The 144,179-nt window shown below is 38.4% G+C and overlaps 2 protein-coding genes across 5 annotated transcripts in view; one reads left to right on the top strand and one right to left on the bottom strand.

Annotated features, from left to right (window-relative positions):
* Positions 1–25,662: 25,662 nt before the first annotated feature.
* Tab2 (TGF-beta activated kinase 1 (MAP3K7) binding protein 2) lies at positions 25,663–101,577 on the top strand. 4 transcript variants are annotated; one of them, XM_076858154.2, is made up of 7 exons: positions 25,663–26,034; positions 65,382–65,572; positions 72,277–73,774; positions 93,104–93,264; positions 93,479–93,572; positions 94,676–94,756; positions 99,610–101,577. In XM_076858154.2, exons 2-7 carry the CDS (start codon positions 65,471–65,473, stop codon positions 99,750–99,752), a joined length of 2,079 nt encoding a protein of 692 aa, XP_076714269.1. In that variant the 5' UTR covers positions 25,663–26,034; positions 65,382–65,470; the 3' UTR covers positions 99,753–101,577. The 4 variants fall into 4 exon arrangements, with proteins under 4 accessions (XP_076714269.1, XP_076714271.1, XP_076714268.1 ...); XM_076858153.1 differs by lacking the exon at positions 25,663–26,034 and adding an exon at positions 50,440–50,583; XM_076858156.2 differs by lacking the exon at positions 65,382–65,572.
* A 32,116-nt stretch (positions 101,578–133,693) lies between these two features.
* The window catches only part of Zc3h12d (zinc finger CCCH-type containing 12D), a 17,457-nt gene continuing 6,971 nt past the window's right edge, over positions 133,694–144,179 (bottom strand). Inside the window, exons 3-6 of the mRNA XM_076859655.2 lie at positions 142,541–142,680; positions 138,480–138,714; positions 135,639–135,745; positions 133,694–134,579 (exon numbers count right to left, since the gene is read on the bottom strand). Coding sequence (XP_076715770.2) covers positions 133,768–134,579; positions 135,639–135,745; positions 138,480–138,714; positions 142,541–142,680 — 1,294 coding nt within the window. The 3' untranslated portion in view covers positions 133,694–133,767. The remainder of the gene's footprint in view (positions 134,580–135,638; positions 135,746–138,479; positions 138,715–142,540; positions 142,681–144,179) is intronic.

The raw sequence follows: 144,179 nt of genomic DNA, 5'->3' as shown, positions 1-144,179 counted from the left end.
CATGATTTATCATTGTATGAAAAGACTATACACGAGTTCTCTTTTTATGTTTTTCTACATATAGTATGAGTATATACGGTAGAAAAGCAAAAGGCACTGTTTTAGAAACAAATAAATAAAACCAAAAAGATCTTAAAATGCATAAATTTATGCCCAAATTAGAAATGCTTGCAGAAATATTAAATGGGTAGAAATAATAAGCTTCCCTTACACAGCAAGGCACAAAGGGAATATAACAAGCAAACTTTGTTTTCTTTCTTTCTTTCTTTCTTTTTTTTTTTTTTTTTTGTCTTTTAAGGGCACAATAGAAAATTGTGAGTTGTTCTTTTTAAAAGTTGTTGTAAAGGCATTTCTTTCAATGCCAACTGCTGATGTATATTTTAACTTCTTCGCCAGCAGACAAAACACAGGGCCACTTGCAATGAGCCTGTTATTAAGCTCGTTTTCAATGCAGCTCTGTGCCTGGTTTTATTTTTATATGTGTTAAAAATAAAGACATTGTGCATACTTAAACTGGCAGGTAATTCTATTCCCTGTAGAAAGAAATTCAGGAAAAGCAGGCTATAGTGAACATTTTCTAAAGTGCATTTGTAAATAAAAGCCCTGAGCACCTATGTATTGGTAGTATTATTCATAAGGAGATCTTAAACACAAATCTCAATATAACAAAGCTCCTCTAAATAGTTTTTCACTATATAGTGTTTGCAGGAGAGCTTTGATACTCTCTTTAAAACATGTAACATGGTTTAAATTCAATCATGAAGTTATTGTTAAGCACAAAATAAAATTATGGTTATTATAAACTAGTTAGATTTTTAAACATATAAGCAATAATGAAATAGTGTAACAGTAAACACTTTTATTTCCATATTATATGCCTAGTATTGTGCACGCTACCTAATCTAACATGTATTATTTCATTAACCCCCCAATCACTTTATAAGGTGGTACTATTACCCCCGATGAGAAGCCTGAGGGGCAAATATCCCAACAAAGTGGTCCTTGGGTCATTCTACTCTCACACTACTTAGTAGAGCTGAAGTTCTCATGGTTCACTCTTCCTTTCCATTCACCTCAGTGTCAAATAGTGGAAAGCAGAGTCACAAACACATAGAGACTTCTGCAGGCTTCTCTGCCCAACTCAAGCTCTGCACACCTCAAGGTGAGACCCCAAGCAAACACTGGTCTCCTGCTTGTTCCTGTTCCTGTTATCACTCCTATTCTTCTGGTCCTGCTCATAACCCAGGCCCCAGAGACATGAATGACAGGGAGGGATGTGGCACTCCTTGCAGGGAAGGAAAAGGGCCTTCTCTTCTTCATCCTTACAACCTCTCCAACAAAATGCAGAGAAAGAGAATCAAATTATGGGAAAGCTTGGTTTCCAGAATACCTTTTCAACAATGCAATTGTATTGTGCATGAAAGAACTTGAACTGTTTTTTTTTTTTATTAGTGTGAAGCAATAGTTGACTTACAGAATGTCTTATAATAATGTTCTGATAAAAGTAACTTGAGCCAGGCATGGTGATGCACATCTGTAATCCCAGCAGCTCAGGAGGCTGAGACAGGAGGATCAAGAGTTCAAAGCCAGCCTCAGCAACAGTGAGGCACAAAGCAACTCAGTGAGAGCCTGTCTCTAAATAAAATACAAAATAGGGCTGGGGATATGACTCAGTGGTCAAGTACCTCTGAATTCTATCACTGGTACCAAAAAAAATTTTTAAAAAAAAGTAACTAGAACTAATATAAGCTCATTGTAGGACTGCACACAAATAGCTTTTCTTTTTTAAATTTTATTTTATGTTAATTCTCAGATAACAATTATACATATTTCTGGATACAATGTGATGTTTTGATATGTGTAATGATCAAATAAGGATGATTACTCATAACCTGAAACATTGATAAGTTCTCTGTATTAAGGACATCCAAAATCCTCTCTTCTAGTTATTTTGAAATATGCAGTTCATTATTGTTATCTATAGCTGCCCTGCTGTGTAATACAACATGAGAATTTATTCCTCATATCTAACTATGAAAGTATATTCATTGACGAACTTCTTCCAATTTCCCTCTTCACGCCCCCCCCGCGCTTCCCCAGCCTCCAGTAAACTCTACTCTTCTCTCAACTTTCTGAAATACACTTTTCTAGATTCTACATTTGAGTGAGATCATATCCAGCAGTCCTACTACTGGGTATATATCCCAAGGAAAGGAAATCAGTATGTTGATGGGACATCCGCATCCCTGTGTTTACTACAGCATCATTCATGGTAGCCAAAATGTAGAATCAATGTTTATCCACTAATGAAAGGACAAAGAAAATGTGTTATGCAATGTATACGTACGTCACGTGGCACCCCATAAATGTGAACGATTTCTCTGTGTCAATTAAAAATTTCAAATTTAAATTTCTTTCCAAATATTTAAAAAAGAAATGTGATAAACTTCTATAATAATTCTGTGATCTGAAACAAATAATATACACTTGCAATAGACTACTATTTGGTCATTAAAAAATATGAAATTGTATCTTTCTGTCACAGCATGGATGAATTTGAAGGACATTATGTTGATTTAAATAAGCCCAGCATAGAACAACAAACACGAATGTCTTTTCTTAAGGCAGTGCTTTCCCTGCCTCTGCCCTCATCCAAAGTGATTTTAAGCTACTCACATAATTTCTCTGCTTGAGAAAACATGATGTCCTTCATCTCACTCAAAATAAAAGCCAAAGCTTTAACATGGCCTCAAGGCCTTCTGTGGATCACTTAGGGAGAGTTTAAAAGCCAGAGTCCTTAGGCAGGCCCTGGGCTTGAGTCCCTTCAAAGTTCCATGGTGATGTGGATGAGGAGAACACACAAAGTCCTGCATGATCTGACCTCATCCTCCCCTGCTCCACTCACCCAGCGCACTCCAGCCACCAGAGCCCTTGCCAAGGCACGTAAACACTTTAGCACTTGCAAGACCCCTTTGGCACAGACTGGTGGTTCTGCCCTCATTTCTGCAGATCTTTGCTCTAAAGTTGCCTTTTCAGAGCACACTTGTCTAACAGCATCTCTGCATCCTTCATCCTTCCTATTCTCTATCTTCCCTCCATGTTTTATTTTTCTCTATAACAATTATTACCCCTGGTTTTACTTTATTTGGTGCTGCTACACCAAAATACCCAAGAGAGGGTAATGTATAAAGAACAGTAATTTATCTCCCTCACAACTGGAGGCTGGGAGGTTCAAGATCATGGGGCCAGCATCTGATGAGGACTGCTCTGTGCTTTCAAGATGGCACCCAGAACGCTGAGTCCTCAAGAAGGAAGAAAAACTATGTCTTCTCAAGGAGAAAGTGAAAGGGCAAAAAGAGCTGCCTTCATCACACCTGTTAAGAGACCTCAGGGTCTAATCACCAACTAATTCTGTCATATTGGCAACACATTCAAATCATAGTATCAGCCACGTATTTCTTAATTTTTAATGTTTTTCAAGTCATACCCCACTCTATTAGAATATAAACTCTACAAGGGCAGGTAGAGTTTTGTATATATCCCAAGAGGCTAGAAAAGTGTGTATGTGTGTGTGTGTGTGGAGAGAGAGAGAGAGAGAGAGAGAGAGAGAGAGAGAGAGAATAGATGCTAAACAACTAGATGTTCCATAAATTATTTAAAATTTTCTCATCTTCGTTACAGTAATAATTTATTGAATAAACCCATTTTATAGCTAAAACAAATGTAGAGTTCAGCATAAGCCTTGCATGTCAATTTATCACAAAGTCTAATATAATGAGATCTAAATTGCAAAGCTTGTCTTCTATTTTGAGTTTTTTTCATTGATTTTGTTAAAAACAAATGCATTCCCTGAGCTTCTGTAGATGCAGAACCTACTTAGTAAACTCTTGTCTATTCAGAATGAATATTTGGAAATACTATTCTCCAGTATCTAAAAGTGATGATGTATGTTTACCATTTAAAGATTGCCAAAATTTCAAAAGAGAGAGAGAGAGAGAGAGAGTATTCCACCTGACAATAGTCATGTCAATAGTCTTGGACTATTCAGAAAACACTTCGGAATTGTACTGTGGCTGAACATCATTGTTAGGAATGTTAATTTATCTTTTTAGGTGAATGAGTGCTAATCTTTATGATGAGGCTGTTCCAAAGAACAATAGAAAACATGATGCCTACCCTTGAGAGTTTATGATCTAACTAGCAAGATAGATCTTAAGAACTAAATAATCGGAAAACAAGTTACAAATATGCCATTGAAGATTCATTGAAGTTACACAAATTAAGACACAAATGAGAAACATAAGCCTTCTGGGAGGAAGTGATTAAGGCTGGTGTAGGAATGTTAAGCAGATTAATTCACGGGATAGACCATAGATTTTGGTTAGTTCAATGCTCTATAAGAGTGAATGTTCTAGTACATGTTTTACAACAAAGACAGATTAACCTCATTTTCCAGTATGTTGGCTGCCATAGATTGAACTCTTATCTGTATTGGCAACAAAAAACTGTTTCTTGAGCAGGAGTCCCTGTGAACTAATAAGTCAAGATAAAAAGAATAATTTCAGAATGAGAGATTGATGCAATTAAAGTTATTAGCAAGTAAGGGATTGACTCTAAAGTAGCAAGTTTAAATAATGCCAGGAAGCATTTCTAGAATTTTTGATTACTTTGAAAGAGAGGATAAACTAAACTACTTAATAAAAAAATTAAAGTTGTAGATGGTCATAATACCTTTATTTTATTTTTATTTATTTTACTGTGGTGCTGAGGATTGAACCCAGTGTCTCACACATGCTAGGCAAGCGCTGTACCACTGAGCCTCAGTCCCAGCCCCCAAAATAAAATATCTAATAGAGGAAGAATCAGTCATTAAACATTTTTTTTTGAAAATTCCCTAAACAATGTTACTGACAATGTTCTAGTAGATAACTCAAGTAACATAAAAGCTACATATTAAGAAATCTAACATATTTTCTATTTGGATCAAAAGCACCCCTGAAGTTTCTATAGTCCAACAATGAGCCTATTCAAAAATCAGAATTTTTCTAGCTAACCCTATGACCTATTTTAATATTCAGAATCTTAATTAAATACCTTTGTTTTTCTAAAGTAGAAATATCATACAACCTGAGCTAATTATAAAAGATTACATTGTTATTCAATAGATGAGTATTGAATTCACATTTCTGACAAGATGAATGTTAGTTTTTCCAAGTACACATCTTTACTATTTTTCCTGAATGATGTGTTGTCAAGTTGTGAGTTTCCAACTGACCTGTGTTCCCCCTGAAAATAAATGTAAACTACAGAAATCTCCTTTTCAGGCTGGGCCTCATGATGGCAAGCCTTTGGTAGGGGAGATCAACAATGATAATACATTAGAAAACATTGATTTCTTCTTCATGGTTTAGAATTAAAGAGAGAGACACACAGAGATTAGAGGTGAAGTAGAAATGGAATTGCTTGATTTAGAAAAATCATTGAATATAAAATGTCCTAATTTTTTTTCTCATGTGCAATATAGCATAAATTTGCATATTTACCTACCATCTCTTTGGGGATGATGAGTAATCCACCTGTTTTGATTCTAGATAGAAGGCTGGAAACAACAATTGAAATGTTTTTCTTTTTTAATCATTTCCAGGACTCTGTCATTAATTTGCTTCATACTACATTAGTTGTTGTTGTTTATTTGCATGGATTTTCTGGTTTCAAAATAAAACTTGTCTCAGATGCAGCTGTCCTGGCTGCTTGTTTGGATCTTTGCACATTCCAATAGCATTTTCCACTGGAATGTTGAATATAATGAATGAAAGGCCAGATGTTTCAGGTACGTTCAGTCTGGGTAGACAAGATCACATCCAGGGCTCCCACACAATTTCAAGTAGCTATTAAATTAGTGTTCATGTCAACTCTTCAAAATTATCACTGCTTGAATATAAGCTTAACACATTCTGGAAAAGAAAAATGTATGATATCTTTCAAGAGTTTGCCAGATCGTTTCACAGACAATATGGCTTCATTTATATTATCTGATATAAGAAGAGTCACGATAAAGTGGTTATCCTGCCATAACAATTTGATTTCTAAAATACTTCAATTAATCCAATACAGTGTTATAGAAAAATCATTTCAATGGTTAAAAAAAGAAATCCATACAAAAGCTAGCATGTCAAATATTCAAAAACAAAGTTATTGTCCATTAAAAAAAATAACTACCAGAAGAACATTAGTTATAAGTGTAGACTATGAAACTAAGCATTGCTATACACATCCAGCATCTGATTATATGCCTGTTTGCCCAAGGATAATGACATTTATTTTATTTTAGCCACTAGGCACATTAGTTTTCTGAGGCTACCAAACACTGTAGTGCAGATTGGAGGACTTAAACAAGAGAAATTTATTCTCTAATAGTTGTGGAGACCAGAAGTCCAAGATCAAGATGTGAGTACAGTGGTGTTCTGCTGAGGGCTGTGAGGGGAGGATCTGTTCCAGACCTCTCTCATGGACTTGTAGACGGCTGTCTTCTGCCTGTGTTTGAGTGATCTTCCTTCTTACCTGTCCATATCCACATTTCCACTTAGAGGACAGCAGTCACATTGGATCAGGGCTCATCCTAAATACCTCATTTAAATTTTACCTGTCTAACGACCCTTTCTCCAAATGCAGTCACATTCTGAAGTCCTAGAGATTATGACATCAACAGATGAATTTAGGAGGACGTGATTCAACCTATAACTCAGCACTATCAATGGCTTCTGACATACTTTGCACTCCTGCTCTTTTGACAAGCAAAATAAAACAGCTGCATTGGTTAAGAGTTAGTCTCGGATTCCATCTAATTCCAAGGTCAAGTAGAGTTTGATGTCACCCAATAGCCAAGAACATATCATATGCAAATTATGTTTCTAAATGAATGGATTACTTTATGGACAATTGTCATTTCTATGGATGCTAAAAATAAATAAATAAATAACCTGGGAACTGGAAAGGCACTTGAACGGTCAGCAGACCTGAGTCCTGGTGCAAGTTCTTTCATTCCCCAGCTTTGCAACTCAACTTCTCTGTGCCTTACTTCCTCATAAAAAAAAAAATAAGATCATTAAGAGTGCAGTGAATCAGGAGGCTGAGGCAGAGGGATCAGGAGTCCAAAGCCAACCTCCGCAAAAGCGAGGCGCTTAGCAACTCAGGGAGACCCTGTCTCTAAATAAAATACAAAATAGGGCTGGGGATGTGGCTCAGTGGTTGAGTGCTCCTGAGTTCAACCCCCAGTATATCTCCACAAAGAAAGAGTGCATTGAAAACCATACCCAAATGTAAGGTCCTTCTCACCTTTTTACTGTGAAATTTAGATGTGGAATTTTAAATAAAGTACGTAATTGTATCATCTAAGTTGTAGTTTTGTTTCTCCTTGCCAGTCCTTACCCTTTTACCTTTCCTTCTCATCTCACTGTAGGGCCACAACCTCCAGTACAAACTGGAATAGCGTTTTCATCTTGAGTGGATCTTATAAAGACTCTTGAAATAGACTCATGATCTTCTGGAGTGATTTGTAAAAGATCTCGTTTATTTTTTAGTAGAGCCACCAGTGAAGCCTTCTAGGTCTTTACTTAGTCCAATTCTCCCTCTCCCCGACCTCCCCTCTTTTCAGATGATTTTTTTTCTTTTCCTGCACTTGCTTTTAAGATTTTTTTTTCTTTTTATTTTTTGCCATTGCTTTTCTGCTACTTCACTACGACTCAGAAAACAATGACAAAATCAAGTGAAGGGATTTTTGTTTTGTTTCAATTTTTAAATTTATCTAGTTTGAGATTTGCTAGAGATCTATAATCTGTGGATTGATAGCTTTCGTCCATTCTGGAAAATTCTCAGCCGTGGTGTCTTCAAATATTACCTTTTCCCATTGTCTGTTTCCTCTCCATCTACAACTACAACTAAACGTACATTAGAGCTCCTTACAGTTTCCTGTCTTTCTAATCCTCCATCTTGTTTCTCTATGTTGTTCTTGGAATAAATTCTTCAGATCTACTTTTTTTTAAAACACTTAAAATTGGGACATTTTATTTTGTGTAACTGATACCTCAACTTACAAAAACAGTTCAGAAAAGGCAAATTAGGGTGACGGGACTAGAGAGGATGAGAGAGGAGAACTGGGGTGTCCTTGTGTGAGGTCCTATGACATAACTGCCTCTTCTGATCTACCATATAGTTCACCAATTCCACCTTCAGTTCCCTCAAAGCTAGTACAGACAATTGCTAACCTGTGGAAGCCTAGAGGAATGACTAAAAAAAAAAAAAAAAAACTGTGGTACATATACACAGCAGAATATTACCCAGCACTAAAAGAGAATAAAATTATGGTATTTGCAGGTAAATGGATGGAGTTGGAAAATACCATACTAAGCGAAATAAGCCAATCTCAAAAACCAGGGACTAAATGTTTTCTCTGACAAGTGAATGCTAATCCATATGGTGGTGTGGGGGGATATGAGATAAGTGGAGGACATTTGGATGGGGAAAAGAGAAGGGAGGGAGGGGGCCAAAGGGTAGGAAAGCCAATGAAAAGAGATGGACATCATTACCCTAGATACATGTATGACTGCACGAACGGTGTGACTCTACTTCATGCACAATCAGAGGAGTGAGAAATTCTGCTCCATTTGTGTACAATGAATCGAAGAGCTTTCTATTATCATGTATAACTAATTAGAACTAATAAATAATTTTTTTAAAAAAGCTAGTGTTAAAACTACTCACCAAGTTCAAAAATTTCACTTCTATATTTATTTACTTTTGGTATTTACATTTGATTATTCCAAATATTCTCATTTTCTGCCTGTTTGTCCTGAAAATGTCTTACTGCCTCACCATCTCTTTAATGTCTCAAGAGATTTTTTAAATATCCAAACTTTTAGTCACTTTCAGCTGCAGAGGGGGGTATGATTTGAATAATTTAGCTCCACATTACTCTAAACAAGAAGTTCTTTCATAGGTCATTTTTTTATTTTAAATATTTATTTTTTAGTTGTAGTTGAACACAATACCTTTATTTCACTTATTTATTTTTATGTGGTGCTGAGGATCGAACCCAGGGTCTCGCACGTGCGAGGCAAGTGCTCTACCGCTGAGCCACAACCCCAGCCCTCATAGGTTATTATTAAAGAAAGTGTGTTTTAGTTTAGATGGAGTGAGAACCAGTAATATTGCACAGGTCAGGACTTCTTTCACCTAATTATTACAAGAATGCTTCAAGGTGGACAGTGTCTTCGCTTTAGCGGGGCACAAGTGAATCCCCAAAAGGGTAACTCACCAGGCCAAGGTCACATGAGTATTAAATAATAGGTAAAGTCTGGAGCTGAGAACAAATATTTCTGGTACCAGATGACTATTTTCATGACAGTATGCTGTTATGATTCCTTTGATTTCCCCTTATTCTTTTATTCTTTTTATTTTGTCAGAGAAGTTGCAAGTCTCTTTCCCTATGCTACTTCTCTTTCTCCTCTTTCCTCTTCTTCCCCTACATTTTTCCTTTATTTCCTCTACTATTTGATGGTTAGATTTGACCCAAAACACTTCATCACATATCTCTTAAAAACAAGGACATTCTCTACCTTCATAATATAATTACCTCCCTAAAGAAAGTATGATATACTATTATCAGATCTAAATTTTAAATTCAAATTGTTTCCATAAAATCCTTTATAATTGTGTTTTGTCTTAACCAGGATCCAGTCAGAGATCTCTTATTTCATTTAGTTGTTATGTCCATGATTTCTAATTCCTAAAATTATAAAGGGATTTTATAAGGCATATACACATAAATAATGATCTGAGAAGAGGAATTTATATTTTTGGTTTATATCCTGCTGTATTATTTTAAAATGTTTTTCAATGATCAATTGAAAAATAGTACAATATATGCAGTTTTTAAGTGAATATATTTTTGAGTGAAAGGACCAAATTTTAAATAATTTATGATTTTCATGAAATATTGGTATTTCTGGTTAGTATCTTTTTTCTTACTACAATGCAGGTTCCCTATTTATTAAAAAAATATTTGGTTTTATGTAACAATACATTGGATTATGAAATGCTGAAAACAGTTACTTATATTTCACAATGTAATTGTCAATTTACTCTATTTTGCCTAAAAAGTATGCCCTCCAACTTAAAATGCCTAAAGAAGTCATTAGTACTAAATCACAATTTGATTGAAGGAAAAGAAATTAAGCATTTTTAAGGGATTTTAGAGGAGTTAGTCCATTTTCCATTGCTATAATGAAATATCTGAAGCTGGGCACTTATAAAGAAAAGAGATTTATTAGCTCACAGTTTTGGAGGCTGGAAGGCCAAGGTTGAATGGCTTCATTTATTGAGCTTCTGGTAAGGGCCTCATGGCAGATGGCATCATGGCAGGAGCCATTTACTCTTTATAACAACTTGCTCTTTCAGGAACTGGGGTTGCATGAGAACTACATTAACCCCATCTGAGGTCAGCACCCTCGATGACGATCTAAGCACTTCCTACTAGACCCTTCCCCTTGAAGTTACCCTTCCTCAACACTGCCACACTGAGAACCAAAATTCCAAACAAGAGAACGCTTGGAGGACAAACCACATCCAAACCTTAGCAAGGGTTACTATACATTGTTACTGTAAAATTTTGTAAAAAAAAAAAACAAAAAAAAAGATGTCTCTGAAAATATGTGTGCTATTCCTTGGAAATATATTTTCTTTGGGGTAAGATGTACAGTTTTAAAATCAGAAGACATCATTTCAAACCAAGAATCAACTACTCGCTACATTTGTAACTGAGCCAGTCATTTTACCCCTTTGAACCTCATTTTTCTCACTCTTAAGTGGGGGGTTATAGTATTTACTCTTTCAAGGTATTCTAAAGAAGATTTAAAACATGGGAGACATTTTACAAAGTCTAGGACACACACAAACACATACATAAATGTTGATTTTTCATATGCAAATGCTATAAAATAATATCATATTCTCCCACTTGACAGAACCTGTTTAAGAATTTTTAAGATAATCTCAGCTAGAGAGATTAATTCCATAACTGGCTAAGTACATTCCGCCTGTGTTATTTTTTAATTTAAAAAAACTATCACTATTTTTACTATTAATCACATCTCTTCACTAGGGATTTGATTAAAAAATCATTTCATATTAAATGAATATGGGATTTATTTTTCTTCCTTAGGTATACAACTATTAACATTTTTATGTTTCATATATAACAGAAAATGAAAAGCATTACAGTGGAAGAGAAAACTATGTTAAGAATCTCTCTGATTTGAGTGGAAAGTTTTCATCTGTGAGTACAATATTGGTTTGAAATATTTGTTTTTGGTCAAGAGACTCTAATAATGCTAGTGCCAATTAGCCAGTTGATCTTATTAGCTGCTGTAATTCATGTTAGAAAGTTTAAAAGCCTGATAGTAAGGTAAAAATTAAGGCAAACCTATTCTATCCTATATCCATGTAAAAATGAAATTAAATAAAGCTAGATAATTAGATAAGATGAGGTTTCTGGATGAAGACAGAAGGATATTTTTCTTCTTATTTTTGAAGAATTTTTGTCTCTAAATATTAATACATAAAAACAGTATCCCTTTTTTTTTTTTTTTTTTTTTTTTGGTGGTGGTGCTGGGGATCAAACCGATAGCCTTGTACATGCAAGGCAAACACTCTACCAACTGAGCTAAATCCCCAACCTAAAGATATAAACTGAGGATAGACCTTATAATTCTGGCAAATCCAACTTAAAAATGTTTGTGTATTGTTACTAGTTTCTCTTGTTAAAATTTTTTTTAAAGTTCTTAATTTTCACATTTGATTCTAGAGGCCTAAAAAGTCCTGTTTCCCTCACAGAAAAGAAAGAATCCAGCAAAATGGTGTGATCAATAAAATATGTTTGATGGGGTAGAGAGAGAAGATGGGAGGGGAGGGGAGGGGAGGGAGGATAGTAGAGGATAGGAAAGGTAGCAGAATACAACAGTTACTAATAGGGCATTATGTAAAAATGTGGATGTGTAACCGATGTGATTCTGCAATCTGTATTTGGGGTAAAAATGGGAGTTCATAATCCACTTGAATCTAATATATGTAATATGAGATGTCAAGAGCTTTGTAATATTTTGAACAACCAATTAAATAAATAAATAAATAAATAAATAAATAAAATAAAATATGTTTGCTAAATCATGAGTGCAAGGTTGACCAGAGCCAGATCTTCTCGATGGTAAACTCTAATCTTGAGTGAATCACTTCAGTTCCTACACAGATAAAATAAGATGCCTTGAGTTCTCATAGTGATCACATCTCCATTTACTGGTGTCCACCACAGTGAGTTTTTCCAAACAGTCCAATTTCTTGTGGGCTCTTCCTCTTCTTTTGGTAACAGAACTCTGTGAATTCAATCTGGAAGAATTTGTTTTAGTTGGATTGACTCTCTTTTTGGAACTTCAAAAGTGGGACGTGTCCAGGCCCAACAGAGGAAGACGTTTTATGGAACAGGTTACCTTCTGGTAGGTAAAAATAGAAGAAATGGCAGGCATGGCAGCATGGGCCAGGTCTCCATCTTGTACCTTCGGTTCACAAAACAGTTGACCTTACAAGTGTGTGACACATACCTGATGAATCTGTGCAAAACAGCACAGGTGTGCACCACGATCAGGATCCCATGGCATCTCCCTTCATTTACCTAAAGGAGTAGACTCATTTGTTTTAAAGTGACTTAGTACTGCAGTCTTTCCAAGTTTGGAAACATCACTAGGAAAATGTTGAGAACAATTTTGTCAAAAATAGAATGTGTTCCTATTCAAATATATTTCTGAAATGTTGATTATTAGCATAAGTAGGGGTAGAATTGGGGTAGAAGTGTGTGCAATTAACATAATCTAGTGTCAGATTCTGCTACATGAGCCCGCAACGTTACTTGACTCACCACAAGCTTAAAATCCAAACACTGCCATAGCTTGTCAGTTGGAATTTATTTCCCCTTTTTAAGGGCTCCATCCAGTCCCTCAAGGCTGTTCAGTTTCAAGTAATATTAAACATATAAAACTACCTCTTAATCATTTGCTTATCTCAAACCTCCTATCAGTTCTTTGCTGTTACTAGATGAGTTGCTAGCAACTAAAAACTCTGATATTATCATGTGGAAAGAAAAGTAGTTTGAAAAAAAAGAAACACAATAGAACACAAAGTTCCTCCATGAAATGCTGACTTTGAGTGTAACATAGACAAAGCGGTTATTCATAAATCTGAGGTAACATTCTTTTAAATTTTATTTAAAGAAATGTTATAGTAGCTGAAACTGGAGTATACAAGTATTTCCATAACATGTCATTTTTTCCTCCAATTCAGATACATAGACTTATTATTATAAAGTTCTTCCTAAGGTTTTCCATTTTACAATAGCAAGCATTTCAACATTTATTTTTGGGGAAAAAAAAGATGCTTAGAAAATTTTGTGAATTTTTCTAGTAAGTAAACCAATAATTAGGCCTAGAAACATGAAAATTGTCCAGTGCTTCTCCTTACCCTTATGTCAAGGTGCCATGACAGTCAATTTTTTTCCATTTTTAAAAAATTTTACATGGGAATTTTGTTCTAATAAGAGGAAGGGAAAGAAATATATGGGGAACAGAGGGCTATTCTACAAGTTTGTAAAACTTGGACTGAACCATCTTATTAAAAACGCATGGTGTTCAGGACAACTTGCTTCTACTGGGTTTGCCAGAACTAGAAAGTGGGGCTGAGGATGGGAAGGGGAAATTGGAGACACAGAGGGAAGTAGACATGAAAGACCATACAAAGTTGATTATTTTAGTTGGGGAGTTTATAAATGTCTTAAGAATGAGAAATCCTTTTTCATCTAAGTGTTTTAAAATGTGGGTCCCTATACAACAGTAATTTTATTTTGGTCTATTTCATTTTCAGACCATGCTCAGGACCTCTATGAAATCATAGACCCTTTACAATAACCCTTAATCCCTGGAGCCTGCCTCCTCCTCCTGCCCCAAGATCTGAGGCTGGGACGGAGCTGTTTTCTGTTTGTGGATGGGTAGCATTGTGAGTCACAGAACAATTCTGTCTAAATAGAATAAACTTTAGATCCCAACTTCTACAAGAGACTGAATTGAATGGCAGGGGGTGTTTTCTGCTCTCTTGAGTTGCAGAATCAAGAGGACTTATTATGCTGGTAATGGGACAAATCGATTTAATAAGGATGAAAGGAGAGTGACAGAGACAAGGGGAATCATTCTCCCTCACCCTAAAACCTAGTGCATATGGAAATTTATGAAGATTTGGGAACAGTTAGGCCAATGACAATCCAAGGAAGAGGCAGACTGTTCCCTTCCGTTCTGGCCTGCCCAACACATAGGAACCTAATTCATAAAGACCAGGGCTGCTCAGATTTGTCTGCTTTCCCGTCAGGGTTTCTTTTCCTTCAGTTCTTTTAACCATCGTGGAAATGAGGTCAGTACTCTGTGATTGTCATTTTGTTCCAAATTCTTGAAATATTTTATTATTTACAAAGGTTTCCCTACTGACTTAGGACAGGAAAAAAATATAAATGTGCAAAACCTGAGAGACTTAATAGTAAAAACTTGGGTTATCATGGCTTTGATTAGACAAAGGTCATTCCCAAAGTATTTTTTAAAAATTAAGAAACAACTTTAGAATAGTTTTATTTCATTTACTGACATATAAATAATGTATTTATTGCTAAAGATTTAGAAAATGACACACACACACACACAAAAAAAAAAAAATACCCAAAAAGTAAAAAGAATAAAACAAAGACCATCCCACATGTCATCACCCAGAGACAATCTCTGTTGAGTTTTGAAATCTATCTTTCCAGATTTTTTTGATACATCCTCCCATTCAGACATATACCCACATCTTTTAAGGGGATCAAAATTTTTTTTAACAATCTGTCATGAGATCTAATATTGTGACATCTTTTCACTTTCATGTACTTAAAACCACATTATTCTCTTAAATACTGCATCATATAAAATTGTATCATAATTTAACCCATCACCTGAATGATGTATTAGCATGCTTTTCTATTTTTTCACTATTATAAGGAAGGCTAGGGGTACACATCTTTGAACATACATCTTCAAATTCACATCCCATTATTTCTACTTAGGAGTGAATTGCTAAGTCAACCAGTTGGCATAATTAAAATTCCAATACATGTTGTTAAACTGCCTTGCAGGAAGCTTATACCAATTATACTCCCACTCTCAGGATGTCTCCACCATGCCAACACTGAAATCTGCCTGGTTTATTTTTTTTTTATGGTTACCAGTAATAAACAAATAAACATGTCTTGTGGGTTTTGTTTGAACAAAATTGACTATTGAGACGGGATTTACTTTCAGGTGCCATTAGCAATTCTTTTTTTTTTTTTCTCTTCTCTTTTGCCATTTCCTGTTGACCTGTGAAATTTTTTTTCCTTATGGATTAACCTTTTGTATATATGGGCATAAGTCTAAGTCTCTGTCAACTATAAATTCCATAAGGGCCAAAATCATCTTCTTCATCACAATATAATTAACCTCTAGTGTAATGCTTGTCCCAGGGTGGACCCTCAGAAATATCTGTCAAATAACTGATCTTGCCCATCATATATATTATATTTTCCTTCTTTGTTATGGGTCTCTTTTAAAAAAAATTAATTATTTGTATTTATAAATGACAACAGAATGCATTATAATTCTTATTACACATATAGAGCACAATTTTTCATATTTCTGGTTATATACAAAGTATATTTGTTATGGGTCTTTTCATCTTATTTTTTATTTTTCCCCATCCAAAACTTTTTAAATTTCTATAACAAAAATCTATTAATATACTCCTCTATGAAAATTAAGTCATACCATTTTCATGTCAAGATTATAAAAATAACAACAAATATTTATGTGACACTTCTTGTGCCAAGAACTATTGCAAACATCATGAGGTTTATTCTTTTAATCCTTCTAATAAGATTTTTGTCTAGTAGACCATGTATACCAATTCTACCCCACTCCCAACTCCCAATTATTCTTCCTTTAAAAATTTGATCTAGCTATTGCTCTCAATTGATTTCATTATTTTTAAGACATAATATACTCACATTTTCAAAATCGGAAGGAGGAAAATGGATAAACTGAGATTTTCTCTCTCCCTGTTATGGTTTGTATCTATAATGACCTCCAAAAGGCTAATGTGCTTGGTCCTCAATGCAGCAGTGTCCAGAGGTGCAGTTTTTAGGAAGCAATTGTATTCTGAGGGCTCTGTTCTCATCAATGCATTAATCCATTAGTGGGCTCATGGCTGATGACAGTTTGGGGAGGTGGTGGAAACCTTAGGAAGTAGGACCTAGTTGGAAGAAGTTAAGTTACTAGGGGCAAGCCCTGGTAGGGCTTTTCTTGTCCCTGGTATGTCTGTCTGTCTCTCTCCCACTTTCTCTCTCTCTATTTCCCAGTTACCATGAGGTGAGCAGCTTTGATCAAACATGACCTCCCACCATATGTACTGCCTCAACCACAGACCCAGAAACAATGGATACTACTGACCATTGGCTTAAACGTCTGAAACTGTGAGCCAAATAAATATTTCCTCCTTTAAGCTGTTTTTCTCAGGCATTTTATCACAGTGACAAAAAGCTGACTAACAGTCCCCTTTATTTCAGTAGTCCTTGTTTTCCTCCTCTGTGAATATATGTGTAATTTCTGTTTTTTTTTTTTTTTTTTCAAATCATGGCCTGCTCTACACACTGTTCTTCAGTCTGCTTATTTCATTTCACTTAAAATGTCCATATGTGTTTTAAAACCATTTCATCAACTTTTTATTATGATTGAGTTAAATATACAAACTTGGGGAGTGATTTTCATTAAAAAAATTTTTTTTTGTAGTTGTAGATGGACAGCATGCCTTAATTTTATTTCTTTCATTTTTTTTTTTTTTTTTTTTTTTTTGTGGTTCAAAGGCTGGAACCCAGTGCTTCACACGTTAGGCAAGTGCTCTGCCACTGAGCTACAAACCCAGCCCATGATTTTCATTTTTAAAATATTAAATCTTCTTATTTGAGTATATTATTTCCATTTTTTTCCAGATTTCTTTGTGTCCTTCATCAAGGTTTTTAGTTTTATTCTTTTAAATTTCTTTAAATTTTCTTATAAATAACTAAGTTTGTTTTTGAATAGTTTGTCTTTTAAATCTTTCTCCATGTGATAGGCTAGAAATTTTTATTTTTTAAATTGTATTTACATACTTACCAATGAGATTGAGTTCTTTTCATATGTTTATTGATCATTTGTACTCTCTATGACTTCAGCCCCTCACCCTTGTACATCCAAATGACAGAGAAGGCTCCAGAAGATCCCAAGGACAACTAAAATCATTGTTCAATATATGAAAATGCTCATTCATTATTCCCATTAAAAGCAATTTCTTTACCTTACTTTAACAATAAGATTAAAGGATGTTAATAAGTATAATTTTCCATATTCAAGATCAAAATTACATAGTCTTGGACTAGGGGTGTAGATTGGTGGTAGAGTGCTTGTCTCGAATGTGCAAGGCCCTGAGTTCAATACCAGCACAGCAAGCAAATAAGCAAACAAATACATAACCAAACAAATGTTTTTAAAAATCATAGTCTTCTGTGATACTTTTTTCCCATTATTTCTACTTTCTTTCATTTGCCTAAAGTGTTATAAAAGAAAAATCTACCATGAATATTTCCCTTGTTTCTTCTAACTCTTCCTTATTTTTTTGGAAGTGGGAGTACCGAGGATTGAATTCAGGGACACTCAACCAGTGAGCCACATCCACAGCCCTATTTTTAATTTTATTTAGAAACAGGGCCTCACTCAGTTGCTTAGCACCTCACTAAATTGCTAAGGCTGGCTTTGAACTTTCGATCCTCCTGCCTCAGCCTCCCAAACTGCTGGGGATTACAGGCATATGCCACTGTGCCCAGCTTAACTCTTTCTTTTTATTGCTTAAAGTTTTTTCAGGTTCTCCAAACCTTTGCCTAGAAATAATTGACACCATGGTCTCCCCACCTCCTCTTGCTTTCTTCTCTGCCTGAAGAAGGGATAGATTAATGTTTTGGTTGGCTTATCATTTTGATTATGACCAAAAAACCTGACAAGAACAATTTAAAGGAAGAATGGTATATTTTGCCTCCTGGTTTCAGAGGCCATAGCCCAGAGATGACTGACTCCATAACTCTGAGCCCAAGATAAATCAGAACATCAAGGCAGAATGGTGTGGTGGAAGAAAGCAGCTCAGGACATGGTAACAAGGAAGCAGAGAGCACTCTGCTTACCAGGGACAATATATAAATCCCAAAGGCACAACCCCAGGGACCTCTCTCCTCCAATTACACTCTATCTGCCTTCAGTTACCACCCAGTTAATCTATATCATTGGATTAATCCTCAAATTAGGTTACAACTCTCATGATCTAATTATTTCACCTATAAAATTCTTGCATTGTCTCACACATGAGCTTTCGGGGGACACATCATATCCAAACTATAACAACGAAGTATAAATCCATTTATGACCCATTGTACACACTGCTACCGTTTTTACTCATCTCCCACCATTATTCTACATTTTTCCTACAGTTCAGCAAAATTAAACTACTTAATGTTCCCAAGATTTGATCTGTGCTTTTATGACTCTGGGCCTTTGCTCCTGCTATCACGTGTATCTGGAATGCTCTCCCATTATTTTTTTTCAGTCTTTTGAAATTCCATCCTTTCTTCCAAGCTCACCTGAAATATCATCTCCAAGGTGATATTTCAATATCATCTCCTTTACTGAACTCCCAGAAGAACTTAGTTGCTCTTAAACTGTCCATTTTATTATCACCACTACTAGTAGTTCATAAGTTGATTAAGCACAAAGAACATGTCTTACATTATGGTTTGGTGGAAAGGACAACATATGAGGTCAGAAGATCTGTTCAAAGCATCGTTTTTTATTGGATAAGGTACTTAACTTACTGAATTCTCAGAATCTTTTAATGTTGGTAATGGTACCAAAATTTATGTTAATGGTACTAATTGGCTTATACATAGTAAATTTTGTACATGCTGAGTTCTTATCACATTTGTGCATTATGACAATGTATCAATTCAGATGGTAGCATTATTTTCTAAGATATTTCATTGCAATCTAGTCTCTAAAGTTGAAATCATTGTTGGTCTATAGGGAAGATAAAAGAATTCTTAAACAATACATTTACAATTATCTAAAAGTGAAAAAGAACCTTAAACATATTGAGCTCCAAAGTCCAGCTTATAGATGTTTTTTGTAGTTTGTAAATAATAATTATGCTGAGAGAAACCAATGCAAATGAAACTTACTTTTATGAAAGATCCTAAGGTATAGGGAGAGAACCCTAAGTTCCTTCTGTCTTCAAGGCAAAGGGCAACGTAATAGGTGCTGAGGACTATAGATTTCTCATGCACCTCACTTTTATTACTCTCTAAAATAAGTTCTTCAATGATTCATAACAATTTCCAAGTTTCTCCCACAGTGGCACTCCAGAACATAGATGTACCATACTTTGTACATGTGAGCACATGCATGTAAGCCACCTTATCCATCCCAGAGAGAAATAAAACAAGAATGAAAGAGTGATTCTGCTTTCACATCACTATCTCCTTTCCATACACTTCTAATTAATCCCCTTCCTGAGACTCAGCGCAAAGGGCCCTGCTTTCACATATCTGAAGGATGGTGTCCCCTCAATCTCTCTACTGTCCCTCTTTTCCTAAGTTTAAATTTCTTTACATTGTCATCCATCCCTTCTACTTTTTTTTGCAGTTTTATTGAAACACAAAATAAATTCATTAAAAGGCCTAAATTACACTTGTCTTTAAGTGTGGAGCTCAATAAATTTTTCTCACGTACCTACCCTAGTTGGCCCCTTCTTGACCCCTCCTAACCAATACTCCTCATCCTGTTCCCCACAGAGGCTCTGACTTGGATTACCATCAGTTTTATATATTCTTGGCCATTTAAAAATCATATTTGTAGAGCACTTGTTCAAGACTTTCCCATTTTAAAAATCGAGTTGTATAGTTTTTCTTCTTGTTTTGTAGCATTTTTTACATATTCTTATATGAGACCATTTTCAGATAAATGTCTTAGAATAATTCTCTCTTCCCTACCCACTCTCCTATGGTGTCATTTGATAATAGAAGCTTACTCCTCCCCCACCCATTTAGGTCTATAAGGCATCTTGAATTAATTATTATATATGGAGTGAGGTAGGAGTCAAATATCCTTTTTTTCCAGATGAGTAGCCAATTGCTCCAGCACCATTTGTTCAAAATATTATCCTTTCCTCACTGAACTGCAGCAGTGACTTTGTCGTAAATCAAGTTCTCAAGTTCTATTTCTGGATTCTCTATTATGTTCTCTTGGTGTATTCATTTATCTTTCTGCCAATACCACACTGTGTTAATTACTGAGCCTTATAATAAGTTTTGAAATTTGGTAAGATAAATCTTTAAGCTCTTTTTTTGAACATTGTCTTGGTTATTCCAGGCCTTTACATTTCCATATAAAACTTAGAACCAGCTTTCAATTTGCATCATGCACACATTTTGCAATTTTCTTCCTTTCTTATATACTTTGCTTCAGAAAATGACCCTTCTCCTAAAATGTTACTCTCCTTTTGTGCCTTCAATGTTGTTCTCAGATGCTTCTCTTGGATGATCAGGAATCATTATCTCATCCTGCATCCCCACCCCTCATCTGCAGCCGAAAATCTCTTTAGCATCACAAACTCGTATGTACTGTTATGAAAATCATCATCTTTCCTCTCATAACTTTTCTTTCTATATTCCCGGATCATCTGACTCCAACATTTCGAGTCATCTTTGCCTCTACCTTTTTTGTCTTTGATTCCTCAACATTTGTTCCACCATGGACTGGGGACTGGTTCAGGAATGGGCATGTGGCTCAACTATAACCTTGGAGATGGGCAGGGAGTCAGCTGGGGAAAGTGAGGGGAAAAGTCCTGGGAAATATTTTCCCTCTCTTAAGACAATCTTCTTCCTGTGGACATTGTAGTTCAGATGCCTGGAACTACCTCTACCATCTTGCTATTAGGTAAAGAATGATGCAAGCATCTGAGATAGCAGGGCAGAAATGGGAAGAACCTGATTCTATATGAATTCTTGAAGTCTTTTCTACTTCAGAATTTCCAAATTGTTGAGAAATAAAATTCCTTATTATTGCCAAGTGCAGTGATGCACATGTGTAATCCCAGCAGCTCAGGAGGCTGAGGATAGGGAGTTCAAGGCCAGCCTCAGCAACTTAGTGAGGCTTTAAGCAACTTAACAGACCCCGTCGCTACATAAAATATAAAAAAAGAGCTGAGGGTCCCTGATTCTAAATAAAGTATAAAAAGGAGTGGAGACGTGGTGGCTAAGTGGTTAAGCACCCCCTGGGTTCAATCCCAAGCACCAAAAAAAAAAAAAAAAAAAATCCTTATTGAAGACATGTTAAATTAGGATTTGTTACATGCATTGACACATCCTTACTGGCAGAATACTGGTAGAACACACTATCTCAACTCCTCACTATATCTCATTTGGGCTGCTGACATTTTATCTGGTCTTTAAGGTTTCAAAGCTAATCCATTTTATATACCTGCTTGCTAAAGATTCCTTTTTTTAATTCTTCTTTCCACCACCCCACCCCCCTACTAGGGATTGACTCCATGACCTTGATCATGCTGGGTAGGTGCTTTGCCCCCAGCCCCTTTTAATTTTAGAGAGGGTTTCACTAAATTGCCTAGGCTGGCCTCAAACTTGCGATACTCTTGCTTCAGTCTCCCACATAGCTGGGTTTGCAGTCAAGCACCACTGTGCCTCCTGTAAACATTCCTTCTTAAGGAACTATTTAATCACGTCCCTTGTCTTGTCCAAAGACTTCCAGTAACTTTCCATTGCCTAGAGAACAGTCTAGGCTCAGCATTTGTGGTTTCATGTAGCCCTATCCTTCTTTATAGAATCTGTATTACAAAGAATTAAGTGCCATCTCTCACATATGACTTTCTCTTTCCCGCTTTGTTCATGTTACCTTTGCCTAGAATGCTCTATCTTCACCACTGCCTATCTGTATGCAATCTTCTTGAAACTTGCCTTATGTCTCCCATTCTACCCTTGCAAGGTACTCTCTCCTCTCCAAGCATCTATGGTATTTATTGTCATCTACCTTGCACCAATGTTACTTGTGTAATCACTTCTGCTAGTGCCTTTGAATCGAATTTTCTGCAAAGATAACACATAATTTATTGCACACTTGAAATGTGGCTAGTACAACTAAGGGCCTGAATTTTAATTTTGTTTGAATTTAAATACACAAGTAGCTAATGGCTACTGTATCAGATAGTACAGTACCAGACTAATAGGCTCTGGAATGCAATATACACATTTTTTCCCCTATAGCCACTGCAGAGAGCCCCTAGAAGCTACAATCTGTTCTGTTCTCCTTATTTTTTCCAGTTTTGTGGGTGATAAGGCATTGAATATTCACTTAAATCAATAAATAATCACATTTCCCAAATACTGTGTAAGTATTACAAGTACTTATAACAATTCCTAGCTATTTTTGTTCCAAACTCAAGTAAATTCAAGAAGAAATATCTGGATGACCCAAATTCCAGTCTATTACTGAGGAACAGATAATTAGTCCAATCAGAGGATCTACCATCTATGTATATCTAACTTACACCATTCCTTCTCTTAGTGATATAAAGGAACTCCTTACAGTTTAAAAGTCTTAATTTTTAAAATTATTTTATTTTCCAGAGTTGAGGCTCTAACCCAGGGCCTTGTACAGCCTAGGCAAGCACTCTACCATGAGCTACAACCAGCCTAAGGTGTTTTTAAAAACTATTTATTTTGCAGTAATTTCAAACTTACCATAACATTGCAAGATAGTGTAGAAATATCCAGCTTCACCAAATTTAATTGTTTTAATTTAAAAATAACCCAGATTCTCCAAGCTTCAAATTTTATCAATCTCTTTTTGTACATGTGTACAGCAGATGTGAGCATGTATATATATGGTACATACATTATTTTTTCTGAACCATTTGGGAGAAAATTCCACAGTTGTGTCCTTTTACCCTTTAATATTTCAGTGTATCTTCTTCTGAACAAGGATATTTTGTATAGAACGTATTCAAAAAATTAAACATTGACACAATATTTATGTCAAACTACAGTCCATATCTAATTTCAGCAATTATCTCAATATTCTTTATGACATTTTCCTCCTCTCATAAAGGACCCATTTCAGGGTCACATATTGCCTTTAGATGTCACGGTCTTTTAATTTCTTTTAATCTGCAGTCTTTTTCTTTTATGACATTGACAGTGTTTTCAAAATATAAGTCTAGTTATTCTACAAAATTTTTCTCTGCTTGCATTGACTGACCCTTCCTCGTGGTGAGATCTTGGTTAAAGCTCTTCAAAGGTGGTGAAGGAAGTATTGTTATACAGATCTTTTTGTCTTCCATCCGATCTTAGACTAGACCCAACCACACCTATTACTAAATTCTTAAAACATTACATTTTTATTAAAATATTTACCTGCAAATTTTGTGCAACAAATTTCTAGGGGAGCCCTTTACCACTGAGCCACAACCCCAGCCCCTGTACAAGTTTCTAGAAGAAAACGTTCTTGTTTAAAATACATAATTCAGCTGGTGCACACCTGTAATCCCAGTGGCTGGGGAGGCTGAGGTAGGAGGATTTCAAGTTCAAAGTCAGCCTCAGCAAAAGTGAGGTACTAAGCAACTCGGTGACACCCTGTCTTCAAATAAAATACAAAATAGGGCTAAGGATGTGGCTTAGTGGTTGAGTGCCCCTGAGTTCCATCCCAGTACCCTAAATAAATAAATAAATAAGGTGATTCTACAATTCTCAAAAGCACTTGTCAGCTTTGTGTGTGAAATTTACTTAATGGATTTAATTTACCTGAAATCATTTCAATTATTTCATATTGAGCATGGAAATAATTCCTCAAGGAGAATTACTATGAAGTATTAAGTATTCTTATATAATTAATTAAAACTATAGAATCTGTCCATTTTGTAACCGGTTTTACTTTTATTTTTTTAAATAGTATATCCACTGGAGAGAAATTTCTTAAATTCTGGTATTGTATATCAAAAGCACTTTTGGCCTTTTGAAGTTTGGTTTTTGAAGTATTACTTTTTTGTTCTTGTTTGTTTCCTTGGCAGAGCTAGAGATGGAACCCAGGGTCTTGCATAGGTTAGGCAACTATGAAGGGTTTCAAATCAGCGTCATACCTCAATATTTCAGGTAATTTTAAGGACGAGTAAGGGATAAGGAAGTGGGGGAAGTACCTAACTGTAGGGAAGGCTATACTTCTTAAAAGATGCTTTGAAAAACAAAAATACCAAAACACCACCTCTCATTGTAGCTATAGAGCTATCCTTGAGATAGATAGCATGGTCCTTCAGAATTCTTCTCGGGAATAAGAATTGTTTCAAGGAAGAAACTGGCAACGATATGGACATTTTGGACAGAGACACAAAAATGCTGGAGTGTTTTGGACACCATGAAAACGCTAGAATTATTACATAAATATTTTATAGTGTGAGACACGTATGTTGGTTTTTTTTTTTTCCGTAGGGGGAAATTAAACAAATATTTCTTTAAGAAGATAGAAACTTGAAGTCTTCCCCTCTCCCCTGAAAGCTAAAGTGTCGTTGGCTCTGCTTCTAGGACTTCTAGGAACGTGCAATTAAAATAAAATCGAAACAACAAATCCCTTGCAGCACTTCCCCCACCCCCACCGCTCCAGAAGTCCGAGCCCGACACGCCGCTGATCTGAGTCTCCCAGCCCGGAGTCCCGAGGCTTCCAGGACGTCTCCGCACACTCTGGGGACGCCTCGGTCCCCCGCACGGGTCACTCCGGCGAGCCGGCGGCCTCCGCGCGGCCGGGCTCCGAGGGGGTGTGTCCGCGCCCGCCCGGCGCCCGCCTCTGCGGGCCCACCTGCTCCCCGCGCCCGCCCCCGGGACCCTCAAGCGGCGCCGCAGGTCGCCCCGCGGGTCCCGCCGCCCGCTTCCGGACCCGGCGAGACCCCAGCGACGCGCAACCGACCCCGGAGCTCGAGCTCCCTTCTCCCTTCCACCCAAAGGGCGATCAGCTCGCATGTGCGCGGGGAACCTGTGCCCCCGCCCCGGCCGGCGGCCCCAGCGTCCCCCTCGCACGGCCCCGCGGCGGCCCACGCCAGTCCGCGCCGCAGAGCAGCATTCGCCCTGTGCGCTCCCAAGACGGGTGTGGGGATGGTGAGTGTCGGGGGCGGGGTGCGGGGCGGGGAAAGAGCATCCCCGCGCCGCTGCCGCCGCTGCCGCCGCTCCCCCGCCGCCCGGCTGGGGGAGGCCTCGTCACAGCCGCCGCCTCAGCAGCGCCCGCAGATCTCGCGGTGTTTGCCGGCCTCCACGCCGCCATATTGTGTGACAGTATTTTGATTTGGACTGGGCTGGCGGAGCCGCGGCGAGAGCTGGGGGGGTGGGGGGAGGGCAGGCGAGCGCGAGGGGGGTGGGGGCAGAGGGAGGTAGGGAGGGCGAGCGACCGGAGCCGAGCAGCGGGCCGCGGCGACGCCGCCCAGCCATCGCTTTTGATCTGCAGCAGCCGCCGGCGAGGCGACCCAGCCCGACCCCCTCCCCTCCCCCTCAGCCACGAGCGGCGGCGGCGGCGGCGGCGGCGGCGGCCGGAGGGAGTTGGCGGCGGCGGCCGATCGGAGGGGGCTGAGCGGGGAGGGAGGGAGGGCTGAGGTGTCCCCCCTGCCGGGTGGAATCGGAGGCGGCGGCGGCGCTGGCGGCGGCCGTGGTGGCGGAGGCGGCGGCGGCGACGGTGGAGACGGCTGCCCTAGTGGGAGAGGCGGCGGCGGCGGCGGCGGCCGAGGAGGAGGAGGGGGAAGCGGCGGCGGCGAAGGGTAAGCGGATAGCGCAGCCCGGCCTCGGCGGGATCCCCAGCGCGGCTCTCCTCCGCGCCCCGCACCTCCCCGTCGTCGGGAAGCGGCTCTGCCGACTCGCAGGGAAGGCCCTTGCGGGGCGTCCGCTCCTTCCTCTCCCTCTTCCTCCCTCCGCCTCTGTCCTTACCCCGGTGGCGAGGCGGAGAGGGAGGCCCCCCAAGTACTCCAGACCGGGTGGGGGTGGGGAGCATCGGGCCGGGCCTGGGCTCCGGGGCGTCGGTGGGGAGGGGGAGGGGGTTCGTGGGAGCCCAGCGCCGGGAGAGCCGGGGTGGGGAGGCCCCTGCCCCCGACCCGCCCCCAGGCGTGTGTGCGCTGGAGGTGGGGGAGGCACAGCTCCTGGGGAGCCGAGGTCTGCAGAAAGATGACTTCACGGGGGTTGCTGGGAGCGAGCGGGAGTTGTGAGGAGGTCGGGGGCAGAGCGCCGTTCCCTTCACGACTGTTCTCTTGAGCCTTTAAAGTGGGGAGCAAGCCCCGCTGAGAATATGTGGCCCCTTAGAGTTCACAGGAAAATGCTAGCTTTCTGTTGGTTCACCCTGAAACCCAGTGACTGACTGAGACCAGGAGGCAGCGAGGGTCTTTGGGGCATTGCCGAACAGGTGACAGGTGGATGTTTCTGTTGCTGATGCTTTGGGATTGTTGAGGCAGAGTTGTGTACCCAAGTGTCAGGAAACGGAGTGAGTTTGTATTTATGTGTTTGGCCATGTTTCATTCCATATATAGTATATTTGAGATGTTCGGTTTCCATTCAAGTCGGCTTAATTGTTGTGGAGAAATTCTTCAAATGTTTCTGATAAGAGAGGTTTCCAGGAGAGTGAAGGGAACTTGCAGCTTCACAGGGATACCTCACTAGGTCGTGAAATTTAGGTCCCCAAAGTGGAGACTGTTCACTGCCTTTATTCATTGGAAAGTCGTTGAGCACTAAGGACGCATTCAAGGCAACCGTGAGGCAGTATAATCTTGCATCCATTTTGTCTGTTTTAGGTAAGTTTGTAAAGTACCAAGTTTTAGGCTCAGGCTGATTCACATTATAAAAGAAAGTTTCTTGTATTCAAAGAAGATATTGCTCGTTATGCAATTTCAAATTTGACTGGGAATTTTGGTGGGAATGGAATACAATTTTTGCTTTCAGTTTTTACACTACTGCTGCTTACCACACTGTTATACAGTAGCAAAGTATTGACACCTTTTCAAAAATATCTTTTAAATTCTTTGTAACTGTGAAATCACCATTGATGTTAAAACTTGACAATTTGAAACTTTAAATTTTGAAAGGGTGGTAGCTGCTAATGAAGGAAGATCTGCTTTTCATTTTATTGTATTCTTTGAGCACTTTAATTAGAAACCTTGTTTACAAGTGTCAGATAAATGAGCTACAGATTAAATTAGAGCCCATTTAGTTTATGGATCCTTTAGCTTTTTTAAAAAATGTGTTTGCAGTAAATATGTTGAATGATGGTAACTATCAGTGTGTTAACAGGAAATAGAACAAAAATTCCAATGATTCAGAACTTCTGTTTGGGTTTCCCCCCTTTAAGCCTAAACAGTTTCTAATAGAGGGGGCTTAAATTTTAATTCTTAAAGAATCAGACTGAAAATTGAATAAGTTAGTTAGATGAGTAAGTAATCCACCGAATATACTGTTATTTCATTTTTCCCTGGGGTGCATGGAATAACTTTTCCTGAGTTGAAAAGTATTTTCAGTAGGACACTGATGAAATGCCACCATTTAAACCCTCTTTAGTGGACTCTCATAGTGGAACCTGTGCTTTAGTAATTCATCAAGAATTGGGTAAATACTCAGGTTCATAGAGTACATGTTCCCTGAAAAATATATTTTAACTTAAATCAACCCCATTTGATTGAAGTAACACCTATGTTTGGTCTTTTCTTTAGTGGAAAGAAGCATTTCCCTTCATCTAAAGATATTGTAAGACCTGAGTACAGTTATTATATCTAATTAAATGAGCTAATCTCTGCACAACTGAGTAGACACTACTGGGATGCCTAATTATGGCTCTATTGAGTATTGCTTCTTTAGTGTTAGTAATATACTTACTACTCTTAGGTAAATGTCTTAACATGATTGCTCTTGTATCTTCACAGAAATAAAACTTTGTTCTACTTCTTGAATTTTCTCTATAAGGGAAATTCTTTTCCCACACCACTGTTTAGAATGAAATGAACCTACTGCATTTTGAAAAATAGGCATAATGTGTAGGTTCTTTAACTCTATGAATTACATTGCCAGAAAAGTCCTTGAGGAATGTCTGAATTTTCTAAAACTGCAATTTTTTTAGTTATATAAACATACCTAAACAAAAAGTTTATTTTTTATGATTATCAGCATACTTTAGAAGAGAAATTTTGCCTTGTTATATAGATGCTTTTAAAAAAAGATTTATGATAGTCTTTACAACATATAAAGTTCATAAATTAAATCGTAATTCAGAAAGGTTTTAATCCCATTATATTTCTACTTGGCCAGGTTCCCATTACCCAGACAACAGTAGTACCACTTTTCCTTTTTGTCACTTATGCCATTTTTATTTGGTCTAAGACTGGGACTCTCTAAAATAAAGAATTATGAGAAAATAGAGGCAAGTGTGAAGATTAGGACAAAACATTGAGGAGAAAATAGGGGATAAGATGCTAGTGGAGGATTAAATGAACGGTTTTATGTAGCTGGGAATGTGGAGATGTGGGTAGTGGTGGCTGCCAAGCCTAGGAAAATGATCGTGCTGAACCACACTGAGATTTGTTCTGAATCTTTTTGTAGGCTCTGGCAATCTATACATGTCATCTTATTTAAAGCCCTCTCTTTTAAGATAGTGAGAATTTGAAAACATTAAAATTTTAAGGAATTTAATGTATGCATGTTCATATTTATTTGCCTCCAGCTTATATTCCCAGATAGTTAAGATATTTTACCATTTTTTTCCTAATGATTCTTATCCTTAAAAAAAATCTAGAACACTTACTCAGAAAGCTAAAATTCTTAATTACTCTGGCACTTGCCAAGTACTGTCCTTTCTGAGTTCTCTTAAGTTAATCACTAGACTTTACTGTGATCTTGATAACTAAAGTATAAGCAGGGAGGGTTGTCTTTTTCATTATTTTCTAAGTATCCCACAAAACAATCTTTTTATTAGTAGAAGGTATTCTGCCAACATTCAGTCTTCCAGGATTTTATTTGGAGTGGGGGCAGTGTCCCAGAATAATTGTCACAAAACTCCTACATTGAAGTGATATATTTTCACTTATTTTATAGAATATGCTTTCTTTCTTATTTCCTAATACTTAGAGAGGAAGCGAGCACAGTGAGAAGTGCCAGCTAACAAATTTATGTTTCAGGAGATCCAAGTCAGAATTGTTGCAAGATGGAGTTATGGATATTAATATCAATAAAAATCTCTGTGAAAAAAAAATTTTGAAGATTTTGTCACTTACATGTTCACTTGTTCAAAAATTATTTTACATAGACCCTCTTGTCTCCTGATGGTGCTTGGTAATGAGGCTTCACTGAATATGGGTTTTTTATTTTCCTAATTCATTTTTAAGGTAAAAATTTAATAGGGATTGTAGTGTATATCCAATTATTGATTTCAGTTTAGAATGGGTATCAAAGAAGGGATGCTATCTTATATAGTAAAGAGGAAGAAACTAATTTTATTGAATTTCTACTGTGTGCCAAGTTTTCATTCATTTTACAAATGTTTTCTAAGTACTTACTATGTACCAAGGATTGTTGCAGATGGTGGAGATGCAGTACTGAATAACAGACAAGAATTTATGTTCTCATATAGTTTACATTCTAGTAGTAGAAGACATAATAAATGAGTAAAATGTAGTGCGTCTGGGGAAAAAAGAATACTGTGGAGAAAAATAAAACCGAAGGAGTTTGGGGAATGTTGCTTATTTGATCTTTTAAAAACTACTTAGTGGGTAGTTTATTATTCTTGATTTCAAAAAACAAAAACTATCCAATACATAAAGTTTTTTTTCTTTGAATAATAATATACTTCATAACTTGAGAACAAGATCATATTTGTGCTTCAGAGTTATCAGTCTCAATTAATAGGGATTTCTTATTGTTAATATTTCAGAAAGCTGCTTTGTGGCTCAGTAGAAAATTTTGGGATTACCCTGGTTTTAATCTTGGTTTCGCTACTTACTAGATTTGCTGTTGAATTTGAGGTCAATTATGGTTTCTTTGCTTCTCTGATCCTATTTTCTAATCTGTAATGAATATAATATCTGTATGGTTGTTGCAGTGGTTAATTTGTATGTCTTATGTAAATTATAGAAGCTCAATAAATTGCAAGTGTTTATTGCACATCTAGAGTTCTATTAAAAAAAAAAAAGCATGGCTGGAGTTGGTGACTCTTCAAGAAAGCTCTGTGTGGACATAGTCTAATAATGTTTCATTTGGATAACTAAAGCTGTCTTGCCTGATTATCAGAAGGTTAATCAAAGCACAACTGTAATGTACAGTCTGTAGTACTTTCTGGAGAATTTGTGCATGTTATCTAGTCAGTGTAACATCTGGAGTAACCTTTTTCTGGTGAAGGAACATTGTGTCCTTTTTGGTCATGTTAGTTGACAAGCTGGATCTCAGCATTTTGACAAATAATCAGCAAATATTGGATTAAAATGTCAATGCATGTAAATCCTTGTAAAACATTTAGTATAGTACATTATACATAGTGTTCAGTGAGCATTCACTTTTGTAATTTTTCTCCTTTATTGTATATGAAGAGTATTTCAAAGAATTTACGAAGTATTAAGGAAAACAGTTACAAAGATAAAAGAATAATGTAAATTGTGACTGGGATTTTTTGATGAAGAGCAGAATAGCCATTCAAATTGCATACTTATTTTCATTTTTACACTGGAAGATTACTAAACTGAGCTTCTCAAGGATAGAGCAGATTTTTTTCCTTCCAATTTTTACACCATGATCTGGTCAGTGCTTAGCCTGCAACTAGGAACTTTGTTAAGTGTTGAGTGGTTCTTTTTTTTTTTTTTTTTTAAAGAGAGAGTGAGAGATTGGGAGAGAGAGAGAGAGAATTTTTAATATTTATTTTTTAGTATTTGGCGGACACAACATCTTTGTCTGTATGTGGTGCTGAGGATCGAACCCGGGCCGCACGCATGCCACGCGAGGGCGCTACCACTTGAGCCACATCCCCAGCCCCGTTGAGTGGTTCTTGTAGTAATGTTTCGTTGTTGTTGTATCACAGCCCTATTAGGTAGTAAACTCCTTCTGAGTCTGAACTGTTAGGGGTGCAGTGGACTTAAGTTTTTGAGTCTCCCTTTTAAGTACAGACTAAAATATTATAGCAGAGTCCTCTTGGATAACATTGTAACTTGTTTTAATTTGAAAAAATTCCTTAGAAATTGAAAGGAAGAAATCAATTATTTGCAACTATACTAGTGTTCCCTATCCTCTTCCTATGATGTTGTTGACATCAGTGTGAAAAGGGGATATAGCAGTTTTTAAAAGCAGAATAGAAAAATGAAGTCATGCATAATTACATTCTCTTAACTAACTTAAAGGTCAAGTTTATTTTGTCCCTTTAAGGCAATTTCAGTGAAACTGTAGATTTTTATTGGCTTTATGAATTAAATGACTCGGTTATTTACTTAACATTCCTGTGATGTGGGAAATACTGGTGTTTCCACAGAAAAGGGAAAACATCCCACCACTGCCCCAACACCCACTTTAATAGTATTAATCAGTTCCTCAGATGTTTGCATCTTAGCACCAGTCAGCTTTTTCTTATTCTGTTACAAGTTATCCTCTACCTCATGGATAATAATTTCACCTTCCCTAAGATTTAAGGCTTCTGTCTGGTTCTAAGATATTTAGCTGTTTACACAAACTATTTCTTGAATTTAAAAAAAAAATTCCTCTCAGAGCATGTATAGGATGTTTTATATTCAAATTTGATATGCCATCTTATTATCTTGCAAATGAGAAAGACATACAATTAAAGATTCTAATACTCTTGTGGGTTTTTTGTTTGCTTGTTTTGAACAATAATCTACCGCTGGAAAGAAATACTACTGCAAGGTGTTAGTTTGAGTGGCTTCAGAAAGGAAGTCTAATTTACCCACAAACAGGTACAACAAAGGAGGGCAGAGTAAAGTAAGAATTTGTAGTATTTTAATTGCCTTGTTAAAGAAAATGGCATTCTTGTATCACCAAAGAAAGAATAACAAAAATTGGGCTAATACCAGTACTCCTGGTAGAAGACACAGAAGCCAGATAATAAAGTAGAGGTTGGAAAGGTCCTGCCCAGAGAGAAAGAGACAGGGGAACCCAGAATAAAGAAATGCGAAAATGCATGGATGTTGACTATTAATACTAGGATTGCTCTAAAAATAATTAATCCATTAAGATAGCAGCAAAATTCATAATAGTCAAGCTATGGAGTCAACCTAGGTGCCATTCAACAGATGAATGGATAAAGAAAATGTGATATTTACACACACACACACACACACACACACATACACACATAATGGAATACTATTCAGCCATAAAGCACAAATGACTTATGGAATTTGCCATAGAACCGGAGACTCATGCTAATTGACAGAAGCCAGTCCCCAGAATGTTAGAGGTTGTGTGTTTTTTCTGATATTCGGAAGCTAATCCAAAATAAAGGGGTGGGGGATAAAAAACAAAAGAAAGATCAAAAGGAATTGAAGAGATGGGAGGAGAGATGGTTAAGGAAAGAATAGTGGAATGAATTTGATCTAATTTTCCTATGTACATATATGAACATATCCTAGTCAATCTTACTATCGTGTATATCCACAAGACACAAACTTTAAAAAAAAAAACTATAAGTAAATAGAAAGGTCAGTAGACTAGGAAAAATGGGGGGAGAGAGGAGGAAAGGGAAAGGGAAAGTACGAGGGACTGAATTAGAACAAGTTATAGTCCATATGACAAAATGAATTCCAATGTTATGTATAATTAAAAAGAGCCAATAGTGTTAGGGATATAGCTCATTTGGTAAGAGTGCTTGCCTCACATGCACAAGGCCCTGGGTTTAATCCCCAGCAACACATACACACATACACAGAACTAATAAAAAGAAGAAAATTTAAAAATTAAAAAAGTGTGAAAGTAATTTTTGTGAATTCTTATTCCCTGATTTATTAATTACTTTAATCAGAATTATTAAATAATACTGTTATTTTGAGTCAGCTTAAACTTTTACTCTCAGATTTATTTACATTAAGATATTGTGTTTTGACTTTTAATACCTTTATACCTTTTAGTGTCAACACCATTAAGTCTATCCTAAGTTTGCTTCTGTCAGTTTGTCAGCCATGCAGCCCAAAGATATTGCTTACTTTAATCATGTCAATTTTGTGGAGTGGTTTTTTCCATTCCTCATCAGTGAGAGAAAATATTTGATAATACAAATGAAAACTTGAGTTTAGCCACTTAACCTTATAAAATATTGACCTTACATCAGTCAAGTTTGATTGAGGCAGAGAAATGACAAAAGCAGTCATTCTGATATGAACTGGGGAAACATGATTAGAAAGGAGTTTACCTGATTTTAATTCTGTAAAGGAACCAAGTCATATAATGAATTTTTGTTTTGAGTTGATCTGTTTGTTAACTTGTCATATTGTCAGTCTCTGCCATTTTAATTAAATATCTTAATTTTATCATGTTGGCAGTTTGTGCAATGTAAAATAAGATGTAGGCTTTAAACTTAGATGAGCCCCAAGTAAATATGAGTTCTCTTTCTAACCATAGCTATATGATCTTAGGTATTATTCAAGCTCTAATCCAAGAAAAATGGATACTCTTTTAGGTAGTAGTTCTAACTGCATTTTCTGTATTATGTTACCTAGCACAGTGTCAACCTGGAGCCTAGTAGCCATTAATAAATAATACTCAAAATCTAAACTACATTCCATGATATCCTGAAGTTGGGGATTGTAGGGAGGTGTTGGGGATTGAACCCAGGCCTCATACATGCTAGCAAGCGCTCTGCCACTGGAGCTATGCTTCTAGCCCATCCTGTGCTTTTTAAGGCAAGTTTTCTTCCCTATAACTTCCTCACATTAGCTTCATTTTGATCATTTTCTGTTCCGCAAAGTTTAATTATAAAAGGTAATAATCTTTGAAGTAAACATGATGAATACTTGTTCTAGTTACATTAGATATATAGCTTAAATAATGGGGAGCTACTTTTTCAGTTGTTTCAGTAACATTCTTTTGTATGTCTGTACTCACATGTTGACAAACAGTGCTCTCTTGTCCTTGCATTTATTGCTGGATTAACTATAATTGTCTTTGCTTTGATTTTTCCTAAAATCGTTTGCCTTAATTTATTAAGTAAACTGGTGTGATTGTTTTGCTTTTCTATATTAGTTAATATTAAGTGCTATTTACAAATAATATTTTATATTAATAATACAATTTGTCCATTAATTATGTACTAAACTTCAGAACTCTTTCTAGTATGATCATAATACAAATAACTTACTACTACAAAGCCATAGTTGCTACTGAAATAGTTTAAAATATGGACTGCATTTTATTAAGTATGTTTAGAATATTCTGTAGTGTATACATATTTAAAGTCTCTTTATCCTAGAGTGACTAGTACTCTTTAGTCTTACATTTGAGCAGTTTTTGTGCAGTCTGTAAAGTCAAGCCAGAAGCACAAATTATGATGGGGATCTAGCAATTAATCATTGGATAAATGATATATTATCATTACAGAAAGAATTGTGAGGTACATATTGGTCTTTTTGGCTTGTTTTTATACCCAAATAAATTTTCTGCAAGCAAAAATCACTATGTAGTGTGAAGGATTACATATATAGAACATTTTATGTTTACTTTGATCAAATGCCATTATTTTGAAAAGTAACATTTGTAAATCTTGTCATATGGGTCACTTAATACAATTAATGATTGAGTCAGCAAATTAGTTTTTCTTTTTTGTGTGCGGTGCAGGGGATTGATTTCCCAAAGACTTATTATGCATGCTAGTCAACACTCTTACCACTGAGCAACATTCTGAGTCCTGATTTTGCATTTTTACAGTTTGCAACACTTTGACTTCCAAGCAGCAAAGCCAGTTATACATTGCAAAAAAATTTTAAATTAAAAAAAACTCCCTTTAAAAACGAATAATGTTTAAATTTATGCTATAAAGCCTATTGTATTATTATTAGAACATATATTTATTATTTATAATAATAATTTATTTATTATTAACATATTATTATTAGAACAACTTCTCTACTTGGCATTCTTTGGACTGTTTTGTCTTTTATTCTCTTATTTATACTAATATTTCCAGATTATAGGGTTTTTTAATGTTAAGTTACCTTATAAAATAATTATAGAGAAGATAGCAATATAGGCAACAAGATTATTGCTTTTAAAAAAGAATTTACAATCACCCAGATTACATGTTCCATTTTAAACCATTGAGCACAAATTGTGGTAAATTTGCTTTGGGTGCAGGTAGGGATTGTGTCATTTCACTTTATTCTCACATTCATATCTAATATCACATTAACTTGGTATGGTTGTTTTTTAAAAAGACAGGGGCCTGGTAAACATAGACTTCTGCTTTTTAAAACTTAACCCATTAAGTCCCACATTTTCAATTTTTTAAACAATTCAATGAAATTGACACAGGTGCATTAAAATAGGTTGGAAATCACAGTCTAGAACTTAATATATTCTTTATATATATCGTCATATGTTCTAATCATTCACTTACTGCTTTTCTCTAATTATAAACTAATTTTCTCAATTAAAAATAATATTTATTTCAAAAGTTTTCATAAGTGGTATATTTGTTGCTCAACTTAAATTTTTACAGGTAACCCATATCTAAGATGATGGGACTTAACATCAACTCCTAGGTGTCACAGTTAAGTAGTTGCTAGAATTGGAGAGAAAAATGTGCTCAAAGAAACACTCTAAGGTGTCAGTGTCAAATAAAAAGTGCTGGAAATATATTTACATGAGGGAATAACTATTGGAATCTTACTCTGTGACTAGCATGTAGCTCAGTTTACCAACACAAATAGTACTTGATAAGTCCTATTTGCCACTTTTAAGATGATTTTCTAGGGAAATGGAAAAATAAGCAAATGGAAATGGGACTTCAGAAGAAAATGTCAACTGCCACCTATGGTGATTCTGCTTTTTTATATATAAATATGCACTGACACTTATTGATTGGACTTGCTTGCTCTTTGAGATTTTTCTTGCCGAAGTGATTTGTTGACCTGAGTGAGACATCCTCATTCTCTCATTAAAACTTTTTGATGACTGTCAGTGCCTTTGTTGTAGTTCTACAAGTGGAATGAGGAATAATCTTTTGGGGATGATTCATGGGAAAATTTATCTGGTGATCTTAGCCAAAGCCAAGATAAAGTTTTATAAGATATCACATGAGAATATTAAGAAACTCCCAAGTTTCATACGCCTTGTATGGCATACCTGTGCAGAAAAGCTGCTCACTCAAGAAATCTTGACTTGCTCATTCTTCTGTAGTGTCTCATCTCTATATTCTTTATTATTAAATCTAACTGAGTAGTTTTGAGTTTCTGCTGTATACTGGGTCCTTTCTAGGCAAAGGGGATGGAGAGATTAATAAGATATAGTTCTTGTCCTTGGACACATGTGTAAATGACTATGATATACTGTGACGAATGTTGTGACAGGGTTAAACAAAATACTTGAGGAATCCACAGGAGGGAGTATCTGATTCAGTGAGAGATGAAAGGATACAACAGGAAAATCTTCATAGGAAAAATGACACTAAGTTTGAGTGTGTTTCAGACAAGAAAAAGACAAGTTTGCAGTTAAGAGGGCATTTTTGACAGAGAAAAACAGAATGTCTAAAGGATGGAGGTAGGAATACCCATCTGTATTTAGTAATTGTGAGTATTCCACAGTGTGGTAGGCTCCAGTGATGGTTAATAGAAACTGAGATGGAAAATTAGAAGACAGAGCATGATTTGACTTCATTCTATTAATGATAGAAGGCAAATTCTTAAATTTACATTCTAAGAAAAGCAGAAAGAATACTACGGCAAAGAGAATACTTAAGAAAACAGATACACTTGGAAAGGAGAGTTAGGCCTTATAACTTGTTGTTTGAGAGTTGACAAGGGATCAGAATTAAGGCTGTGATAATTAGGTAATTAAGGAGGTGAGCAGATGATGGGCTTGAGAAGGAAATATTGAGTATAAAGTAAAGATAAAAGTTACACATGCCCTGGCTTGAGTTCCTAGGTGCATGGTGGTGACATTCACTGATACAGAACAGGTCAGGGGAGTAATAGGAGGAAAACATCATTTTATTTGAAGAAGACAAGGAAGGCTTTCTGATTAGATAACAGTTGAGCAGGTACCTGATGTGATTAAAAAGATTTCCACATAGAAGGAACAAATGCAGAGGCCTTTAGTTGAAAGCCTGCTTGCCATCATCCTTCCAAGAGCTAGAAGGCCAGTACAATTGGAACTGAGTAAGGGAGAGGAAGAAGAGCAGATGAGATATAAGTGAGTAAGCTTTTTAAATAAGGTTTTTAGATTGGTATGTCTTTCTCCCTTATAGTCTCACCTTTCTGAGAAACCTCAACCTCTGGCAAGCTCCATCTGATTTCTATCCCTATGATCTTGTCACTCTGAGTACTACATAAATGGAATCATACAGTGTAATGCCCTTACAGTCCATCCAAATTGTTACATGTATCATTAGTTCATTCCATGTTAATACCAAGAAGTATACTATTTTATGAATATACCATAATTTATTTAACCATTTACTAATTTGAAGGACTTCAGAGGTCTCAATTTGGAGCTCTAAATACAAAGCTGCTATGAACTATTTTTTACTGGTTTTTATGTGAAAAACCATTATCTCTATAGCATAAATCCCCAGGAATACAATTGTTAGACTGTGTGATAAATGCATATTTAACTTTAAAGAAACTGACAGACTTCAGCATGATAATTACTGTTTTATATACTCACTAGCAATGTATGAAAGATAAAGTTTCTTTGCAGCATCCTCACTAGCACTTAATATTATCAGTATTTTTCTTTATTTCAGCCAGTCTAAAAGGTGACATTAATATGCACCATGACTATTGACTGAACATATTTTTACGTGCTTTTTTGCTGTCTGTATATCCTTTATAGTGCAGTGTCCATTTAAGTCTTTTGCCTGAATTCCCCCTCCCCCGCCCCAAGTACTGGGGATTGAACCTGGGGTACTCAATCACTTGAGCTAATATCTAGCCCTTTTTATTTTTTATTTTAAAGGAGGATCTCACTAAGTTACCCAGACTGTCCTTGAACTTGTAATCCTTTTCCCTCAGCTTCCCAAGTTGCTGGGAATAGAGGTGTGCCACTGAGCCTGGTTGTTTTGCCCATACTCTAATTGAATTGTTTTCTTGAGAGTTCTTTACACATTCTGGATCCAAGTCCTTTGTCGACTAAATGATTTACAAATATGTTCTCCTACCATGTAGCTTCTCATTTTAGCCTATAAACAGAACCTTTTGCAGAGCAGTTTTTTTTTTAATTTTTGATGAAGTTCATGCATTTTATCTTTTATGGATTATGCCTTTCTTGTCAACTCTCAGAACTCTTCAACTAACTTTAGGTCCCAAAGATTATCATGTTCTAAAAGTTTTTTCAGAGCTTTATATCTTACCTCTTATAGCTATGACCTACTTCGATTTAAGTTTTATGTAAGGTATGATGTTTAGGTTAATGTGGGTTTTGTTTTTTGCCTGTGGATGAACAATTGTTCCAACATTTCTTTTCAGTTTCTTTTTATTTTATTTTTTTTTTCAGTTGTAGATGGACACAATACCTTTATTTATATTTATGTGGTGCTGAGGATTGAACCCAGTGCCTCACACATGCAAGGTGCATGCTCTACCACTGAGCCACAACCCCAGCCCCATCTTTTCAATTTCTTGAAAAGTCTATCGGTCTTCCATTGAATTGATTTTGTACCTTTGGCAAAAGTCAGATGGCCATAATTATGAGGCTCTATTTTTGGATTCTCTATTCTTCTCAAAGGTCTTTTTATTTGTCCTTTCACTAATAACACATGATCTTAATTAGTGTAGCTATATATAAGTCTTAAAATTGTAGTGACATTCCTCTGATCTTATTCTTTTTCCAATTGTTTTGACTATTCTAGTTCCTTCTCATGTAAAATTCAGAATCTCTAAAAATATAGTGCTGGTGTTTTTTGTCAGACTTGCATTAAATCTATAGTTCAGCTTCGGGGGACATTGACTTTTTTTTTTTTTTTAAGTCCATGAACATGGTATGTCTCCCCATTGTATGTCAGATTTTGGATGTGTTTCAAATCCTGTGTGGATAGCATTGCTGATGAATTGAATATGAGGTATAAAAGACAATTCAAGAATGACTCCCAAGATTTTTGGCCCAGGCAATTGTAAATATGGAATTGCTGTTGACTGAGTTGGGAAAGAGTGGTGAAGTAGCAAGTTTAGACTGGGCTTGTTTGTTTGTTGTTGTTTTGACATGTTAAACTTAATGTCTTTTAGACATGTAACTGGTGATATCCAGTAGGCAATTCATTCAGTATTCGAAATGGAATTTAACTAAGAGATTTGGGCTAGAAACATAAATTTGGGATGTAAGTTTATGTGTAAGAAATTGCAGTGGTATTTGTTAAAAACTTTTCCTATAACTACTTTTTGTTTTCTGTCATATTACATGCCGTATTACATATTGGCAAAAATCCAGATTCTCCTAGCATATGAAGAACTTTGAACAGTTAGATTGGTTTTATTTGTCAACAGATAGTTGTATCTGACATTAAATGCACCAGAAATGTGATTGGGAAATAATTTTGGGAATAGGTATTTGGGGGAGTATATTTACCATAATACGTATTTGAAACCATAATACTTACTTAATAGGCAGATGGATATAATAGTAGTCAGTTAATAGTGGTTTACAGGCTTTCAGAGCTTTGTCCTGAATCTTTTTTAAAATGAAGTAGCTCCATGAGTATTTTGAAAAGTTTGACACTATTAATAGATGCCATAATGCACTTTTTTTTTTAAATATAAACAACCAGAGAAAGAACTAAAAACCCGTTTAAAACAACAATACAAAATAGCTAGCAAGAAAATTCTTAGAGCCAGACATAAATTGGTGGAGGAAGAGGGTGAACCTCAGTCACACAAACTTGGTGAAAAGACACATCAGAGTTCTGCTCACATCTGTTTACTTTACATTGAAATTTTATGGAAAATATTTTTTAAACACTACAGGTTTTTTCCCCCCTGTGGTAACTGATGATTATTAACTCTAATGATATTTTCTTACTGGTAATTTATATACTTATAGCATTTTATTTACCCCCATTGCAGCATTTACCAAGTTGTATTATAATCATCTGTTTAGTTTTCAGTGTTTCCCACTAAATGTACATTTTTTACATTATTAGTACAATGCTTTAGCACATGAGCTGTTACTAAATATTTGTGAATCAGTGAGTGAATTCAGACTACCAAAGTTTAAAGCTAGTATACTTGTTTGTTTTTGAAAGCCAATGGTTTTTGAGATTACAGAATACAGGTTACCTTGAAAGCTTTCCAACAAGCATTCCATTCCTAGAGAATATACACCTGTATACATAGCACCATCATGAATCCAAAATCAGTGCTGCACACATTTTGCCTTTTGATATTTTTCCCCAAGTGGCAATGAATTTCTGTAGACTTACCTGAACTTTAGCTAAAAACTTTTCACATTGAATGGATTGTACATTGCAGATGGTAGACTGGGCTTATTGAGTCCACATGTTGCATGTCTTATAGGAAATTATTTCTAGTGCACTGTTTAAAAGAAAGGAATTGTTATCAGTCTACCTTCTATCTAACTCTTCTCCCCATTTCCAAGTAGTTGATAGGTGTATAGACAAGGTTTCCCTTCAGTAATAATTATACTTAAAAAAATATTTTCATATACCTTTTCATCTTTGAGCTATATAAGACAAAAATTCCCTGAGCCTTTACTATTTCAGCGTAGATTTAAATACCAGAATAGGTATTTTATAAAGGCATAGTATGATTTTCATATCTATAGTGTGTAATACTATATAATCTATAGTGTGTAATATAGTGTGTGTTTGCACATGTCTGTATATATACATGTACAGACATATACTTTAATCCATTACAAAAACTAGTGAATACATTATAAATCATTTAACCCAATGCCTATCACTTGCTATTAATTAATAGAAAATGTTATACAGTTAATTTAAAATGACTTTATAATCATTTTAGTTATAACTGTTTTCATTTTACTTTCTTGATACCATTCTGTTCTGCGTTTTATCTAACCTTGCCATTTTTCTGTATTCCCTAGGTCAGGGTCGACAACTTCTAATGAAACTCATTACATTGTAACTCTACAAAATCTTTTGCCTCTCTTGGGTAGGAAAGTAACATGACCCAGCCTATATTTTAAGCTAGTAAGTTGTCACCACTATGAAATACAGAAAGACTTCTTAACAGTATAATAAGCTATACAATAAGCAGTTATCATGTTACTTTGATTGTCCAGATAGCAGATATCTGAACAAGAACATTGGAGAGAAGAGGGTAAGTACAAAAAGTTTTTGTGGGGGTGCTCATTGGAACTGCCATTAACTATATGTGGAAAGTAAAAGAATTGGAGGCTTGATCTGGTTTCTAGCTTCAGGATCATACTACTTAAAATTAATAGAAATACATTTTTGGGTGGGGGGCAATGAGTTATTCTGGATAAGATGAATTTAGGTTGGTAGCATGGTATTGTCAGGCTGTTAGTTTACTTGTTCTGGTTCCACCCTTTCCCCCTAATGTCTGAATTCCATTGGAATAACTTCCCTTTAGGAAAAACTAACCAGTAATCAACAGTAGAGCTTGAAATATGTGAAGGGCAATTGCTTTCCTTATTCCTTAACCACATTCCCGTCCTCTTTCCCTACCATATTGAAAAAATTACTTAGAATAAATATACCACTGTCATTATTACCACCTATATTGATACATTTTTATATTTTGTAGAAAATAAGTAAGGTAGCTTGGCAAAGCTTTTTGAAGAAAAACAAAGCTTTATAATGTATTTGTGATTCAGGTATTAATCATTGAGTCAACTAACACATCATTCATCTAGTATCATTAGGTAATAACTCCATAAAATAATTGAAACTTATCCCCAAATCTATCTAATTATAGATTTTCTGTGCAGATTTTAAAATATCTATATTATATGAAGATATTTATAGCCCCAAATTATTTCTTTATAATTTTTATATGCTTTGCTTCTTTCTGAAATAGAGAAAAATATACATGCCTTGCATACTAAACCTTTTCTAGAAGAGAGAAAGAGCTTCAGAATGAGTCAGGAACCCCATGTTCTAGTCCAGTGCCAGCACTAAGTTGTTGTGTGAGAATTGACTACATGGACTCTGGAACTTCACCTAGCATGTAGTAGGTGCTTTGCAGATACTTTTAGAATGAATCATTGTTTTATGCCTAGTTTAGTACTCCTCCTCTGATTTATTACTTGGAATTCCTAGTAAATAAACTTCTGAGTTTTTAATTTTTGGGTTTTCTTTTTTTTTAGTTGTAGTTGGACACAATACCTTTCTTTCTTTCTTTTCTTTCTTTCTTTTCTTTCTTTCTTTCTTTCTTTTCTTTCTTTCTTTCTTTCTTTCATTCATTCATATGGTGCTGAGGATCGAACCTGCGCCTCGCATGTGCTAGGCGAGCACTCTACCGCTGAGCCCCAGCCCCATCCCACCCCCTTTTTTTTAACTTCTGAGTTTTTAATCAATAGGGGCATCTAGGTTCTCATAGGGCTGAACTATAAGCTTAATTTCTAATGTCTGTTTTAGCTGCTTAATGGAATTTTTGGCCTTGTCTTGATAGGTTTTTTTGGTATTTGAAGTTGCCAAACAGCTGATCTTTCAATATTTGATTTATTGAGAGCACTTTACTTATTTAGTACATTTTATGTGCCTGTGTTATATATAGCAGTGTCCTAGATGGAAGCACATAGCTCATTCCCCAGAGATTTTGTAACTTTGATGAAGAGACATAGAAGAGGAAGTACAGGAGAATAATTGAATGTTCATTTAAATGTCAAAACATTGATCCCACAGAAACATTATTTAAGTTCTAGGAATAGAGCCCATGTGGGCTGAAGCAGAATAAGGATTCGAAAAGAATGTGAAATTGAAGATTTTCAAAGGTGGTTAGGAGTTTGGTATTAAGAGGGAGAAATCATCCTATGCAAGGGCTGTTGGTACTAAGGAAAAGAAAAAGGAAGGTCAAATTTGTTCAGACAAGGCTGGCTGGATTCCTAAGGGTGTGAAGACTTATGGGGGGAAAAAGTAGGTGGATATAGCAGAGATATTTTAATCTAGGCTACAAGTCCCCGAGGAGATCTGAGGGTAGAATTTAGAGAGGTCTGAGCTGTGGTACACACCTATAATCTCAGGTACTTGGGAAACTGAGACAGGAGGATTGTAGGTTTGAGGCCATCCTAAACAATTTGGTGAGACTCTTATCTCAAAAATAAAATTTTTTAAAGGGCAAGTCCTATCACAAAATAGTAGTAGTAGTAGTAGTAGTAGTAGTAGTAGTAGTAGTAATATAATAGAAGAGATGTTTACATTTGGATAAAAAAGTTAACTTCTAACTGAAACTTGGCATATTCTTCTGTTAAGATTTTAAGCAGTAGATTACAATAGTATTAGCAGTACAGGTCTTTACTGCTAATAGAAAAAACACAGACAACTTTCACATCTATCATTATGGCATTTCTAGATGTAATTTATGCATATACTACTTCACAATTATGGTTTTTTAAACTCCTGGTTGGTTTTGTTGTGTTCTATGTTAATAAAGAAACATTCATATTAATCAATCACAAGTTAACTGGGCTTTAGAGTCATTGGTGGGGAGGGTGGTAATTTTATTTAAAAGACAATTGAAAGACTACCAAAGAGGCCCATTACCCCAGATCTAGGATAGAACCAAACTGGAGAAAGCATTGAAAACCACCCTGGTGGGTTTTTCTGGAAGTGATAAGCAGGAAAGGAACTCAGTGAATTTTTTTGTGCCATTTACAGAATAAATGCAAGTTAATTAGGAATTTCTAAAGTTTGAAGAAGTTTCTGTTGTCATTTTTTTTAAGAGAAGGGGAACTCTTCTTAGCACTCAGCTATGAATAAACTAAGGTTTAAAAAAGGTAACCAAAATTCCATATTTACTATTCTTGCCCGGATATTATATATTTATTTCAGCTTATTAAATTCTTGTGCAACTGAATGAAATATTTGAAGCAGTTACATAGGAATGTTTCATAGACTAGGTAACAGGGAGCTAAGGCACAGGTCTGGTAATGTAGATGTTGGATGATAGGAATACCATGGTAGGTAGCAATAGAAGTGAAGTACAAGCTCGAAGAGATTTGGAAAGAAAACTATGTAAGTTGAATTTTTTGGGTTTGGAGAGGTAATGTGTATTATATAACTCTTCGAAGCAAGGTCTGAGACATCACCCTATAATTAAATGCTAGTATTTCTTCAGTGAAACATGGAAATACTCAACAGTAAGTGGGCTAAATCAAACCTATAAATAGTTTTACATCAACTTAAGTCAAATTTTTGCCATTTGAAATAAATTTCAACATGAAACTTGGTGGGGGAAAAAATCTCTTCAATATTTTTTAGATTTTAGAGTTGTGGAAGAAGTCGACTGTGACATCTAGTGAGGAGAGTCTTAGGAGTTGTTTTGAAGAATGTTGTGAAATTGATGAGATTTAAAGGAGTGGGATGAAGATAAAGAAAAGCAAGACAAGAGTTGAGACAGCTTCAGTTTTCAGACTGAAAAGAAAATTGCTGCTTCTGTGAAAAAAAGTGGGGAGTTGAGGAGAGAAGCCAATTTGGGAAGAGTTTAAGTAAACATAAGCACAATTAAGGAAAACAAGTTTTGCTTCACTGAGATTCTCTTTTATTAAATTTTTCATCTTCTTTAACATGGATAAATTAGCTTAAAAGTTTGAGAAAGTATTAAGAGTGTAAAATTTCCTTCTAAAAGGAGCTCTTAATTCTTAGCAACCTACAAGGAGCAAAGCAACCTCTATGTTAAAACCTTCTCTGGGTTGTGAGTGGATGGAAAGGCCTTTTTTTTTTGGTGGGTGAGGACTGTGACCCTACTCAACTGAACAAAATCTGGAAAAGAAACTAAAGGAAGTGGAGTGAGGTATTTGGCACCTAACACATCCTCTTCCATATGTCAAATCACTCCTATGGCCATGTTCATAATAATATGAATTTATTTAGACGTGGTCATCATTCAACAGCAGTGGTCACTGATGAAGGCAGATTTTGCTCTGTGTGCGTAGCAGCAGTCTGTTGTGTTTCTCTTTGTAGACTGGGTTAGGACATCAACTCAGGTAGAAAGCATTAGCATACATAGTGATGTGCTTTTGTTCTGAAATCTGGAATATAGACAGTTAATGCATGAATACATAGGATTGAGGAAGTTTTAACTGTATTACCATTCTGTACTTTCTTTTCATTTACTTTGAAAAATAGGCTTATATATTAATATCATTATATAAGTAAAAACTCCTAGAAATGGGGAAAATCTTTAATAAAAATGAAATAAAGCTCAATAATCATTCTTAAATACATTAAATTATTTTATATTTACTATATATAAATGTGTATCCTTGTTTATGATTCATAAGAAATAAAACAAATTTTTTCTATTAAACTTTTGTTCATAATCTGCAAATTTATGTTTAGAACCTGCTTTCTTAAAGTTTTTTAATTTCAAATTCTATGATACTGAATGTTTTATCAAGTAGATTAGAACACTTATACTACAGTTCAGAGATTTTCCTTAGATTATGCGATTGTAGATGAATGCCAGAGGAACCGTGAAAGAATGAATGTCATAACTTTTGCGTCTATCCTTTTGACAAACATTAAGAAAAGGCATAGGAATAAGGATTCTAGCAAACTGAAAAAGACTGCACAGTATTGACCAAAAAAGGAATATTCAAGAGGAAAGTTATTAGTAATGTCCTTAGTGCAATAAAGAAGAAAAAACCCTGGACCTAGAGTTAGAAAACCACAAACACATTTCCTGCCTTAACTTTGATTTTTAGTTTTGGTAATCATTTTTTTAAAAAAAGGTTACTTAATTGTCTGAATCTTGCAAAGTGGCAGTAATAACTACTTAGCTTTCCTCAGTGATTTCTGGGAAGATCTAGTGACATGATAGATTAGAAAGTACCTAGTAAAACTTAAAACATTCAGCGAATTTAAGTAATTGCAAAAAGGTGGAGGAGGAGCCTGAAGAAGATACTGGATTTGATGATTTGAATAAAAGTATTATCAAGGGAGAGACCTTGAAGGCAGGTTAAAACAAAATGAGGCCATTGTATAAAATCTTAGTAGAGCAGTTTGGCAAGGTGTGAATTGTAACAGAGGTGAACTGGCATATATTTATTCCTTACATTGCTAATGCAGTTTCTTCCATAATTGTTGGTGTTTCATACTAGACTAGGAGTATAGATAGAGAGCAACAATTTTAATAAACAGGTTTGTGAATAAATACTTGATAAAGGATTCTCACACTAAAGGCTAAGGAAATACTTTGTGGTATGAATGTGCGGATGTATGTGGGTACTCACATATACATTACAGTGTGTTTACGATGGATAAGACTTACATATGGTCATAGGTTGAAGGAAGAAACTGAAAAGAAAGGATATTGGTTTCTTTAAGGAAAGAAGGGTCTGGAGCTATAAATGAAAATGCTAGTCTTTTTGTTGTTGTTAGATATATATGACAGTAGAAAGTATTTTGACATGTTATATATACATTCAGTATAACTTATTGTAATTAGGATCCTATTCTTGTGGTTGTCCATGATGCAGAATTACCCTGGTCATGTATTCAACTAGAAGTATAGGAAAATTATGTCTGATTAATTCTACTGTCCTTCCTGTTTCCCTACACCCTCCCTTCCCTTCATTCCCCTTTGTCTAATTCAGTGGACTTTTCTTCTCCCCACCCTCCCTTGTGGGTTAGCATCCACATATCAGACAGAACATTTCATTTGACTGTTGGTGTTTTGGTGGTATTGGCTTATTTCACTTAGCATGATAGTCTCCAACTCCATCCATTTACAGGCAAATGCCATAATTTCATTCTTTATGGCTGAGTAATATTTCATTGTGTATATATACCACATTTTCTTTATCCATTTATCTGATGAAGGGCATCTAGGTTGGTTCCATAGTTTGACTATTGTGAATTGAGCTGCTATAAACATTGATGTGTCTGTGTCACTGTAGTATGCTGATTTTAAGTCCTTTGGGTATAGACTAAGGAGTGGGATAACTGGATCAAATGATGGTTCTATTCCAAGTTTTCTTAGGAAATCTCCATACTGCTTTCCATTAGTGGTTGCACCAATTTGCAGTCCCACCAATAGTATATGAGAGTACCTTTCTCTCACATCCTCACCAGCATAGATTGTTACTTGTATTTTTTATAATTGTCATTCTGACAGGGGTGAGATGGAATCTCAGTATAATTTTAATTTGCAGAAAATGTTAGTCTTATTCACAAGAGACCATTCCCTATAAAAATTACCAGACCAAGGATGTTTTACCAATGAATTCTTGAAAACATCAAGCCCTGGATAATATTCAGAACACAAAGAAGAAGAAGTAAACTTTGTAGTTCTTTTTACAAAGCTAGCATAACATGAGAGTAAAACAGAATAAAAGAAGACTACAGACTAGTCTCTCAAAAGTTGGTACAAAATATGCTTGTTGAGTGAAATCTAGTATGGCATTAACAAAATAGTTCTGTGACCGAGTAGGATTCATTCTAGGAATGCAGTGATAAATCAAATTAATTCTTATTGATGGGAGGGGATATGATTATCTTGAGGGAAATAAAAAAGGGGAAGAGGAGGATTCACCATTTATTTCTGCTAAAAAGTCTTAGTAAAATAAGAATAAAGGGATATTCCTAAAATTTCTTATATCTCAGATCAGTAGGTAGCGGTTTGTTGCTAGAAACATTAAAATACTAGAATTGACATTTAGTAAATTTCTAAATTCATGTTAAAAAGTCATGAATTAAAAGAGATCCAACCAACATCATTATTATTATATAACATGGTCTTGGAAATGCTAACCCGTGTAATTAGACCAAAAAACAAAACAGGAGGTATAATTATAGAAAGGGAAGAGGAAGATTTACTATATTTGTAGATAACATTGTATATGTGGAAAAGTCAAGAAAATCAACTGAAATATTGCAATGAGCATGAGATTTCAAAGTGATGGCTAATTATAAAATTAAAATACGTAACAATGCTAAAGTGTTTTTCTTTTCCTTGATGATCTTTAAACTGAAAGCCTATCTATATGGGTTAGTAAGTGGTAATTCTCTACCTCCTCACACTATTTTGAAATAAAGTTGTGGCAGTGAATACATTTAGCGTGACTGTAAGGATTATTATTATTATTTTTTTAAGAATTCCTTGTGGCTTATGATGCTTGTTCTATTACGCTGTAATGTCAGGGAAGGTGTAATCTGATCTTTGGGCCATATTTGGTAAATAATAATTTTGTGTGGAACCTACTGTTCTATCAGTAAGAGGAAAATTTTTGCCCATATGTATAGCTCTTCGTTGTCTTTAAAGTATTTCCTAACTTAAAGGCTAAGTTATATCATGTATTGATTGCCTTTTTGACTTTTAAAAAGCAAGAAGTGTATATTTTCTACTTTGCTTGGAGAGAGAAAAATTACATGTCTTCTTGTTTGATACAAATTTTTTATAACCTAAATGTAAATTTTAATATATCTAATTATTATCAGTAGCCAGACTTGAGCTATCTCATTTGCTTTGTAGCTGTTTTGAAGCCAGTGTTGATGAATCAATATTATCTCTTAGAATGTGATGCATTGAATGAATTAAACCTAAAGACTTAGTATGTAGGTGTTGCAGTAAAAACTTATGTGTACCCATGTTTAGAACAGAAGAATGTATTCCATTCCTTAGTAATGCAGAAAAATGTACTGGACACTTAGTATATGCCAGGCTATTAGGTGCTTTATGCACTTGAGCTAAATCTCATGACAATTCAGAGATGAGTGGAAGTATGCATTTAATAGAAAGGAAACTTCTGCAGAGACTTTTAATCCAGGGCCATATTCATATCAAATTTAAATGGAGGTCTCTCTCTTTCAGAAATTCTTACCTGCAGCTTGCCATCACAAAAGATGGAAAGTTTATGTTTTCCACAAAATAATTTTTCTCCATTTTGCTATGTTGTATTACTAGTTACTAGAAATGCAGGGAGGTAAGTTCTTTGAAACCTTCTTTTCACTATTTTTTGTCCTGTTATAATTTTTACATCTGACAGCAGCAGAGAAGTTGATTTATTTTGTGGGGTTAGTTTCTTAGAAAAACTCCTAATGGTGCCAGCCTACCAACATAAGGGCATCTTTTCTAGACCCTAGAATCTAATTAGTACAATATTCTACCATTTTTTAATATCCTACCATTTCTTTAACCTTTATAGTTGCAAGTTTATTTGGGGGTTTTTGTTTTTATATGAGTCTCACACATTTTTTTTTTAATCATGAATCTATTTTAGTAATGGAAAAAAAGAATTTCCAGTGTGGTTAAGAACCACATCTTATGAGCTGTTCTTTGCCTCCTTCTTTTAAGAATTACCAAGTGTTTTTAGAAATTGGAACTTGAAATTCAGTTCATTGCTTGGATATATCTAAAGTATTTCTTAAGAAACCCCTGAGAACTGAAATAGGAAATTAGGGGAACAGTTAGAAAATGATGGGAAATAAAATAGCAAAAAAGAAGAGCAAAATGAGCTGAAAATAAGGACTTCACAATTTCAATTTTACCAATGAAAATGGATTTTTTTTTTTTTTTTCCTGTTGTGGTTCCTCTGGTCCCCAGTGGGACGGGCTGTTGTTGAAAGCCCTTAGAGATTTCATCAAAACTACTATTCAATTTCTAGAATTGGGAGTCTAGACTAGAGTTGGGTAGATTAAGAGACTAACAGTTAAGAAAATAACTTCCTCTGGTAACTTGTCATTTTAGAAATCCTTTTTCCCACTTTAGAATATTTAGTGTTAGAGCCTTTAGGAACTACCTCACTGCTCTTAGATCTCATAATGTTATCTGGTCACGTTTCATATTCTGCCTACCTCTAGTTTACTCTAGTTTCTCTTCTGCTTTCAAGGCTCCAGACCCAGTTCCTGGACCTGCCCTGGAAAAGAAGTATCCAGTAGAGATGAGCTCACTGCAGTTACTTAATTAAAAAATTGTAAGCTGCAAAAATGGCAATGGGCCAACCAAGAACAGCTACAATTTGAATTTTTCTATTTCCAGGTATGCTAAAGTCCATGGCACCAGACAACCTTAGCCTGTGTAACTGCCTTACTATGAAATCTGTAATAAACACAACTTTACTTTCAAAACTTGTAGTCCTCTTGCTTTAAAGTACAATAACATCCCTAACATCTAGGTAACATGTAACTAGTATTGCCTGTAGTGTAACTTTTGCCTGAATGTTTCTTTCTTAACTTGTTTGCTAGTAATAGCAAACTAATGGAAAAAAGTCTAAGATAAATTTGAAATGCTAGAGTTAAGCCCTGTACGTTTACAAAACGTATTCTGATCTTCTTTGAAAAGTGAACATTAACAATAAGCAACTTTCCTACTTTTAAGAGATTTATATATACAAGTAGTATAGGGAATAAATGAATGAAACAAGTTCTTCCTCAGCTGTTCTGTACTATTGATGCCTTCATATAAATAGTTAATGCATTCTTCAGAAGTCAGAACTAACATTTCTGGATAGAACCAAATGATGTATTTTAGTAGTTTTTACCTGGAGAATTATTTTAGATGTAAGTGCATAAATAATATTTGCTGATTTTTTTTTTACTTGAATGCTTTTAAAAAAAGCCAGATAAGAAAGTCATAGAGTGTCCCAGGATGAAAAAAAATGAGGTTTTCTAACACTTTAGTTTTTAACTGAGGAAAACTACTTATGAATGGTTAAAGAACCAAGGTCAATTGGCTTTTAAGGACATGTATTGCTTTTACTAATTTGTACACATTTAGAAACAATCCATAAAAGGTGACTTTTATTTATTCATAAATGAAATCATATGTATATAATATTATATATGTAAATAAAATTATATATAACTACACGTATCTCTTGATTTTAAAGTTCAATTCCTCTAGGTTAGAGCTCACCCACAATTGAACAGGGATTTTGTATCCCGATTGTGAATTTAGAGGATGATCCTAATATTCTACCATGTGCCTTCCTTACATTTCCTTCTAGAGTGTTACTTAATGCATTGAGTTAGTGTCAGGCAGTCCAGTCAGCATTAAGGTCACTGGTTATCTGTTTAGTATTGATCATCTCAGTACTAAATTAGGATTGAAAAGGGAGCAGCTAGCAGAGTTCTTACAGGATCATCACCATTGTTTGAGAAATTGAAAAAGGGATTGTATATGCATACCAAGTCTTCACCATTAGTAATGGTGGAGTTTTTTGTTTTATAAATTGTGTGTGTAAAATACTGAGCTAAACACAGTAGGAATATAGAAATGAAGAAACCCTTTTCGGTGAGCTTATAGACAAGTATAGTTGGCCCTCCACAGCCATGGGTTCTGTGCCAGCTGGAGATTGAAATCAGGTGGGCCTCAATGATTACAGCTGTAATAAACATGTATATTTTTTTCTTGTCATTATGTCCTAACAATACAGTGATTTACATTGTATTAGGTATTATAAGTAGTCCAGAGATGATTTAATGTATATGAGAGGATGTGTATATGTACATTTCCATTTTGAATAAGATTTTATAAGGTTAATCGAGCATCTGCAGATTCTGGTATTCTTGAGGAGTCCTGGAACTTATCCCTTTTGAATTCTGAGGGACAACTGTAATATGAAAGTATCATAGTAGAGACACTAATATACTATGGTGTATTTACTTGAGAGTACCAGAAAGACTCAACCTGGTAAAGAAGGTAATACATTTCTATCAAGCCCTGAAGGTTAGAATTTAACTTTAGAATGTGGCAAGAGTGTTTTTCAAGAATTGTTACTTCTAAAGTTGTATGTTCTAAAAACATTATCTAAGCATCTAACATGCTTAGAAGATAGTGGGGATTTGATGGGAGATGGAGCTATGTCATACATATTTTCAAATGTCAGGTGAAAGAATTTGGACTTTCATTTATTTTGTTAGGCAGTGAAAATTCACAGAAGATTTCCTAGTACAAATGCATATAAGTCATTGAGTATTTTGGAATACTGACTGCAGTAAAGTGAAGGTTGAATTAATAAGGTTAGATGTTAGGTAGTAGTAATACCTAATAAAGGATGTCTATTGTTCTGTTTGTCCTGCATTGCGTGTAGAGTTTCACCTGTAATTTCTCTTTAATCCTCACTACAGGACTCCAGTGAGAAGTAACTAAAGTGATAAACGTTAAACATTTAACATAGGACCTGGACCATAGTGCTGAACCAGAGGAATTACACTATGAGCTCAGATAAAATAGTGTGTTATCTCTTCCTTTGTGGATAGGGTATAGAGTTTATTGAGGAACTCTTAAACTACAATAAACCTACTTTTTCTTATACTCCCTACTTATTTCTTTTAACCAATTAAATTCTTAATCATAGATAATAATATTGCTTACTTAGTTTAAGGGCTTGAGTAAGAAGTTTACCATGAGTTCCTTGGGGTAAAAAAATGAGACATGGCTTTTTTGTTTTAACTGTGTATGTCATAAATTAGGAGACTAAGTTTAGAAATGATTAGTCACGGACCTAAACATATGAATAGTTAAAAATGTAACTGTACATGTATAAATATACCACAGTAAATTCTGCCTTTGTGTATATCAAGCCATTTAAAAATAAATAAGTAAAAGGAAGACGGTAGAATAGAGGAGGGGCAATAGGAGGAAGGAGGAGGGGAAGGGAAAGGAAGCACCAGGGACTGAAATTAGAACAAATTAAATTCCATGCATGTAAAGATTATGTCAAGATGAACCCAATATGATATGTAACTATAATGCACTAATAAAAGTGTTAGAAAAATATATATGTATCCAGTTTTTTAAACATCCTGATAATTGATCATTGCTTCAACTGTTAACTGCATATCAGTAACAGTTTGAATTATTTGAAAGTAGCTGTTGTTGGCTAAGTACAGTTACTTTCAAATAACTCATTCTATTCCACCCATATCAAAATACAAGGAGTGCCATGGGGAAATATATGGAAGTAACTTTATAGAGAGATTTTTTCTTTTTCTTTAATTCTAATCTTTCAGTTGTTGATGCTTAATTATTCAAGTAATAGATAAATATATTTTCCTACAGAAATTGAAACATTACAGAATTGGAACTAAACTTATAGGGACTACCTTTGTAATCTTTCCTATGTATTCAAACAAATATTTTTCTTTAAATAAACCTTCTTCATTTTTTTTACAGAGCATCATATTATACATGAATTCTGCATCTTAATCTTTTTCAAATGATGTCTTATAATATTTGCCATATAACTATTTGGATCTTAATTTGCTACAGAAAGAAAAAGACACATGGTGACTCTTAGTATATCTATGCAAACATTTATTCCTTTGTGATAGACATTGGAGTTTTTCTTTGGTAATGGCACACGATCTTTGTTTACATCTCTTTATACACATGTGTTTTTCTCTAGATGCTTTTGTTTGTATATAGATGGATAGAAAGGTAGAACTCTCAGTACTTTATTATTAGTTACATGTCCACTTACACTGTGTCTAACTCATAAACTTAATTTGCTCTTGGAGTTTTTCTCTCTTTCTGTCCGGGAGTTCCTCCCACCCCTGCCCCTGACACACACACACAGACACACACATACACATACCCCTCTAGCAGCTGGCCGGCAGTCTACTCTGGGAGTATGTTGGCTAAGGGCTGCGACATTAGAAAGAATATGGGCAAAGTTATTTGAGATGAACAGGGAAAAAGTAAGGGATTGAACTTATCTAGGAATCAGTTGATGAAACTTCTTAAACTTTCTCTGAATTTCCTATTAAGGTGGAATTTGAAGTTATATTCAGCCATAATACAATTTTTATGTGTCATTGAGTTAATTGATTCATTAAAAATGATTGTTGTTGGTGAAAGAGGAAAACTGGTTCTTTCAGTCACTTTCATTTGTTTTTTTCCTCCTTTTACCCATAAGTAAGAACTTATTGATATATTTAGCTTCCGTGTTCTTTTTAAAGATGATCTTTATGCACATGGTAGATTGTCCAAAACTAATAGTGAGAAGAGTAACTTTGTTTTGAATGGTAACTTTGTTTTCACTTTAAAACCCTAATATATTAGAAAATAATTATGATATATGAATAGGAAAATACACACAAGGTAGTCAGTTGTACACTATGTCATCTCAGATTTATTGCACTTTTCTCAATCCTTAGAAAATGGTAGCACCCACCACAAAACCACAATACATAAATTGCCAAGTGTGGCTGACTTGTACATTCCTTTTAGAAGAACTTATAACTGGTTAGTCTTTTATCCATAAGAAATGTCAACATTCATAGTCTTGAAGTGATGCATTAAATTAAAAAATTGGAAAATTTTTTGTGGGGAAGTTTTCTTTTTAAGAGGTGGTAGTATGGATCATCTTGTTACTTTAGCTATTAATGTTAATAGTTTCTCTTAAAATAAATTATCCCATTTTAGAATTATAAAGTTGAGATATCTGACTTTTGGTAACATAATCCTTGGGTCTCTTCAGTCTTAAATAACAGTAAAACTGAACCTAATAGCTAACTTAAAGAAGTTAGTATTTGGACGACTGATGTTTCTGTTATTTTATTTTTGCAAATAACAGCTTGCCTATGTAACATGGTTCAGTGTTAGAACTGTTGGTGATCAACTTTATGCTAAAAATTAGTTATAATTTTCTTTCTTTTATCTTCAGTGATGATAGTGTTTGAATTTTATATTTTTAATTTTACAGCTAAAATTAAGTGTTTTGCCTTTATAGAATTATAACATCGTATTCCAAGAAATATAATTCTAATAATTTGCTATAAAAAGTGTTGACTTTTTAGGTTAAATTAATGACATTTATAAATTCTTGTAAGGTTTATCAAATGTATAGTGTACCAAATGTTATCTAACTGGCATAGGCGGTAATACACTGCATATTAATCCTTTTTATGATGAAGATATTATTTCAGAATAACTCATTACAGTCTTGATAATGTTAGCCAATCCACAGAAGACACAAATTGTAATTAGTGTGAAGAAATTTTAGCATCATATTGATAACCAGATAAGTGGTTTTCCCACTGGACATTTTGGGAATGGTAGTGTTAACAGTTGTTGAGATCAAAGGAGTTTTGACATATAGCCAGTTCTTTTAAAAATTTAACATATGTCTTCCTGAACATCACTATGACATGCAGAAGCATACCACCAAAAATGACATGTACCTGTTGAAAAAAGGAGATTAGGGATATAGCACTCAAAATCTTCATCTGCAAACATTAAAAATAAAAACAAGAACCTTAATGAAAATGATAATACAGTTTTACTCATGTTAAATGATTAGGAATTACAGAAATACTACAATAAACATTGTGCTTCTCCTTGAACAAGACTTAAAGTTTACTTATGAGAAGTGAGCTCACTGGGTTGTAGCTCATGAGTTTTGTGAAGTAGTCCAAAAAGGATTTTCTGAAACCAAAAGGGAAGTTGTAACACAAGATATAACTGGGTATGTGTAATCTATAACATGCTGATGAAGTAGCTGGTAGGTAGATGTTAGAGGCGTGTTCCTGTTTTGTATGGATTTGTATGCAGCTTGTTCCAGTTAGATATGGTTTTCTGTGTTTACCTAGTGATTCTCCCAAGTGAAATTGTAGCAAAATTCACCTAATGCTCAAATTATTCTCCACTATATCAACTGTATTAGAACAAATTTATCATTTCAAAACAGTGTAGAACTAACTTACAGCTGAAGGTGAAGAAAATTTTTACATTTGGGAAGATAGATACTCCTTGTTATACTAGTCTCTAAAAGCTAGATGTATTCTGATGTTTATTTAGAGATTCATTGCAGCAAATGTATACCGAACATCCATTTTTCATATACAGGTACTTAGGATACAGAAGTAGGCAAGGGATCTCACAGCTTTGGAACTGACATTACTCATGTGAAGAATTTTGTTTATAATCATGGGTTGGTTGTAAGAAGTGAAATTGTGTTGATGGGTAGAAGAAGTCTAGCAAAGAGTCTAGTGGCCAACAGGTTTTTTCCTAACCTCTTAAATTATAAACTTTTATAAGATAACTTGCTAGAATCCTGTATAACTCAGGATTTCATGGTTTACAGAAAATATTATCATTTTTAGTAGTTACTATGGAAATCAGGATTTAATTTTAGGATATGTTGAAATGTTACCTTCATATTCATAAAATGAGGGAGAAACTAATACAGTTGGGGGAGTGAATTTGGCATATTTCTTCTTCATTATATTATTTTGTTTTCAATACAAACTATTTTTCTTTGTTGGAATAATTAAAATTTGTAACACTAGAATTATGCCATGTAAGAAAGGAACAAAAATAAAATGATATGCATATAGTTTTGCATAATAATATTAAAACTGTAGTACTAGTGTATTCAAGGTCTTCTTTAATAAAAACCATCATACACATGAAGGCTTCATTGCTTATCTTCTTCCATAACGACTCCCCACCCCAACACCTTCTTCATAATCTCCTTCTTTCCTCTTGTCCCTCCTGTCTTATTCTACCCAGACACGTGGCTTATTATCTCCAGAATATGTCCACTCTTTGGTTGCCTTGCTTAAGTATCTGTATCTCCTACTCCCTCCCTCAGTCCCAAGGGACTTCCTATTAAATACCTGTGGCACAATTTATGATCCTTCCCAGCACTCATGTGCAACCTAGTATCTTGAGCTTTTTCACATAGGTTTCTCAGAGTTCCTCGGTTACACTTGTTACCCGTCCCATGTACGTTGGAAAGGAAGGCCTCAAGAGGTTCTGTCAGCTTCAGCATTTAGCAGCCAGGGTAGCATTTCTACTTTGTGAAAATACATAATATTTAAAATAAATAGTTACTGCCACAGTTTATATGTTTTGCTGTATGCCAGGCAGGTGTAATACTGTTCACTTTCATTGCATTCACACTAATCCTTGAAACTCTTTGCTTTTTCATTTTACATAGGATGAAATAATGGGATCACTATTTTATTGACCTATATTTACTGTGTGCTTTTTGACTTTGCTGTTTTTTTAGCTTACATGGGTTACCAATTTAATTCTCATAACAGTCCATAAGAGCCACTATCTGGCTTTAGTGTATGAGAGAAAGGGAAGAATGATCAGGGGCAATCAGTTTCAGACTTTTTTCCTTTATTTTTTAAGCTTAAAAGTGGTAATTTATTATTATTTAGCTCTATATTTACTTCTTTACACTTTTTTCTTGTAACATTCTTTTATATTTTATCTTTTTAGTTATATATAACATTAGGATACATTTTGACATAATCACAAAAGCATGGACTATAATTTGCTCTAATCTGTCCCCAGAACTCCCCCTCCCTACTTCTTTTCCTTTACTCTACTGATCTTTGTGTAATTTACTATGGTTTTATTTTTTAATTAGTGCCTTGTAGATGTACTTGATGGAGAGATTCACTGTGGTGTACTCGTGTGTACATACAAATGTACATAGAAAAGTTCTTCCCGTATTCTGTCCTTTCTTCCTCTCCCTTGATTCCCTTTGTCTGCTGATCTTTCCTCTATTTTCCTCTTTTTTCCCCATTCTTTCCATCCACCCCCCATTTTAGATTATCAGCTTCAATCTTTGACAAAGTTTTCTTTATTTCTGTGGACATTGTTGTGGATATTTGTTTTTAATCTCTTATCAAGGTAGTCTGTTTACTATACAGTAGTACATCTCCTCTGAATTTTTTTTATTAATTTTTATTGTTGGTTGTTCAAAACATTACATAGTTCTTGATATATCATATTTCACACTTTGATTCAAGTGGGATATGAACTCCCATTTTTACCCCGTATACAGATTGCAGAATTACATCAGTTACACATCCATTGATTTACATATTGCCATACTAGTGTCTGTTGTATTCTGCTGCCTTTCCTATCCTCTACTATCCTCCCCTCTCCCCCCTCCCCTCCCCTCTTCTCTCTCTACCCCCTCTACTATAATTCATTTCTCCCCCTTATATTTTTTTCCCTTTCCCCTCACTTCCTCTTGTATGTAAGTTTGTATACCCCTGAGGGTCTCCTTCCATTTCCATGCAATTTCCCTTCTCTCTCCCTTTCCCTCCCACCTCTCATCCCTGTTTAATGTTAATCTTCTTCTCATGCTCTTCGCCCCTACTCTGTTCTTAGTTACTCTCCTTATATCAAAGAAGACATTTGGCATTTGTTTTTAAGGGATTGGCTGGCTTCACTTAGCATAATCTGCTCTAATGCCATCCATTTCCCTGCAAATTCTATGATTTTGTCATTTTGTAATGCAGAGTAATACTCCATTGTGTATAATTGCCACATTTTTTTTAATCCATTCGTCTATTGAAAGGCATCTAGGTTGGTTCCACAGTCTTGCTATTGTGAATTGTGCTGCTATGAACATGGATGTAGCAGTGTCCCTGTAGTATGCTCTTTTTAGGTCTTTAGGGAATAGACCGAGAAGGGGAATAGCTGGGTCAAATGGTGGTTCCATTCCCAGCTTTCCAAGAAATCTTCATACTGCTTTCCAAATTGGCCGCACCAATTTGCAGTCCCACCAGCAATGTACAAGTGAACCCTTTTCCCCACATCCTCACCAGCACTTGTTGTTGTTTGACTTCCTAATGGCTGCCAATCTTACTGGAGTGAGATGGTATCTTAGGGTGGTTTTGATTTGCATTTCTCTGACTGCTAGAGATGGTGAGCATTTTTTCATGTACTTGTTGATTGATTGTATGTCCTCCTCTGACAAATGTCTGTTCAGGTCCTTGGCCCATTTGTTGATTGGGTTATTTGTTATCTTATTGTCTAATTTTTTGAGTTCTTTGTATATTCTGGATATTAGGGCTCTGTCTGAAGTGTGAGGAGTAAAGATTTGTTCCCAGGATGTAGGCTCTCCTCTGAATTTTTAACTTCAGTTGTAGAATAGAAATGCTTTTCCTCTCTCCCCTCTCTCCATTTTCTCCCCATCCTCCCTCCATCTCATGAGAATTTGAGAGTTCTACTATTTATTGGCTTGATGGAAATTCAGCTTTTGACTGGGCTATATTTGATTAATATTCTACAGGGTGTTTTGTTGTTGTTGTTTAATATTTTGATTTTTTGTTTTTCACTAAGAATCAAAATGTTAGTTTGGGAAAGGACCTTGGAGGTATAAATGGTCCATTTCCTCATTATAGACTGAGAAATTACTTGGTGATATTTGTAGGCAAAAAAGTAATATAAACACTGAATACTGATTAAACAAAAATTGTGAAATAAGTAACTGGGCAGAAGGATACAGAGGTAGAGAAGTATAATGTACCCAAGGGGTAAGGGCAGAGTTAAAGCTAATCTTTATTTTCCATAGTAAGAAATTCATAGATAATATGTAAAATTGAAAATTCAGGAAGTAATCCTATGATCACTTTATGTAGGAACTTGGAGAAATAACTCAGTGGTTACCTTTGCATAATAGGTATGGAGAGATGTGAGGCAGGGAAACCACAGGTTTTCTTGATAAGTATACCTTATAGCATTATATGACTTTTAAAATTATTTGTGTTTCTGGTTTAAATTTTTATTTAATAAAGTTTTCATTACAGTATAATATCATGTTAAAATATTTTTGAACAATGAATTATTCAGATATCTTTAAATTGGTATTTATACATGTTAAGATTTGTTGAATATGGAAGGAATGTTGGCCTTTATGAAAAAAATTAATAGTGACTATTATGTTTTAAACCATAATACTACCAAGAATATATTTCTTCATGTGTTCTTAAATTATAGGATATGGTAAAATTGTTTCTTCTGCACTCAGGTTTTAATTAATGCCAGCACCAAAAATGCCTCTCAGATTTCTGTCTTTAGCTTAGACTTTTTCTTCTGAGCTCCAGACCCTCATTTCCCAACACCTTAAGACATCTTTCTTTGGATGTTTTAAGGTAGCCTGAGACTCCACATGTTGAAAACCAAACCTGTAATTCTCTTTGTATTCTTGAACTTTTCTGTTGTTCTGTAGTTCATAGAAAAGTCAACCTTTGATGCTGCTCCTTCATCCTGATATCCAATTCATTACCAAGCTTAAAAAAACTTGGATTGAACCCAAGGGCTTACATATGCTAGGCAAACACCACCAGTGAGCCCCCAGCCCTATAAATATTTACTTCCTGAATATTCTTTAAATTTTTATACTTCTTTTTACCCAGCCTCCATTGCATCTCTACAATATAAACTATTACCTTTTCCAGGGTAGACTATAGCAGAGTTTTGTAGCTGGTTTTCTTATATTCATTTGCCCTTTCCTCAGTACTATAGCCATGTTACTCTCCCGAATATTTCAGTAACTTCCCATTGTTCTTAAAATAAAACCTCCCAAGATTTTTGTTTATTTTTACTGTACTAGATTGAACTCAGGGCTTTGTGTCTGCTAAGCAAGCACTCTACTTACTCCTTGGCTACAGACCCACTCCCTTTTTTATTTTATTTTGAGACAATGTCAGAGACTGGCCTCAGACTTGGGATCCTCCTGCCTTACCATTCCAAGTAGCTGGGACTGCAGTTATGTACCACTGCTCCCAGCTAAAACCCCCAATTTTAATTCCCTCTGTAAGGCAGTTCATGATTTAATCCTCACTTGCTTTTATTATTCTCTGTTCTTTATAGTTTTTCCTGATGTACCATGTTACCCTCTAATCTCTGATTTTGAATGATGTGAAAGAGATGAAAATCATGGCTGGGATAACAAAAAGAAAGATGGCAGGCAGCAAATCCGGTAGCAGAAGGAGGTGGACAGCAAGTTAAGATAGTTACCTTAATTATAAATTTGTATTTATACCAAACTTGAATCTAGGAATTTCTGTGGTCTGAAGGGCAGGAACATAGACTCTAATACTTGAATCCCCAGCACAACAGGTGCTTAAACTGGATAGTCTTTAAATCTGTGAGTGATAAATAAATAGATGATGATAGTCCCAATTGTAAATAATAATATCATGATTATCCAAATTTTGATTAAAATCTCCATCCTTCAGATTGCTTTGCCTTAAAAGTCACTGACTCTTCTATCATTTCTAATCTGTGGTATATCCATCCGGTGAATTTTTCATTTCAGATATCTTATTTCCATTTGGTGGTTGTTCTGCTCTCTTCTCCTTTCTTCTCCTCCCTCTTCCTCTTTTTCCTTCTTCTCTTTACTGAGAAGTCCAAACATATTTGCTCTTACATCCATGAGCATAATTAAAACAATTGTTTTAAAATCCTTAAGTCAGTTCAGGCAGCTGAACCACCTTGGACTTATTCTCCATCGATTGCCTTTTATCTTGGGCATGGATCATTTTATTCCTCTTTCTTCTGTGCAACAGTTTTAGATTATAATTAGAATATGATTGACATGAGATTCAGGTTCTGTTGTGTTCCTCCAATGGATATTGATGTTTGGTTTGTTTTAGTAGGCATTTAAGTAGGCTAAACTCACACTACAAACTGGAATCTCAGATAAGTGTTTTTAAGCTTAACCTGATTGCTTGGAATCTGTCTCACATATGTATAGAGATCACGTATATGTACAGAGTGTATACACAGGGTTTGAGGCTTCATCTCTCTGATTTTCCTTTCCATGATGTAATCACTAGGCTCTTAGTGAGTCTTTGTGGTCATGCCAAAGTCTGGTTCTTCAGGCAAATAAAGACTATAGGTCTTCGGTCTGGTTTTAGCTACTCAAACCAATTAGATTCTTACTTTCTGGCTAAAAGCAGTTTTAAAATGGAAGGTCATCCTGTTGTTCACTTCTTCCACATTCTTGCTTTTCTTTTTCTATTTATATTTCTGCCTTAAAGTAGTTTTTTTGATACTTTGTCTAATGTTTATAGATATTATTTCTTTAAGAGTTGGTTCAGTAGAATCTATTGAGTCACAGCAGGAAGTGTACATAAAGTACAGTTGTACAGTTTGAATAATTTGAATAATTTTCTTGTTTTATGTACTCTGTAATATTAGAAAGGCAAGAACGTATGGTAAGAGCTTTTTAAAAATGTTTTAATAATGCAATAAGTTACAGTTTGTTTTCACAGTTCCTCTTTCAAGTAAAAGTATTCCTCATTTAGACTGAGGATTTATTTGCCTCTCCCTAAAATTGTGTAAAATAATTATTTTCTCCAAATTTCATTTGCAATATGTATTAGAAACTATGATATTAAAGAACCTATAGTAAAACCTTTATTTCATCCAATGAATATTGTTATCTTTTGTATAACAGGAATGAACTAGATCCTGGAAATACAGCAGTAAACTTTAAATGCCTTGATTCTGTGGAGAAATTTTGGGGGATAGATAGATAATGGATCAAATATATGCCAGATAGTGATAAGTAAAGAAAAAGTATGAGAATGTGGTAGGAAGAGGTGTGTCAATATTTTATATAGATTGATCAGGGGAAAGCAGTCTCTGAGGAAGTGACTTTTTAAAAAAATCTTTTTTTATTTTTTAGTTATAGATGGACACAATGTCTTTATTTTGTTTATTTTTATGTGGTACTAAGGATCAAAGCAGTGCCTCACATGTACGAGGCAAGCACTCTGCTACTGAGCCACAGCACCAGCCTAGAAGTGACATTTTATCAGCGATCTTAATGAATTTAAGAGAGGGAACCCTGCAAGGGAAGAATGTTTCAGGCAGAAGAGCTAAAAGTCCAAAAGCCCAAAGGGAGGAATTTGATTGGCTTCTTTGAGAATTCACCAGAAGGCCATTAGGAACTGAAGGGATAAGAAAAGTGATAGATGAAGTTAGAGAGTTGGTAATTGGTAAGAGGCATTATAACATCAAAGTTAACAGGGTGTAATTGCTCTGGTTTACTTTTCACAGAGATTATCTGCTTACTAGGGGAAGACTGGGAGCACAGAAAGGAGAGTTAGGGGGACAAATGAAGGTAGAGAAGAGACCATTTAGAAGACTTGAAGGGGTGTAATCTAGGTGAATTATGATGGCTTGGGCAAGGGCAATAACTGGTAAGAAAAGTAGTCAGATTCAAAATACCTTGTGTAGTAAAGTCAACAAGACTTGATGTTAGATATGAGATAAGAGAAAAGACCAAGTAGGTGAATGATGGAGTGGAAAAGATTGGGAAAGGGTAGTTTGGAAGGAGGGTAGATTAAAAGTTGAATTTTTGGACATATATCTGAACTCCATTAGCCCACCAGTATGCAGATGGCCAGAAAAGGGAGGATCTGGGGAAAAACAAAACAAAACAAAAAAAAAACGAAAAGAAGCCACCTGTAGGTAGAAGGAAAGCCAAAACAGTACATATCTCAGAAGCCAAATGAAGAAATTGTTCAGAGAATGAGGAAATAGTTGACTGGGTCATGAACTGTGGAGTGATCTTTTAAAGTGAGAAGTGAGAACTCATTTCGTGACCTGAAAGCCTGATTGGGTAGCCTAAAAAAAGAGATTAAAAGGAAGGAATGAAGACTAAATTTTAAGTATAAATAGCTCTTCCAAGGAGCTTTAGCCCAAAATGAGACAAATAGGCTGGTAGTCGGAGAGATGTCAAAGGAGACTTTCTTAAGATGAACAGCTCTGTAGCATGTTAATTACCCCTTAAGTTAAATATCACTTACCAGTTTCCAGTATTACTCTTTTCCCCTGCAGCCCATTTGTAGAAACACTACTTTGAGTGCCAAAATTGTGTGTGCTTGTGTGTTTTTTACGTAGAAATGCTTTTGGGAAATCTGTATTGCAAATAACTTGGATTGGCAATAATTTTACCTATGAGATGTAACGGAACTGAAGTCACATCAGTTAAAAAAATTTAAGTAAAATTTAATCAAATAATAATCAACTTAAAAGACTTACTATGCAAAATAGCTAAATGAGTTTTTATTCTGTTGAGGGCTCAGGAATTCTTTTACTATATTAGACTGATGACTATAAAGTGCTAGGCACACAATAATGAACAAAAGAGACCTTGTTCTTACATTCCTAAAATTGAAAGTTGTTAATGAAGATAAAGGAGAAATACTACAAATAAGAAATTAGTTTTAAAGAGATTGTGTCTTGTTAAATTTATCCTAAAATGAAGTCTTATTTTAAGTAATAATCAAATAGTATGGTTTTAAGTATTTTAATATTTTATTTAGGTTTAATATACCTGCATCCTGTTTATGTCCCAAAGAGGTTTTCAAAATTAATCATAATTTACATTAGGAATGAAAATAAGGGGGTAGTTCTTAACTTTGGACATACATTAGAATCACCCAGGGAACTTATAAAAATCCATATGCTCAGGTTGCTCCCTGACCAGTTAAATAAAAAACTCTATGGTTGAGGCCCACGTATTAGAATTTTTTTAAAATACTGATTTAATAGACACAGAGGGAATAAAATATTGCTGAGCTCCTGAGAATGAGTTGATTGTGCCTTTAAGGATATCTGAAAAATAAAGCCAAAATATCAAGTATTATTGGAGATAGATTATTAAGCCTTGAACAAAGTATGTGAAAGTTTTTTACAGAACCAAATTTTTTCAGGTTCTTTTAAGAATTTTAAGTGGAACAAATGATATTTTATACCTCAGGCTATTCTCTGTAATCATTAAGAAAAACATCAGTGAAGTTTTTCATACTCTTCTTTTAAAAAATGAGGGAAGACAATCCTGACAATTTCTTATAGAATGTCTTTTGCCACAGCCATTATAAAAGTTTGCCATCAGGAATTATGCTGAAAAGAGAGTGTATGTTAATTTTTAGGCCAAAATAATATTTTTATCATTTATATTGGTAGGTGCTAAGGCACATACCCATTTGTACTGAAATTTAAAAACCACATAATATTCATTCTATACTCAGTTCTCATTAAAATTTTTTTTCTTTCTTTCACAGAAAATGCTTGGACAGAAGAGATGATTACTAATTCCATTAAGGCCTAGAATTGCCTATTGTACAGATAGTCCTGATCAGGCAATATACGAATGGCCCAAGGAAGCCACCAAATTGATTTTCAGGTTTTGCACGACCTGCGACAAAAATTCCCTGAAGTACCTGAAGTTGTTGTGTCCAGGTGCATGTTACAGGTCAGTGTTCAATGATTTCTGAATTTATTAATACAAATCTGGTGTTTTATAAACATTAGAAGAAAACTCTTCTAAGTTATTGTGCTGTGATGAAAAGAAATGGAACTTTGGTGTGTGACAGTCATGTGGCCTTTGCCAACATGAGGTTCTCTGTCCCCTACCTGTAATATGGATACTGCCTGTCTCATAGATTAGTTGAAGGAATGAAATGAATTCTGAATGTAAAACACTAATTATGTTTCTATTTTTAGTAGCTATGAGAGTCAGAAACCTTGGGTTCTAATACTAACTGGACACTCCATGCATATTGGGCAAGGCTCTCTTTGTACTTCTGTTTTCTTATTATAAAATGACTGAGTTTGACTTAACAAGTTCTCAATTCTAAAGAAAAAATTTGTTTTTATACTTTTAATATGTAAGTTTTCCAATTAATATGATAAATTGTTACAGTATTCTTAGTGTATACATAATTTTAGAAATCCATAATTTTGAAGGTTTAGTGATAGTATGCCTTCCCATTTGAATAAACTGGAAATCTTTTTATCAAAAAGTATTGGGGCTCATTCAGACATATTACTCTTGACAAATGATTTTAAAGATTGAAATTTTTATTCAATCTGTACCTGATATCAGATGACTACATAAATTTTGTTCATACCCTTATCACCATTTATCTGTACATTTTAGTTAGTCTACCTGCCCTTGCCTAGCCCACTTTTTGGTGTCTCCAGTCCATTCTCTTTTATCTGCCTAATTGTTTTTCTAAATGCAGATTCTGTCATGTATTACCTGCTTAAAACCTTTTGATTGCTCTCCACACCCTTCAAAATGAATTGCCTTTGTCTTTCTAGGGCATGCTGCATTTGGAATCCTGGCTTTTTCTACCGCAGCATAATGATGTCTTATCACTTCTTCCTGCCTATACCCTATGGCTGTGATTATTCTGAGCTCATGGAATTTTTCAAATTTATCTGATTTTTTCTAGAGTATAATGGTTAAAAGCATATGTTTTGGCAGTAAACAGACCTGAGTTCAAGTTTGGCAGTTATTAGCCCTCATTTTGTGACCTTCATTTCCTCAGCTGTACATGAGAATAAAAAACTTCACATAGAATTAAATATGATAGGCTGGGTGTAGTGGCACATGCCTGTAATGTCAGCAGCTCAGGAGGCTGAGGCAGGAGAATCGAGAATTCAGAACCACCCTCAGCAACTTATTGAGGCCCTAAGCAACTCAGTGAGACCCTGTCTTTACATAAAATAAGGGCTGAGGATGTAGCTCAGTGGTTAAGCACCCCTGAGTTCAATCCCCAGTACCAAAAAAAAAAAAAGAATTAAATATGATAATGCTGGACCCGATTCATAATGAGTGCTCATGTTAGCATGCTAATACTACAAGGAGTAATGATAATAGAAGATTTGATAAATATTTCGTGAATGAATCAGTTTACATTTGTCAATATAGAACATGAAAGTAAAAAAAGAGGGGAAAAGAAGTAATAAGAATGTAGTCAAAAGTTAACAAAGATATGAGGAAGGAACAGAGATAGTGGGGAAAGATTGTCTACCCCCCAGAGCCCAAATATCTCTCTCTAACTTTTCAAATAAAACAATTTTTTAGTAAAATAAATTTACACTGAGAATGTCCAATAAGTCAATAAAAATTAATAGAAAAATGCTCGATATTGAAAGAACTATCTAGAACACTTCTATATTCAGTAGAGAGTTTAAAATAACATCAACTGGGAGTAAAACAGATTTTTTTGTAGAATTTCTTAAAATATTTTCAAAAATACAAAGACAAGCTCTATGTATGATATGTCAAGATCATTATACTGTCATGTGTAACTAATTAAACCAAAAAAAAAAAAAAAAGACAAGCTCTAATGTACTCCTGAGTATGATCTTCAGGACATACTAAGAAAACAAATGTCCTTCTGTATAGACAAGAACAGGGCATAAATATAAACGAAATACATATTTGCCCTGATTGCAGAAATACTGAATTAAAAACAAAATTAATAAAAGATGGTTAACAATAGAGGATAAGAAGGGCATACCAGATAGGGGATAAAGTTAGGACTAAGACTTCTCAACATATCTTTTTTTAAATTATTTTGATCTATGTAAATGGAACCTATTTTTAAAAAATAATTAAGCATGGTTTTCAACTTTACCAGCGGTTAGGAAATATTATTTGGATTTCCTCTGGGCACCCAGAAGTTTCTCAAAAGCTCACTGGTCTATTTGGTGTGCTCCCCAACTACTAATGAGGACTAAAATGAAACCTATTTTGCTTGTAAAGTTATTTGTGAGACAGACCACACTTTTTAAAAGTGAGTTGATGGGGCTGGGGTTGTGGCATGCATGAGGCACTGGGTTTGATCCCCGGCACCACATAAATAAGTAAAATAAAAATATTGTGTCCATCTACAACTAAAAAAAAATATTTTTTAAAAGACAAGTTAATTCATCCAGGTAATTTGCTTTTTAGCTAATACAACAAAAAATGTGACAAGAGTGGGATGGAAAGGGTCTCTCTGGGTACAGCTAGAATGCAGGTCTTCCATATTTGGGAAAATAGTGTTCCAAAGTAGAAGCAAATTAAGTTACCTCTAAATGTAATATAAGTGTCTCTTGTTTGGTGATAGCCAATCTTTTGGGAGCTGCTGTTTCTTTCTGCTGGGTGGACTTCTATCCTTTCTCTTGAAAAGTCCTCTCTATAGTGTTCTGGTTCAGAACTTCTTAGGAAAGGATCATGCTATTATGCCTCTCCTTGTTAAATAAATGACATCTTGCTCAAGAAGAGAACAGAAGTATCTATTCTTTGTTCTTGACTTTATTTGTTGCTCAGATTCCTCTTTCTGAAACTACTCATATTATTTTTTTGTATTGTAGATTCTCTGATACAGCTATATTATCAGTAGGTATAACCTGTATTATTGCAGTTTGCCTTTCGTTTGATAATTAAAACAACTTAAAATACGTATGAAAATATTATATAATTAACCCTTTGATTCATTTTTTTAAACATTTATTCTTAAGTTTTAGATGGACACAATATCTTTATTTTACATTTATGTGGTGCTGAGGATCGAACCCAGTGCCTCATGCATGCTAGACAAGCACTCTACTACTGAGCCACAACCACAGCCCCCTTTGATTCCCTTTTAACTGAATTTTTCACAATTTTTAAATTCTGCTGATATGAGAGTTAAGCCTTTCAGTGTAAAATTGCTGGATCTTTGTCCAAAACAATTCATTAAAAGCTATTCATTCAGTATACGTAAGACTTGCCATTTGACATTTCATTAAGTTGAAGACTTCTCCAGTGACCTCCACCCATAGTCCTATTCCATATTCTTAACCCCCACCATTTCTGTATCATATTTATTTGTTTATACATAAATATCCTCCACTAGATTGAGATCAGCAGTCTTAGTCCTTTCAATTTGCCTAATGAATGTTCCATAAATGTCAAAGAAGTGAATGAATCAATGTTGAAGAAGATTGATCATAGGGTATACTTTGATATTATCTATAATTTTTGTCCGTTCAGGAGTTTGGAGAAAAATGAAAAGGGAACTAGAAGTAATGATTCAGAATTTTTTGGTAATCTTGAAGAGAATGCAGATTTGTGGCTGTGTACAAAAGAGCAATGATGATTACTCTTTTTCTCTCTCTCTTTCTCTCTTTTTTTTTTTTTTTTTAAGTACAGGGAATTGAACCTAAGGGTGCTTTACCTGAGTACTGAGGTAAATCTCTAGCCCTTTTTATTTTGAGACAGAGTCTTGCTGAGAGTCTCATTAAATTGCCAAGGCTGGCCTCAAACTTATGATCCTCCTCCTGTCTCAGCCTCCTGAGTCACTTCTATTACAGGGGTGTACCACCACTCTTGGCTTGATTCTCAAACATTTAAAAACTCACATTCCCTCCACCCCATTTTGATACATTTAAAGAGAGTTCTTTGCAGTTTCCCACCAAAAATAATCAAGACTTCTTTGAGAAGTGGATAAGTCCAGGTCTGTAGTAGGACATGATCTTGTTCTATCAGAAAGCAAGGAAGCTGCAGAAACTACTGGGTTCATGTTGTTTGTACAGAGAAGCCAAGGTGATGTTGTTCTGCTAGCCTAAAGATGCAATGTAATGGCCACAATCAAAACAAAATAATGAAAATGTAGGAGTTTTTAATAAAACTAAAAACAAATATTTATCACCTTTGGAGATTTCTAGGGTACCAACTTTAAAAATTATTCTGAAAAATATAGAGAAACAATCTTTATATCCTGCCTTTTCTGTAAAAAAAGAAGAATCAAACAGTTTAAAAAGATAGGTCTTCAAGAGAGAATTGCTGCTAATAAAAAGCATGCATTTTATAATTGGGATTTTACCAATACCACCATTTTACAACTCCTAATGAAATAATATTTCTAAATAGTGGTTATCCATAACTGCTAATAGTCATTAGCTGGATCAAGCTGACTGCATAAGAATCTATGAAGAAATTGATTTCTCTAAGGGATAAGTAATATAAAGTCACATGAATTATAGTAGAGCTGGGATTAGAATATTGCTTTTTAATATGAGCATAGAATAATTATTAATTAAAAAGGATTAAAAGGATTTTTGAAAGCTCAAGTGAACTGAAGCAAAAGGCTTTGCAAATATGAGTAGGAAGCATTCACAAAGGGAGTGAAATTGGATTTGGTAGGAATATACATTTTATTTTATTGCCATATTCATTCTAATATATCAATTTAAGACTTAAAAGAATTTTTGTAGCATGAGAGATTTAAATTGTTGGTTCTAGGTGAGGGGAAAAAAGGTTGACCAGTGCCCACTTTCATATTACCTGTTCAAACTGTGTGGACTGTAGTATTTCTCAACAAGATTTCAAAATGCCTTGGTAATCCAGTTCTTTCTTATGTGATTTTTATCTCATATCGAACTGCTTATATATAGGTGTTTTAACTTTGTTCCTCATTTTCTTTAGATCTAAAACTATCCACTTTTTCTTAGGCTCCTAATATAGTCCTCGTTCAATTTTTTTCTCTTATGTCCAAGTTGCATTCACTAGTCTTATGTGATTCATTTCATTATCAGACACTCATTATCCTGTCTTCATTTCCTTTCATCTGAAATATCAACAGAATGAACCCTTTGTGTCTTTATTTCTCTTTTCATTCTAATTCAGTAGCTCTCCCCATTTTTTTTTTATAAAAGTCAAACTCTAATGTGACTCTTTTTTCAAAAATCCTTCATTGTTGAATCCTAGTCTGCTTTTCCAACTATTTGTTTAACAAAATTTCCAATATGAACCTTTAACTCCAGCCAGATCTGTTCCAATCACCTTGTTTGGGAACATATTTTTAATTACTGTTACATTTATGTCCTCCATTACATATGCCATTCCCTTCACCAATAATTCATTTCTTTCCTTATCCAGTTCTGCATATCCTGTGAAAACCATCAGGCCATACCTCCTTTATTATCCCTGTCTTTTCTTTAAAGTAGTCTACAGTTTTAACTTGTGTTAAACTTCAATATTAATATGCACATACTCATTCATATTAACAATGTTACTTTTTCAAAAGTCTTATGATTTGATTCCCTGTTTGAGTTGTTCATATATGTCATTGAGTCTTTTTGCAGACTCAAACAATGCTGTGCATATGGTAGGTATTCAGTAAATACTTGTGGATGATTTATGACTATTAGTCATTTTATTTGGAGGAGTCTTTAAAAACAGCCTATTCGTTTTTGTTTTGTTTCATTTATTTCTGTAGAAGAGATTTTTATGGTGCATATATTTCATATGTAAATAGATATTTTACAAAAGTAAGAGAAGGCGTGGGAGGAATTGATGACATTGGTATGAATTTTAGAACTTTTAAAATTTAAATTCTAGGGGTTGGGGATGTGGCTCAAGCGGTAGTGCGCTCACCTGGCATGCGTGCTGCGGCCTGGGTTTGATCCTCAGCACCACATACAAACAAAGATGTTGTGTCCGCCGAAAACTAAAAAATAAATATTATAAAATTCTCTCTCTCTCTCTCTCTCTCTCTCTCTCTCTCTCTCTCTCTCTCTCTCTCTCTCTCTCTCCCTCCCTCCCTCCCTCTCCCCCCCCCCAAAAAAAATTTAAATTCTAAGGGCTGGGATTGTGGCTCAGAGGGAGGGCTTTCGCAGGGCATTGGGTTCAATCCTCAGTACCACATAAAAATAAAATAAAGATATTGTGTCCACCTATAACTAAAAAAATAAATATTTTTCAAAAATTTAAGTTCTACAGATAACTTGTTAAAGAGTCATTAGTTTATAAGATTTATAAGCATTTGAATGTGCAAACACTGATAAAATATAATTTAACTTTTCAAAAAATATTTATACAACATTACGAACTTCAACTTGATTATTTTATTTGACATTAAAATAGTATTTTTAACACAGTTCTATTGTGTTAGCTTGAATCCATACCAAGTAGCTTCTGAAATAGCGATTTGATTCACTTTCATCTATTAATAATTTTCCATTACAATAATGAGAATTTTTAAGTTAACCATCTGCATAAAAATAATTCTCAAAAGAGTTCAAATATATGTTAAAATTGTTTTGATCATTAACTTGTTATTCAAAATATTTTTGTGGTAATGACAGTCTTATTACTTCTAATTGTTAACACCAAGGTGTTTTTATTTTGTTTTATAGAATAATAATAACCTGGATGCCTGCTGTGCTGTTCTCTCTCAAGAGAGTACAAGGTATCTTTATGGTGAAGGAGACTTGAATTTTTCGGATGATTCTGGAATTTCTGGTCTACGCAATCACATGACTTCTCTCAATTTGGACTTGCAGTCACAGAATGTTTACCATCATGGAAGAGAAGGAAATAGAATGAATGGAAGCAGGACTCTAGCACACAGCATTAGTGATGGACAACTTCAAGGTGGTCAATCGAGTAACGAACTATTTCCGCAGGAGCCACAGACAGCACCAGCTCAAGTTCCTCAAGGCTTTAATGTTTTTGGAATGTCCAGTACATCTGGTACTTCAAATTCAGCACCACATCTTGGATTTCACTTAGGCAGCAAAGGAACATCTAACCTTTCTCAACAGACTCCCAGATTTAATCCTATTATGGTAACTTTAGCCCCAAATATCCAGACTGGTCGTAATACTCCTACATCTTTGCACATACATGGTGTACCTCCACCTGTACTTAACAGTCCACAGGGAAATTCTATCTATATTAGGCCTTACATTACAACTAGTGGTACAACTCGACAGACACAGCAGCATTCTGGCTGGGTATCTCAGTTTAATCCCATGAACCCTCAACAAGCCTATCAACCTTCACAGCCTGTTCCTTGGACTACTTATCCTGCATCTAATCCTTTGCCACATACCTCAGCCCAACAGCCAAATCAGCAAGGCCACCAGACCTCTCATGTCTATATGCCCATCAGTTCACCTACTACTCCACAACCGCCAACAATTCATTCATCTGGTAGCTCACAGTCTTCTACCCATAGTCAATACAACATTCAGAATATTTCAACGGGACCTCGAAAAAACCAAATTGAAATCAAACTTGAACCCCCACAAAGAAACAATTCTTCAAAATTGCGTTCTTCTGGACCTCGAACCTCCAGCAGTTCCTCTTCAGTCAACAGCCAGACCTTAAATAGAAATCAGCCCACTGTTTACATAGCTGCCAGTCCCCCAAATACTGATGAGATGATCTCCCGTAGTCAACCTAAGGTCTATATTTCAGCTAATGCCACCACAGGAGATGAACAGGGCATGCGGAATCAGCCCACAGTCTTCATATCCACAAACTCCGGGGCATCTGCTGCCTCCAGGAATATGTCTGGGCAAGTGAGCATGGGTCCTGCGTTCATTCATCACCACCCTCCTAAAAGTCGAGCAATAGGCAATAACTCTGCAACTTCTCCTCGAGTGGTGGTCACCCAACCCAATACCAAATATACTTTCAAAATTACAGTTTCTCCCAATAAACCCCCTGCAGTCTCACCAGGGGTGGTGTCCCCTACCTTTGAACTTACAAATCTTCTAAATCATCCTGATCATTATGTAGAAACAGAGAATATTCAGCACCTCACGGACCCTACCTTAGCACATGTGGATAGAATAAGTGAAGCACGGAAATTGAGTATGGGATCTGATGATGCTGCCTACACACAAGGTAATATTAACTAATGGAGGGGTAATTTCTCATGCTAGGTTTATTATGTATTTGATTCCACAGCAGAAATGGGCATCAGCATTATTTCATCTTTTAAATGGTGCCCCAGCTGATCTTAACATTTGAAAGTAATCCATAGAAATTTCAATTTTATTATCATATAACTTGAAGTTTGATAGTGTTATCAGCTCTTCAGAATAATCTAAAGATTATTTATTTCTTTATGTCCATAACACTTTTCTTTTCAGTTCTTCTTGTACCTGGGCTGATGCTGACTTCCCTTTAAATTTTATGCAAATAAAAACCTATAAATTATAAACACACTTTAATAAGAAATAAGTTGGGCTTACCTTCTTTAATCAGATACTTGAAGAAAAAAGAATTTTCTTCATTTTACTGATAGGACATTTTAATTCTTCTATTAAGGTCGAAATTGCTACAGAGTCCTAGAATAATTTAACTAAAGTAAAACTGAATCTTTTTCCTGATACTTATCTCTTTAAGTTTCCCTAAATGTCAGTTAATTATTTTTTAATTGGAATTATGAATAAGGATGATGGTTTTAAATCTGTTTTGATATCCTTTTCTGAAAAAGACTAGTTTGTATTGAGATAAAACTAAATTATTTCCATATTGATTCAAGTAGACAGTATCTGTCATATATTTTATATGACCTCCTTAAGCTACTTAATTTTCAGTAGGAAATGTAAATTCATTCAGATAAGAAAGGTTTTTTTTTTTTAATGTTGATGCAAGTGTGTAGATTAAGTGGGAATCTTTTAAGAAAAGACATGTCTTAGTCATCCTTGTATCCTCAGTGAGTTGTTCTGTGTGTTAACTTTAGTTGGAAAATACTGTGACGTCACCTCCATGCAGCATGCAGCCCCTACTACTCCTAGCACCACTCATCCTTTTAAAAACTTCTAATCCACTGACTTTATTACTGAATTTACCCTTAAAGGAGCCTGTGCTGATTACACTAGAAATTGTGTTCAAAATTATATTTTCTTTATATCTGTGATTGACTGGAACCATTTTTTTCTCTCTTTTTTGTTTCATTACATGAATTTCAGTATATTATTATTTCTTCTACTGATATTTATTCCTTTTCTCTCCCCAAAGTCTTCTTTCTTCTTCTCCCCTTCTGTCATAACAGCAGGCTGCTTATATTTGGGTAGTTGCTAATGCTTTAATGAAGAGAAAAATTTTTATGAAGATAATTTGACAAAGGAAATTATCAAGTAGACATTTTCATTTAATCAGATATAAATTATATCAACAAAGCTATTCATATTTAACTCAAATGTGAAAAGAAAGTGTTGCTTAAATATGCCATCTCCAATTTTTCTACACCCGTTCTCTTGAATCTACTGCAGTCAGGAATTTTCCCAGTGTAGTCAAACAGAACTATTGTGAAGGTCATCTGTGATAGTGTTGTTACTATACAGCCAGTGGATATCTGTCAGCTCTCATCTCTCTTGATCTATAGGTCAGCAGCATCTGACACAGTAGGTCTTCCTCTTCTCTATGCTATGAAATGCTTTGTTCATTTAGCTTCTAGAATACTATTCTAAGATTCCCACTTTTTTTATTCTTTGCTGGTTTTCCCGCATCTCTGACCTCTCACCTTTTTGCTCTCCCATTTCTTTGTTCCCAGTGATATCAGAGTCTCACAGCTTAATTCCTAAAGCTCTTCTCTTTTTCTGTACTTAATCCTTAGGTGATCTCATTCGGCCTTTAGACTTTAAATAACATTATATACCTGTGACTCCCAAATTGGTAACTCAAGCTTAAGTTTCTTCACTGAGTTCTAAGCTGGTTTATTTAACTACTTATTTTGCATTCTCACTGGTACATTTAGTAGGCATTTTAAACTTTCTGTGTCTTGAAACATCTCTGACCTTCCCCGCACTTTGCTCTGCCTTTGCTCAGTCCCACCTAAGTTACTGGCAATTTAATTTTTGTAGTGAACAGAACAGAAACCTTGTAAAACATCCTTGATTCCTTTCATATTTCACATCTATTTTGACAGCAAATCTTATCAACACTAACCTTCAAAGTATTCAAGAATTCTCTTACCGTAACTCTGGACCAAGCCAGCATCATCTCAGACAGATACTGTAGTAGTCTACTTGACTCTCACCTTGCCTCGGGGCTTGTGGTCTTCTCTCAGCTTAGCAACCAGGGAGGGATATGCTCTTCAAAAAATATGTCACTCCTCTGCAAGTGATGGCTGCCTAGTCCAAAGTAAAACCTGTGAAGCCTTGCATGCTCTGCTGCTCCTGCCCACCAGCTCTTCTTTCCTTTTAGTCACCACTTTGCTCCACTGTGGTTTAGCACTACTGGCCTTACTCTTCCTTAAGCATGGAAGCTATACCCTAGGACTTCTGTGCTTGCTATTTATATTGTCTCAGTTTATCTCTCAGAAATTCACAGCCCCCTCTTGTGCTTCAGGTCTTTACTCAAAATCACCTTTTCAATGAGACATCTCCCTATCTAAACTTAACTATCACCCAGCATTTCCTACCTCTCCCATCCCTGCTTACATTTACTCAAGGGATGGGGAGTAAATAATGTAATATTAAGATATACAGTAATTAATACTTGCTGAAAGCTTACAATGTTTTCACCACTGTCTTGAATATTTATTTATTTCCCACAACTAACTACAAAATAGATACTAGTATTATTCCTGTTTTCATATTAAAGTACTTAGGAGCAGATAGATTAAATAACTTGCTGTGGGGACCATATCTGCCTAAATTTAAGAATTTAGTAAAATATCATTCCATAAAAAACAAAACCAAGGGTCTGGGGTTGTGGCTCAGCAGTAGAATGCTCACCTAGCATGTGTGAGGCACTGGGTTCTATCCTCAGCACCACATATAAATAAATAAAATAAAGGTCTTGTGTCCACTTCCAACTGTAAAAAAAAAAAAAAAACAAATGTAGAGAAATAAAATAAATGGGTATAATTAAAAATAACTTGAAACAGTAGAGTAATAACCTTGACTGATATAGAGAACACTTTTTAAAGCACCGAAAATTAAAAAAAAAAAAAATCCCTTATAAGGGCAGAGTCTGGTTTGAGAACAGAAAGCCTACCAAAGTAGATTTCCCCAGAATCCACCACTCATACAGCCTTCAGACAGCTGTAACAATCTCGACCACATAAATTCTTTAAATATAACTACATATTCATTGGATTTCATAGCATTCATGTGGCTGTATGCTGTGGTCTTATCTGTGTGTGTGTGTACCCCATATTGAGGTGATGCTGCTCTACAACCTTTCTTCTACTTGTGGCTTTCTGTTTACTGTGGACACAGATTTGTATATCATCCAGTAACAGAATCTTGATCTAGTATTTTATTAATTTGGTTCAGGACAGATCAAAGGATTGTCCTTTTCTGGGGGGAAAAAATGCATCTTTTAGGCTTCTACCCCACATATGTGTGATACAAAAGTTTATACAGCACTCTCTACAATGCTAAATGAAGTGACTTGAGTAATAACCAGTCTTTAAGAAAGGATCTTTCCCAAACTCTTAATTCCAGCAGTGTAGATAAGAGAAAAGAAACAGTTCTGCATCCTGCAATAAAGCTGATCTCTCAAAAGATCCTGGAACAAACTGTTAAAGAAATAAACTGAGCCAGGTCCTGAAATCATAGGAAAATATTTTTCCCAAATTGAGGAGGAAGCATACAAAATTGGTAACCAAGATTTTTTTTTTTTTGGTCTAACATTTGAAATCCAAAAATACTATAATAAAAAATGTTCAAAAAATGAGTTTTAAACAAATACATTATTTGATTTGCTACCTGCTATAGAGTGATCAGAAGAAAAAAATAAATTAACGAAGCTTCTCCCACCTCTTGGCACTGAGTCTAACACTACGAAACCACCCCTAAAAGGAAGTAAATTAAACTTGAGTCACTAAATTATTACAGAAATCTCAGACAAAAATGAGTGGCGGCATGTTGGCACATGCCTATAATCCCAGCGACTCGGTAGGCTGGTAGGAGGATCATGAGTTCAAAGCCAGCCTCAACAAAAGCAGGAGGCTAAGCAAATCAGTGAGACCCTGTCTCAAAATAAAAATACAAAATAGAACTGGGGGCAGGGCTCAGTGGTCAAGTGCCCCAGAATTCAATCTTCAATACAAAAAAAAAAAAAAAAAAACTGCTGGATAGAAGAAAAAATTAATGTGGGAAGAAATTTTTAAGTTTAAAATGTTTAGATATGAAGGCTTTACCTTTCCTCTGTATAGCAAATAGCAAATTCAGAGGTGAAAATTGCCTATTGGTAGTAATGTCACCAGTCATAGCTACACACATACCCCCCCACACACACACACACACACTTGATTCTGACCACCTGACTAAAACAGACCCCCTTTGAAATTAAAAGCAACTTTCTATTAACTGCTTTTCTGCATCCTGTATTTCCTCATGCTGAGGACACTTGCCAAGGGAATTAATACTTGACATATTCTTTGGCTGAGCACACCCTAACTAAATCTGTATTTGTATATCACCTGGCTTTTATTTCTGTGAATTGACCAATTCCATGGAACTTGTAGAGAAGCGGTCGAACTGCTTCCCAGTTTCATCAAACTGCACAAAATTTCTTTTTCCTTTTTAGATCTTTGCCTATTCCTTCTGCAGGCAGGCAGCCAGCCAAATTTGACCAGCCAGGACTCAGGCAGGTTCCTGGCTGGGCTGCCAGTTTCCTGAGTACCTAGCTTCTGAAAAATAGTGAAAAAATACTTAGTTATCCACACTGTATTGTGAATTTCTAGAGCCCTCCCCTTCATAGTAGTATGCCTTTTGTACCACTACAGCATTTATAGACACAAGGACAAAATACTTTACTCTTTCAGACCAGTTGTCATGATGGGGAAAAGCCCTACTTTCTGCATTTTGTTATAGAAGCCAGGAACTCTTAGCAGACTGACATGACTGCTGAACATCATTTCTCATTCTCTAGTATTCATATTCACTTAGCTGGCAAACTGTTTTGAAAATAATATAGCATATATAAAATCATAAATATTTTAATGATACTTTAACACCTTTTTTTCCCAGTTATAAACTATTAAGCAGTAGCCTTGACTGTGAACTTCCTTATTATTTTTTACCAGTACTTCCCTCCAAACCACAATATTCTTCTATTTAAGGAGACTTAATATAATGCTAAAGGTGACACACATTCATTGAGCAAGATATTTCTTTATAAAGAAAATATAATTTAAATTAGTTCAGACTTCTAAATTTTTACTTTGTTTACCTTTTTTTTTTTTTTTTTTTTTTTTTGGTAGTTGTAAATGGACAGAATGCCTTTATTTGTTTTTATGTGTTGCTGAGGATCAAAACCCAGTGCCTCACACATGGTAGGCAAGCACTCTGCTACTGAGCTACAGCCCCAACCCCACTTTGTTTATCTTTATACATCTCTTATTCAAAATGCCTTTTGGTAGAGCTCTATGTTGACATTGAAATCACATTGTTAAATAGTAAACTCAGTAGTTAAGATTGAGATCAAACTGCTTATGTATTTTTTTTTCCCAAAATTAACCCTACTACTTGCCAATTCTTCCCAGTCTTAAAACTGACTGCCTTTTTAAGTTGAGGTGAATCTCATAGTTGGAAGAGACTTTAAGGGTCATGTACAATTCTGTACCAAAAGTTATTCAGTCCACTTAGCATTTCAACGCTCAGTCCTGCAGGATTGCTACCAAGGGTAAATCCATTCTGTACTTGAATACCTGTAAGAAACACGCTGCCTCCTAAAGTAATACATTCTATTTTTGGAGAAATCTATCTACTAGCAAGTAAGTTCTTAAATTACTAAGCCAATATAATTAAAAATCATTAGGAAGGGGCTGGGGATGTGGCTCAAGCGGTAGCGCGCTCGCCTGGCATGCGTGCGTCCCGGGTTCGATCCTCAGCACCACATACAAAAACAAAGATGTTGTGTCCGCCAAAAACTAAAAAAAAAATATATAAAAAATTAAAAAAAAAAATCATTAGGAAGATAACATGTGCACATGGTAAAAGAAATTCTAACCAAAACAGGAAACTACAATAAAAGTGTGTCTCCTTTAACCCTTGAGTGTGCCTTCCCCTCATCCCCTATCTATTTAACTATCAGAGGTAATCTCTATTACCACTTCTTTTTTTTAAATTTATTTATTCTAACTTGTTACACATGACAGAATGCATTTCAATTCAAAATACACATATAGAGCACAATTTTTCATGTCTCTTGTTGTACACAAAGTAGTGTCACATATATGTACTTAGGATAATGATGTCCATCTCATTCCACCATCATTCTTACCCCTATGCTCTATTAGCACTTCTTAGTCCTCCTCTTTATATTCATTCGTGTGTACGAATATACTGATGTATGTACACATATGCGCTTCTTTTAGTGGGAACATACCATGTATATATACATAAATGTGGAATTATAGAGTTTCCCTCTCTCTGTAGGTGCCACATTCATGAATTTGGGCATCTGCACATTGAAAATTAATTATTCCTGTGATTATTGCATCTATACTGTACATATACAGATTTTTTTCTTTTCATTTTTCCCTAAACAGTGTAGTATAACAGTTTTTTATAGAACACATTGTATTAAGTATGACAAATAATCTAGAGTTGATTTATGAGAGGATATGTATGTGTTATAGGAAACACTATACCATTTTATATAAGGGACTTCTTAAGCATCCTCAGATTTGGGTATCCTTCAGGGGAAAGTTCATGGAACCAATCCCCAATAGATAATAAAGAGACAACTGAATGAACATCTCTACAATATGTCTAACATAGACATGGTTTTGAGTATGAGAACAAACGTTGCACATTTTTTTTGTTTAATGTAACTTAAGATCTTTGCATTTCAGCATATACAAATCTCTTTCATTTTTTTTCTTTTAAAAAAAATAGTCATTTTAAGAGCTTTATTGAGATACAGTTAATGTACTATGTACAGTTCACTCATACAGAGTTCAAGTCAGTGGTTTTTAGCACATTCAGTTATAAGTGCATCATCGCCACAGTCAATAGTAAATAAAACACTTTCATCACCTCAAAAAGAAGCCCCATACCCTGTAAGCTTTCACCACTCTCAGCCCAGACCACCACAAAAATACTTCCTGTCTCTCTAGCTTTCTGTATTCTGCTCATTTCATATAAGTAGATACATATACTATGTGGTCTTTTGTGACTAGATGTTTTCACTTAAGGTCATCCGTTTTGTAGCAAGTATTAGTACTTCATTCCTGTCAGATAAGATGCACACATACTGCATTTTGTTTATTTATCACTTGATGGACATTTTGGTATTTTTTTTACCTTTTGGCTACTACAAATAATTTTGCTATAAACATTTCTGTACAAGTTTTTGTGTTTCTCTTCTGCATATACCTATGAACAGAATGACTGAGTCATGTGATAATCTTATATTAACTGCTGGAATGGCCAGGTTGTTTTCCACAGAGATTGCCCGATTTTGCATTCCCACTAGCAGATTTGCTCTCTCCACATCCTCACCAACACTTCCTGTTATCAGATTTTGTGATTCTTGTCCTCCTAGTGCCTATGTAGTATTTCATTGTGGTTCTGATTTACATTTCCCTAATGGCTAATGGTCTTGAGTATCATTGTCATGTGCTTATTGGCTGTTTGTGTTTTTTCTTTGAAGAAATGTCTATTTATATCCTTTGCCTCTTTTTATTTGGGTGATCTGGAGTTTTATTATTGAGTTGTATTAGTTGTTTGTATATCCTAGAAGTAAACTTCTTGTATGATTTGCAATTATTGTCCCATTCTGAGTTGTCTTTTCACACTCTTAATGACGCCCTTTAAGCCGAAAAGTCTTTTATTTTGCTGAAGTCCCATTCGTGTACTTTTGTTGGTCATGCTTTTTGTGTCTTAATCTCTGGTGTCTCCTTAAGAATTACAACTTTAGCTCTTATGTTTTCTTCTTTCATCTATTTTGAGTGAATTTCTGTATAATGGCATGAGCTAAGAACCAAGTATTTGTTGAAATTTTCTTTCCTCTTTGAATGATTTTGGAACCCCTGAAGATGATCAGTTGACTGTAAACACATGGGTTTATTTTTGGACTCTCAATATTTTCCATTGATCTGTATGTTCCTCATTCTGGTACTACAGTCTTAATTACCCTTGCTTTATAGTAAATTTTGAAATTTGGTTGTGATTTCTTCTACTTCATTCTTTTTCAAGATGGATTTGGCTATTTGTAATCTTTTGTAATTACATATAAATTTTAGAAGACGTTACAACTTTTAAATGAGGTTCTAATAGGGATTACTTTTAAAATATTTTTATATATATTTGCTATGTTTTAAATGCACAGAAAACTAAAGGCTATATGATGAAAAGGTCCCCTCACCAGAGATAAGCAGTGGCTGGTCACAATCCTTTCATTATGGGTTTGTCTAGAAATTGAAATTATCAAGTGGAAATTGAAATTATCAAGTGTCTATGTATTTTAGGCTAATGAAATAGTGTTTTACTTTCTGTGTTTTGTTTTTGTCTTCATGTTTTTAAGAGAATGTAGATCAACAAGTTCAGCTCTGCGTTTTTAGAAATGACTGCAATAGTGTTGTACCATGATATCTAACCAGTTTTTTCTTAATGATCCTTAAGATAGTTGCTAATCTAGCTTTCACAAATAGTACTGTAATAAAAATCCTCATGTATATACATTTGTGCCCATATCCAAGTATGTCAGCAGAATAGCTTACTGTGCCCAAGCATATGTACATTTTTAATTTTGAGAGATTTATCATTTAGGCTTGGTTATAATGCAGTAACAAATTGTATCCTTAAAACACCAAAGGCTTATTTCTAGTTCACACTTCTTGTCCATTACAGATTAGGTAGTGGACTCTATTCTGCATTTATCCTTACCCAAGGATCCAGGTTAAGGGAATATCTATCTGGGCTTCCATGACAAAGGAGATCTAGCAGATCAGCAGTGCTTCCCTAGGCTTCTGTCTCTCTGCATGTTATTCTTTGGATAAAACAAGGCCCATAGCCACACCTAATTCAGAGGCAGTGCCACATACCTAGGAGAAGAATAACCAGGAATATTTAGTGAAGGATGCCAGTGACTGCCACAATAAACATTGCCAGATTCAATTTGAGGCTCTCTCTATAGAACATTGTACCAATTTATATTCCCATAAACAGATGATTGAAAAAATACACCTCTGTCAGTCAACTAGGTAAAAATGTGCTTTTTTTTTTTAATTTAAATATGAGGTTGAACATTGTTCCTTGTTTTCTTAAAGTAGTTGTATTTCTTATATTGTAAACTTGCCTGTTTTTGTAGGATGTTTACTCCATTTTCCTAATTTGTAATTACTTTTAACTTGGTCAATAAAATTTTTTGTTTTATACATTTTTTACTTTTGTATATTCAAACTTATTGGTCTTTTTTCCTTATGGCCTCTGGGTTTTGTCTCTTATTTAGAAAACGTCTTCCTATTCCTAGATTTGGAAAAAAAGAATAGAAATCTTGTGCTATACTTTCATTTTAGTTATACTATTGCTCCTTGGACTGCATTCAACTGGTCTATGGCATCCCATCACAAACTTGAAAGTAGCTTACCATTATCCCCTTTGAAAATATAAATCTATAAGTGTTCAGAATTTCTAAAGATATTTGAGAACAGTGTATCTTAATGCTGTAAGATTATTTGCAAAGTCGTAATTATGTACAAATAAATACAAATAAATTATTATCTAGCAAGAAGCCCCACCAGTTCTGTTTAAAGGACCAATGCTTGTCTTTCTAACTTATTTATACATGTAAATATATATAAATAATTTAAATGTATTTAGAGATTAAGCATCATTTCTCAGTTCTGTACATAGTTCATACATCTCTTCTCCAATTATATGCCCAGTTGTAGCACTGTTGCAATACCTAATTTCAACTTACTCTTAAAAATGGAAAAATAGATGCAAACAGAATGCTATTTAAAAGAGTAATTGCCCATCTTTGAATCTTTTGTGATTCAGTCATCAGGTAAATGACCAGTAATACAGTAGTTTATAAAACAGATATGATCCCTGCTGTCAACAAAATTATACTGTAGAAAAATATGGATTTTAGAGGCTGACATTGTACTTCCTTAAGTGTGATAACTTAGGCATGTCTGAAGCATATTCCCGAGTTAGGCATGTAAAATCATGACAGACAAAAACCTAAAAGTACTAGAAATAAGTACTGATATGTTTTTCAATGGCAGAGTTTTCTTATTTCCTTTTAAATAAGCCTGAAATCTTTGTGTACATCAGTTCCTGATACACTGTACAGTAGCATAGGTATTTCTTTAATAAGCATATTCTATTCTCTTGTGTTTTTGTTTATAAGCTTCTGGAGAAATTAGACATTATTTATACTATAAAGTGCCTAAAATTATTAACACTAACATCATCTGGAACTTTCAGTATGTTTTTCTAGTTTTGAGTAAAATGAGTAAACTTGTCTCCGTTGTTCATTAGAAGCTGACAAAAGTGGGGTCAAGACTAAGCTTTTTATATAAAACATCTGTAATACCTCAAGGAGTGGTTTAAGAGCCCTGGTACTTAAATTCAGGAAAATTCAGTTATCAACCACAAGAGGGAGCTGCATGCTTTAATTACTTATATCCATTAATTTTGACTAAAAAGATTTAAAGACACTGAATATGTTTTCTCTATCTATAATTCCTCATTTTCATCTATTTAGGAAGATAAAAGTTTAGAAAACTAAATAAAGAAATATATTATTGAGATATTAAATACACCACTAGGACTAGCATATAAAGAAGCCACTGATATGCAATGTCATCAACCTAAAAGTATTGCCATATTTTACAGTGTATTAGTAAATCAAGTGAAAAAAAATTAAGCTAAACTTTAAGGAGGCTTTAAATATCAAGGTTTTTTTTTCAACAATATTTCTATTTACTACCCATTAAAAGTCAAAATGTTAAGCCAGGCATGATGGTATATGCCTGTAACCCCAGCTACTCAAAAAAGAGACTTGATGCCAGCCTGGGCAACATAGTGACACTCCATCTCCAAAAGAAAAAGAAACAGCAAATCATTATCACTATTTTATATTTAATAAACATTTAGTGCCTGTAGCTTTCAAGGTAATAACGTATAAGGTGTTGAAATAGTTTGTTTCCATAACTTTATCTTTGTTCACACTTCATTCATGGTATTAATTAATAATTAATTAATTATTTTGAATTATTAATTTCTTTTGAATGAATAGTGAAAAAATAACTTAAGCCTCATTACTATTCAAATTATATTGAATTCCAGAATAGTGGAAACTTAATGTATTTTAAGGTATACTATTTTATAGACATATTGATGTATATTCAATATACAAGGTATATTATTTATATGTAATTACATTATATGTATTATAAAATATAAATAGATACAGAGAGAGCTTCAGTACAGCTTTTAAAATACATTGATACTGTTTAAACCTTTTTCTGCTAACTTCTTGCTAAGGTACAGAAAGCTTTTGCTGATAACACAGGCTACCCAGCATGTGGCATCTTTATTTTTACTTATATAATATATATTCAGAGTAGACAACATTGACATTTTGTTCATGATAATTTATGAACAACAGAAATTTATTATTCACAGTTGTGGAGGCTGGGAAGTTCAAGATCAAGGTACAAGCAGGCTCAATGTCCAGTGAGGTCCCATTACTCATAGATGCCTTCTGTGTGAAGTCCCTTTACTCATAGATGCCTTTGGTGTATCCTCACATGATGGAATGGGAAGAGCAAGCACTATCTTGGATGAGGGCGCTAACCCCATCCATGAGAGTACAGCCACGGTGACCTAATCACTTCCCAAAGGCACTTCATAATAGCACCATGGGGGATTATGTTTCTACATGTGAATTTGGGAAGAATACAAACATTCTGACCACAGCAATTATATAGCGTATTGATTTATAGGATGCTTATGAAGCCGGGAACTTACTGAAATTACATGTCTAATCATCATACTTGTAAATGTTTACAACAGAGCCAAGTAATTTATCTGTATTATATAGTTCTTTTTGATACAGCTTTCTGGGTTTTTATCACTCTTATAGTTACCATCTCTTAGATCTTATCTTCCTTCTTGGTTTATGCCTTCAGTTTGCTAGAACATCTCAAATATCTAATAAAAGACTTAGAATAAGTTATTTTTAAGTCCTAAATGTCTAAAAGTGCCCTCATATTTCTAGCTTGGTGTAGAATTCTTGGATGAAAATTTTTTCCACAGAACGTGCCACCAACTGCCCCTGTCAAGAGGAAATCTTATGTCAATGTGATTCTTGTGCCTTTGTAACCTATTTCTTTTCTTTCTGGAAATACTTAAGATCTTCCTTTTGTCCTAGTAGTCTGAAACTCTACATGTTATGTTTAAGCTTATGTCTCTCTCTCTCTTTTTTTTTTTTTTTTTTAAACCATCTCATCCCACATTCTGTGGACTCCTCCTATTCAAAAGCTAGCACCTCTCCCTTCAGCCCTGCAAAATTCTTTTCTGGTCCTCATTAGTTTCCATGCTTTCTCTTTATAGAACCTTGCTTCTTCAGCAGTTTAAATTCCTGAACCAACTTTCTATTTATTTCTTATTCTCATATCCTCAATATAGTGTACCTTTGTCTACTTTACATTTTAGGAAATTCCCTTAATATTTGTTCCAGCCCATGTATGAAATTTTCATTTCAGCATTAATGTTTTTAATTTCTGAGTGCTAGTTCTGATTCTTTTTCATGACAGTTGTTTTATGATGGGTATAATATTATTTCTCATTTCTTAAAGACAGTAATTAGAATTTAAGTTCTCATCTCTCTACTCAGTTATCTCCAGTTAATCTGGTTTAGTTTTTCTCACTGTTCATTCAGTTCTTTCATGCATCAGACGTTCCTCAAATGTGTTGTGATACTTGGCAGATGGTTCATATTTAAGAGGGAAGTGTCGTGAAGGCTGGCTGAGAGCCCTATATATGAAAGTGAGACTTAGCACTTGACAGACTGCTTTGTGCTGAATAGGTAAGTTTCTGCAGGGCAGGTTTGCTCACTGCTCTTTGTAGCAGCCCACTTGTCCACAAGACTGTAGGTTTCTCTGTTCTTCTTCATTAGTCTATGTCATTTCATCTGCTTTTAGTGTTCTAGAAACTTGTTGAAATCTGTTGTCCATTAATTGCCTTCTTCCTGTTCTTTATTGTTGGATTATACCAGTTTTATTCCTCTTGTCATTTTCATGGGCTTTCAGGAAACAGAAAATTCTTGAAGTACAGTGTGCAGTCAACCATCTTTAAAGTCATGGCTAATATAATTCCATCTTTATAGCTTAGCTTTTTAAGTTAGTATTAATCTATGTAAATAAAAGGAATGGAGAAAATTTTCCCTCACTGAAGTTCTACAACAAATTTTTTTTTCTCTTCTTTTTTTTTCTTTTTTATTGGTTGTTCAAAACATTACAAAGCTCATGATATATCATCTTTCATACATTTGACTCAATTGGGTTTTGAACTCCCATTTTTACCCCAAATACAAATTGCAGAATCACATTGGTTACACACTCACCTTTTTACATAATTGCATATTAGTGACTGTACAACAAATTTTTCTCATGTGTAATTAGTAGATGTTCAAGAGCCTGGTTCATCACGATATGTGGTTAGAATTATTTCATTTAAAACAGTTTCTTTATGTGCCCCCCCCAAAAAAAAAGGAAGCCCTGAGAAGTAATTTTCTCAAGTCTCTATTCACAGTCATTTTCCATAACAGTGATGAAAATTTCTAACCTCCCTCAGCAACTGTAGTTCTCTACAGTTGCTCTCTACAGCCCCCAAACATCTACTTCTTTTTTACCCTGGAAGTATAATTGTGTTTCTCTCTGGTCCTTTGGTGGAAGCTGATTAGAACAGAAGTGTCTTTACTATAATTATCCTTCTTCAGAATAAAGCTGACAATACTGTTTCATAACGTACAGGGATTGGGTAATATTTTGTACAACAGAGATTAAAATTGCAGAAATCACAGCTAAAGAAGAAAGTTTAGCTTTAGCTGAATTTTCATAATTATTTTAGAAATTCACATTAACCTCCTTTTCTTCTTTGTAGTTTATCTTCCTCAGATTCCTATCTAAAAACCCCAACCTATAAGTGAAAAGTAATTAGAGGCATAAAGAATTGCTAAGAAATTGCCCTTTTATACTGTGTTCATATCACATTTAGCTTGTTTATAACTAAGAAACATACTTAAGAGATCTAAACCGAGTATGTCATTTATAAGTAATATAGTCTTTGTAACTAAAATTTTGTTAAAACTGGAAAGAAGTACCTCTTAAATAATTTTAAGACACTAGAGTTGCAATATTTTACTTTAGAACCTCAGACTTATCATAGCCAAATCTTTAGCCATTGCAAAAACTTCTCTCTTTATGAATTACCAAGGATGCAGTATTTTCTGTTTCAGAAATGTTCTGAAGAATTTGCTGTTTAATTTCAAAACCATTTCCTTCATAGCTATACCTGTAGCAACTATGGCTCTGTGTTAGTCAGTTTTCCATTGATAAGACAAAATACCTGAGAAAAACAAGTTGCAGGGGGAAAATTTTATTTTGGCTCACAGTTTCAGAGGTTTCAGTCCATGGTGGTTGGTTGGTTCCATTGGCTTGTGGTGAGGCAAAACATCATGGCAGGAATGGCAGAGCAACGCTGCTCAGTTAGTGTGGTCATAAAGCAGAGCTGGGGTTGTGGCTCATCATTAGAGAGCTTGCCTAGTACATGCGCGCCCTGGGTTCAGTCTCCAAGGTCACAACCCTTCATCTAAGTCTCACCTCCTGCTGTCTCCACCACTTCCTACAGTTCATTCAGCCATGCTGAATTGATCCTTTCATGAGGTTAGTGACTCCTAAAAGCCCCATATCTGAACATTATTGCATTAGGGACCTTGCCTTCAACACATGAGTCTTTGCTGGACATTCCAGATCCAAATCATAACAGGCTACTTCAATTTTAAATCTTTAAATCAGATTTTTGCCCACTGTTAAAAGTTAATATTGGCCTTCTCTGTAGCTCAACCTGGTTTACTTCCTATTAAGATAGAAACATTAAAAATACCAGATTGGGAATTATGAGAGGAGCTGTGACTAAAAGAATCCTGGAATTTATGCTTTATGATGCACTATTGGAAAATAAATTAGAATATCTTTTTTGATTTTCCATTTAGAAAATGAGAATCATGTATTAACATTTTTTCCCTTTCAGCATTAAGAACCTCGTAGTCTCATAAAGCATTTTATCCTAAAGTCAAATTTATTTTCTAAAAGAGGTATTTCTGAAGTGAATAGACTAACTTTATTTCAGTTTATTTTTGCCTGATTTATCTATATTAAATATACCCAGCTACTCAGGAGGCTGGGGCGGGAGGATCTCAAGTTCAAGGCAACCTTAGCAATTATCAAGACCCTGTCCAAAATAAAAAAAAAATTAAAAGGACTGAGGATGTAGCTCAGTGATAGAGCACTCACCTAGTATACATGAACTCTCCTGGGTTCAATCCCCGGTACCACAAAGGGAAAAAAGAATCTCTAGCAGCATACAAGATTTTTTCTCTGTCTTTGGTTTTAGGTAGTTTGACTAGGATGTGTCATAAGTATTTTCTCTAGTCTTAATATTATTTGGCTATCTGGGCCTCTTGGATCTATAATTCATTGTTTCATTAACTTTTTTTTTTTTTTTTTTTTTTGGTGGTGCTGGGGATTGAACCCAATGCCTTGAGCTTGCAAGGCAAGCACCCTACCAACTTAGCTATAGCCCCAGCCCTCAAATTTTTTTTTTTTTTTTTTTTTTTTTTGAGGTGTAGATGAACACAATGTCTTTATTTATTTATTTTTATTTGGTGTTGAGGATAAAACCCAGTGCCTCATACGTGTGAGGCAGGTGCTCTACCACTGAAATATTTTTTCTGTCTTGTTTTTCTTTTCTTCCTTGCCAATTACACACATGCTTTTCATGTTGTCCTACAACTCCTGAATTCTTTGTTCTTTTCCACGTTTTTCTTTGTGTTAAATATGGGTCATTTCTGTCTTCACATTCACATTCTATCACCACAGAACTGGAGTGCCATGTGCTAATAAGCCTGTTAAAGGAATTCTTATCTCTGCTCCTGTATTTTTTATTTCTAGCATTTGATTCATTTGCAGTTTCTACCATCTCAAATTGTGCTTCTTTGTCTGCACATTGTCCACCTTTTAAATTCAACCCTTTAGCCTATTAGAGACTTCCAGCATCTGGCCCATCTTGAGAATGGTTCTGTTGGTTGCATTTTTTCTGGATAATGAGTTGGGCTTTTCTCGTGCTTTTATGTGTATCTTATAAATTTTTGTCAAATATCAAATGTTGTGTGGAAATAAATAGAAGGGAATCATATTATCACCCAGAAGTGGGGACACTTCTTTTTCTTAGGTTATTGGGGTTTGGCTTTTGTCCTTGCCTTCAGTGCACCACAGTCCTCAGACCTCCAACAATTGGCTACTCTCACTTTGTGCCTGTGAGAGGGTGCTTGAAGTACAAGGTTCTTACTTTAATCCTTTTATTTTATACCTTTTTGTGCATTGATGTGGTCTTCATTTTATTCAGAATCTTTTCAATAAGGTCAGCAAGGCACTATGTGGTCTGGTACAGGGTCAAATAGTAAATTATTTAGAATTTTGCAGGCCACATAGTTTCTGTCAGAACAACTCAAGTGCTATTATAACAGGAAAAACTCATAACCATTAAGTAAACAAATGAGTAAGGCTGATTCCAACAAAACTTTCTTCACAAAACAGGCCAGATTTGTCCTGTATAATTCACTGACCACTTATGCAGTCTTGTTCTTACCCTCCTCCCAGCCTCTCCTACCATTGTAGTGTGCACCCCACCAGGGCAGAGGCTTTTGCCTCATTTCCCAAATGGCCAACGATGGCATCTGACACATAATGGGCTGTCAATTTATTAAGAAGAATGGATGAGTGAACTATATTTGGAATGTTTGCTTATAAATAGCATGTAACTGAATTTTTAAAATATGGTGTGCTGATCTCTTGTGATTCAACCAATACTTTCAAGTGGGTTGCTTTTGTTGTGATTACTAATAAAATTGGAATTGCTTCTGTCAGCTTTTTGGTTTTGTTTTCTATTTTTTTCCTTTAAACCTCCTTACTTGCTCTTTAGGCTTAATCACATTTTCTCTCTTTCTCTTTGTTCTGTCACTGAATTTAGAAACTAAACAAAACTAAACATTCTTATTACTGTTTAGAAACTACATTTTAATATAGAAGCTGTATATTTAATTCAGAAACTAACATGTGTATTTGTCTTAGCGGCATTTGAGGATACTCCTCTGAACAGTTGGAAGACCTTAGCATACTTTCTAATTTTTCATACTTCCAATTTCTTGTTATTCTTTTCTAAGATTTTAGTTTCACTTTCCCTTAGACCGTCTCAGTCATTCCCCACATCCAACATGGTTTTTTTCCTCTTTGATAGATTTACTCAGATATCTTACTTCATCCCTTTGTATTTCATCATCATCTTAACAAAAAGCATTCTAAGTAGTTATTTCAACAGGCATCTATCATTGATGAAATCACCCAGACTTTGAAAGTGTCTTAATCATCTGTATTCTTAGATGAGCAAATTATTCCATTATTTTCTGGAATTTGTTATTTTCTTCTATTTGGGAACATTTTCAGCTAGTATCTCTTCACATCTTGCCTCTTTATTTTCTTCTGGTATTCCTTTTTAGATGTACAGTCATGGGTCACTTAATGATAGTGATAGGTTCTGAAAATATGTCATTAGCTGATTTTTCTCATCCTGCAAACATCCTAAAATGTATTTAGACAAACCTCAATGCTATTACCTCCTACATACCTGAACTGTGTGGTACAGCCTGTAACTCCTAAGCTGCAAACCTTTACTGAAAACTGTAGGTAATTGTAAAACACTGGTAGGTATCTGTGTATCTAAATCTATCTAAGCATAGAAAAGACACAGTAAAAGTGTTAGGCAGTAGGAATTTTAGAGTTCCATTATAATGTTTTGGGTCTGCTTTTGTGTATGCAGGCTGTCATTGACCCAAATGTCAATATATAGTATATGACTGTATGTGAGATCCTTTAACTCCTCCTTCATGTTTTCTAGTGCTATATGTACATTCTGGGTAAAATTCTTAGATTGATCTTATAGGTCACCAACTGTGTCTTTGACTATTAATCTTCTATTTAATCTTTTTTACTTTTTTCATTTCAAATCACTTTATTTCTAGAGATTTAAGGTATTTTTTTCACATCTGCCTATTTCCTCAAGATAGAATCACCCTAAGCTATCTCATTCAAGTACCTTTATTTCCAATCCAGTATACTAAAGGATGAAAGGATGAGGGTTCAGTTGTCCAGAGATGGATCAAAAAGACATACCCCTGTTTTCAAGGCTTAATAAGGTTTCTCAGGGAGTTCATAGTTCAAGATTGATTGCTTATTTTGTTTCTTTTAAAAATCTTGGGAACTGGGGATGTAGCTCAATGGTAGAGTGCTTATCTAGTATGCGTGAAGCTCTGGGTTCAGTACCAAGTACTACAAACTGTGTGTGTATGTGTGTGTGTGTGTGTGTATAAAATATTTTCACAAAATATGGTCTGAGTGTAAGAAAATAAAAAGTAATTTCTCTAAATGGTATTATTTTTACTTTTCAATTTGAATACTTTAATGTTAACACTCAGATGGCTTGTAATCAGTCTTCCTCTTTTACTTGTTGCATATACCAACATGTATTCACCCTATTCCCACACTCCTTTCTAAAATATATATATAATTTTAATGTTAGAATATCTCATGCAAAAAACAAATATGTCACTCTGGAGTAAAAGGGCTTATCCTTTCCAAATGTCAGATGTGAATTAGATAACAATAAGTAGGTTAACTAGACTAGAATCTTTAGAAAAGTAATAGGCTAAAATCACTGTCTTCGGCCATAAAGTGGATTTAATCCAAATCCTAAAATTTTTTTAAATAAAGTGACATTTGTTTAAATAATTAAAACAATTATTTTTGGAATTTTAAATGTTTAATCTCAAAATATTTTGTTTTAATGTAGTTTGGGGATTCTTGACAGTTCCTGTTTGGCACAGAAATATTAATTTGTGTTCTTTTCCCAAGTCTGCTTAAAGGTTAACTGACTGAAGTAGGTGGGTCCTCATGTTTACTAATATGTATTGCAGCTCTGTTGGTACACCAGAAGGCCAGAATGGAACGACTTCAAAGAGAACTTGAGATTCAAAAGAAAAAGCTGGATAAACTAAAATCTGAGGTCAATGAAATGGAAAATAATCTAACTCGAAGGCGCCTGAAAAGATCAAATTCCATATCCCAAATACCTTCGGTAAGTCATATGTAACTGTGGTGACCTCTGTGCTTGAACCTGAGAATAGGCTGTATGTCATAATGTCAAAAGACTTGATGTAGTTTTCTACAAATGTTCTTAAATTCATACTTGGTTTTCTGTCCTTACCTTCCCCTGACAAAAACTCCATTCTTTCTTAACTAATTACATGAGATTTCAATGCAAATCTTTCTGACATGGAATTATTTTTCAGCTCGAAGAAATGCAGCAGTTGAGAAGTTGTAATAGACAACTCCAGATTGACATTGACTGCTTAACCAAAGAAATTGATCTTTTTCAAGCCCGAGGTAAAGTTCAGTGCATACTCAGCTGAAATTCATTGAATTAATCTGCCAACTCTTTTCCTGTGGCTGAGAACGAACTCATCGGTCATAATTTAGTACCTCAGTTTGGAGCCAGTTGATAATGCTAAAGAAACATTAGATTTTTATTGCCTCTTGCCCCCCAAAATAAGTACATACTTGGTTCAGAAGTCACTTGATACACTTTATATACTTCAGATCCACTTTTGGTCAGATGTATTGCTTTTGTGTGTGTAGAATCTTTTGTGATGTTTATTAATTAACAGATGTATCCATGCAACTGTTTCGTTTTTGTCCTTTCAAGAATTATGCATTCCCATCTCAATGGCACTGCCTTAATTGAAAAAAATAGAGAAGATGATGAAAGTAAGGTTATACATTTGTAGGTCAATGATAGCTTTTTATAATTCTGAAATTGGGGAAATAATAGAAATATATAAAATAGAAAATAATAGGGAAAGGAAGGAAATTAATAAAAAAGAAATCCTCAGTCTTACTTTGGAGTGCCTTCCAACATTCATTAAACTGAAAGATGATTGATTTTACTTAAATTTAAAAAAATGTATATATTGGTAAGCTGTTTATCTTGAAACATTCATAGAAAAATGCCGCAGTTTAAACTTTGAAGAAAAGAAATGGCTAGTCTAGACTACAATCCTTGACGTTGTTCATGTAGTAAAAAATTTGAACCATTATATCACATTAGCACAAGATTTTTATACTTACTTGGGGCCAGGTTCTGTAGTTGTTCAAGTCCATGCTTGATAATTTAAAGTTATTTTTTAAATTTTATGTTATTTTCATTTGTAACATAGAACAGGGGTCACTTCTAATTCTTTCTTACCATCTTTAGTTTGACTTTTTCCCCAGTTTAACACTTATCTCTGTGTATGAATGCTATATTATACCTATATTTTGAAATATGTTTTTGAAATCTTACATATAATTTGAGATAGAGATGAAGATAATGAAAAGCATTTCTTTGGTTTTATACTGTAGCATTTTTAGAAAGAAATGCTTGCTTTAAAAAATAAAATAAGTATTTTTGGACTATAAACATTGATATATTTACTTTTTATATATTTCAGGACCACATTTTAACCCCAGCGCTATTCATAACTTTTATGACAATATTGGATTTGTAGGTCCTGTGCCACCAAAACCCAAAGGTTAGTGTATCCATTAAGTGTGAAAACTGTTAATTTTGAAAAGCAAAATCTTAGAAACTTTTTATTTTTAACAACCTTCCACTCTAGAAGTACTTCAAACTTTGGCATTCTTGGGTGGATTTATTAGGAAGATGTTTGTTTATTTTCATTTATATGCTGGGGGCTGGGGAGGATGCAAAGGTGTAATGTATTTAGCTTCTTAAAAGTAATAGATGTGAGCTGAGGTTGTGGCTCCTGTTGTAACAAGAGCGCTTGCCTGGCCTGTGTAAGGCACTGGGTTTGATTCTCAGTACTGCATATAAATAAAGATCCATCAACAACTAAAAAAAAATAATAAAAAAGTAAAAAAATAGCCATACATGTGACCTTAGAGATTACTTGTATTCCCAAAATAGCAAGTCTTGGTTTTAAAATAAATTATCAAGGGCAAAAATTTGTATTCTTTCAATTTAGATAAATGATGACACTTTTAGGGAAGTTTATTTTTTCATAGTGTTCTATTTTATTTAATATTGATATGACTTTACGTAATCAAAATATCCTGAATTCCAGATGAATGGTTTTCAGAAAATGTTACCTGGTGTCATTTTACATCATTGATAGTCATAGAATATATGCATACCAAATTGACACATGTCAAAATGTGTCTGTATGTTTTGATCCAGGCATTAAAATAGTAAAGAAATGAAATCAAATGCATAATTCACACTATTGAAGGTAAATATGTAAACATATACATACATATAACATTACAATCATGGTATATAATTTACTTTAATATGAAAGTTAAAATATTAAAATTATATTAATGAATATACAGTATTTTTAAAAGCAAACTTTGACTATAAGAACACAAAATGACAGGATGAGGGTGCTGAAAGTATAGTATATATAGTATTTTGTATGCAATTGAAGTTAAGTTATCATCAACTTAAAATAGAAACGTATAGTTAAAAGATATTTTATGCAAGTGTCAAGCTAATGACAGAGAAGAACCCTTATATAGATACATAAAAGATAAAAATAAAAGCAAAGTATTCACTATTAAAAAATCATAAAAGGAAGATAGCAAAAGAGAAAAAGAGGAGCAAAAAGCTGCCAAATGTACTAGAAACAACAAAATGGTAATAAGTCTTCACTTAGCAATTATTGCCTTAAATGTGGAATAAAAGAAATTTTAAAAACAGGATCCAACAATGTGCTATCTATAAGAGACTTGTTTTATATTTAAAGGCATACATAGGCTGAAAGTGAAGGGATGGGAAAAGATTTTTCATGTAAATGGTAACCAAAAGAAATCATGAGTGGTTGTATCAGAAAAAAATAGATTTTTAAGTCTAAATATGTCTCTAAACACAAAGAAATCTTAATACATATAATTTTTACATATAAATTATAAAGGATCAATTCAAAAGGAAGGCACAAACAATATAGAACTGCCTACCCAATACCAAAAGAATATACATTTATCCCGAGGTCCCATGGAACATTCTCCAGGGTAGATCAACATGTTTGTTTACAAACTAAGTCAAATTTAAGAAGACTAGAATCATTCCAATTATCTTTTTCAACCACAGTGGAATGAAACTAGAAATCATTAACAAGAATACCAGAAAATTTGTGTAAATGTAAACAACACACTTTTGAACATCCATTGGATCTTTGAGGAAATGAAAAGGGAATTTAAGTAGTATCTTGAGAAAAACAAAAACAATATATCAAAACCTATGAGATCAAACAAAAATAATACAAAGAGGTAAGTTCAAAAAAAAAGAAGAAAGGCCACAAATAAATGATCTAACTTTATACTCAAGGAACTAGAGGAACAACAAACTAAACCCCAAGTTAGTAGAAGGAAGGGAATAATAGAGTAGCACAAAAATAAGAGAATTTTAAAACAATATAAAAATTAAGAAGCTAAACATTTTTTGAAAAAATACAGTTGACAAACTCATAGCTAAAGAGATTAAGAAAAACAGAAGATTCAAAATCAGAACTGAGAGAGAAGCCTCAAACATAAAACGATTATAAGGATCTACTATGTGTGTGTGTGTGTGTGTGTGTGTGTTTTTACACCAACAAACTCAATAACCTATAAATGGGTAAATCCCTAGAAATATATAACCTACCAAAACTGAAGAAGTAGTAGCCTGAACACAGTAACAAATAAGTAACTGTAATAAAATATCTCCTAATAACAACAACAACAAAAGCTCCAGACCAGATATAGATATCTTCATAAGTGACATACCTGCTGAACCATGAATGCATAAAATCTTCATTTAAAAAAAAAATTTTTTTTATAGTACTGAGACTCATGTATGCCAGGCAGTGCTCTTTTACTGAGCTACAATCCCCATCCTCATTAAAATAATGGCAAACCAAATTTAGTAACACACTGAAAGGATCATATTCCATGATTGAGATTGATCCCTAAGATGGAAGAATGAATGATTCATCCTACAGAAATCAGTGTGATACAACACATAGAAAGTAAAAGCTGTTGTGGTCAACTGAGTAGATGCATAAAAATTATTTGACCAAGTTCAACATCCATTGATGATTAAAACTCTTAACAAAATAGATGTAGAAGGAACTTAACATACTAAAGGCCATGTCTGAAAACACAGATAACATCATAGTCAGTGGGAGGAAATGGAAAGATGTTCACTACAAGAGCTAGTGCAAAGCAGGGATGCCTACTGTGTCTTCTCCTTTTTAACACAGTGTAAAGTCCTAACGAGAGCAATTAGAGAATAAAAATGAACAATAGATTTCCAAATCAAAAAAGAGAAAGTTAAATTCTGTTTGCAGCAGAATTGTATGGTGGTCACCCCTTATCTGCATTTGCTTTCATATTGGTTACCTTAGTCAACCATGTTCTGAAAAGCTATAAGTTTTAAATAACTTTTGTTGCAATATATTAGTATAATTATTCTATTATCAGTTATTGTTAATCTCTCATGATGCCTAATTTATAAATATAGGTATAGGTAAATTATAAATATAGGTATATATATATGCCTAATTTATAAACATGGTTTATAAATTAGGCATATATATTATGATTTCAGGCATCCCCTGGGGATCATTCAGTGTATTTCCCAAGGATAAAATAGGACAACAATATATGTAGAAAAGCCTAAAGATTCAACAACAACAACAAAAAAAAAAAAAACTAATAAAAGAATGTAGTAAAATTACAGATTCAAAATCAACGTACAAAAGTCAATTGGGGGGGCTAGGGTTGTGGATCAGTGGTAGAGTGCTTGCCTTGCACACATGAGGCACTGGGTTCAATCCTCAGCACCACATAAAGTAAATATATAAGTAAAATAAAAGTATTGTGTCCATGTTCAACTAAAAAATTTTTAAAAAATCAATTAGGGGTTGAGGTTGTGGCTCAGTGGCAGAGCACTTGCCTTGCACATATGAGGCACTGGGTTCGATCCTCAGCAACACATAAAAGATAAATAAACAAAATAAAGATATTGTGTCCATATATAACTAAAAAAACAATATTTAAAAAATATGAAAAGCTTATTTTAAAAAAAGAAAAAGAAATCAATTAGGTTTCTATACACAGTGAACTGTGAAAGGAAAATCAGGAAAACAATACCATTCACAGTAACAACACAAAGAATAAATACAAATAAAGAGGTGGAATGTTTATATACTAAAATTAAGAAGCACTGATGAAGGAAACTAATAAATACACATATGGAAAGCATCCTCCATTCACAGATCAGAGGAACTAATATTGTTCAAAATAACTCACAGATTAACTTTCAGGGTGCCAAAGGAACAACAGAAGACCCCATTATTTCAAAATAAATTACAAACCTACAATAACCAATATGGTACTGACATAAAAACAGATATGCAGACCAGTAGTAGAACAGAATAGAGAGCACAGAAATAAGTACATGCATCTGTGGTGAGCTTATCTTTGACAAGGTTACCAAAAACACAGAATGGGGGAATGATAGCCTCTTTAAAAAAATGATATTGGGAAAACAAATATCCACAAGTAGAAGCATGATATTGGAACCTTACCTCACACCATATACAAAAATTTACTCAAAATGGATTTAAGATTTAAACTTAAAGTCATAAAACTACTAGAAGAAAACATAGGGAAAAGACCTCTTGACATTGTTCTATACAATGATTTTTTTGGAAATGGCAACAAAAGCAAAAAATACATAAGTGGGAATGCATCATACTTAAGAGCTACTGCACAAAAAGGAAACTTTTCAACAAAATGAAAAGGCTACTACCTAAGGTCATTTCTGTTCCACCATAGTAAATGTGATTTTTAAAAAGTAAGAAAATTTGGTAGATGTTTTATGCTGATGTACTTCTTCAAGGTCTATTTTTGATACAGTTAAATAAGATAAGAAATTAGTTCTCCATATTTGATTTATGTTATCCAAGATTTATGTTTTCAGTAGATACAGAACATTTAATGGAAATACAAAGATGACTTCGGTGAGAAATGAGACGTAAATACGCTCAGTATTGCTTTGCAGTTGGACACTTTTACGATTTTAAGTGACATTACAGAAAGTTTGCTATTGGGTATCCTTTCTTCTGCTATAAATTGGGGGAATTGATGCTGTTTTCTCCCTTAAGGAGATGTGGGGGTGGTTCTATCATGTCCGTGTTGCTCTTCTGCAGAGGAGAAGTACCAGCTCAGTGAAGGTTGGAGTGGTCAAGCACGTGTCAGTTTCAGCTTCCTTTGATTAACAAACTGCTTCATGCAATGCAGTACAAATGGTATTTAGAGTTGCCAGTAATTTGTCAGACTTTGTAATCTTTGCCTTTAAAATAAATTTTTTTCTTTCTTACAGATCAAAGGTCTACCATCAAAACACCAAAGACTCAAGACGCAGACGACGATGAGGGGGCTCAGTGGAATTGCACTGCCTGTACTTTTTTGAACCATCCAGCCTTAATCCGCTGTGAACAGTGCGAGATGCCACGGCATTTCTGAGCCAGAAGGCCCTATGTCTTCTCTAAAACCACATCTAAAGTTCAAGAAACTAGTCTGTCATCGGGGCAACATTTCACTGCTACATAGGATTTTGTCAAATGGAAGGTGTGACAAGATGGTGTTGTGCTAATATTAAGTGTCAGCCCACAGAGCTAATAATACCTCAGTATAATGTCACAGGCAGTTGAAATCCATCACCTGAAAGGTAATCTGCTGAAAGACTTGGTTGCCTGCTGCCTGACCATGTACAGTGTTACCAGGAGCCCGTTACAGCTAATTCTCACTATGTTAATGCCAAGGTGTTCCCAGTACTTTTTCCCCTCGTGTCACTACTGAATTTTGACAGGAGGAAGAAATAGAATGATAGCTTTTTTATTTTTAAAGCTTTCAGTGAAACACTACATACAAGAGAAGGAACAAGGTTTAACTATTTAAAAACTGCAGCCGCATAGTGCCATTGGCTAGGGGAAGACCTTCACACATCTGTGGTACTCTTGGCCTTGTCTTTGTCTTCCCTGAAAGTGTCTCTGTGAAGCCAGAATCTAGGGTCTCAAGATGAAAAGGAAAGCAGCATGCGTTGTCTGTACAAACATGCAGTGAAATACCCCAAAGCTTTTCCTACTGTACAGATCTCTCGAGTCTGCTTTAAGTGATTTCTTCTTTATTATTTTCTTATATTTCTATATGTATAGTGTAATAGCCTTTTGTTAACTAATTTTCTTTTTTCCTTTTAGTGATTAAGCACGATCATGTCCCTTTTAAGCCTTACCTAAGAGAAGCAATGTCGTAAAATAAAAAAGCATTAATGAAATGAAACTATGCACAAAATAACTTTCCTCTACTTACCCTGTACTTTGCCCTCATGGGTGCCAATGTTCTGTGAAGACATACAGATGCTGCACAATGAACTGCAGAAGGTATTACAAGAATTATGTCAGTAGGTCACACTGTGTGCTGACTTTAGAAGTGGGGTGGCACAACATGGTGTTTTGTCTTCCATGGGGAAGCTTAAAACAGAAGGTATTTTAACCCACTCGCAAAGTGTGCCTCATCTGCTTGGTGCCCCACAGAACTTTCGCAGGAGATTTTTATCGGAAAAGTACAGTTTCAAAACCAGCAACAGCAGCAGTACCGACAGCCCTTTTATTTGGAAAGAAGTTTAAATGCTTTACTGTTGGGACAATCTGTTTCTAAACCTGACTTGGTGGCAGTAACGTGTATTTATAAAACAAGGCTATTCATATTTAGGACAACTGAAGAAAAGCTGGAAAAAAAGAAAAATAAGCAAACTTGAACACTGAAGCAACCTCAAGCATCTCTTTATTTTGATGATATATTTTTGTAAGGAAAATAAGTATTCAGATGATCAGGAATGTATATAACTCAATGGAATCAAGAAAAGATAACAGTATGCATTTAAAAAGAATTATGAAACTATATATCAGTGCTTAGAATGGGGCTAAGGGAAGTGCTGAAATACAGTAAAAGACAGGAGGTAATGTAGACTGTCACCCACTGTAAATGTTTGCAAGTGGCTGTTTTAAATAATCAGGATTATTACAGTGATCTCTATGAATGTCAAAGCCTCAGCTTCCAGGCTTTACATTATGTATATGGAAAGAAATATGACAATCCTAGGTAATTAGGCAGTAGACCCAGAGCCCTTACATTGGATGCATTTTGTTTTAAAAATAGGCCTTGTTTTTCAGCTTCATCTGCAGTTCTATGTGAAGATTGATAAATCAGTTTTTACTTGTTTTATTAATAAAACGTAATTTGGATATCTTGAGTTGATGGTTTTGTGATTTAGCTGGGTAAACTATCTTTGTAACAGATAAGTTATTTATAAAAATTAAAAAACTTATATTCTAATGTGGATTTTGTGCCTTGTTTTTAAAGTTTGTGGGACAGGAAATAATTTGTACCCCAACAGAACATTTAATTGTTAATTGAGATCAGGAAAAAAATTTTAAAATAACCTTCACCCTCTGGAGTCCTCTCAGGACACCAGGTGTTCAGAAGCTACATGGCTTGGATTCTTTTTGTCAGTTTCCCCAGGCTGCTTGTTAACTGATAGCAACCAGATTTCAGCTAAGCCAGAACAAAGTGGATGTAGCTTTTTTTAATAATGTGTTTATAACTTTCTGTTTTTAAATTTTTGAAAATTTACCCCATTGTTGAAAACAAGCATGATTTCTTGGACCATTTATGCTGGGTTGTCAAATGGTTGATACTGGCTCTATCAGTATCATGGCACAGTTTTTATGAGCTTACAGAGAATTAGGTAGCATTTGCTGGTCTCTGTGATGTAGCTGTACCAAGGCCTGCCTCAAGTTGCCGTTTAACCTAGTAGGAAAGAGGGCCAGACATGGTGACGCATGTTTGTAATTCCAGCAGTTTGGGAGGGTGAGGCAGGAGGATCACAAGATGGAGACCAACCTCAGCAACTAAGCAAGTCCCTAAGGACTTAGCAAGACTTTGTCTCAAAATTAAAAGGGCTGGGATTGTGGCTCAGTGGCTGAGCGCCCTTGGGTTCAATCCCTGGTACCAAAAAAAACTAGTATGAAAGAAATTTTCTTTATTTTTTTTTTTTATGTGTGTGTAGTTGTAGATGGACAGAATGCCTTTACTCTATTTGTTTATTTACTTTTAAATGACAAACCTGAATCATTCTACAACCTAAAATTGATTATGAGAGGAATTGAAATTATATGGAAAATTATGTCCATAGATATTCCAAAACTATATTAGCTATTAACTTTAACCTGATATTTTTGTCCAAGTATTTATAATAGCAAAATTAACGGACATTTCATCAGTTTTCTCTAGCCCAGTTTAATATCAGTGAAAAATTCTAGGGAGCAATGATAGGTTTAAGAGGTGAATAGTGGGGACTGGGGATGTAGCTCAGTGGTAAAACACTTGCCTAGCATGTGTGAGGCCCTGAGTTCAATCCCCAGACTGAAGAAAAAAAAAAAAATGAATAGTGTAAGATATACTGTTCAGTTCATGGGTGGTTGAAGTGGGCATGTTGCCTTAGAAAATAATATTAAGTCTGTTGGCACTAAAGGCTGTTCCAGATTTACTGGCTGCACACTGGGTATTAGCATATAATATATGTTATGCATTAGCATATTAGCATTTTAATTTTTATTGCTTCCACCTGAAAACACAATTAGGCAATTGAGAGAAATCTCTCTTCTAAAGAAAACAGGATTTCAGAGCTTGGTATTTATTAAGTCAGGTTTTCCCCATCGGAGTGTGGTAGACTGGTTTAGGAAATGGAAGATTGAATCCTTTGAGCCAGCCCCTTCTCTCTGTCACTAGAGTTCCTCACTAGGAACTGTATTGACCTGAAACCATGGGTCATGTTTTTGTTTAACAAATAAAAAATTTGTAGGACTGGGTTGAGGTGTTTTTCTCAACAGAATTAACAGGTAAGTTTACTCTTTATTTTTCTGAATTTGGGAACATCTCGAATCAGAATTTGGTGTTTCAATCACTGAAATTGAATTTTCTTCCCTTTGATTGTCAAAGGTGGGTTGCTTTGCAGAGTTTAAAAGGCTATCAAAGGCCAACCTGAAGATCAAGTGTGTTTGTTCTGTTGCTTATCCACCTATCTACAAAGTGTACATTTTAGGGAATATAACTGTTTCTCAAGGAAGATAAACACTTCACTTGAAGGACTTACCTAGTGTTTGCACACCTGCATATTTTTATTAAGCCTAAAATTGGTCTGAGGTCCTCTCAGTCTAATGCCTCCTTCCTTCAGATCCTCTTTACCTCCTTCCTTTTCTGAGGACAGCCTTCCTCTGACCCAATCTATATACTAAAGAACCATTACAACTTATTAATATTTGTTCCAAAAGTGTTGTTATTCCTCATGGCACTGTGGAAATGTTTTTAAAAAGAAAAAACTGACTCCCACCTCCCTGCCCAGGCATCTGTCATTAGAATGTTTGTGCCTTTTACACAGCTTACTCTCCTTACTCCTTCCCTACAAGGATTAAACTAAAGTTGAAGATCATGAGGACTTTCCAAACCACCTTCTCTTGCAGCAGTTGCGATTTTCTTCCCCCTTGACAGTCCATACAACCTCGACTTCTATTTGTATATTCCTGACAAAGTGGATATTTTATTCCTTTGGGTCCCCACAGTAAATATCCTCTTACTGTACTAAAAGATCCATAGCTGATGGTGATAATGATTCTTAATCTGAAAGCCAAGAAATTTCTAATGTTTGTCCAGGTTAACCAACAGGTACAGCCTTTTTGAACTACACAGATATTTTCCCTTATGACCAATGTGATGAGAGAGAGGTTCCCAAGCTAGACCACTAATTAGCTAGAAAGCTTTGCATTTAAAATACTGAAAGAGTGGGATACATAAATGTTAAAATGAAGTTAAGAAATAGTGCTTCTTTGTCTTTTATATGATATGTACATTGTGGAAAATACAGAAATTGGTGTTTGAAATAGATGTCCCTGATTTTGATAACATCAAATTTCATTTCAGAGTTTGTCTTTTTTTGAATACAGGTGTTTGGGTCCTTATTGTTCTTGGACATGATGACAGGTTTTTGTTTTTTTATTTGTTAAGTAAAGCCAGGCTTCAGATTAAAGGATTCAGAGCAGACAGCAGGGACTATTTGTATAATTGTAAAGTGGGTCTACATGACCAGGACAATGCCTATGTAATGAGTGATGTGAAACAAGCCTACATTTTTTATGTGAGTTGGCTTGAAGTTTTAGATTACTACTTTTTGAATCTTAATAAAAGTCTTTCACATTCCCTTTTGCTGAAGTGCCAGGTTCCTTTCATAATAGAACAGTGTGTACATGTTTAACTTTCTAATGTGAATAGCCAGGCTCCACTAAGCCACTGAAAAGTCACGCGTGGTTTCATTCCCACAGATGGTAACAGGTGATTTTTGTTGTGATCACAAAGTGTCCCAAAATGTAATGACTCTTAATTAATATCAGTGGCGAAAAAAAAAAAAAGCAGTTTTTAAGACAGGCTCCTGTATTCCTGGACTCAACCTTTCCTTTCTGTCTTTCAGTCATTCGCCTGCTACAGCTACAAGTACTGGCTTCACATTTCAAAAAACAGATGGTTCCCAAGTTCTAAAACAAGTGAAAAAAGGAATAGGCAGTATTCCCCGAAAACTTGAGACCAACTGTCATTTTCCCCTGAGCGTATGTACATGCTCTGACATCTAAACTATGTTTCTATGTTAAATCTCGAACCCCGCTTAAGGGTGGCACAAGGCTCCCATTTATCATAGCACTCATCCATCTGCACACATAAAAGGATTTTCTAACTCTAATTAAAGTCTCTGTGACCATTTTCTCATTTACTATAGGCATAACACTGGGGAGGGGTGCATTTCATTCTCAAAAGAATTAAATTAATATTTAGCACTCTCTTCTAGACAAAACAGTGAGTTTCCTCGTGCAGTCTATTCTCCACTCCTTAGACGACAGCTTCCTCTACCACATTTGTAAGTTTCCATTGAACATGGGAGCTTTGGCATCCCAATTAATTTGGAAAACAGATCCCCACTTGTTTTCTGGCACTAGCATGTTATGTGCTTTTGATTCCATACGAGAGGCATGGTGGAGTTGTTTGTCAAATACTATTCTACCAGGGCTTTTCGGAGGAAAGTCATTGTTCCCGCTGATTCTTGGAATTAGAATATCTCTTTGTTCCTGAGTCTTGGTTTAGTTTGGTTTTTAAATCTATTCATGCTTTTACTTTGTGATTACTCATGCTATTTCTATAGAGTTGTTTTTCTAATGTTTTAGATTGTTTCAACTTTAATTTCTCTTTCAGTGGGAGCATTCCCTGAGTTAATCCTTGTCACTTAACCTGATCATATGCTGGGTTAAGTTGTGACTCACAAGAGACTGAGCGGGATGGCTCAGGAGCACCTGTGATTTGGTGCTGCAGTCATTGGAGAACAGCTCTGCCCACTGGCTGATCTTGTACCAAGGTTAATCACCTAAGCCCTCAAGCCCACATTTCCCAGGCTCCATGATGAAAATTTGAAATAGAAATAATAGCCACGCTCCTTGCTTACCTCTCTCCCAAACAAATTGACCCAACAAGATTTACATCTTCGGATAAACTAGGTGCTACGTAGGAATTTTTAAAATGCGATTCCTCTGAATCGTCAGGTACCGTTCTAAATGCTTTGCCAATATTAACGTATAATCCTTACGACAACTCGAAGAAGTAGATGATGTGCTTAGCCCTGCTGTTACAGAGCAAGAATTGAGGCAAGGAAAGGTCAAGCAACTTGCCCAAGGTCATAGAGCTAATAGGCCAGAGCCAGAATTCAAACCAAGTGGCATTGTCCAATCATGCTTTTAACCCTGCACTGTGCTGCCTGGTGCACGTGGAAGTTGATTTCAGTGTGACTGCAGTAAGTCTGTCTGCAGAATCATCTTTACATTTTAGTGGAATAGTATATCGACTCTTGGCACCTCCTCTGGCTCTATCCCCGTGTGTTAGAACTGTGTCTCCTATTTTGTTCACTACTATATATCCTCCTCCCGGAGTCTGACACATAGAAGGTGGACAGCAAATTTTAAGTTACACTGTTTGGTAACAGTGTCTAACTTCATTTTTCTCTGATTTTCTCCCAGATGCTTCTCACTATCAGGTTCCGCCCTAGGTCAGGCACTCATAACAACTGATAGAGAAGGCACCATCTCATTCATGGACCTCCACAGAACAACAAAAAATTTGAGTCACCATTGCTCATATTCCCAGCTCCTATTTCAGCCCTTGCACTATAAACAAGTGCCCTTTTTGCAGTCTACGTAGAGACATGGTTTTCTCATTTTTGTTGGTGATTTTGCTATTTTGAATGGCCCCCAAGCAGTCAGCTGAAGTACAGTCTGGGGCTCCAAAGCCCAAGAAGGCTGCTACTCACCTTAAGAAAAAAACAGAGAAACTTCCTTCAGGCATGGTTACAGTGCTGTTGGCCAAGGGCTCAATGTTCATAGCCAATCACAGAGGTTGAATTTTTAAAAAGAAACGTAAAACAAGGTCATGTGTTGCTGAAAATGTGTCCCGAGGCTCCTTGGAACCTGCCCCTGCATTTCAGTGTTCAGTATTCACTGACTCTGTGTTCACAGAGAGATTATTGAGAGTAATTGCCATTATAAATAAAGAGGATCCACTTCGATCATACACAAGGCGCACACTGTCCAAAGGGCAGGGTTCAGTGAAGGAAGGAACACCATGGTTGAGTCAGGGACAGTTGATGAAAGGGAGACATTTGCAATGGGACTCATAGGTGACACCGATGGGAAGATTTTTATGTGGAGAAAACTGAGCCATGTTGGAGTTCAGAAACTTCAGAGGCCACGTAGAGATCTGCAGGCAATCTCATTTGGCTGAAAGGTGGGAAAGGTGATTTGGACCATTCTGTAGAGGACAATTAATAGTGTACTCGCTGGACACAGTGGCGCACATCTGTAATGTGCAGCTTGGAAGGCTGAGGCAAGAGAATCACAAGTTCAAAGCCAGCCTCAGCAACTTAGCTTGGCCCTAAGCACTAACCCTAACCCTGTCTCAAAATATAAAATCAAAAGGATGGAAATGTGGCTCAGTGATTAAGTGCCCCTAGGTTCAACCCCTGGTACAAGAAAAAAAAAAAGTGTATTTAATTTGGGGGAGTGGTATTGGGTCCCAGGGTTTTGTGCAGGCTAAATGTGCTCTACCACTAAGCTACACCATTAGCCCCAAGAGTGTACTTAATGTGACAGGGGAAAATGAGCCGTGGAAAGTTTGGGGGGGCGTGATTTGCCTAAGAGAAAAGAAAACGTGAGTTCATATAGACTTAAACATGACTGTTAATAGCGGCTTTAATCAGAGTAACCCAAAACTGGAAACAACCCAAAAGTCCATCAACAGGTAGGGGAATAAGTTACAGGATGTCTATAGCTTGGAATGCTACTCAGCATTAAGAAAGAACAAATGCTGAACAAATACGACATAGATGAATCTCAAATGCATTATGTTGCTGAAAGAAGCCAGATGCAGACAAGGACATCCTGCGGGGCTTCATTTTTTATAAAACCATCAAAAAGGCCAAACCAATGGATAGTGACAGAAAGCAGCAGTGGGCTAGGATTCACTGAGAAGAGGCATGTGGGGACATCTTAGTGTGGTGAAAATATTCCATGTGTTGATTGTAGCAAGTTCACTTGGGGGATATTCATTTGTCAAAACTCATTTTAAGGCCAGGGAGTATAAGCAAGTGGTAGATCGCTTGCCTAGCAGTGCAAGGCCCTGGCTTTGATCCCCAGTACTGCAAAAATAAAAATAAATAAAACTCATTTTAAAATGGGTGCATTATACACAAAGAGAGAGAGAGAGAGAGAGAGAGAGAGAGAGAGAGAGTGTTAATGTGAATGCATTTTATTGTTTTCAATCCATTCTGTATATAATAAAATATGGAATGGGTGGCTTTTAAATAGCATAAATTTATTTCTCTCACTTCTAGAAGCTGGGAAGCCCATTACCAAGGCACCAGCAGATTTGGGGCCAAGTGAGGACCATTTCCAGGTTCAGAGAGGGCACAGTCTCACTGTGTCCTCATCCAGTGGGAGAGGGTGAGGCCTCTTTTATAAGAACGTTCATCTCTAATCACCTCCCAAAGGCCATCACCACCTTGGTGATTAGATTTCAACACAGGCATTTTGGTGAGGACACAAATATTCAGACCAGGTTAACATATATGTTAAAATCATAGGGTGGTTTTTAAAAAGAAACCTTAGGGGAAGAAATATTGAATATAAATCAATACTGTGCCCCCATCCTAATGACCAACACCCCCAAGAAAGGCACACGGGGGAAATGCAGATGCACGAGGCATGTTACCAACCAGAGGCCCCTTGGGAATCAGCAGATAGAAAATTAAGCCCTGATATATGCCAAGCTAGGGACAACAGGCGTCCTTCTGTGAGAATTTCCATGATCTATACTTGTTTTAGGAAGCATTTTTGTGGCTGTGACCAAAATACCCAACCATAAGAGAGGAGGAAAATATTTAGGGCAGACAGTTAGGGGTCTCTCAGTCCATAGATGACCAAATTAATTGCTCTGGGCCCAAGTGAGGCACAACACCATGAGGGAAGGGCCCAGCAAAGGGAAGCTTGTGGAAGGAACAGGAAGCAGAGCAAGAGAGAAAGAGGCCACAGAGGAAATGCACCCCTGCAGGGAACACCCCAGGGACCTACCTCCTGCAGCCACACCCCTCCTGCCTAAATTATCACCCAAGAGTCCATTCAGACCAGCATGGAGTGATCAGATGACAGTTCTCAAGACTTAAACATTTCACCTCTGAATTTCCTGTATTAACAAGAGCTTTGGGGGAGACATCTCACATCCACACCATAACAATACTATTGCTAACCCATATTTTAGCTAAAACTTCTTTAATACAGGTAGTATACCTTACCAACTCCTCTATATTATATTGCTACATAGCTGCATGATCTTCACCCCACAGCACTACCAAAATAAAGGTAGGACGAAACCTGCTGGAGTCACCATGTGTGCAGAGCACTTGTCATCTCTCTCCTAGGGAGCTCAGTGTGACATTTGGAGGAATCCACAGGAATGCTGCTGTGCAAACCAGATCCCTGCTCTCCTAGTGCTTTGGGTTTCTGGTCCTCCTGAATGATGACCCTTTCTGAAGAGGGAAGGAGCCTCCTTGTCCCAGTCCTGGTCATAGCCCCACACAGCTACCATCAGATGTTCCTGAAAGGGATACCACCAGCGTTAGGATGGCATCCCCTGAGCATAGCCTCAGGCTTCCTGGATGTTCTCCAGGGACGGCTGCCCACCTTCAGTTCTCCCATTTCCCAGTGCCTGTCACTAAAATGCAGGTCTAGTCACCCTATTATGCACAAAATCTCTACGGTTGCACTCCCTATGCCGCCTGACGTGTCCCAAGCAGCTGTCAGGTATTCTGCTTCTACAGATCAAACTTGATTTAGAAATTTCATTTCTTATTTATTCATTTGAAGAGTGCAGTCATAGGTGCCAAGCTTCACCTGGGGTCTGAGGTACCACACTAAACAGGACAGAATGCCACCCCCTGCGCTGTCCCTCATCCAGCTCCTCTCCAGCCTGTCAGGCCACCTGCCTTGGTAGGCCCCTTCCCTGTGTGGCCAAGTGCTTCAAGAGTGGCCTCCTTATATTTTCACTTTGGTTCTCTTGTTAGTAACACATGCTCAAAATCAGAAGAAAAATGAAGTTCCAAACATGAGCAAACATTCCCTTTAAGGAAAATCTATAAACTTAAAGCTTTAATAGTTTTCTGCCTTCTACTTTCTGGGATACAGAGAACCTCATTATTGAAGAAGTTAATGGGAGTTGCCAAATGCTCCAGAAATCAGCTCTGGGTCTCTTCAGTACTGCCCTTAGCTGTGATCTGCTGCTGCTGCTGCTGCAGTTGGGAAGGGAAATGGGCCTGTCCATGCCTTTGATGTCAACTGCCCCAGGGCCAGAATCTCTACTTCAGGGCCCCTCGGGAGGCATCTTAATTGTGGTATGCCTACCAGATCCTCTTCTTCTTTTTTTAAGATATCTTTTTAGTTGTCAATGGATCTTTTTATTTCACTTTATTTATTTATATTTATTTTATTTATATGCGGCGCTGAGGATCGAACCCAGGGCCTCACTCAATGGCAGGCAAGCGCTCTTCCGCTGAGCCACAACTCCAGCCGGACCAGATCGTCTTCTTTTGAGTTGGATTCCTAAATCTGGCAGCACGTTCATGTCCTCTCTCCCCTCTCTGCCGTCTCCCACTCAACCCCAGCGCTTATCATCACAGGGAGAGGGGAGGGCACTTCACAAACATCCCCTTTCTTCTGCTAAGCACGGCGCCTAGACCCGCCCCTCTGGGCGGACGTCTGTCTGTCGGACCCGCTCGCTCGACGCCTCCCAACTCTGACTGCGCCAGCAGAAGCGAAGCGAGAAGCACAGACCTGGGGCGTAATTACGGGGGAATATTTCAGCTGAACACATTGCTCACCAGGAAAACTGCACAGAGAGAAGCTCAGGCTCTCACTCTCCCCTGAAGGTGACCTTACAGGGCTGACATTTGCATAGTTCAAAAGGAACTATTGGAGCAAAACATCGAGGACAGGACCCACGCGGCCGGGCGACCTCGGAGCGCGGTCTCTGATCACAGGCAATGGGTCCCTGCGCTGGTCCCCAGGAGGAGCGGGCTCGCAGCTCGGCCGAGGTCCTGGCCGCGGAGCGGTGCTGTCGCGCCCCCCCGCCCCCCCACACACCTGCCAGTCAAAGTGGAGCTGTCACCTGCCCTGCGGGACCGGAGAGCGCACGAGGGCTCTTGCACCTGAGACGCACGCCTCCCGCCGGTCCTCACAAAGCTATCTAATTTAAATAATTTTCTAAAGGCCTCCTAAATAGCCCAGTCTGAGTAACAGGCTAAACCCCGCGGGGAGCAGCCACCAACGTGGGGAAACCGGGACTCCGCGGGCGATTTTTACAGCGTCCCACTCCCGGTTTTTTTTTTTGTTGTTGTTGTTGTTGTTGTTGTTGTTGTTGTTTGTTTTTGTTTTTTGTTTGTTTTTGGTTTTTTGTTTTTTAGTGATCTGTATGTAGCCAAATTTTTTAAAAAAAAAAGGAAAAGAAGGAAGAAAGGGAGGGAGGGACGGAGGGAGGGAGAGGGGAGGGACGGAGGGAGGGAGGAAAAAGATACTGAATTTTCATAAAGCCAAGGTGATTTCGTGTTAAAAGCTGTCTTTTTAACTTTGTTTGTTTGTTTCAGACCCTCACTCATCCCTTGTAGACACCCCGGCAGCAGATCTTCTGGGTCCCAAGGGCATCTCTGCTGGTTCTCGGCACCAGGCCTGGGTCCAAATGCAAGCGGCTGGGATACCGCGGAGACCTGCACGGCCCGAGCAAGGGAAGCCCTCCAGACAGGGTGGCCAGTCTCGGGGTCAGTGCTTTCCAGCAGTGGGCCTGAGTTGGCATCCCCCTCCTTGGGCGGGAGCTCCACACAGCCGTGGCGCAGGAGAGGCCGGCAAGCAGCCCCGCCCCCACAGCACATCTGAGCAAACACTCTTGGCTGCCGCAGTCCACCCTTATCCCCAGGTTGACTTTCTCTCTTCTACTGCTTTCTCTTAAGTCGGGGTAGGGAGGCAATTCCACAGTGGTTCCCAGAGGCCTCTGTCCCTGAGACAACTATAGCCCCTGTCCCTGCAGCTGGTCTCAGGGCATGACAACCATCCTGACCCTCCTAGTGTTCAGAGGTAAGTGCCCCCTCACCCTCAGCTTTGGCCTCAGCAATATTGCCCTTGGCAATCTTGCATCCAGGGGTTTGCAAATGTCTATTTGCAATTTGCAATTTCAGAGGGGCAGGAGAGTACCTGGGAGTGGTCAAGTGGGTTGCTGGATTCCACACCTATTCCTCCCTGACCTCCTGTTTAAAAAGCAGACCTGTGTCCTCCATGGATCCTCAGGTCACCCTCACCTGCAGGTCCCCGCCTTATGAGTGGCTGCCAGGGTGAAGACAGTGTATGAACAATGCCTTGAGGCAGGGAGCACCCCGGCAACAGCAGGAGGCGTTTTCTCTGCACCCCCCTCCCGACCCCTCCCAGCCCCCCTGCTCATTACCATGTGGTACATTTGCTAAGACACCCTCCTCCCGATTTTCCGTCCTCCTGATTCATCCTGTTGTCAGCTAAAATTCTGTCCTGTGCTCACCGACTGCTGCTCTGTGCTCTGCTAGTGAGGAAGGGCGGCCCCAAGGTGCTCTGAAACAACCTGCTCCCAGTGGCCGAGAACCAGCTCCAAGGTGCTGTGAGACCAAAGAGACAGGCCGACAGCAGCTGGGTTCCAGCTCCAGCTCTAGCCTCAATCAGCCGTGTGACCCCCATGAGACCAAAGGGGCCAGCAGATTTAAACAGCTCCCACAGGACGGTGTCTTCCTGCTACCCAACACAGAGTGTAACTTATTGGAGATTTACTAAGAAAAGCATGGTCCTGGGTGGCAGCAAGACCAGAGAATCCCTGTCATTTGGACGGAAGCAGGGGTGTCTATAGTGATCAGGACAAACCAAATCAGAGTACACCTGGTTTAGCTCGAGCTAACAGAAAAGACTTCAGGGACATCAGTGGCACTGACAGCACCGGGGTCTAGTGGAAAGCCCCACCCACCTCCAGTGGTTTTGTCTGTCTGTGGGGTGCTGGAGAACACGAGGGGGACTCTGGCCAGGGGCACATGGCAGTTATGACTCAAGAGGGATGCAGTCCTGTCAAGCTGAATCATGTACAAGGCAAAGGAGGGTCCTCCAGAATCTCTGCGACAACCACCCTCCACTCCAAGTCTCCCTAGTGGGCTGACCTGGGCCCCCCAAAGTGCAAACCCACCCTGGGAAGACGCTGACCCTCCACAGATTTCATCACTGACTAGAAATCTGCAGTGATCAGGAAGAGAGTTGGTGGCCCGTTTTCCCCCAAAGTCATGGATTTCAAAATTTTTTTAGCAACGAAACACCTTTCCCAAACAAGATTTTTACATATACAATAATCACATACAATAAGCAAAAGGTGGACCAGCTGAGGCTGATGTGAGAGCCCCAGGGCCCTCCTCCTCTTCACTCAAGACTGTGCCCCATGAGAGGCTGAGCCCTGCCCCTTGCTCAGTCCTAATATTTCCAGGCACCTGAGGCAGTCGGGTGGCCTAGTGCAGGTCACTGCCACTCTCCAAGGTTCTTCTTCCAGGCACTAGAGATACACAGGAGCAGGGCAAATGCGTCTGGGGGTCCAGGGGATTGTAAGGCTCAGAGAAAGGCAGACTTCAAGGAGCACAGTGGACAGAGACCTCCCTGGTCCAGGGACCCTGAGGTTCCATATTATGGGCTGGGGCTTTGAAAGATGTAGGAGTTGGGGAAAGAGGGTGGACATAAACAGACAGAGCTGCAGCTAAAGACCCAAAGGCAGGAGTCTGTGTTAGGAGGAACTAGCCCAAGTCCTAGCAGCCTGGACGGACGGAGCACCATCAGGCCCTGCCTGGCCCTGGTGGAGCCACAGAGAAAGGCAACGGCTAGTGGGTGCAGGTCTGAGGCCACCCTACAAATTGGAGCCTCTGGGAGGTCCCGGAGGGATTGGCTGTGCATGGTCAGAGGTGCTTTTTCCAGCAGATCACTCAGGTCACCAGCAGGGATGGGTGGGAGGGGGCAGGAGGTAACAAAGCAATTCACGGAGGGAGTAAAAGATGCTGTTTTCCTTGTAAACAAGAATGTGCAAATTAAACCACAGTGAGATACAGTTCACAGCCAGCAATTTAGCAACTGTGCAATCGCTGTCAGTACCTTTTTGGTAAGAATGTGGGAGAGCAAGTTCTCAAACAGTGGAGGGGGATGACCTGCAGAATCTAGTGGTCGAGGATGTGTCAACTCAGCAATTTTATTTCTAGGGAGGAAAACTGTGGAAACTCGTACACATGCTGAAGGAGATGAGTGTAAGAATGCTCATTAGAACATATTTGTAATGTAAAAAAATATATAAAAATAACTTCCTGCTCCCCAACAGGGAAGCAGATGTGCGAATTGGGGTAAGTTCATACTGTGGAATCTATTTATTCAGCAATTAAAATAAACTGGTACCACCTGCAGTAAATCTCAATATATCATGTTGAGTGAAAAAAAAAATAATTGCAAGCAGAAGAATACATGACATTTGGTACCACTCAAGGGAAAATACTGTGTATTCTTAGACATACATAGACCCTCAGGGTTCCTTGACCAGGGAGGTCTCATGAGCCTGGTCATATGTATGTAGCAAAAGCACAAAAAATAGGCGAAGGACACATACCAGACTTGGAGAAGGTTTAGAAGATCGTAAGAGCATTGTAACAATATTGACAATATGCCCAGTCCTTTAACAATTAGATGCATTCAGTGGCTAATGTTAAAATCATAAAAATCTGAGTACCACATGCATAGGCCTATGTTATACATTTTCTCAATTTTATGTGCTTAAACAGCTTTATTAAGAAAGATTAGGGGGTAAAAAGATGATTTGTGTAATCCAGGAGAGAATTCCCCAGGAGTCATCCCAGAGGGGATGCAGACATGGGCAGAATGGACTGGGGCTGTGGCTCAGTGGCAGAGCACTTGTCTAGCGTGTGTGAGGCACTGGGTTTGATCCTCGGCACCACACAAAAAATAACCAAATAAAGGAATTCTGCCCATATACAACTATCAAAAAAAAATGGGCAGAATATAGATATGAAAAGTGAAGAAAGAAAGAAAGTGCAGGAAGCCTAGCAGGTGTAGGGGAAGGTATGGCGTGGGGTTGGAAAGGTCTTAAGGGCAGGGTGCCAGGGACTGTCCAAAAGAGCTGTCTGTAGCTAGGCATGGTGATACACACCTGTGGTCCCAGCACCACGCAGGCTGAGGCGGGAAAATCTCTTGAGCCTGCCTGGGTAACACCCCATCTCACAGAATAAAATAAATAAATAAAAGAAGAAAGAAAAAAGAAAATTCTCAACAAGTTGTCAGGGGGCATGGTACAGGGGAGAGAGGGTCACCTGTCAATGCTGGGCAACTGAAATGAGTAGCCCGCCCAGCACTCAGGGCCAGAACAGGAGAAAATGTCAGGAAAAGGAAAATTGGAAATACCAGTGTATCAAAACAGCCAAGCTTTAAGAAGCAAATGGAAATGTTCACAACAAATGAAATAGATGCTGTTGTTACCAGGTTCGGTTTTTCTCACAATGAATAAACACACACAGAAATTTTGATAACCACATAGGAAAAATACTTGAACAGACCAATTCACCAAAGAGGAAATAAATATTGAATACATGGAAAAGGTGTCCATCAGAGAAATACAATTGAAACTGCTATTTGTTTGTTTCCAGTACTGGGGATTAAACCTGGGGGTGCTTTCTGGGTGAACTACATCCCCAGCCCTTTCTATTTTTCATTTCAAGACAGGGTCTTACCAAATTGCCCAGGCTGGCCTTGAATTTCCCATCCTCCTGCCTCAGCCTCCAGAGTTGCTGGGATTGCAGGTGTGAACTGGCAGTGCTGAAACTTTGTGTCTATTCAGTTTCTGATGCAGAGCTTCTGATGGTAGCTTGGGTTTTGTTTTTAGCTTGGGTTTTGTTTTTAATGAGATCTTGCTGGTGATGGTGTGAAAAAGTGCTATTATACACTGCTTGCCTTGCTGGAAATTAGTTCAGCTCTCAGAGGTCCTAAAGTATCAATGACTTTTCTTTTATCAATGGCTTTTCTCCTATCATTTTACTTTGGGTAGATTCTGGAAAGTTTTATACAAAAATTACTTACATTTATAATAGTGAAAAAGAATAAATAAATAATATGCAATAAATTAAGTAAATTTAGTTCCTCCATTGAGAAAAATCTAGATCTAGCAGACCATATTTGCAAAGTTTATAATTAGATGAGGAAATATATTTGTATAAGAAAAAAAAAATTATCTTAAATTATATCAGCAGAATGATCTCAACCACACAACTAACAACAGAAAACACACCTAAAAACAACAACAACAACAAAAAAAAAAACCCAACAGCAAAACAAAACAATATATTGAAAATATATTGGAAGAAAATACACCAAAACAGTAAGTGGGTGGGTGTTTTTTTCCTGTTACTACTTCCTGTATTTTCTATATAGGATATTTATTTCTGTAATAATGAACTCACACACATTTTCTTCTGAAGAAAAATTAATAGTAAGACTTTTCACTTAAAATGGATGTTTGCACTTTGGTTATAGTAGGCACACAGTGGGGTAGGAGGTAAGGTGCAATTTCCCGTCTTATGAAAAGGAGCACAAAGCAAAATCCCTGAAAGAGTGAAAGTTCCAGCATCCAGCACGGGACAAGAAGTCAAGGGACTTTTTCAAGTTATCAAGTTTAGAGTCCGCTTCAGCAGTTTTTTTTATGTTTCTCTAGGGAAATCCATAGTCTTGCATTCTTTTTTTTTTATTATTGGTTGTTCAAAACATTACAAAGCTCATGATATATCATCTTTCATACATTTGATTCAAGTGAGTTATGAACTCCCATTTTTACCCCAAATACAAATTGCAGAATCACATCAGTTACACATTCACATTTTTACATAATGCCATATTAGTGACTGTTGTATTCTGCTGCCTTTCCTATCCCCTACTATCCCCCCTCCCCTCCCCTCCCATCTTCCCTCTCTACCTAATCTGTTGTTGTTTAGTTCTCTCCCTTCCCCCCCTTCCCCTCACAACCTCTTATATGTGATTTCGTATAACGTTGAGGGTTTCCTTCCGTTTCCATGCAATTTCCCTTCTCTCTCCCTTTCCTCCCACCACTCGCCTCTGTTAATGTTAATCTTTTCCTCATGCTCTTCCTCCCTGCTCAGTTCTTAGTTGCTCTCCTTAAATCAAAGAAGACATTTGGCATTTATTTTTTAAGGATTGTCTAGCTTCACTTAGCATAATCTGCTCTAATGCCATCCATTTCCCTGCAAATTCCATGATTTTGTCATTTTTTAGTTCTGCGTAATACTCCATTGTGTATAAATGCCACATTTTTTTTTTATCCATTCATCTATTGAAGGGCATCTAGGTTGGTTCCACAGTCTAGCTATTGTGAATTGTGCTACTATGATCATTGATGTGGCAGTATCCCTATAGTATGCTCTTTTAAGGTCCTCAGGGAATAGTCCAAGAAGGGCGATAGCTGGGTCAAATGGTGGTTCCATTCCCAGCTTTCCCAGGAATCTCCATACTGCTTTCCATATTGGCCGCACCAATTTGCAGTCCCACCAGCAATGTACAAGTGTACCCTTTTCCCCACATCCTCGCCAGCAGACTTCATAATGGCTGCCAATCTTACTGGAGTGAGATGGTATCTTAGGGTGGTTTTGATTTGCATTTCTCTGACTGCTAGAGATGGTGAGCATTTTTTCATGTACTTATTGATTGATTGTATGTCCTCCTCTGAGAAGTGTCTGTTCAGGTCCTTGGCCCATTTGTTAATTGGGTTATTTGTTATCTTATTGTTTAATTTTTTGAGTTCTTTGTATATTCTGGAAATTAGGGCTCTATCTGAAGTGTGAGGAGTAAAGATTTGTTCCCAGGATGTTGGCTTCCTATTTACTTCTCTTATTGTTTCTCTTGCTGAGAAAAAACTTTTTAGTTTAAGTAAGTCCCATTTGTTTATTCTTGTTATTAACTCTTGGGCTATGGGCGTCCTATTAAGGAATTTGGAGCCCGACCCCACAATATGTAGATCGGAGCCAACTTTTTCTTCTATCAGGCGCAGAGTCTCTGATTTGATATCAAGCTCTTTGATCCATTTTGAGTTAACTTTTGTGCATGGCAAGAGAAAGGGGTTCAGCTTCATTTTGTTGCATATGGATTTCCAGTTTTCCCAGCACCATTTGTTGAAGATGCTATCCTTCCTCCATTGCATGCTTTTAGCCCCTTTATCAAATATAAGAAAGTTGTAATTTTGTGGATTGGTCTCTGTGTCCTCTATTCTGTACCATTGGTCCACCAGCCTGTTTTGGTACCAGTACCATGCTGTTTTTGGTACTATTGCTAGTCTTGCATTCTTGACCCTATTTCCTAAGGGTAGGCAGAAGTAAGGACCGAGAAAGACTTGCTCAAAGGCTATCAGCAAAGAGCCCATTCAAGTGAGGGGACTGAGGAAGATAAACCCCCAGAGGTGTCACACCAGGCGCCACCAGGCACACAAGTGGGTTCCACACTCCAGCAAGACAGCCACAAACTGCATGTGGCTATTTAAATGTACAATTAAATAAAATTTAAAGTTCAGTTCCAGGGTCACATGGCAACACTACAAATGTTCAAGCCGCATGTCCAAGGTGTTCCTCTGGGACGTGGCAGAACCTTCCAATCAGCACAGAAATGCCTGTTGTCACTGCTGGTGGAGAATATCAACTGGCTTGTCCCACATGCAAAGATGACTCTATGTTAAAAAATCATAGAAAAAATGCACATTAACAGATGAAAGATTATAATCTTCTCAACTAATAAAAACAAAGCATTCAGGGATTTCAAGATTTATTCATATGAAAATAAATATAGCAAGAGTAAACTGAGGTGGGAAGAAATGGAGGGACTTTGGGCAAAGGGGAGGGAGGGAGAGGAGGGGATGGGGACAGGAAAGATGGTGGAATGAGATGGACATCATTACCCAGGTACGTGTATGACTGCACAGGGGGTGCAATGCTGCATCGTGTACAACCAGAGAAATGAAAAGTCGTGCTGCAGTTGTGAACAGTGAATCAAAATGCATTCTGCAATCCTATATACCTGATTAAAATAAATATATATATTTTTTTTTAAAAAGAGTAGACTGAGAAAGTGTCAAGAAAAAAAAGACCCCAATTATAATCATAATAACAATAAAAACTACCTTGGAACAATTTCAATAAAATAGGTTCCAATACCTGTCTAGAGGTATAAGTTTCAAATTATCATTAAATGAAAAAAAAATGGCAAAATATTAAAATTCAGTTCAGGCATCTAATGTTCTTTGTAATTTTCTGTATGTTTGGAATTTAAAACATACATGCATTTAAAAATATACGCAATTCGCCTTTCCAGTACACCACGATACCCACAGCTACCACGTCTCCCATCACAAACAGCCATAACTGCTGGAGCGCAAGTGTGGCACTTTTCCTGTGTCACTGTCATCAGTTGTTCCCCGGGTACTTCCCCTTCTAGACTTGAGGGGATGCTGCGAGGACTCCGGAGTGTGGTCTCCCGCCCAGGTCAACGAGTTGCGCTACAACAGTGACACCTAACGGTCATTGCGGGGAATCACATGCGCTCTCGGGTGGGAAGGGCTGGGGACCACCGCATCAACACCTTCAGTCTTATTGATGACCTGCTCCTCCAGCCCCTCTGTGAGAAAGAGCAGGAAGGACGTGGGACTGAACAGGATCACAGTTTATCAGCTTCTTTCTCAGCAGGAGCAGACGTGCAGCCCCCGAAGACCTGAACTACTTTAAATGTTAACTTCCAAAAGTTAAGGGTGTGAGGTCTGCTCTCTGCAGAGCTTCCTAGCGCCAGCCGATACTAAAGCAGTGTGGGAGCCCTTTAAAAATGATGCCTCAAACCCCACTGGAAGTGAGATTTGAGGGAGAAAACCATTTTTGTATTTGGGAAGGTTGAAGATGCTATCCAGGGAAACTCTGCATGGGGTGGGACCACATTTTTTTCCCATTTCAAAGCGAGTTAGTCGTGATGCTCCAGAAATGCCTGAAGAGGTTTTTAAAACTCATAGACAATCAGGGCTGGACGAATTGTAGACTTCACATGACCAACTCCCTATGGAACACTGGGACGTGTTGAAATGCCTGCAGGTACATGTGACTAAGGACAAATCAGGACAAACGAGAATGGGTTCCCAAACGGGGAGCACACCTTGGGGCGGAACAGGGCAGGCTTCTCCTCTCTCAGCCATGTGCAAGCTCTAAATCTGCAAATAACAGACTGCTAACAAAACTGCTTACTTGCTTTGACATCAAAATCATAAACACACAGAGTACTTTGCCCTTCAGACTTACTGAAAACCAACCAGCTGCACCCAAAGCACAGCCATAAAGGTTACAGTGTCCACTTCTATTAGTTTTATAATTTACTTGGATAACAATACAGTAATAATTGCCAACAATACTGTGCAGTAACTCTGTCAATCACGTCTTACACCATCTTATTTAATTTTATCAACAAGCTCTTATCAATGGGCTTTAATCTTATCAATGGGCTCTTTGTGCCCCTTTTGCTGAGAAGCTAAGGAACTTTGCTTAGGACACACAGCAGATGGTAGGAGGTAGAGCTGAGGGTTGTACCTAGCTTGCCTGAGACCAGGGTCAGTTCACAAAACAGCAAGAAGCAAAGAAATCCACCCACTCACTGCTTGCAGGTATAATAGAAGGAGCTGGAACTGGACCCTGGTTTTCAAAACATTTACTAGCTGAGTAAGACTTACTTGTGAGGCTTATAACCTATCTCACACTGTCGTGAATTAATCCAAAAACTATGTAATGTAATGCATAGAAATTTAATGAAGGCTGGTGTGCCATATTAGGGTGTAGCTCCCCCTGGGTTTGGTTAACGCATTTTTGGAAGCTTCTTCACAGCAATGACTAATTTAATCAGAAGAACTTCTGAAATTTTGCTTATTTATGGTCTTATGAAATGCCATGTGCACACTGTATGATCATCTCAAACATCAGTCATTCCTGACTCATTTCTACCAAACATGTTGGGGAAGAAAAAAAAATGTGTTCTGGCTTTTAATTTTACAAGCCATTTTGAATGGGTACCATGATGTGGCTGAGCCCAGTTAAGGGAACAGGATTAGTAGATAAGATCTGGTTGATTATCTCATATTTTTCCCACTAGCATTCAATTGTCCTTTCGATAAACTCTTTGAAGAAACCAAATAGACCCATTACTGAATAAATCGATGATATTGCTGCACTAAGGTAGCTTTGGGCCTGGAAAGCGTGATATGATAAAAATTGTATTTGCTATTGGAGATGAAATAATGTGACAAGCAACATGACATAAAATAAAAGCCAGCTATTTCTTGTCATTGTTGTGGTTGTAGCTGCTGAAGGGAACATGCAGGTGCTCTGTCAGGACCGGAGGGAGAGCTCCTATTCCTCACACTGCAAGGAACCCACCAGGCACTTTGACCCCAGGAATCACTGTGACCCCAGCACGTGTCAGTGGCTACAAATAAGAGCAGAACCAGCTTCTCACAGCCTGGCTCCAGGACTTGGAAAAGTCTCCCTGCCCCAAAGTGATCCCCCGACCGGGCTTTGAGAGCTGGCTTTCACAAGGTCCTGAAGGAAGACAGCGTGGGGCACAAGGGCAGTCAGTTCCTCTCTTACCTTCAGCTGGTGACAACCCCAGCCCTTGACAAGCTACCTGCCTAATGCATTTGACAGTTGCAAAGCTAGGAATGAAGAGGGACAGCTAGCTTTCCACAGAGGTGACAGTAGGGTTGAGTCGGTGCCACCAGGCCCAGGATGGCCCAGGCTGACTGCCCTGACCGCATCTGATTCCCTGGCTTCCTGCTGCTTCTGTTCCTGGGAAACGGGTTGCTGGGCTCACTTCAAGACTGGCTCAGAGACACTGGAGTGGAGGGAGTGGAGGGAGGGGGAGCCCAGGCCTGCGGCATCTCGGGAACCTCCCACCTGGCCATTTGCTTTTCAGGGTCATCAGATTGGCACAAGACTGAGGGGTTTCTTAGTGCAGGGCTGTAGGTGCTTTTAGGTGGGACAGTCCTGGGCAGACTGGGATGATTGGTCACCGAGGATCCCTGCCTGCAGGACTTCAGGTGGCTCTGGGTCTTCTGATTTCCGTAAAACACTGTGTCAGCCATGGGCCCGCGAGAGTCCAGTGTCTCGTGGCCCAGTGGTCTGACAGCTGGGTCAGCTGCAACTTGGGATCCAGATGTTTTCTCCATGGGAAAATAATGACAGGTAATTGGCAGCTGCTTCTAAAGCCCTTGATGAGATAGTAGCACTGTCATGGACGGTAGCCTCCAGGTATGGCCAAGAACAGCCAGAGCCTGAGACTGAAGGCCACACCCATATTTTTTGCTCCACAAAGTCCCCTCTCCTGTGCATGGCCTCTGCCCTTTTGGCTCCCAAGTGAGCTGGTTGCCACCAGCTCACCTAGGAAACTGAAGCAGCAGCCTGGTCCCTCCCAGTGTCCCCACACTGTCCCCCATTCATCCTCTGCTCAAGGATCAGCTGTAACAAGAGTTTTTAAACATTAGCCAAGGGCGATGGTGCATGCCTTCAATGCCAGCAACTTGGGAGGCTGAAGATCCCAAGTTCAAGGCCAACCTCAGCAACTTAGTGAGACTCTCAGCAACTTAGTGAGAACCTGTCTTAAAATTTTAAAATTAAAAAAAAATTTTTTAAAGGACTGAGGATATGGCTCAGTGATAGAACATCTCTGTGATAGAACATCAGAGTACTGCAAGAAGGAGGAGGAGAGGAAGGAGAAGAGGAGGAGGAGAGGAGGAGGAGGAGAGGAGGAGGAGGAGGAGGGGAGGAGGAGGAGGAGGAGGGGAGGAGAAGGAGGAGAATCTCCCCCCAACTCACCCCAGCTCCAGGTGACACTAATCTGCTGTCTCTAGAGAAGAAGCTAAGAAATAATTTTTCACGTTTTACAGAACATGTGCCCAACACACAACCCAGGGTTTCATTGACTCCAGTACTTAGAAAGCGTGAGGCCGAGCTAGGCAGACATAAAATCAGTCATGGAGAGGCGCCACACCCACCGCGGTGCTGGCAGCTGTGCCTGCCTGGAGAGGGGCCTGCTCCTGCCCTCTTTTCTCTGCCTTTCTCACCTCGGCCCCTGGTTCTCAGTCATTCCTGGAGCCTGATTTCCAAGGCTGCCTGTGTAGCTCCGTGTCTCTCCACCAAACCTGTGCTGGTGGTGTTTGGAGCTGGGCCTAAAGCGGGAGGGGCAGAGCCCAGAGGAGCACTATGGAGGGGCAGTAAGGACAGGGAAGGGCCTGGGTGGGAGTCAGGGCCGTCAGCTGTCTGCCTCTGAAGCCAGCACCCAGCAAGGAGGGGACCTGTGATGAGGATGGGCCACCTGGGAACAGCCGAGGGCCCTGTGGCTCTCTACAGAACTCCCCACCTGCCCCTGGGCTGGAATGAACCCATGTCACACCAAGGTAGCCCATCAGAGCAAGGGCAGGCGGCTTCCTGAGAGGTGACAGAGAAGGCAACGTGGGGAAGCTCCTCCGCATCAGACCCTGGAGTCAGCTCTCCTGGGGATGCACTTGGTACACAGGCGTCTTTTTTTCTTTTAGCAGCTTAGTAAGGTATAATTGACACACTATAAACTCTACATATTTATTTATTTGTTATTTTTAAAAAATTTTTACTGTTTTTTTTTTTTTTTTTTTTTTTTTTTTTTTTTTAGTGACACGTGACAGTAGAATCTGTTTTAATATGACTCTACAAGCATGGAATATGTCTACTTAGGATCCCGTTCTGTGGCCAGATGGTGGGACTAGATGGTGGGACTCACCGTGGTGTATTTGTATATGTACTAGGATAAGCTCTTTAATTTTACAAGCTATTGTATATACTTATTTAAAGTGTACAATAGATGAGTTTTGACACATGTATACACCCAGGCAACTATCTCTACAATCAAGATAGTACCTAGTCATCATCCCCAGAATTTCTTGGTAACTCTCCCTCTTAACCCTTCCCACTCCCCAACTCCAGTAATGTCCATCTGTTTTCTGCCAACAGAGTCTGTGTTTTCTTGAGTTTTGATTGAGTAGGACATGTGCATTCCTGACTCACTGGCTTCTTCCATTCAGCATATTTGAGACTCACTCGTGTTGCCTGAACCAATAGTTCACTCTTTGTTTTGCTGAGTAGTATTCCATTGTGGAGACAGGCTGCAGTTTGCCTGTCCATTCAGCTCCTGATGGACCTTTGCATCATTTACAGTTTGAGACCATTGCAAATAACTCCATTCTGGACACTTATTTGAAGACATTTGTATCATCGTACGCTTTCATTTCTCTTGAGTCAATATCTAGGAATAAAGAGTCTGGATCCCATGAGAGGTAAATATTTAATCTTTAAAAACTGTTAGCTTATTTTCCCAAGTAGTTGCACCATTTCATGAAATCGAGAACTTCTGGTTTCTCTGCAGACAATGGTAGACAATGTCTTTTAAATTTTGCCCTAATACATGTGTAGTAGTTTTTCACTGTGGTTTTGATTTGCATTTCCCTAATGACTAATAATATTGAGCATCTTTTTATGTGCCTATTCACCATATGTATTTTCTTTGGGAAAGTAGCTTTTCCAACATTTTAATTAGTTTATTATATTGGTTGTTGGATTGTAGGGGTTCTCTATGTATTCTGCGCATGCATCCAAGTCTGTGGCTTCGCTTCACTTTTCTTTTCTCTCCTCCTCCTCCTCCTCCTCCTCTTCTTCCTCCTTCTTCTTTCCTCTCTCTTTCTCTCTCTCTGTCTCTCTCTCTGTCTGTCTGTCTCTCTCTCTCCCTGCTCCCTCTCCCCCTATATTGGAGACTGAACCCAGAAGTTTTCCACCACTGTCCTACATCACCATCCCTAGTTTCAGGTTTCACATGAATGTCTGTGATCCTTTTTGAATTAATCTTTTATATGGCACAAGTTCCAAAAATAGTCTGTTTTGTTTTGCCTGTGGATGTCCAATTGTTCCAACAGCATTTTTTAAAAGATTGTTCTTTCTCTATTGAATTGCCTTTGAAACTTTGCCCAAAATCAGTTTTCCTAGACAGGGTTTTGTTTAGTTTTTATCTTCCATTCTGTTCCCTCATAGATGAGAGGTGGGAGCCCAATTACATGGCAGTTGGGCAGTGTGCTCAAGGGTGGAGTGTTTATTGCCACACATCCTTCAGCACATCTCTCTCCCATCTTTCATAGGATGGGAGACTCTGCGTTAGGGATGAAGGCAATTGCTGGTTTACATTAGCTGCAGTAACCACCTTAAGCCAGCTCTCTCAGTTCTCCAACAATTTAAGCCCTCTTCTAAGGCTCCCATCTTTCCAGAGGCCCCAGTTGATAACCAAGTTTTCTGTTTCACAAAGGGAATCATTCTCTAAGAAATCCTTACATCCCTGCCCTACTGGCCACCACTTCATTCCCACAGGAGTGCCATGCTATCCATACCCCCTGTGCCACAGACTGGCTAGACACAAATAACCGAGCCGCCATGAGGCACTTGTAGGTTCAAACAGGATCTCCTTTATTGCCCGAACTCCACCGGCCCTCCATGGGCACTCCCCGGAACTCTCTCAGCCCTCAATGGGGCTCTGCAAGAACTCAAGGGGAACTCAGCCGGAAATCCTCGAGAACTCAAAATGCCTGAATTTTCTGCATATCCAATATGTTTTTATATTTGTTAAAGTAACACTTTCTGCCGCAGTGTGGCTGTAGCAAAATAACGAGGGGGGGGTGGGGTGACGAGCAACTTGTGTACATTGATACAGCAGGAGTGGGAGCCGTTTATCGTAGGACAGAAGGGGTATATATACATTCCACACAGCTTATCTTAATTAACATAAACTAGATACAGCAGTCAACCAATAAGGAATCTCCACACTTAATGGCTCGCTGGCGTTACTTCACAAACCACTCCCTCTGGCAAAATGCCAGACGCCATCCTGACTTGTTTACAGACCTTAACAACTTTCAGCAAGGATTTTTTTTTGCATGTCACTTGCGCCTGAGGCAGCAGGAGACGCCCTATTGCTGGACAGCAGGGGTCTATATACAACTGAATACACAGCCTGTTTCAATCCAGCATCATCTAGTCACAGCAATTATACACAGCTTAACTTAATTATCATCATTTTAATGGCTCGCTGGCATCACCTCTCAACCACTCCTTCTGGCAATGCCAGGCACCATCCCTACTCGGCTGTGGCTCTCAACTCCCCTGGAGAAAAAGCTGGGCCTTTCTGATTTCTCCCACTAAATGTAAAGGAATCCTACTCACATGATGTTCTCTACTTCCATCCATTTTCCTAATGGCACCTTTAGGGCAGAACCATCATAGTGGTTCCCCTTAGCTTGCTTCTGACCTAGAAGGTAAGCTCTGCAAGGTCAGGATTTTCCCAAGTACCTAGAACAATCCTGGGCACACAGCAGAGGACTAAAAAATATGCTGAAAAGAAGAATAAATGGAGTTTTTTTGGTTTTGTTTTTGTTTTCCCCAGAAATCCAAATGGAACAGCTTTGGGCCACAAGGCCACAAGCAAGTGCCTCAGCCTCTCTGGAGAACTCCCTTGGGGAACTGAGCTTCCTTCCCACTCCACCACGACATGAATGCACTAAGTCACTACGGGACACTCTCACCCACAGGCCCAAAGAAGGAGTTATACCAGACTCAGTCTTCCCAACCCCCATGAACCCTCCGGCTTCACAAACCAGCACTGGTTGTATTCAGGACTCTCTATGAGGTTAATCCATCAGAATAAACATTAACAATTCATTCCATTCTTCCTCAGCCCCTCAGCACTGGAGAGGCAGGCACCTAAAAGAAGGTGAGAAGAAGCCAGGTGGCGGGTGGCAGGGCAGAGACAAGCAGCTCTGGGGACTCTCCCTGGGGATTCTTAGAAGAATAGGAGGGATGTGATCCAGGGCAACCAAAGGATAACTGTCACTTTGTATAAATATGAGACTGTGTCCCGCCCAGGGTGTGAACCTGAAGGCGGGAGCCGTGGGGTCAGGTCTTGGGGCGGAAGAAATAGGGAACCCTCTTGGCAGGGCAGCTCCTAAATCACTGTGGGTAAACAAGCAAAGGAAAACCTCCCCAGGGCCTCGAGCCGAGTTTGGCCAACATCTCGAAGGTCAGCAAAGCCATAAATCAACTGCACTTGCACCAAACAGATCATGAAGAGTTATTCTGAAAACGACTTGTCCAAAAGAATTCCCTGGAACTGAATCAACTCAAAGAGCACCAACAGGGAAGTGGGAAATGCCATCGTCTTCCTCCTATCCCAAGACACGAAGGCTTCAGGCCCTAGGCCAGCGTGCTTGCTCAGGACAGCGTTCATGGCCTGGGGGTCCACAGGGTGATGGGTCTTCCCTGAAAGAGCCACTTGGCCTCCACTTGGCCTCCACTTGGTTGCTCCTGGGAGTGAGTGGCCTCCTGGGATCCATCACCCCTCCCAGGAGCCAGGGCCTGCACAAGTTTCGCAGCCACAGAATGAGACTTGATGCTCATGTGGAACACGCAGGTTCAGGACTCACATTAGCCCAGGGGCAGCCAGGGAGCTGGCCATGAGGAGTTTCTCTCAGTTAAACCTGCAAGTTGCATAAAAGGAAAGAAGTCTGGAAGAACCCATGTTTTGGTGTTATAAGATGACAATTCAAAATGCCTGAATTTTCTGCATATCCAATATGTTTTTATATTTGTTAAAGATAACACTTTCAGCAAGGATTTCTTATTATTTTTTTTTGCATGTCACCAAAATTATCAACTGTAGAAGATCTAGAAAAATAGAGAAAAACCAAAAGGGAGGAAAAGTCACCTGTCATTATAATTCCACCATCCAGCTATATTCTGACAGTCCCTCGGGGAGTTTACTTTGGTTCTTTTCTATAAATATAATATGTATTTATAATAACAAAGAGAGCATAGGGTATTCTCTTTTTTTTATGACCTACTTTTCTGCTCCACGACATACATTCAACACTTTCTGTGTCATGAAGGTCCTTATAAAATGTCATTTTAATGGCTCAGAGCATTTGTGGCCAAGGGGGCCATCAAGTGCTAGGGTCTTCTGTGCAACAGCCATTGCAGCCAGGAGAGGTACCATGTTTCATTTAACTCCTTCCTTCCTTTGGGGTTGCCAATCAAAACACATCTCTCTCTAGGCCACCACACATACATTGTCATGAGAAGGGCTCTCCATGTGTGTCTACACCATGCAGACATTCAGCCCTATGGTGCTTTCCTGCTCCCAGGAAATAAGGTGCTGCCCTGGGAAATGTTTGGGTCAATGACATGGAAGCAGCAATGATACTGGGCAGAAACTTTAAGGAATAGTGCACATTTAAGAATATTCCCTTCCCACCAGGGAGCTGGAGACATACCCTCCCTCGACCTGGAACTCCATATGCACGGTCCCAGCCACGCTGTGAAGAGCATATTGCATGTGAACTCTGTGGTCCTAACCACTGGGATTCAGGACTGTGTAGTTTCTGTAAAGTATCCTCCCTTATCCTAACTGACAGGGCTGTTGAAGAGACAAGTTTAAGACAATCCCACGCCTTAAATTATGGGTGGCCTCGTTGGGGAGGGCCACCCCAAGTGATGGAAGAGTCCAACAGTGGGTAACAAATAACCACTCAAAGCAGAACCATTGTAAAGGTGCCCCAGAGCAGCATGGCAGAGTTTGACCCCAGAAAGGCTAGCTCTGAAGCAGTCTGAGGGGCGGGCCTCCCAGTGCTGGGATGGCTGGTGCAGACTTCCTGGAGGAAGGGCCGAGAGGCCTCTAAAAGATGGGGAGGTTTGTGGGCCAGGTGGTTGGGACTGAGGAGAGGGGCAAAGGGGATTATGATGGAGGAGAACATGGAGCCCAGAAGACAGGCAGGGAGATGATTTTGCACGAAGCAGGAGACTTGAGGAAATGAAAGCCAGAGACAGCCTGAGAGAGAGGAAGGAGGCAGACAGGGTCAAGTCCCTGCTGCAAGAGGAATCTCATCCCTCTCCTGTGATTCCTGGGCTTTGCTTAAAGGGAAAATGCCTCCCTAACTGCCTCCTTCAGGAATGGCACCAGAGGAGCCCCCTGCGGGAGCTTACTGTGGCCAGCACTCTGCATTCAAGAGTCAGTTTGCAGATGAAGTCGGGCCTGTCATGTTTGCCAATCCTGTTTGAACCATCATGCCCAACAGCTGTAGGTGCTGACCTCACTTCATTCTTATCAGTTAGCATCAATCAGTGTCACCCAGTCAGTCAATGCGAGTCCATATCAGTCAGAGTTGGTGTCATCTAGCCTCTTGTGAGTCATCGGGTCAATGTCACTGTATCTGTGTCAGTTAGTCAGTCCATCCATGTGGGTGTCAGTGTCTGTCGGTCAGTGTCTATCAGCCAGTATAAGCATGATACTCACTTGACCTCTGACCATGGGGCCCATTTCCCTTTTTATTTGTTTACCCAGCACCTTTCCTATTTCTGGGAATTAGGATCGGTGTGTCCCTCTTCCTGAAGATGGAACTCGGGACAAATTAATTCCTGAGCTGGGTCAGGCCCCTGGTTTCCAGCTGGGCCTCCAGCAGCCAGGTGAGCTGCCAGGATTCTGGGAGCTTTCTGAGCCCTGTTCAGAGGGGAGTCGAAGGGCTGGTGGTGCTCATCTGACCCCAGCTCTAGGACTAGCTCAGGTACCAGGTGATACCTCAGGCCCCACAGCAGCAGGCTGGCCCTTCCGCCTTCCTCCCATGGAAGGCTGTGCTGTCTGTGGATGGGTGGACTCGAGGGAGGCTCTTCCTAACCCAGCTCTTCTTTCCCAAATAGGACCAGAGCTGAGTGGGGGGAAGGATGGGCCCTGGGCCCAGTCCCCAGCATTAAACTTTTGTGGGTGTGTGTTTTGTCTGCCTGAACAATATCCCCCTTTCTTTGAGAGAACTGCTCATTCTCCGCTTGCACCCCAGTCTTCCCTGTGGGCTTGTGCAGGAGCTCACAACCACAACACAGGCCCTCATTCTAGCCAGAGGTGGGAGTGAGACCCAGTCTGGATTAATCTGAGTACTTCCTTATCCCACAGTGATTGGGCCAGGGATGGTCACGTGACCCAAGCCCAGCCACTCGGAACCCTTCCCCAGAATTTCTCAGAAGCCTCCTCCTAAGTCCTTTAGCTGGAAGGATATGTGCTGGCCAGCAGAATGGCCCTCATTGTGTAGGGGAAGCTTAGAAGGAGACAATAAACAGAAGGAAACAGGTGCAGAAGGAAACAGACAAGAGGAGACTGACAGGGTTTCCAGCAGCTAATTCCAGTCAACCCCACAGCTGCCTCCATCCCTGGCCCCCTGCCATTTGGTTTTGTGAACCACAGTTGTAGCCAAAGAACCTTGCCTAATACAAACAGTATAACTGCTGCCAGTTTTAGGCATCTGACCCATTCGGAAGTAGATGAACCAGTTTGGGATCTTCCCAAGCCCCCACAACTTCTGCCAGGGAGCCCCTCAGTCCTCAGGTAGATAGAGTGGGCAGACCCTCAAGTAGAGGCCTGGCCCCAAAGCCCCTGCCCCCAAAGCTCATGGCCTTCCCCAGCTGGTAGGTGTATGCATCCTGGGCTCTGACCTCCTTCACTCAGTGTTTTGTTGTGAACACACTGTAGGAATTGAGGCTGTCCTTTTGCTTACCTTGTTGGTGACTCCAGGTCGGCTGGCTTCATAGGCATATGACCTGTGCAGTGATCACACAGGGTCTTGCCCTTAGAAGTACCTCATGCTATTATGCTGCCATCATCTTGAAATTCTTAACCATTTTGAACAAGGGGGCCTACATTTTAATGTTGCACAGAGCCCCACAAACCATGTAGCCAGTCCTAGCTCCATGAAGTCCCTCCTGGTGGGATTTGTTATGTAGGCGAATTGCTCCAGCTCCCACAATCTCTGTCTCCACTGGCCCCATCTTGTGTCTTCCACATTCCTTAATGCCATTGGCTTCCCTCACTCCCCACCCCTCCATAAGTGGACTTTCCTGCCAGAATGCAGCAGATCTGTGGCCTCCTTCAAACTGGACCCACCCCAGCTGGTAGCTGGCTCATTGCTCTCCATCTGAGAGAAAATAAAAAGTCCAGGCTGGAATTCATTTTATTTGGAACAATGCCAAAATGAGGTTTTTCTTGCTTCTACCCTCGAACCACCAACATTCTGCAATTTGGCCTCGAACCTTCCAGACAGAGTCCTCTGGGAAGGCTGAGCTGGGGCAAACACAGGACAGCCTGAGTTCCTCTGAGAGGGCAGGCAAGACCTCTGCTGCAGGTTTCGACAAGAAGGACTGCTTTGTAGGTCTGTAATGAGGATTTGAAAGTCTAGCAATCAGGTGAGGGTCTGGGTCCTTGGGGATAGCCTGCTGAACAGCCAGCAAAGGTGTGTGCCTGGCTCCTTCTCCAAAGGAGGGAAAAAAGTGGCTTCTAGCCTCTCACATCCACTCCCAAGGGGGGAATAACACTGAACAGCAGCTGTGAAACAGCCATGGCCCCAGGCTTCACACCCCGGGAAATGACTGTGAAAAACCAGTGGAGGAGGGAAGCGGAGGGAGAAACTGATACACAATTTGACAACGGAGTCCAGGTGTGGTAAAAGTGATTTATTTCTGGAACACAGTAACAGCTATGCAACTAGGAACATTCCATTTACCGGCCCCATCCATGTTTTTGTGTCACAAAGACATACTAAGACTTTGGATATTTTCCAAAGGGGATTAAACTTGAAATGTGCTGTTTCTTCACTTTTTTTTTTTTTGTACTTGTCTTAATCACAGCAAACCAAGGAAAATAGCTTTACAGCTTACTAAAACTCAAACATATCCTCATAGGAAGCAGCTTAAACATTTCCAACTGTAAATTAGCAATGCAATGATTCCCCATCAAAAGCCAGGGAACCAGAAAGCAGCTCTAACACTGAGCTTATCTTGCCCACTGTGAGGAAAATCTGAATGTACAGGATGATAAAGCAACACTGCAGGTGCAGTGTCCACTGGGAAAAAGAGGTAGGGGACAGATCTGGCTGAAACCATACTGAGAATCTGTTTTGGTTTGGGTTTTTTTTTTTTTTTTTTTTTTGGTTTATTTTTCCTTGTTTACTTGGTTGTTTCAGCACTAGGGATTGAACCAAAGACCTATACCTGCTAGGCAAGTACCCTACCATTGAACTGCATCCCTAGCCCATTTTTAAAATTTGTTTTGAGACAGAGTCTAGCTAAGTTGCCCCAGATGCTTGAAACTTGCAGTCCTCCTGCCTCAGGCTCCCTGAGAATCTGACTTAAAAAGAGGAAGAAGTCACAGGAAAGCATAACATTGCTTATATCTCCACGGGGCAGCATTTACCATAAATGAGAGGGCTTATAATAACCTAGAACTCCACTGGAAAAAGTTTCCCAGTGTGCTTGCCAGATAGCTGGAACTTGCAGGTGTTGGGGACTGGATCTCCACCGGCAGGTGCCTCACCTGCTCTCTGGATGGCTGAGTTACCAAGTCTGCAAATGCACAACCTGGAGAGCTGTCACTGTACAGAATGGGTGGGTGCCACCCGGCAATGCCAGGGCCCCTGAGGATGCAGGGGTCCAGGTCTAGTGGCACTGTCTCATTTCTTGTCTCTAGCTAACAGGTGGGCCTCTTTCCCCCAAGCCCCAGAGCAGTAGCAACCTGAAGAAGCAACACAAGTGGGAAGTGGTATAAACCTCCAGGAGAGCCCAGCTCTCCACTGACTCACCTGGAGGCTTGGTCACCTGTTTATTTTAAGTGTGACTTAGAAGGGCTTGTTCTGGAAACTACCATGATGGATGACTGAAAAAAAAAAAAAAAAAAAAAAAACAGAGGCAAAACCCTGAGTGAAGCAGTGTGTGTGTGTGTGTGTGTGTGTGTGTGTGTGTGATGTGTTATATTTGAGTGTGATGCTTGGTGTGATATTTGTGTGGAAAGCGGGTGAAGTCCCCATGAGCAGACCCTCAGGATCACATACACCTTAGCCCAGCCCAGCCACACAAAGCTAGGTTCCCCTTGTGAGGGAGGTTAGCAATAGCCAACTTCCAGATACCAGAACCTCCCCAGACCACCTGACTACATCTTTCAAACATTTCTTGAGGCAGTGAAATTCAAGATTCTTTACCAGTCTCTATCAAACTTTTGACCATGATCCAAACTAAGTTTACACATTAACGAGAGTTGATGCGCAGTCTGAGTACATGGATTGTGCTATGACAGTTCCTATTCTGCTGTCTATGTGTGTGGTGGTGACCCACTTGTGGACACCACTTATACCGAGACACAAACACAGCTTTGTTTAGAGCTTGGTGTGGTGATGCAGCCCCGAAATCTCTGCAACCCCAGAGGCTGAGCCAGGGGATCACAAGTTCTATTCTAGGTGGTTTAACGAGACTCAAGTCTGGACATTTTAAAAAGGGGTGGGGGTGTAGCTCAGTGGCTGGGTTCAATCCCCAGTATCCAAAACAAACAAACGCTTTGTCTTGGACAAAGCACTGGAGCTGCAGTAAAACCTGCAGTCTTCCAAGCACATCAGAAACCACTCCCTCCACACTGCAGGCCCAGACCTCAGTGACAGTCCTCAAGTGAGCAGCGGGAAGCAGGCTCCCCTGACCATTTTACCCGATGGCAGGGGAGGGGGCTGCTCAGGCCCAGGCTGGCAACTGTTAGTTCACCAGCCCAAGCTGCAAGGCCATTCCGTGCCTTGGATGGGTCCCTTAGGGGTTTCCCAGTCGCGTGTCAGCCCTTTGGGATCGCTGCATGAGAATGAGGATCCTGGCCAGGTCGGAGAGGGCGGGGAAGGACACCATCACGTTGTCCACCTGGTCGGGAGGGAAGACGCTACAGAGCGCAGTGCGCTCACGGGCGCGAGCGTCCGCCTCTCTGTCCACGACCCTGGGAGCAGACCCCAGAGTTCCCCCAAAGGCGCCGTCGCCCCAGGACGGCTCTGCCCAGACGGAGCCACCCAGAAAGTGCTCGGATCCGGACAGACCGGCCCTCGGGTCGTCGGGAGGTCTGCGCTGGGGAAGCAGGTCACCGCGCAGGTCCCTGGGCCCAAGTCCGCCCAGCGGCTGAACTTGCGGCGACGGGAGGTCACCGGGGACGTAGGGGCTCTGCGGTCCAGGGAGGCTGCGCAGGCCCGGCGCCAGCGCCCCAGGGCCGGGAGGCCCCGGGGTGGCAGAGATGCCCGCCGGCGAGGAGGGCCCGGGCGCCCAGTCAGAACCGCGAGGCCCGAGCGCGAAGCCGCCGGCTGGGTCGTCGCTGAACGCCAGCCTCGAGAAGCTCGCGCGCAGGGCGGCCAGGTCGGCGGCCCCCGGCGCCCGCGGGAGGCAGTGCGCGCCGGGTTCCCGGGGGAGCGGCCGGGCTGCTGCGGGGCCGCCCCGGGCGCTCGGCGGCCGCGGCTCCTCGGCGCCCCCGCCGGGCCGGGCCCGCGTCTTGGCCCGGAGCTCATCAGCCACAGCCAGCTGCGCGTGGTGCGGCCTCTCGGGGTGGTAGAACTTGCACTTGATGCCGTAGGTGCACTTCTTGCCTGGAGGGGCAGGGCAGAGAGGACGCAGGTTGAGAGCCGACGTGGAGAAGCTGTGCACATGGCCCCTGGTCTCTCTCATGGAGATCCCTCCCAGAAGGCCCCAGACCACCTCAAACTCTGCCTCCTTAGCTCCCCAGAAGATCTGGACTGGTGACTAAAGGGGGAAGGGTTCTGGAGCATGGGCAAAATGTCCCATGGCGCCCTGAGTACAATAACCCCCAAGGTCCGCAAAGTGAGCATCCGTGCAGGAACTCCCTCTGACCAGGGTCTGAAACCAAATTCCTGGATCTGATGACCTTCAGCCTGTACTTCCTAGGGGACCCTGTGCATAGGACCGACCTTGAAGATGTGTGTGGAGCAGGTGCCCCATGGTATAGGACTGCTCTTCCAGTGCTGCCACAGTTTCCACCACTGTCTGCATCCCTGGTACTAACCACTGTCCTCTCCCTACACACTCTTCTAATAGAGGTGGTCAAATGACAAATAATTGATCATCCAAGCCCAGGTATTTTAGAGCTTAATGGTGTAGCCTGAAGTATGGTTACCTTCATTCTAGCCAAAAAAAAAAAAAAAAAAAAAAATGGCTTTTGAGTGCCATCCAAGGTCTTTAATTAGACTTCTGGAAGCACAATACCAAGACCTGGAGTCATTGAATAACTTGCCAAAGCAGGTTAAAGAGCTTGCTAGAAGGTCATCCTGGATAAAATCCTTGACTTCATGGATAAGGTGTATAAGGGCCTGGGAGAACCGTGGTGCAGGATGAAGACATGAGGTGTGAGTGGACCAGGTGAAGAGACTGAGAATTGAAGCTGGCGCCCCCACCTCCCTGCTTCTCACACACAACACAGCCATGCCTGTGTCTGAGTCCTACATCCAGTCCTCCGACATTCCTGTCAGGAAATAGCAGTCCAGAGAAGCTAAGCTATCTCTTCAGGGTCACACAGCTGGTTAAGGATAGAACTTGAGCTGGAACCCAGACTCTGACTGTCAGGCCAGGACCTTTGGGCTGCCCCACACTAGTCCCTGAAAAGGGCCCATGAGGCCCAGGGGGCTACACACCATAGGGGCAGTGCTGCCAGGATGGCTCTGGAGGCCTCGGCTTCCTGCTCAGGAAGTTGCTCAGAGTGGGTCCACGGCGGCCCAGGGGGTCATCAGGAGGCATAAATCTAGAAAATAAGCACAGAGGGGCATTTGCAAGACCACAGTGGGACTGGCCACTGGCATCTATATGGGGGTTGAAGCCACCCGGAAAACACCAAATGACATAGACCATCCGTCCCCACAGGGGGTTGTCATAGCATCTTAAAAAGCACACCCTTTCTCTACTGAGCCCACACAGAGCACAGCACCTCTCCCTGAAGCTCCTGCTAATGTGGTGCAAGCCAGCAGGATCAGAGTCACCTGGAAACTTGTTTAAAATGCAGCCTCTAGCTTCCTCCACACCTCCTTTATCAGATTCTGAAACTGTTAAGGACTCTGTATTTTAACAATTTTTTATCCTGGAAAATTGAGGTATAATTGCTCCAGGATCACCGCAGCTTCCCGTTGTCCTGATTCAAGATTAGGAACCTCTATGGGGTTAACAGCTCATGGAAGGTTTTGGACTTGTACCAGCAACTTGAAGCTTGGGCCCCTATGTCCTATGGGCCTCACACCATAGCAGTCTCAGCTCAGGGCAGGTGCAGGCCAAGGGTCAGCACTGCAGAGTCTGAAACACCAGCAGTGAATGGGTGAAGATGCAGATTCAGAGCCCGCTGCACACGGTGCCTCGGCACCATGGCCTGTCCTCTGAATACCCCAGGGGCTCCGGGCTTGGTCTCAGCTCCTGAGGCTGCCACACTCTGCACGGGAGGTTTTCTGATACCAGTTTTCCCTCTGCCTGCCCCTCCTCCTCCCTGGCGTGGAGCCCTGACAAGAAAGAGAATGCACCCTCAGTGTGCCTAGGTCTCAAAGGGGAAAACAAAACTCCTCAGAAGGAAGACTCCCATTTAGTGAGATACATCTTTTTCAGTGGATGCTCTGGTTCCCGCGAGACACTTCCAGACACTTCCACAAATCCATATAAAGGATTTCTAAATGGTGGAGGGGCTGTTTTCATGAGTTGCTGCCCGCCCCCCAACAAAAAGTCAAAGAGTCATGCTGAGGTCCTACCCTGCAGAGAGCTGGGCGATTCCAGGCTCAGCACAGCCTCTGTGGCTCAGCTCCCAGCTACACAGCGGGCTTCTCAGAGTTGGGTCCTGACCAAGAATCTGGGGAGCCGCCCACTGCGGTTATTAAAAGTTCCCAAAGGCTTCGCCTCCTGTTCCCTCAGGAGCCAGAACTGTGCCAAGAGGGCCCTGTGGACGTGCCCAGGACACCAGGGTGAGTGACCTCACTCATAGGCAGGCAGGCAGGCCCTGCCTTCTGGCTGCCCCTGAGCAGAGGCCAGTGCATCAGGAGGACTTGGCCGGGGCCACTGACTGTCACCAGGCCAGCAGCAGCCATGACCCACCAGCCCTCAATGAGGATTTCTGGAACCCACAGTTACCAGACTTGCCAGATTCCTCTAGGCCAACACTGGACAGGGAGAGCCGCTGGCCTTGTGCATCTGGAAGCAACAATGGGGTTACTGAGGGGTGGCTGCTGCCGAGCACCTGCCCTGGGGCTCAGGAAAGCAGCTTCACCTCCTCTGCTGCAGGAGCCGGCGGTGGAGGACATCCTGGTCTGGCCTGGGAGTAACTGCTCTCATGTCTGGGGCACAGTTCTCTCTAGGCTCATGATAATCTCACAGGTACTATTACTAATCCCTTCTCAAGGTGAAGAGTCCCCCAGGTGACTGATTGCCCCATGCCACACCACCTCGCAGGACAGGGCCTTAGTTGGAAACCTCCACCACACCACACTGCCTCTCTGCTGCTGTGTTGGGGGCAGGTGGCCTGAGCCCAGCCCACAGGGCCCTCCTCTCCCCTCCTCCTCCCCTTCCTGGAGCCACATGCTCACCCATGCACTCACACGCTCATTCACTCCTGTACCACCAGTTATGATGTGCCCATTATGTAACAGGCATGCTGGGGACGTGGCAGGTAGACAGATACAGTTCCTGCCCTACACATTCTGAAAGAGCCCAGAATGAGAGCTGAGCTGTCAGTGCCTGGAACACTAACTGCAGTGGGAGCCCAGGCTGCTGTGTGCTGCACCTGTCCAGTCCTCAGACAGGCCCCCTGTCCAGGCCCCCCGGTGCCTGCCCCAGCAGAAGATGAGCCATCAATTCCTCTCCACCTTTGCTTAGGCCAAGGGCTTTCCGGTTTGTGCCTTGCGATCCTGATGTCCTTTCCCTTCCCCCAGCAGTAGCAGGTTGGTACCAGGCTTGCCTAACCCAGAGGACCAACCTAGGGACTAGGCAAACTGGTAGGTTCTCCTGACTGTTTCAACCAAGAGGTGTGGGAACAGTCAGTTCCTGGCAAGTTAAGATCTTTGCAGCCCAAAGAAAAGATCTGTTCTACTGCACATTCCCACATGTAATTAAAAACTTAAAAAAAAAAACTTGAAATAAGTGAATGGAAATACAACAGAGTTCAATATTTTCCCATGGTGGCTATTCCAGAATTCTTATTTGAAAGATTAAGTTCTAAAACTAAAATGTTTGTGGTGGGCTAAGCATCTGCAGCTTTGCAGTGACTCAACTAGACATGACCCTGGGAACTTCAAGGTCAAGGACAAACTGCCTGTGAAGATAAGGGCCTAAAAGAGAAGACACCCAGAGAGACAAGTGACAGGGCAGCCTGGGATGGCCCAGTGGGTGAGCTCAGGCTGACTGTGTCTGCAGGTCTGGATGTGCCCACCACCAGGAGCCCGCTTTGCTGGGACCTGGGAGTGGCTTTCTGCCTTCTCCCCAGTCCCCCAGACCCCCAGGCCCCGTACCTATCATTGACAAAGGAGAACATGAGGAGCCTCTGCTCAATAAACCACTTCCACTCTGGGTTCTCATTCTGCAGGTCACGGTAGTTGTCATTGGAGACGATGATGCCGTCCTTCTCGTAGGCCACCTTCACGATGTAGCGGTCATCATAGCAGACCACCCGCTTGCCGTTCACCTTGCGGGACGGGGTGTACACCAGCACCGCCTGCCGCTCCAGTTCCTCCAGGACGTGCTGCTCTGGGGCCACACACGGAGGAGCACGTAAGATCTTTGGGAAAGGACACTTGCCCCACAGACCAGGGACCTCCTTGAGCCTTCCTGCCTCCCCCCAACCCCAGCTGGTTGGATGGGGGCAGGGAGGTTTTTCAGGGAAAAAAAAAAAAAAACACCAGTTGCCATGCCCCCCCATTCCCTAATGTTCATTTCTTTCATTAAATTTCACTGAGTTTACCAATGGCCCAAGGTCAGGGGGGCTCTTGGCTTGGGTCCTGCCCATGATGGAGTCCAGAAAATGGTACCCAACAAGGGAGAGCCCCTTAGGAAGGAAGATTTTAGCCTCAGCCCTGCTGTTTTCAGAGTTACAAGCCACATTGGCCCAACTATAGCAGACAGAGGCCTTCTGGAGAGGGATGCTCCTGTTTGAAGTGGAACCTGTGAAGCTTTAACAATGATTAGCAGCCTGGCTTCCACCGGCAAGTTTCCTGTGAGGGTCCTTCAGTGTAACCACGGATCCACCTTCCCTACCACTCAAGAATCTGCTTGGCCAACACTGAACATCCCACAACCGACATCTCTGAGTGACTCGAGAATGTAATGGAAGAGTCTGGAATTAAGAATGCACAGGATCCTGGGCTGAGCTCCAGTCTTTATCCCTCCCTAATGTCAGATGTTACCTTCATAAAATGAACACAGTAACGTCTCCTTTACCTTTCTCACGGTGCTTGTGAGTAGCCTGAGTTAAGCTCAGGTGTGGGAGAGTTTTTGCAAAAACTAGGAAGGAAATGGACATGTGTCATTGGTGTAAGTATCTCCAGGTCTTTCCTATGGGATTGAAGTTGGCATCCCAGGAAAGTCTAATGTTTGGTCTTAGATTTGCCTTTGGAGACGTGCAAGGAAAATCCCTGCCACACATAATAGTTAGTTGGCACTTAGAAGAGTATTAGCATATTCTTTATATATTTTTCTTCCCTCTAGTCTACGTACTTTCCAATCTGACATGATTTCCAGACTTGAAAAAAGATACAGAATGCATTTGTGGAACAAAGTACAATAATAATAATAATGTTGTGGACTTTGAGAAGCAGAAGGTGGGGTCATGCTCTGGAAGTCCCTAATGCCCCTCCCAGTTGACAGTCCACTCCATTCCCCTCAAGATGGCCCACGTTCTGCAACTGAGTGTTTATGATTCCTTTACTTTTATTTTTAGAAATATATATGTACCAGGACCATTTTCATTGTGGTGATAAATCAGACCCTACACACGTGGCACCATCCTACACAGGCACTTGCCCTGCTGCTGTTTTCACTGATCATTGTGTTTTTGAGATTTGGTCACGTGGCCCATATGTTCACTGCTATTAGTTTTTATGTAAGTCCCTGGCACAGAAGTCCAAGGAACTCTCCAGAACATGTCTCTAAGAATTTTCCCAACTTGGTGAGTACAAAACAGCCTCTTATAGTGGTTTTATTTTGTGTCTCTCTGGATACTAATGAGACTGAGCACCTTTCCTATTTTGATTGGCCATTTATGTTTTCTCTTCTGCAAAAGCCTTTTTCATGCTTTAGCTCATCTTTTTATTTGTTCATTGTTCTCTCTCATTAGTTTGGAGAAGTTCTTCACAGATGCTCCAGTTTGACCCTTTTTTCCTTCCTTCCTTCTTTTGTTTCCTTCTTTTTCTTTTTTTATGGTAGTTCTTAATGAACAGAAGTTTTTATTATGTAGTCAGATTTATTTATCTTTCTCCAATAAAATTGCTCTTGTTGTAGCTTGTTAAAAATTCCTTTCCTACTCCAAAATAATTTTCCCATTCTTTACCTATACTATATTTCAATATCACATAACTGAATAGCTTATAGTATCCTTCTTTAGACCATAAAGAATTCTTTGGGTAACCAATTCCTGATGGAGAACAGAATGCAAGTATGTATCCCTCTCTTCTTCTCATAAATCCCATTGAAATGACAGTTTAAAAGGTGGGAGATCCATAATCACACTTGAAATGGGCTTGAAGACAGCAGTAAAGCCAGGATTTGGACAAATTTTAGGAAGATAGAAAGCAGGGAGGGACATACTAACCCTACAGCATGGAGGGACCACAGCCCAGAATGTGGAGAAGACTGAAGCAGACATGGGAGTCATTTCCCCTATGAAGCTGCAAAACACTCTAGGTGTGGCCTGGGTGGTAGGCAGGCTGAGGCAGGATGGCTAGTGGAAGGGCTCCATGCAGGGAGTTGCTCATGAACCTGTACTCACTTCCTAGCCCTATTGCCATAAAAAAAAAATAAAATAAAATAAATTTTTTAAAAAAATGAAGGCACAGCTAGAAAGGAGTGTCTCATTGTTTCAATCTGCTAGAATAAAACCCTCATCATTTTGTCACTGGAATATGTGACAGTCAGAAGTGCCTTACTGCCTGCCTGCTCCATACAGGGTATGCAGAAGTGAGACCTGCCAGTCAGCACCAAGAGTCAGCCCTGAACAATCCCATTCTAGGAGAAAACTCATCCCAGAGGCTCGAGAGGCTGAGGCAGAAGGATCACAAGTTCAAAGCCAGCCTGGCAACTTAGCAAGGTCCCAAGCAACTCAGCAAGACCCTGCCTCAAAATGAAATATTAAAATTGGCTTCGTGGGAAGGCACCTCTGAGTTCAATCTCTGAAACAAAACGGGGCAGGGGGAGAAAACTCATAGCACTTGCACAGGTATATATTTAACCAATCTAGCTCTTTATTCACAATTAAAACATATATACACAGATCACCAGAATTTTGAGAGAAAAATTAGAGGGGTGGGGCTGGGATGAACAAATTTAAGTGACCCCAGAAAAATTTAGATAACATTTGTGAAAATGACGAAAACTTTCTTAAAAAGTCTATATAAGTCTATAGAAATATTCAAGAAGAGCCAGGAGCAGTGGCACACACCTGTAATCCCAGCAGCTCAGGAGACTGAGGCAGGAGGATCGTGAGTTCAAAGCCAGCCTCAGCAAAAGCGATGTGCTAAGCAACTTGGTGAGACCCTGTCTCTAAATAAAATACAAAATAGGACTGGGGATGTGGCTCAGTGGCTGAGTGCCCCTGAATTCAATCCCGGGGGCCAAAAAAAAAAAAAATCAGAAATATTCAAGAACATACTGCATTCATAGAACAAAAACAACAATTTGTTTACAAAACAAAGAGAGATTAATAGAGAAGTAGCAGCAACTGGTAATCATTAACAGATTAAAAACAAACCAAAGACAGAAACCTCTGGTGAAAGATGAGAAGAAACAGTCAAGGAACCCTCCCAGGCTGACCAAGAGGCCAGCCCTCCCATGTCAACTATGAATCCACGCTGACAGCACCTCAGTCTCTTCTTGTTAGGAGAGCTGAATAACAAACAAAACCCTGCTTGTTGAAACCACAGTGTTCTATTATTTGTAGCTTAAAATAGCCCTAGCTTATTTGAGAATTAAAACTAAAGAATTTCCTGGATCTCAATTTCCGTTTTTTTTTTTTTTATGAAGAGACTAGACTAGGTATTCAGTAAATAATAAATATTCAGATTCTACAAACTACTAAGGATGGGATGCAGAGCTGGTCTTTCTTCAGAGTGCTAAAAGTCATAACTTTGGGAACTTAATCCTTCTCAGTAAGCAAGTCCTATTGTTCATCTATGCAGTAGCTACTGATTAAGCACCGACTTTACATGAAGGGTGCTGGGTGCTAGGGCTAGGTGCTGCATGGAGTTTTTAGTGTAGGGAGGCAGACAGACATTGCTAGACCAGTAACTTAACAGAGCCACCACTGCGGGAGCCACCAAGGAAGAGCGCACAGTGCCTGAGGTGTGTACCTGCCGCAGCATACCTCTGATAGGGGTGTCAGATCGCGATGGCTCTTTCCTCCAGGATGGGACAAAAACCTTGATGTAGGTGTGTCCTCTCTCCCTGAACCAGTCCACAGCCAGCTGGATTCCCCGGCAAGAGAAGGCTTCTTTATTTCCATGGCTATAATGGGAAAACAAAGAAAGGTGACGAGACCCAGAGAGTGTTGGTTCCTATGAGCGACCTCCCTGGGAACATTCAGGATCCAATCTCATAACCAAGACGGAAGCAGGCAAATCTGAATTTTAAAGATAGTTCTCTGCATAAACTATAACCTTTCATTAGAACCAGGCTCCTGGTGATAAATACATATAGGATCCCTTGCTCCAAGGGAGAAATATTCCAAGGATTAATAGACCAGGTCAGCTCTTTAGCTAAGCTAAAAGGATCAACATAAAATGGAGCAGAGCCATCTGCAGGATTACTCTCACCCAGAGACGGTTATAAGTGCATTATTGGGTTTCTTAAGTCCAAGCAGGGAGATCAGTGCCCCATCAATGCCACTGAAGAGGCAGTAAGGAAAGAGCGGTGTGGGAACGGGCAGGGACTGGTGGGCCTCATGGAAAGTACTCCTCCTTTCTCCTAAGAGGCCCAAGAAGCCCTGGAAGGATTCTAAGGCGGGAAGTAGATGTGATGTGGTGATGTGACATGATCCGATGTACATTTCTCAAAGATCAGTCTGGCAGCACCAAGGACAATAGAAGGGCAAGAGCAGGTATAGGTACCCGTTTAGAAGCTGTCATAATTGACGGTGACTTGGACTCGGGAGCTGGTGTTGGGTGAGGGAGAGAGCAGGTGGACTTGAGAGGCATCTGGAGAGTAAAATCTCCAGAACTCCATTTCTGACTGGATACAGTGAAAGTGGACAGTGGGATGTTCCCGGCACAGGGATTCTGAGAGGGAAAGATCACTTATAGGTTTGGTTTTGGACACCTTCTGAGTAGAAGGCTTTGTGACCCCTGAGTGGAAATGCTAAGTGACCAGGGAGGGTTCAGAGGTCCAGGTGGTAAGTTCTAGGTCCACTGAGTTTAAACACTAATTGAAGCCACAGCATGGAGCAAATGATCTGACTGCCGGAGAGGAAGCAAGAGGCCCAGGCTGGCCACAGAGGAACCCTGCACTGCAGAGCTGAGGAGAGAGCAATCCTACCCAAGAGACAGAATGGATCTATCAGGAAGAGGGAGCCAGGTGGGTGCTGTATCATGGAAGCCACGGGGAGGAGGCGGCCAAATGCTCTCCCAGGGTCTGGTGAAACCTGAAGGCATGCATCCAACTTAGCCAATGGGGGTCAGTGGTGTTTTGCTGGAGAGGGAGAAAAGTGGGTAATATGAGAAGGCAAAATCAACTAGACTAGCCACGGGACCTTTGTACCAGCTATTCCTTCCTTCTCAGCCCATTCACTCTTCCTCCTCCTTCCAACCTCAGATGCACCTTTTTTTTCTTTTTCTTTTTCTTTTTTTTTTTTTTTTGAGCTGAGGTGTCCTTGTGTTTCTCAGATGGTCTCAAACTCCTGGGCTCAAGCAATCCTTCTTGCCTCCTGCCTCATCCTCCCCGGTAGCTGGCACCAAAGATGCATTGCACCTGCTCTTGGCTGCTTCTTCAATTCCTTGGGACAGTGTCTC

The sequence above is a fragment of the Callospermophilus lateralis genome, chromosome 6, assembly GCF_048772815.1.
Source record: "Callospermophilus lateralis isolate mCalLat2 chromosome 6, mCalLat2.hap1, whole genome shotgun sequence".
In the NCBI taxonomy this organism is placed as follows: Eukaryota; Metazoa; Chordata; class Mammalia; order Rodentia; family Sciuridae; genus Callospermophilus; species Callospermophilus lateralis.
This window is presented reverse-complemented; position numbering and strand designations above follow the sequence as displayed.

Bases quoted from the DNA above. Each gene is read 5' to 3' on its own strand.
- Tab2 (XM_076858154.2), top strand. From the start codon at position 65,471: ATGGCCCAAGGAAGCCACCAAATTGATTTTCAGGTTTTGCACGACCTG. The intron at 73,775-93,103 runs GTAATATTAACT...TATGTATTGCAG, and splicing joins TGATGCTGCCTACACACAAG to CTCTGTTGGTACACCAGAAG. The intron at 93,265-93,478 runs GTAAGTCATATG...ATTATTTTTCAG, and splicing joins CCATATCCCAAATACCTTCG to CTCGAAGAAATGCAGCAGTT.